General features: G+C 43.4%; 1 protein-coding gene and 2 pseudogenes across 1 annotated transcript; 1 reads left to right on the forward strand and 2 right to left on the reverse strand.

The window, feature by feature from the left end:
- The first annotated feature begins 21,420 nt into the window (after positions 1-21,420).
- LOC123057262 (disease resistance protein Pik-2-like) lies at positions 21,421-66,863 on the forward strand (annotated as a pseudogene).
- Positions 66,864-74,880: 8,017 nt separating this feature from the next.
- On the reverse strand, positions 74,881-75,141 carry LOC123059437 (uncharacterized; annotated as a pseudogene).
- A 1,808-nt stretch (positions 75,142-76,949) lies between these two features.
- LOC123059438 (protein spotted leaf 11-like) lies at positions 76,950-79,589 on the reverse strand. Its single transcript, XM_044482015.1, has one exon. It carries the CDS (start codon positions 79,322-79,324, stop codon positions 78,290-78,292), a length of 1,035 nt encoding a protein of 344 aa, XP_044337950.1. The 5' UTR covers positions 79,325-79,589; the 3' UTR covers positions 76,950-78,289.
- Positions 79,590-144,179: the final 64,590 nt, after the last annotated feature.

A 144,179-nucleotide genomic window follows, 5' to 3' on the forward strand; every position in this document is an offset into this window, starting at 1 on the left:
GGAGCACTTTATTTCCATTCCTACTATGTTGCCCCTTCAGGGTTGTTGCTTTTAAGATTGCCTTAAGCCGTCCCTTTGATTATTCGATCAAAGCATGCGCAATTTATTTCTTCTCTAGCTTGGTGCATGTTTGTTTTTCCATCATGAGTTATCTCCTTGGTTAATTGTTTGCTCGTGGAACCTGTGAGCACATAGTGTAGTTTAAAGAATTTTCGTGTCTCCTCAACCCAACAAATCATTCATTAAAGTGCGTCTTTTCAAAAACCCATTATGTTGCATCCAAGTGCATTATTTGCACGTCTGACAGTGGAGGTGGACTGTAGAGGCTAGAGTCGGAGCCGTCAATGGTAGTGAAGTGCGATTGTTAGAGCTATATAGGTGGAGCCTATGGGTATGGTGTAGCCTCTTATCGCCACTGAACATCTATGGAGTGCCTAACGGGGCGGCATGAATCTTATTGTTCTTATATAACCCTCTTGTCCTTGTATTATATGTTCCCATAAAACCGGTGCAACAAATGTTTACTAATCGTCACCAAGTGATATCTATGGTGCCAAAAAATATTTATATTTGTGAAGCGAAGTTAATAAAGTGGGTGCGGAGAAGGCAAGCGCCATGAAGTAGGATGTGCATACAGTGATACCGGGATGGAGATATTCTGAACGTGATGACAAACTGCATTCTATGGTGGATAGACATGAAGTGGATCCGAGTCAAGTGATGGTGGATAGACATGATAGAGATAGGAAGACAAGACAAAGATATCCTAAAAATAACACGAAACAATTTAAATCGGAATATGCAGTAATAATATATTGTACTGTTCTGTAGAAGAACATGGGTAATTTTACTACTACAAATAGAAGAAGGGTCAGGCATATCCAAACACGGCCAAACCCTATTCGTGTTGATAGCGCTGAATACTGGGGCAAATGTGCAACCATTGTGCTGCTCTTGGGCCAGCCCATGAGCGATGTGCCCTAATTTCTTTTATTTTTTATTTTGGATTTTCTATTTTTTTTCATTTATTTTCCTTTTCTATTTCCTTTCCACCAGTTTTTTCTGTCTCATTCTCTTCCTAAGTTTCTTTTTCATAATTTCCAATGAATATTGTGTAACAAGTGAAGATTAATTCAATATTTTTATAATAGGCAGCCTTCATAATATGAGATAAAAATGCGAATATTTGAATATGCGATGAAAAAAAATTAAATACATGGAAACTATTTGTTGAATATGATATTACCATTTTTAAAACATATGAAAAACATATTTTGAATATGTGATGAACATTTTTTTATATATGTGATAGCCTTTGTTTAAATACTCTACAAAAACATGATGAACATGTTTTTAATATTCAGCGATTATTTTAAGAATACATGATGAACAGTTTATATGTGCGAGCATAAACATTCACTTGCCATTTTTGTACCCTTTTTTATTTTCAAATTGATTACGAATATTGTTCTCTTTTAATCTATGAAATAAAAAAGACAGGAGAAAACGTGGCAAGGGTATGTAGGCGGTGAAAACTGCATATGGAGGCTGAGCTCATAGGAGCCCTTTATTTTTTTCAGCGAAAATATTATTTTCACACCTCAAAAATCTGAAAAGAAGTATACACATAAGCATATATTTGTAGGATACACGCACACAATTTCATTAAATGTGTTCATATGTGATGTACACAAAAAAACACAAATATATATAGGTAGGTAAAATAAATGGGCCACCTAGGTGCCTGGGCACCTTGATCGTTTTGGAAACTGTGATATATTTAATTTGTTTCCTAACTATTCTTCACTAGTAAGCGTGCACGTGCAGCACACGTCTAAAACATTAATGAAGTGAGTTCACATGTTACAAATTTAAAATAATTATTGCAACAAAATAGCATGTCAATCAAATTGTATTTCTAAAAGTGAGACACCATTGTGACCCAGCAAATAGGTGAAAAATTGAGTGTCTGGCCATGATCAATAAGATTTTTGAGCAAATTGCAAGATGATTTACATATGACCAACAAGTTCCGAGCAGATGCAAGCAAAAAATTAAAGTTATGCAGCACTTGTTCAATTCTACCAATGACTATTCAATCCTTCATCAATTTCCCCTCTGTGCAAGTATAATATCTTCTCAAGTGGACATGCAAATCTAAGTTTAGATGTAACAATGTAAAAAAAGTATGTATCTGGTCCCTCAAGTTCCCCAAAAGTATAGACTTGGTCCCTTAAGAATTTTCTTGTAGACATTTGGTCAAGTGTCAAGATCGGATAAGTTTAGTACAAAACCAGATTTTGACCAGGTTTGACCGATGAACAATAAATTAATAAAAAAGTCAAAAAATATAAAATTTTGTGGCAACCAATATACTTGGGTGTTCTAGGTCCGTGAAAATTTGTGTGGTGTTTCGACATTCGAGGACCTCGTGGCAAAAAAAATTGGCTCACAAAAAAAAATAGCCAAAAAATGTCTTTTTTGCTAGAGCACGTCGGATGTTATTCGACCACAAAAACTTACACGCACCTAGCGCATCGAAGCATATTGGTTTTCACAAAATTTTATATTTTTTTAATCTATTTACTATTCTTTGGATTTACTATTCATCGGTGGTCAACGTGTTCAAACCCGGTCAACATGCTTTAAATCTGGTTTTGGACCAAAGTTAACCGGTTTTGAGACTTGAAGGACCAAATGCCTACCGAAAATTCTTGAGCATCGATGGCCTGGAGCTCCGGCTGCGACGTCCCAGTAGAAATTGCCTTCATCTCCGCCGCTCGCGTCATGGGTGGCGCGGCCACCAGAGCTAGGGCTGGCCGGCAGAGGGAGGTGTGGCAGTGATGGGTGGGGCGGACCGGAGCTAGGGCTGACAATGGAGGGAGGTGCGCGGTTGTGGGCGGCTCGGCGACCGGGCCTAGGGTTGGGCGCCGGAGGGAGTTGCGGCGGTAGTGGTTGGCTGAGGGTGATCGTGGCGACGACGTGCGCGTGGGCGTGCGGATTTTCTGCCATTTTTTACGCCACGGTTATGGCAACAATCCGGAGTGGCAGAACAATGTGTGGGATCTGATGGCAGAACATTAAATCTTGGCCATTCAATTAGATGGCAGACCATCGAAGCAATACTGGCTCTTAGATGTAATTAAATGGATTGGATCGAAGGGTGCTGATTAACCTGTGTACATTTTGTGGGGTGGTTTTAGGGGAACTTAAGTTTGCTTTTTTAATAGTAGTAGAGATAGTAGAGATGCAAGACGTTCCATACTTACATTTTATTTTTGGGTCTAACTATTAGGCATGCAAAACTTGCCATACAATAAAATGTATTAATGTTTATTTTATTTGAATTGTTGTAGGTATATAATACATGTATTTTTGTTTCCTAACTATCTAATACGGGTATCTAATACCTACCAACGAAATTATATGCATACGCATGTACGTATATATTCAATAATTTATTTTTTGAACTATTACATTTTTTGTTTCCAATTATCTAAAATGGGTATCATATACTTACTAACGAAAGTATGTACGTACGCGGGTATATATATACACAATAATTTATTTTTTGACTAATTGCATTTTATTTTTATTTCCTAACTATCCAATACGGTTATACAATATCTACTGACAAAAATATTATAACACCCTGTCGACATATATTATCGGGTATATGAAAGAGTGTAGGAAAATATTGTACATACCCGGTCGATGTATATACCCGGTTATGTGAAAACATATAAAAATATATTACACATCAAATAATGTACTTCAAGTGGAAATACCCAAGGTGTCTGCACCCTTGTATGCCCGGCTGTGCAAGAAAAGGTTGAAAAATATTGTACATGACCGGTCAACGTGTGTACCGAAAGTAAAATCTGGATACGTATATGCCTGACTACGTGACGTATGGATATCTAATATATACCCAACATATTTTGAGTACAAAAATATACCTAAGATATTTTGGGTTATGTATGTACATACCTAGTGATCTATTCAAGGTATTAGATACTCAATGAAAAATAAAGGAGAGCACATAAAAAAATACGACCTCCATTATACACAAAAAATACCCACTACATGACGTACGAGACATGCATGGACTTAATTTGGGTGGGTATTAAGTGTCCATATCAAGCAATAATTAGCAATAATTCTTTCCTAATAAAAATCTAATGCATTTATGAATTAGTGCTAATACTAATTACATGTGCACGCATCTTATTGTCATCTAACGCTTTTTTTAGGCAAGGTGCCCGGCACCTAGATGTCCCTATGGAGTGCACCTAGGTGCCTCGCATGTCCACCCATTTGCATTTATTGATTTGAATAGAATTAAAACACACATTAATTGGTGGAGTGAGAATGACAGAATAAAAAGGAAAGAGATATACATGATTACATGCATCCTCTTTAGATCGAGGTATACTATGTACGCACAATGTGACTTGTTGGCTTATGGATTTTCTACGCACAGATGAATACATGTATACATAAAAGTTGATACTTTCATGAGGTATCCATGACAAAATATTTTTATTATTTATATCAACAAATTGTGCGCTGACTCCAAATAATATAAACATACTCATGGTATATATACCTACCAATGAAATTTTATACATACACGGGTTAGTATATATCCAATGATTTATTCTAAGTTTTAGGTAGTAAAGAAATTATATACATAGTGAATATGTATATACCTACTAACGAAATTATGTACATACGTGATTACACATATACCTACTAATGAAATTATATGCATAACCCTGCAAAAAAAGAAATTATATACATATGCGGGTATGCATATACCTACCGAAGAAATTATGTACATACGCGGGTATGCATATACCCCTAACAAAATTATGTACATACGCGGTTATGCATATACCAACTAACGAAATTATGTATATATGCGTGTTCCTTTAAAAAAAGGTACATGTACGGGTATGTGTATGTGTATACCTAATTATATGATGGGTATGTGTATACCTACTATTGAAGTTAGGTAACATACACATATAGGTGTCTCAAAGTGGTGTCCTATATACAAAAAAGAGCCTAGATTGTTGGGCGATCACTCCACTATTTTACACATTATTATTAGGCCGCAACAAAAATGTGAGAGAACAGCTTACGCGTACCATGCCTACCATTTCTAAAAATAGGTTGTACCACGCCTCAATACCCCCCCCCCCCCCCCCCCGCCCCGTGTAGAGATGAGCTCTAAAGGTAACCCTCAAATGGACACTCTTAAATGTCTGCGGACACTTCTCGATATGTCCATAAAAAGCTTGTTGATTGGTCCTATGATGGGGACAGGGAGAGAAGCGAAAGAGAGGAAAAAGTGAGTTTATGATAGGGTTAGATTGGTCCTATGATAATTTGGCGGTATCTCTGGACAGTCCAAACTCCCTTAGAGCTCCCTCGATTTGGTGGTGGACTAGAAGATTTCTCACACCTCGACCTGTTTGCAAAAAAAGGAAGGATATCATTGGTGGCCTACAAATGTCCAGACCATCTGATCCAAACATATAGGGGTCTGCATTGAAGATGCCCTAAGAGGCCTCCAAACCTTTCCCGTATGTTCGAACGCACTGTTTAGACAAAAAAAACTGTCCAAGGTGGACTTCAAAACATGTTCCATATGTCCAGACACTTTTCCAAACTCAGCCCATGTGTCCGCCACATCAGGTCCAGTCAAACGATACCACTTTGTCTCTTTTATTTTTTTCACTTTCTTCTCCCTCCATCCACAATAATCATAAGCATGTGTCAGGATAATGTAGGGATAAATTGGGAGAAACCTCCGATGAAGAAAACAAATGGACGAGAAGAGCGTACATGTCTGGAGTCCACGAACAGAGCAAAATTTGATGTTTGTGATTGAAGATACGCTTAGGTCTGCTTGGTAATTCGTAGACTCTAGCACATGTCTTATCCTGATGATGCCTCTCTTGTTTCTTCATTCATCCGTAGGTTTCCTTCTTTTCCGTACGTGTTTTTGTTTCTATTATCTTCTTCTAATTTATTCTCCTTTTATTATTTTTCCATTTTCCTCTGTGGATTTTTAGACTTTTTTAATTTCAAAAACATTTTAAAATTCCAGAACTTTGTTCATACATGGACTTTTTAAAAAGTTGGGAAAATATATTTATTTAATTTGTTAAAAAATACACAAGCATTTTCAGAAATTCTTGAACTTTTCCTAAAACAGATGAACATTATTTAAAATGTTTATACCTATTTATAATTCCAGAATTGTTATTTAATTGAGGATCTATTTTGAAAATTCATGAGATTTTTTTATTTCAAGGCCACTTTTTGAAGTTCATTAATTTTTTTAATTTGTGAGCATTTTCAAAAATATACCAATAGTATATGAAAATTGTAAATATTTTTTCAATTTTTGAAGTTTAGTAAAATTCTTGACATTTTCAAAAACAAATATGAAAAATAAATTCACATAAATTTTTAGATTTTTGAAAATTTTAAACTTGAGATTACACTTTTTTAGTCTGTAATAAAATCTAATTAGTTCGTTGGGACAAAGGCCCAATCATAGCAACTAATAAAATCAGACTAAAAACCAAAAACCAGACGGAATAGTAGTAGGTATAAAGTAAATTGCCCAATGTTTCCAAATAAGTCCAACTTCGTACCTTTCCGGCATAAACCGTATATCTCAGAGAGGTCGTATTTCTGTGGGTTGGTAGTAATGGAATGGTTTCATTATCTAAAATGAAGAACATTTCCCACCAAAAGATCAGTCTAGTAATATCACTCACTGGTAAATAGCGCAATACTTCTTTGTGAATCTCCGCTATTTGAATATTGAAAATCATAACCACCGGTAAAGGGGCAGGGAAAATCATTGTGGTGATGGCGTGCAGCATTGCCGAAGTGGGTTCGCGAGCCGGTTGCCCCCTCTGCATTTGCCCGCCAATAGTTATTGTGTCTCGGGCGCATTTAATTTTATCCGTTCACTCTTCTTTCCCATACAGGTCCTACGTTGGATAACACGTGGGCTTTATATCCAAAGGAAGAAGGCCTATTTGATTGTTAGTGCTATATCTCACCGATTGCGAGGAAGATATAGCGCTCGCCTCTGGTGATGGGAAGCAGGCCGTAGCCCAGTAGCTGATAGCCATCATTTTTTCTTCAGCGATTCTGGGATGTTTCAATGCTGGTTTTGGAACAACCATTCCACAATAATGTCCAATGATTCTAAAAAAACAAGAATGTCCAGTTCTTTTATGTGTTTTTAGCGGTTTTCTTTTTCATTCCTTTTTTAGTTTTTGCCTGTTCATTTTGTTCATCATTTTTTTTCAAATACATGATTTTTTATTTTTTCTGATATTAGTGTACGAACATTTTCTTTTTGCAAATAGGATTCACCTAGCTTTTGTGCATAACAAGATAAACACACCATCTGTAACAAAACTCACCGAAGATGAATAATTCAGTCACAGATCTCTTAAAATGCTTTAAAGTCGGTGACATAGCTTCATTTTGCAAGCAAACAGGTCACAAGGTAGGACCAAGAGCTGAGGTGTCTTGCTTACTAGGCTTTTTTTGGCAAAAAGAAAAGACCCCGGCTATATTTATTGAGGTCTTTGTGTGCATGGGGGGCTAGTTGCTGGGCCAATCTTGTCGTTGCCAGGCTCGATGCATGCATCTGTATAGGGTGCACCAGCTAATTTAGTGCCAACATGTTGGATAGATTAAGGCAATCGCCAAAGGGGCCTTGGTTTTCGTAGCTTTGATTCAGACTACGTAGTAGCCACAAGGCAAGAAACAACAAAGCACCAGTCCAGAATTTGGGTCTAGGATTCAAAAGTCTCAACTAACCTAGGACGGTATCCCCGTTTTGGCCTGAAGTACACGGTTTGATGAGCCTGAACTTGGCCACTGTACCTATAAGAGCATCTCCAGCCGTTGTGCCTCTCAGGAGGCGTTTTTTCGGCCTCCTGGGTTGCCCCGGCGGAATATTTGCTTTGGGGATGAAAAAATTTCCAACCGTCCCCCAAGAGCAGGCCGCGGAGCTCGCAGTGCATGGCGGCATAGAGGTTGAAGACGAGGAAGTCGGTGGGGTCGGGGCCGTTGAAGCCGTCGTAGATGTCGACGAACACCCAGCCGTGCTCCTCTGACACGACGAAGTGGACACGGTCCTCGCCGGCCTTCTCCTGTGCTCACTGCAACCCATCACGGTGTCGGGCGAGCCAAGATCCGGGCGGCCCTGGAAGCTGTCGCTGCGGACGAGCAGCGCCACCGCCGGCCATCCACCCGGAGGCGACTGTGCCGGGGAGCGGGCCGGAGAGGAGCGCGGCATCGAGGGAGCCGGTGAGGAGCGCTGCGTCGAGGGGGGCGGGGGTAGCTCGGGGCGCACGTAGCAGAAGGAGTGGCCGAGCCCAGGCCGGGTCAGAGGGTAGCACGGCCGGCGCGACGCGACGTGGTGGCGCCGCCCACACCGACCGCCCCGCCAGCACAGCTAAAGCAGGCGAGGGAGTTGCCCATGGCGCGGCGATGGTCAGCGGCGAATCCAAGGGGCAGGCTTGGATGGGCTCAAGCCTGCCCTCCGAAATTAAAATCCAGCCTATCCCAACCCATCTCAGCCCAGTTTCAGCCCATCATAACCCAGTTTCAGCATGTGTACTGAAGTTGAGCCTGCCCTTCAAATTCATTCTAGATTCGCTACTGGTGATGGTGGATGGATAGCGAGGACGACCAGCCAGGCCAGGCGGCGCGCGGCGACGGCGGCGGTGTGCCAGGCGAGAAGAGGAGCGGCGGCGGAGGACGGGAGGGGCGAGAAGAGGAGCGGCTGGGCCGGATGGCGCGCGGCAAGGGCGGCGGCGTGCCAGGCGAGGTGTTCCTGTGCGGCGTAGGATTTGGTGGGGAAGGAAAAGTAAGAGCGTGCATGTGGGTGGAGCCCGGAGAAAAGGAGTATAGAGAGGGAATGGGAGGTTGACTGTGGGCCAAACAACATGCAAATCTTCTCTCTCTCCTCCCCCAAGTGTCCCCAGGTGTGCTGGGTTTGGCCTGAGAGCGCCGGCTCTAATTTTGGCCAGATCCGGCGAAAACTGAAGCTTTGGGGTGATGATTGGGAAGAATTTTAACCGTCGGCACCCAAAAAATGGTCCCGGGGACGTTCGGGGGGGGGGGGGGGGGGGGGGGGGGGGCGCTGGAGATGCTCTAACAATGATGGATTGGACAGATGTGCATGATTGCTTGGTGCTTGCAGCCGAACGGACGTCTCTATGGCCTCCCCCAATGCATAGTGAGTTAGTGAAACTGTACCCAATGAAATTGAAATGATCGACCAAACAGCTTACTATAAAATATAAGTTTTTTATATATTTAAAAGGCTTTCACCTGGCTTTATATATAAAGGGAACCATCAAGTCCAGCAACTACGAATTGCGCAACGCCTGAATAGTAACTTGATTATAATGAGCAAAAATGGGTCGTAAATTGCTAGTAACATTGCATTGTATAGTTCGCAATGTCACTAGTCACTTGCCTTCACAACCAAGAAGAGGGCACAAGGCTCCTCTGAAAAGGAAAATAAAATGAAAAAAGGGGCACTCTGACCTGGTTCATCGAGGTTTCAACGATCATTGATCGTATTCTTACAGCATATGAAAATACTCCAGTAAATGGAGTATATAGCAATACTATCGACGGAGGTATTTATGCATGCAAGAAGAAGAATATCTGCATGCCCCCCACTAAATGGAACTTCATCTCGCTCAAAATAATACACGGTCAATCCTCCTACCTTGCAGATGCACATCGACCCCTCATTATTTCTGCATGCCCTCCAGTAAATGGATCTGATGCACAAACTTACTGCAGCTTGCACGGTGAAGGGCGCGTGCGCACTGCGCGTCGATCGATCTCCTCAATGGCGCCGGCCCCTTCCCTTGCTGCAACCGCGAACGACGACCACAACGCGCTACCGTCAATTCAGCGCGGGAAGTGGTCAGACCACGGCGCTCCGCGGGCGGCGGCGACGTCGCGGTTGGGGACGAGGAAGGCGAGGGCGAGCAGCGCGAGCATGAGCGCCACGGGGACGAGTAGAAGCAGCGACGGCGGCGGCGGCAGTGGGGGCAGCAGCAGCGGGAGCAGGAGGAGCGCCGCCGCAGCCCCCGCCACCAGGAGCGTCGTCGTCGCCACGCTCCCTCCCATATCTCGAGCTAGCTAGAGTGCCGCGTAGCTGGCTGCTTCTTGGTCCGCGCGTGTCCTGAGATGGAGTTTGAGTCGCGCACACGCACAAAGCTTCTTCGGTGTTCTCCTTGCTCACTACCTATGACATCCTAGGATGCTATAGTGCACACGTCGCCCTCAGTATGACAAATTATCCAACCTGCCTGCGTATACGTACCGTGCATGATGACTGCAGGAGCGTTCAATGCACCTAGCTGGCTGGAGAAACCCAGCTCAGCTAACTTTTATGTCATCACATGCATCGTAACCCCAGCTCAGAGAAACATGCAATGTAACTTGGTACTCCCTATATATGTTTGCTCCAACTCTTACCACTCCTTAACCCCTTCATTCTGCTCCCTATCTAACTAACACTCGTATTGTCCAGAAATATAAGTGCACTAGGTGATACAAAAAATTAGTTTGAGCAAAATTAGTTTGTTTTTGACAACAAAAAATTGTTCAGCAAGCAATACATGACTAGGTGATGCAAAATTGATGTCGTTGGAATTATACTAAAACTCACTTTGCGATGGTACCAAACTTGTACTCTACTAATTTTCCTTTTTGTGGGACACCAAACTTGTATAGTAGTAGTAAAACTATAGCTGCTTTGTCGCAAAAAAGAAACTATAACCGCTAATCATAATACTCTTTTCGTCTGAAAATACTTATCTGAGAAATGGATATATCTAGACGTGTTTTAGTTTTAGATGCATTCATTTGTATCTATTTCTATGACAAATATTTTTGGACGGAGAGAGTACGTGTTTACATTTCTAGACCAAGGGGATAGTTTCACACGTACAAATATACAAATGAGGAGAGAGACGTGCATGAGGCCAGATTCACTTCATCTGACCGACCAGGTGCAGGTGTTCATGCCTGGATTGCCAACCCAACAAGCGCAAGTGGCCTTGCTTTTCAAAGGATCATCAACACACACACACACACACACACACACACACACACACACACACATCCCCAGCCAGGTAACAATAACATATACTACTACGACGACGACGCTAGCTTGTTGGTCCTCGTTACATTATGCAGTGACCAGTGAGCCATATCTATATATTATCCATGCAGCAGTCAGGCCCTCTCAAAAGCTGTTACTTTATCCTGATACAATGAACCGAACCTTGGATACGACCAGCACAAACCACGGACCGTGGACAAGTGGAAGTCTTAAATAACAGCTGATCTACATGGTGGATGAGGAGTACAAATATGTTAGAATTCTTGAAGAGAATCGATTCTACTCTGAATCTTGGAATAAAAATGGGACGGTTGTACCATATATCTCTTTTTAGGGCTCGTACCATATATCCTCTGAGCCGTTTCCGCAGGTGGGCTCTTTCTTACATGTGGGCTGAGTGGTCAGATGGCTCCGCCTTCTCTAAGTTTTTTTTTTTTCATCTTGTCTCAATGTTTTTTCATCCTCTCTCCTATTTATCACGGCAACTCTATCATCGAAGTCACTAGTTAGGGTACCCCTTGCAAATGTCACTCCCACCTCCCCCAAATGGCACCTGGGAGTTTTCCTTTTTTTTCGTAGATTCATTTTTCAAAACATTTATCTCTTGAACTGTGAGTCCAAATCCCGAACCATTTTCATCACTGGATTCCTCGCGTCGAGATCATTGAAACAAAAACGCGAGTTAATAGGTTTTGATGAAAACCTTTTTCATGAAAAATCCTGGGAAAAAAGATAGGAAAAAAACATAGCCGAAAACATGTTTTTTCTTCACTTTTTTCCCTTTCCGAGAGGTATAGTTATGCTTCTCATGGAAGCACATATGTGCCTCCACCAGAAGTAAACTTGTGTTTCTCGTGGAAAATACATGTTTTGTGTTTCTCGTGGAAAATACATGTTTTTTTCTTTTTCTGAGACGCACAACTCGTCGAAGCAATGTTCCTCCACAAGAAACAAAAAGGCAAACATATTCTTTTTCCTTCCGTTCCGGGAGGGACGGAACAACTGTGCCTCTCGCGGAAGCAAATCTGTGCTACCACAAGAAGCAACTATGTGCCTCCCGTTGAAGAAAAAGCAACTTGTTTTTTCCCTTTTTGAGAGGCCTCTCACGAAAGTAAACATATGCCTCCACAAGAAGCAAATATGTGCCTCTCATGGATGCAAAAAAATATATGTTTTTTTCTCCTTTCTGAGAGGCAAACATATGCCTCTCGTGGAAGCAAAAAACGCGTTTTTTCACACAAAAATTTGTTTTTGGGAAATACAAATTCTTCGAAATCTAGAGAAAACCAGGCAACAACCAAAAAGCCAAAAAAACCTAAAAAACAATGTAAGCCCCTAAAACACGGAAACAAATTTAAGATGGACCACCCAGCACATGACACATGGCAACAGCTAAGAGCGCGCCAAGTGGCATGCTCTCAGCCCACAAAAAGTGACCCTTGAGGGCCTCCCGCATGGGGTACCCCTTAGTTAGTTGCTTTTCTATATCTTGCTTATAGTGAGCTCTATGCTACTCTTGCCTCAAGTTTTCCCCTTTGACTTGTTACTTGGCCGACCCGATTCTTTTCTCTGTATCGTGGCCAGAAAACCATGTGATGCTTGCTCGCTTGATCTATCAGTGTTTGATGTTTTCTCTTTTTCTTTCTTGTGTCTTGGCTTGTTGGTTCGGTTTTCATGGTTTTTCCTGTTTTTTGTGTGTTTTTCTTTAAGGATTTTCAGCGGCTTTTCTTTATTTTTCTTTTCTATCTGTTTTCTTTATACTTTTCTTAAGATTTTATTTATTTTTCTTTCTTTTTTGTGTTTTTCTTTATGATTTTCGTCAGTTTGAGATGGTTATTTCTTTTCCTTCCTTTTTCGTGTGATTCCTTAACAATTTGCACTAGTTTTTCGCTGATTTTAGCATTCCTTGCGTTCCTGTGTTTCCTTTTATGGCTTTCTTCAGTTTTATTGGGTTTTTTCATCTGTTTCTATTTATAGGTTTCATAATTTTTCAATGGTTTTCCTTGTTTTTTTTCTTTTTCCTTTTCCATGTTTTTATTTACGGGTTTCTTTGATTTTTTTTCCTATTTTTTTCCTTTTCCTTTCTGTTTTTCAATTACATTTAATTTTTTTCATACACGTAGTTCTTTTATAGAATAGAAACATTTCATATTCACATTTAATATTTTTAAATAGATGCTTAACATTTCAAAAAAAAACTAGGCTGATGGCTACCTTTTTTTTATTAAAAATGTGCATTTGTCATATACATAAACAATCTTTTGTCTACATATTTTCAAAATATCTTAATGCATGATCAACCTTTTTTCAAGTATGTGTTTTGATTTCTACTTTTTTTTCTTCCACATTGCTCATTTTTTGTGTACATATGAAACATTTTTATAGAAGTTTAACATTTTCAAATACAAGATTAACATTATTCTAAAGTATATGTGTCTGATGTCCACTTTTTTTCATACACATTGCACATTTTTTATACATGATATTGTTTTTCAAATATATGATTAAAGAAATTTCAAATATATATTTTTAAACATTTCTTTGAATATATTTATTATATTTTTTAATACACGTTGTACATCACTGTTAAACATTTTGGTGTACGAGTTAAAAAAATCATTTACATGATAAACATTTTTTTCAAATACATGTTTTGATGTCTAATTTTTCTCATACCATTATACATTTTCGTATACATCAGGAACTTTTTTACACAAGTTTAATATTTGTCAAATATATGATTATCATTTATAAAATGAAAGGAAAAATCAAAATGAAAAACAAAAGAGAAGAAAATGTAAAGAAAGAGAAAAAATAGAAAGGCAAAAGCAAAACAAAATGACTTGCAATACATCACATATACACGAGACTTTTTTTTCAATACACACGTACACAAGATAACCAGTGGTGTAGCTACATTAATACTTCATAAGCAATTGTGCTCGGGGTTCTCGCATTAAAAAGAACAACTCAGTGTCTACCCTAGTTGGTTGGAAGTTAGAGCTATGCGGTACTTATTGCTCGCCGAGAGGGACGCGGTATTTGTAGCCGGGCATGAGGCGCGTGATGGTTCGCTGCAGCTCGTATTAAACGTGTTATAGAGGCTCCCTATTTATCAGCGATGTCCTATAAGGCGCCTTTACCACTGGATCTCCTCCGTTGCGCTTACGCGAAGGCTTCCTCAGCCTGGCCCAACAAAGGCATAAAAGTACATAAAAACATAAATTGAAAAAATAACACAAAATAAAAAAACAGATTTGTAGAAAAGTTCATCGATTTTGAAAATAAGTCCACACATTTGAAAAAAAGTTGATAGGATTTTAAAAAAGTTCATAGCATCTGAAATAAGTTCGTCGCACTTGAAAAAAGTTCACCGCATTTCAAAAAAGGTCATCGCATTTGAAAAACGTTCATCAAATTAGGAAAAAAGATCATCAATTTTGAAAATAAGTTCATCATTTTTGAAAAGAAGTTCATCAAATTTGAAAAGGTTCATCGAATTTGAAAATAAAATCATTGAATTAATAAACTCTTCGAATTTTCAAAAAAAAGTTTAAGGATTTTCAAAAAATAGTTCACAAATTCGGAAATATTTTGTCAAATTTGGAAAAAAATCATCAATTTCAAAGTTCAGAAATTTTGATAAGAAAAGATTCACGCATTTTCATGAAATTAAAATAAAGGAAAAAGGAAAAAGAAGAAAGAAGAAATAGTGAAAAGAAGTAACTAAACACATTCTCATGTGTTGCCTGGTTGGTAACACTCGCGCGTGCTTTTTTGGCGTTTGAAAATAGAAAAAAACAAAGATTGGCCGGCCCAGCACAGAGGGGGGGTGGGTGCCTGTTCACAAACTATATAATAACGCGCTCCTTAATTGCCACATAGAAATATCTCAAAAAAAGTGCCATATAGTAAAAAAAAATTGAGAAATTGTAACATATAGTAAATGCTATTTATCACTGGTGGATATGCAGCACATGCATACCACCCTACGCGCAACACGCTACTTGGGCTGGCCATTGCAGCCTTTTTTTTGGTTTTTTCAAGAATGTTCTAGAACCTTCCCTAAACTGTTATTTATTTATTTATTTTAATTTTTAATTTTCCTTTTTTTGTATTTTAAAATTCCTGAACATTTTTCAATTGATGAATATTTCTCGAAATTAGGAACTTTTTGTCTGAGAACACTTTTCAATTTGCTTACTATTTCATTAAAAATGTTAAATTTTAGAATTCATAAATATTCTTTGACGTGGTGAATTTAGTTTTGAATCTAGAACTTTTGTTCGGACTTTTAAACATGTTTATAGAAAAGGTGAATATTTTACGAACTCGTGAACATCTTTTAATTAGCGAAAAGTTTGGGAATTCCCAAATATGTTTTGAATTCATGAACATCTTTGAAATCCAAGAACATTCTATGAATTTTTGAACATTTTCTAATTTTTATGAACATTTTTCTATGATTTGAAAAACTTTTTTTATTCACGAGTATTTTTGAACTCGCGAACATCTTTTGCACTCAGGAACACTATTTCAAATTCAGCAAAAAAAACTAAATCATGAGCATTTATTGAACTTATGAATAATTTTTCAAATTTATGAGTATTTTCATAAAATCACAAACATTTCAAAAATACGTAAAAAAGAAAGGAAAAGGAAAAATAAATATAATAGAAACAAAAATAATAATGAAGAAAACAGTGTGTGTGCGCCAGGACATGCAACTAACAAATCTTGCATTACTCTCTTTAGTCGTGGCCAAAACATGGTTAGTGATTATACGGCAAATTTTCTATGCATTGAACGTTGTGCAGTTGTATGGTTACATTCTGGTCCAGGCGATGTACTTTCGTTGTCCCGTGCGGATTGTAATTTGAGTAACACAAGTTCATTTTCCAGAGAATGACAAAAGTTTGGTCACGAATGAAATGACCTCTTAAGCCGTGGGATTTTCTATTCTTACTTTCTACCGGGGTGCTCAAATTTATGAAATACTAGATGACATCACGATTGTATAGAATATGAATATTTGAAGTAATAGTATATATGAGAACTGAAACAAAAAATACATACGATTTTTTTTGTTTGGTTAGTATATAGTTGTAAAATATTTATTAAATATAAATAGCATAACAGAATGAAAATTGTTAAGCATGTTTCCATGTTGAGATGGGATTTTTTTAATGCATGCTTGCATGTTGAGGTGGATATTGTTGTCATGGATGTTACATGGTGAGGTGGCATGAGAAAAATATGTTAGTGGAGATTAACTACTTATATATAAAAGATACTTAGGAGGAAAACTAATACTAATAACATTCTCAATCAATTTACACCGATGATTGGGGTATATAATAAAAGCTGGCGCATAAATGCGCGGGCATTTAGCTAGTCTATGAGTTAGGGTTTAGGTGCAAGTATTATTTTTTGCTCTAATCATGGACAAGAGCCTCAGAAGGGGTAGGCGCGCCCCCTGAGCTCATGGGCCCCACAAAACTCCGTTTGACCCAATTCCAAGCCTATAAATTCACAAATATTCTCAAGCCAACAGAGAGCCACCCGATACACTTTTTCCGCCTCCGCAAACTTTTGTTCTTCCGCGATCCCATCTGGAGGCCTTTTCCGGTACTCTGTCGGAGGGGTAATTGATGACGGAGGGCTTCTAGATCATCCTTGCTACCTTTCGATGCTGGGTGAGTAGTTCACCATAGACTTATGGGTCCATAGCTAGTAGCTAGATGACTTATTCTCTCTTTTTGATCGTCAATACCATGTTGTGCTCGATCTTCTTAGAGTTATATCTGATGTAACCTTCTTTTGTGGTGTGTTTGTTGGGATCCAATGAATTGTGGATTTATGTTCAGATTAATCATCGAAAGTTATTGAGTCTTTTCTTTATTATGCATGATTGTTATAGCTTTATATTTCTCTTCGATTTATTTGTTTGGTTTGGCCAATTAGATTGAGTGGGAGAGGTGCTTTGTGATGGGTTCAATCTTGCGGTGTCCACACCTCGTGATAGAAGGGGTAGCGAGGCATGTATTGCATTATTTCCATTAAGGTTAAAACGACAGGGTTTATTCATATTGATTGGGTTTACTTTGTCTACATCATGTCATCTCGCTTAAAGCGTTACTTTGTTTGTCATGAACTTAATGCCATAGATGCATGCTGGAAAACGGTCCACTAGTAGGGAAAACCTTATACACAGAACTTTAGCAGTAGCGCTGGTTAAATTGGGGCGCTAGTGCTACATAGCAGTAGCGCATGCACGTGAACCATGCTATAGATACTCGTGTAGCAGTAGCGCTTCTCCTGGGAAAATCGCTACTACTAAAATTCCCACTACTAAGCCGATAGGCTATGAATAATAGTTGCGGTCTTAGGAAAACCGCGCTACCGCTAAGATTATTGTAGCAGCGCGTTTTTCGTGAAAAACGCTACTGCTAATGAAAAGAAAAAAAATAAAAAAATAGAAAAATAAATGAAAATGAAAGAAATAAAAAAGGAGAAAGGAAAAAATAAATGTAAAGAAAAATAAAAGAAAAAGAAAAATAAAGGAGAAATACATAGCCGTAGCGTCTGTTCATAACAGGCTATATAGATAATATAGCAACAACGCGTTTTTTGGACCCCCGCTATAGAAAGGGAAAAGGAAATAAGAAAAGTAAAGGAAAATAAATAGCTATAGCAGTAGCGCGTTTCGCAAAACACGCTATAGCTAACTTGGCTATATCGTGTTTTTCTTACCAGCGCTACCGCTAGGTTTGACTTATAACCCCCGCGCGGTCTCCCTCCCCCACTTCTCCCCCAAATCTCTCGCCCCACTTCACCGTCGCCCCACTTCGCCGCCGTCTCCTTCATACATCGATGACCCTGGAGACACCACAGTTGCGCGCCGTCGACGCCACCAGAGCCGCCCCCAACGCCATCGGAGCCGCGCGGCCTCATCAACGCCACCACTGCCTCCCTCGTCGTCACTAGAGACTCCCCTGCCTCCCTTGCCACCACTGCCTCCCTCGCCGTCACTAGAGACTCCCCTGCCTCCCTCGCCACCGCTGCCTCCCTGGCCACCACCGGAGCCATCCTTTGTAAGCCCCCACCCCTCCTCTCTCTCTCATGCATAGCACAAACATTGGATAGAGAACTAGCTAGCTAGGTTAACTAGTTTAATTAGGCTAGTTATCTAGGTTAGTGCAAAATTTTAGTTAGGGCTTTGACAGAGAACTAGTTAGGTTAACTAGTTTAATTAGGTTAGTTATCTAGGTTAGTGCAAAAATTTAGTTAGGGCTTTGAGAGAGAACTAGTTAGGTTAACTAGTTTAATTAGGTTAATTATCGAGGTTAGTGCAAAAAAATTTAGTTAGGGCTTTGACAGAGAACTAGCTAGGTTAACTAGTTTGATTAGGTTAATTATCTAGGTATACTAGGTTAATTAGGTTCGTTAGGTTAACAAGCTAGGTTGGCTAGGTTGGCTAGGTTAGAGCAAACATTTAGTTTATATCATTAGGTCAGAAGGGTTAGAGTTAAAATGGAGTTCCTTCACAATTTAATTGGGTTCTGTCCTAGACAGAGAAGGGTTAGAGAAAATAATGTGCGTGTGTGTGTGAGAGAGAGGAATAGCTAGAACAGAATTTGGGTTTTGTCCTAGGCACAGAAGTGTTTAGTGAGGTCATTTTGCAAAGGTTTTTTTTAAAGACCACTATTTTTCAAGGAAAAGAATTTATGCAAGTTTTATTTTAAAGATGATCCCTTCTTAGACTTTTAGCTTTAAACAAAAAACAAAAGCATTTAGCTAAAAATAAAAAATAGTAGCTATGGTATTTAGCTATAAACAAAAAAACATAATTGATGTTATATGATATATGTCATTGATGTTCATTTGCATATTCCATTATTGTTGATTATATCTTTTCATTGAAGTGGTCATGTTGTATCTTTTCATTGAAGTGGTTCGATTGTGCCCAAGTGGCCTTTTGTTGTTTCCAGGGAATGAAGCCGAATGGCCTATGTTTTGTCGGAATGTTGATTCATTTTCGTTCCTGCAAATTTCAGGTGCTCGATTTGTCCATTTTTTAGCAAAGGTCATTCCGAAATTTTCTGTGAATTTCTGCATGACTTGTGCTACAAACTAGGACATATTGAGTGCCCGGGATTTGCCGCACCGGGAAGGAATCAATGTTCATGCAAAACATTGGCCTTTTTTAATGTCATTATTCATTTTATTAGGCCTAGAATTAATTGACTAGATTTAATCATAGGAAACATAGATAGCAACGATGAAGGACATGGTTCAGGTGATTGCGACGACGTCTACCTGGCGGTAGACGAATTTTTGAACCTTGTCGACCATCAGCGGTTGTTGTTGATGGGACCACCTGTCACATCCGAGACCGACATCAAGACCAGCGCTGAGACTGGCGTTGAGACCAAGACCCGCACCGAGACCGACAAAGCCGGTATAGAACCGAAACCGAAGAGGAGACGTTGACGCCCAAACGAGCTCATCACTACTAGACTGGTAGTCACGGAGGTGGATGACGGCAATTTTGAGCCAAAACAGCCTGTGGAAGCGCGAGCGTGCTACATCAATCAAATAGGCTGCATCATACGGACAACTGCTACCATCAACGATGAGAAACTAAAGAAGATAGAAAATATGAAGCACTCCCTCCTAACGAAGGTGCACCAGGTATTCTTGTTCCCGGGCCAGGATAAAAAGAAATATACTAATCCAGATAAAGACCCGACAATTTAGAAGATAAACAAACGCGCCATGACCAAGTTTAGCGACTCGTTGGCCGCCTGGAAAGTAAGGGTGAAACATCGAATCATCGACAAAAATGGAACCCTACTACGAGATTGTAAAGCATAATCCGACAATTACGGAAGCGCAGTTTGAAATATTCAAGGCGGCTTGCGTTGCCGAAGCTGCCAAAGAAAAGTCTAAGTACATGAAGGGGCTTCAAGAGAGGAACATGGGGCGCCACCACCTCGGAAGTCATGGTTACGCGGGGAAGAGGCCCATAGGGCCAAGGAGGATGCGGAACGCAAAAGTCTGGGCATCCCAGACCCCTTGGCGGAGTTCACTGTCCCACTGGAGCGTGACGTCCTCAGGGCCCGGTACTGTTGGGACCCGGTGAAGAAGGTTTTCGAGACGGACGCGGTCACGATGGAGTTCATGAGATTGCTGGTAGTTTTAGCTTCTGATCAATTTCACTACACTTTTAGTCATATTTGTAAACGATCCTTGTTCCTTTTGCAGAGAGAGCAGCACAGGATTGTGGCCGAAAGTGACTCGCCGTCTGAGGCGTTGGTGAGGCCCAAGTGGGACACCCCATTCAACCGGGCCTTGAACATATTGAAACAACTCCCGGTGGACACTCGGTTGTCGTATGGACGCGTGCATGGTGTCGAAGACGGCGCCACGTGGAAGAAGTACTACCGTGAGACCACGGAGGAGAGAAAGGAAAGACGGAGGTTAATTAAGAAAACGTCAACAAGAAGGTTGAGATTGCAGTGGAGAAGAAAGCAGGCGAGACAGTCGCATCAGCAGTAGCTGCCGCAAAACGGGAGCTGGTAGCTACGTGTGGTGTCTTGGTTCCGGCTATCGTTAGTTGGAGCAGGAAAAATCCAAATAAAGATGCAGCGGACTTTCCCCTTGCCGACTTCTTCGGGAGCAGCTCGACTAGCGTTGCACCAGCACCTGCTCCCGCACCTGCTCCTGCACCGCCTCCCGCACCAGCTCCTGCACCGCCCCCCACACCTGCTCACAGCAGCCCGTCCTCCATCTCGGATGTGCTTGGTGACGCTTTGTCTTTGGCTGAGCTCGACGCCCTCACGGTACCTGCCACACTGGCCCTTTTCAATAATTCTATATCTCCTGTTTTCGTTGCCTTTTAGATGTCTCACATCGCAAACATCTCTTTGCAGGCCGACGTAACCCCGTGCACAATATTGTACACCATCAGCGGCAAGAAGGTGGATGTGGGGAAGGCGACGATAGTGAAGCCAAAGGAACAATTGTTCCAAAGCCGACTGATCCCCCCTGATGTCTTCAAGGTTTCCGTTGCCAGTGTCAAACCGGGCTACGAGAATTTGGCTCCTCCGGTACTAGGGGGAGATGACGACGAGACCCTGCGGCAGCTTGGTGATTGCAAGAGGTGGGTCCTGTTGTGGCCAAAGAGTCTGCTTCGTCTGGAGGCGGCCGGGAGGACACCCATGACCATGCGGCCTCAGCAAGGTATGAACATCAACACCCCACCTACCCAATTAGAGTCACCTGTCGTGTCGGGTGATAGCAGACGGGGTGAGAAAGAGGCTCCCATAGTCGCTGATGACGTCGCCGCCGTCGAAGAAGCAATGCATGATATCGATGCCATCGATGGGGATGAGGATGACACTCTACAATATCTCAATACTGGTGTTGTGGAATTGTCACGGCAGATGTCCTAGTGTGAGGACTTAGTCGTGAGGCCAATGCATCTATGTGGTAGCTTGAGAGGGGTTGAGCAGAATCGAGAGACGCAACGCAAGACAAGGATTTAGACAGCTTCGGGCCCCAGGAAACATCATCCGGTAACAACCCTACGTGCTGTTTGTGGCTAGGTTTTATTATCATCACGAGGGAGTCGCTGTAAACCGGCTCTCCCAGTTATCCCTAACCCTTAAGATCCCCCCCTCTTGGGGTGCCCTTGCCCTCCTTATATATGTTGAAGGGGCGGGTTACATGTAGAGTCCAACTCGGATTAAGATTTAACTATTCTGACTTCTCTTCATGGGCTTCATAGCGTCTTGGGCTTCATAACGCCTCGGGCTTCATAACCCGAGGCGACTCTATCTACCGGGTTATGACTGTCAACCAGTTATCACTGTCTGCTGGGTTATGACTGTCCACCAGTTATCACTGTCTGCCGGGTTATGACTGTCAACCAGTTATCACTGTCTGCTGGGTTATGATTGTCTGCCGGTTTATGATGGTAGCTGGTTTATGATGGTCTGCCGGGTTATCATCTGACTTAACACCTGCTAGGTTATCATCTGACTTAACACCTTCCGGGTTATCATCTGGCTTAACACCTGCCGGTTTATCAGGTCCCAGCTGGGTTATAACTCCGGCCGGGTCATACCGCGGGGTATATCCCCGACATTAGCCCCCAGTTTAATTTGGATTTATCCATGTTAAACTGATCCTGATCATCCTGTCCTTGTCACTTCCTTCTTCTAGAAAATCCGGGTCAATAGGCCAGCTTCATAATCAATTTGCTGACATTGGTTTGTCACAGAGAAATATTGTGAAGAATAATTCATTTGACTCGGCTCCCAATGCTTAACAAAAATATTGGTCTTTGAAATACTCATCTGATCTTCAGTCGGTTTAAGAATGTATAACTTGCCGGTTTAAGAATGTAGAACATGCCGGTTTAAGAATGTAGAACTATGCCGGTTTATCATTGCCGGTTTACAAATATTGATGGCACCGGGTCATAATTGTAGTTAACATCAAGCTTGAAAATATACCTCTTATATGCCTATCACTTGTAGCCCCCAAGTCTTAAGAAGGTAGCATAGCAACAGCTTAAGACTTGCTTCAATATAAATATCACAATCTTGAAGAAATCCGATTTGTTCATACCAGTCATTAGTCATAAACTGAGGATTCCATATATGTAGCCCTCAAGTGTTAGGTTTTCATGCTTGCAGCAACCCCGGGACTTGTAATTACCTGATGCTCATAAAAACCTGAATTGTTGACAGGAGCAATTGGTAGCCCCCAAGGGCCGGCTCATTACGATGTGATGAGTCGGGTCTTCAATAAGGTGAGCAAACAATGACTTTGCATTAGCCCCCCAAGTGTCATGGTGCATGCTTGCAGCGACATGAAACTTGTGTATTTGATATAATCCCAACTTGAATAATGTAGCCCCCAAGTGCCGGGTCGTAAGCCTGCGGCGACTCGGGACTATTCCTTCCAGTGTAGAATAAATTATATCCATTGCACTGAAGCGACTTTGAAAACCTCAAGCATAATATTGGTTATTGATAACCATAATAAAAATCCAGCCGTGTTGGCTATTAAAGATTTGAATAATATAACCTGGTTTGAAAACCGATTCCTGCCATATAAACCAGTATATCTGTGCCCATATGATACATGCTATGATGATGTAATGATGATGCAATGTATGACGCAATATATGATGATGTATGTGTATGATCAAGAGGGTTTAAGCTATGGTTCGGATATGACCAGAGCCCCCAAGTAGTCATAATTGTGGCATTGCGCCGATCAAGAGGTATAGCTATGGTTCGAATACGACCAAGCCCCCAAGTGATTTCCCTGGTGCCCTTATGCCTATCAAGAGGTGTAACTATGGTTCGAACCCATAGCCCCTAAGTGATTTCCCTGGTGGCCTTAAGCCTATCAAGAGGTGTAGCTATGGTTCGGATACGACCAAGCCCCCAAGTGATTTCCCTAGTGGCCTTAAGCCTATCAAGAGGTGTAGCTATGGTTCGGATACGACCAAGCCCCCAAGTGATTTCCCTGGTGCCCTTATGCTTATCAAGAGGTGTGACTATGGTTCGAACATAGCCCCCAAGTGATATTGTGAGCTGTGCTCAAGGGATACCCATGTTTGAGTTGTGCTGTGCAGCAGACTCTCTTTGGCCCCCTTATAATTATATTGGCTTGATAGCCGGATTGCCGAAGTAACTAGAGTTGTGCTCATATGATAATATTGGCTTGATAGCCAGATCAAGAGGTGTGACTATGGTTCGAATATGACCAAGCCCCCAAATGATACTGTGAGCTGTGCTCAAGGGGCACCTATGTTTGAGCTGTGCTTTTGCAACAGACTCTCTTTGGTCCCTTTAATTTTTTTCGAGAACTCGAACTTGCGAGAGATTATTCTTTTTGAACCGGAAATTCTTAAACCGGCTACTGAGAGCTTCAAAGCTTTGTGGGAGATAACTTTCCCTTGAGCCGGATCTTTAAACCGGAATCCTTCTTTTTAAGCCGAAAATTGACAGCCTTTAAATTTTCACCAATATGGCGATTTAGGGTCCTGCATTAGATAACTTTGCAAGCTAGAGTAATTTCTCTTTTAAGAAAGCAATATGCAATATAAAAATATACTGGATGGATTTCACCTGATATGTTAGGCCACAAATTATCCATCGCGGAGTTGATCATCACCACGGTGAATGTTTGTGTTGATGTAGCAGAGGCCGCGACTTGCGCCCGTATCCGTCGAGCAGCACGGTACGGACAAGCACTAGTGCATATATAATTTGGCTCCCTCCCCTTACGACACCTTTGTAATGAATAATGATCCTGCGAAAAAATACCATAGGCTAAAGTAATTGTTCTTGAACAATTTTAATATGTGCTGATAAAATACATAGGAAAGGTAGCACCTAGTATTTTCACCGGATGAACGCGGACAATGATACTGACCGTGGTCAGACACAAAAGATAGTCCGCATAGATGCATGTCAACTACGTGTTTTTCCTTTGTCTTTTTCCCCTTTCCAAAGCAATGATTGCCTTCATGTAGACTTTGATGTGTGGCGACGAGTAGCATCGGTGGTTCCTGTAGTACTTTTTCTGAACAAGTATGCATCTGCTTGCTTGTGAACGAACTGGGCGCCGCGGGAGACGGATAGCGTGCGGAGCTCTCGGCCCCGGCTTGGCAACCTGGTCAGGACAGCTTGCAGCCGCGGTGGCTCACGGCTGAGGCAGCCTGGCGGTTTGTCGCAAAGCTGCAGCGGACAAGTCAGAGCACCCGCAGCGGCTCTCGAGCAATTTGGAGCAGCGACCGATGGAAGCGAGGCAAAACGGCGGGTCAGCCTCTCAATGGGAGGAATGGCGGGTTGGGTCGAAGAACCCCTGAAGGCGAGGGCGCAGTGGCAGCCGGCTTGTGACCCGAGTGGTATGCTGATGTCTACTACACAACCTTCTTCTTGTAGACGTTGTTGGGCCTCCAAGTGCAGAGGTTTGTAGGACAGTAGCAAATTTCCCTCAAGTGGATGACCTAAGGTTTATCAATCCGTAGGAGGTGTAGGATGAAGATGGTCTCTCTCAAGCAACCCTGCAACCAAATAACAAAGAGTCTCTTGTGTCCCCAACACACCCAATACAATGGTAAATTATATAGGTGCACTAGTTCGGCGAAGAGATGGTGAAACAAGTGCAATATGGATGATAGATATGAATATTTGTAATATGAAATTATAAAAACAGCAAGGTAACTAATGATAAAAGTGAGCGTAAACGGTATTGCAATGTGTGGAAATAAGGCCTAGGGTTCATACTTTTGCTATCGCAAGTTCCCTCAACAATACTAACATAATTGGATCACATAACTATCCCTCAACATGTAACAAAGAGTCACTTCAAAGTCACTAATAGCGGAGAACAAACGAAGAGATTATGGTAGGGTATGAAACCACCTCGAAGTTATTCTTTCCAATCAATCTGTTGGGCTATTCCTATAAGTGTCACAAACAACCCTAGAGTTCGTACTAGAATAACACCTTAAGACACAACTCAACCAAAACTCTAATGTCACATAGATACTCCAATGTCACCTCAAGTATCTGTGGGTATGATTATACGATATGCATCACACAATCTCAGATTCATCTATTCAACCAACACAAAGGACCTCAAAGAGTGCCCCAAAGTTCCTACTGGAGAATCACGACAAAAATGTGTGCCAACCCCTATGCATAGGTTCATGGGCGGAACCCGTAAGTTGATCACCAAAACATACATCAGGTGAATCACGTGGTATCCCATTGTCACCACAGATACGCACGGCAAGACATACATCAAGTGTTCTCAAATCTTTAAAGACTCAATCCGATAAGATAACTCCAAAGGGGAAACTCAGTTCATTACAAGAGAGTAGAGGGGGGGGGGAAGAAACATCATAGGATCCAAATATAATAGCAAAGCTCGCGATACATCAAGATTGTATCACCTCAAGAACACAAGAGAGAGAGAGAGAGAGAGAGAGAGATCAAACACATAGCTACTGGTACATACCCTCAGCCCCGAGGGAGAACTACTCCCTCCTCGTCATGGAGAGCATCGGGATGATGAAGATGGCCACCGGAGAAGGATTGCCCCCTCCAGCAGGGTGCCAGAACGGGTTTAGATTGGTTTCGGTGGCTACGGAGGCTTCTGGTGGCGGAAATCCCAATCTATTGTGCTCTCCGATGTTTTAGGGTATATGGAGATATATAGGCGGAAGAAGTACGTCAGGGGGCCACGAGGGGCTCATGAGGGTGGAGGGCGCGCCTAGGGGGGTGGGCGCGCCCCTTGCCTCGTGATCTCCTTGTAGGTTCCCCGACGAGCACTCCAAGTCTTCTGGGCTTCTTTCCTTCCAAAAATGAGTTCCGTGAAGTTTCTGGTCAATTGGACTCCGTTTGATTTTCCTTTTCTTCAAAACCCTAAAACAGGATAAAAACAGAAACTGGCACTGGGCTCTGGGTTAATAGGTTAGTCCCAAAAATGATATAAAAGTGTATAATAAAGCCCATAAACATTCAAAACAGTAGATAATATAGCATGGAGCAATAAAAAATTAGAGATACGTTGGAGACGTATCAGCATCCCCAAGCTTAATTCCTGCTCGTCCTCGAGTAGGTAAATGATAAAAACAGAATTTTTGATGCGGAGTGCTACTTGGCATAATTTCAATGTGATTCTTCTTAATTGTGGTATGAATATTCAGATCCATAAGATTCAAGACAAAAGTTCATATTGACATAAAAATGATAATACTTCAAGCATACTTAACTAAGCAATTATGTCTTCTCAAAATAACATGGCCAAAGAAAGCTATCCCTACAAAATCATATAGTCTGGCTATGCTCTATCTTCACCACAAAAAATATTTAAATCATGCACAACCCCGATGACAAGCCAAGCAATTGTTTCATACTTTTGATGTTCTGAAACTTTTTCAATCTTCACGCAATACATGAGTGTGAGCCATGGACATAGCACTATAGGTGGAATAGAATGGTGGTTGTGGAGAAGACAAAAAGGAGAAGATAGTCTCACATCAACTAGGCATATCAACGGGCTATGGAGATGCCCATCAATAGATATCAATGTGAATGAGTAGGGATTGCCATGCAACGGATGCACTAGAGCTATAAGTGTATGAAAGCTCAAAAAGAAACTAAGTGGGTGTGCATCCAACTTGCTTGCTCACGAAGACCTAGGGCATTTTGAGGAAGCCCATCATTGGAATATACAAGCCAAGTTCTATAATGAAAGATTCCCACTAGTATATGAAAGTGACAAAATAGGAGACTCTCTATCATGAAGATCATGGTGCTACTTTGAAGCACAAGTGTGGTAAAAGGATAGTAGCATTGTCCCTTCTCTCTTTTTCTCTCATTTTTTTATTTTTTTATTTTTTTATTTGGGCCTTCCCCTTTTTTGTGGCCTCTTTTTTTTACTTGGGCTTCTTTGGCCTTTTTTTTTATTTTTCGTCCAGAGTCTCATCCCGACTTGTGGGGGAATCATAGTCTCCATCATCCTTTCCTCACTGGGACAATGCTCTAATAATGATGATCATCACACTTTTATTTACTTACAACTCAAGAATTACAACTCGATACTTAGAACAAGATATGACTCTATATGAATGCCTCCGACGGTGTACCGAGATGTGCAATGACTCATGAGTGACATGTATGAAAGAATTATCAATGGTGGCTTTGCCACAAATACGATGTCAACTACATGATCATGCTAAGCAATATGACAATGATGAAGCGTGTCATAATAAATGGAACGGTGGAAAGTTGCATGGCAATATATCTCGGAATGACTATGGAAATGCCATAATAGGTAGGTATGGTGGCTGTTTGGAGGAAGGTATATGGTGGGTGTATGATACCGGCGAAAGGTGCGCGGTATTAGAGAGGCTAGCAATGGTGGAAGGGTGAGAGTGCGTATAATCCATGGACTCAACATTAGTCATAAAGAACTCACATACTTATTGCAAAAATTTATTAGTTATCGAAACAAAGTACTACGTGCATGCTCCTAGGGGGATAGATTGGTAGGAAAAGACCATCGCTCGTCCGCGACCGCCACTCATAAGGAAGGCAATCAATAAATAAATCATGCTCCGACTTCATCACATAACGGTTCACCATACGTGCATGCTACGGGAATCACAAACTTCAACACAAGTGTTTCTCAAATTCACAACTACTCAACTAGCATGACTCTAATATCACCATCTCCATATCTCAAAACAATCATCAAGCATCAAACTTCTCTTAGTATTCAATACTCTATATGAAAGTTTTTACTATTCTTGGATGCCTAGCATATTAGGATTATTTAAGAAAATTACCATGCTATTTAAAACTCTCAAAATGATATAAGTGAAGCATGAGAGTTCATCTATTTCTTCAAAATAAAACTACCACCATGCTCTAAAAGATATAAGTGAAGCACTAGAGCAAATGACAAACTACTCCGAAAGATATAAGTGAAGATCAATGAGTAGTCGAATAATTATGCAACTATGTGAAGACTCTCTAACATTTAATAATTTCAGATATTGGTATTCTATTCAAACAGCAAGCAAAACAAAATAAAATGACATTCTAAGAATGGCAAACATCATGTGAAGAAGCAAAAACTTAGGATCAACCGAAACTAACCGATAGTTGTTGAAGAAGAAAGGTCGGATGCCAACCGGGGCATCCCCAAGCTTAGAGGCTTGAGACTTCTTGAAATATTATCTTGGGATGCCTTGGGCATCCCCAAGCTTGAGCTTTTGTGTCTCCTTAATTCCTCTCATATCACGGTCTCCCTAAATCTCAAAAGCTTCATCCACACAAAACTCAACAAGGACTCGTGAGATAAGTTAGTATAAACCATTGCAAATACCTTATCATACTCTACTGTAGCAAATCACTAAAATTATTATTCAACATTGCATACTAAATGCCTCTGCATATTTAATAGTCCTATCTTCAAATAGAATCATTAAAGAAGCAAACATATGCAAACAATGCAAACATAACAGCAATCTGCCTAAACAGGATAGTTTGTAAAGAATGCAGCAACATCCATACTTACCTAGCTCCAAAAATTATGAAAGAAAATTCCCACTGTAGTAAATTTATCAGAGCTTAATATGCAAAAGGTTTCAACATTTTATCACATTCTAACTTTTCTATGGAATTATTGCAACAGCGGTAAACTTTCTGTTTTCAAACAGCAACATGTATACTTGTAACATAGCCATAGTAAAGGCTATCAATGCCACTTTTATTGAAATAAAATATGCAAAACATTGTTCTAAATAACAGCAAGCAAATCTTAACAAAATAAATTGATGCTCCAAGCAAAACACATATCATGTGGCGAATAAAAATATAGCTCCAAGTAAAGCTACCGATGATCGAAGACGAAAGAGGGGATGCCTTCCGGGGCATCCCCAAGCTTAGGCTCTTGCCACTCTTTATTCCATACTCCATCGAATCCTTACCCAAAACTTGAAAACTTCACAACACAAAACTTAAAATAGAAAACTCGTAAGCTCCGTTAGTGAAAGAAAACAAAACACCACTTCAAGGTACTGTAATGAACTCATTCTTTATTTATATTGGTGTTAAACCTACTGTATTCTAACTTCTCTATGGTTTATAAACTACTTTACTAGCCATAGATTCATCAAAATAAGTAAACAACACATGAAAAACAGAATCTGTCAAAAACAGAACAGTCTGTAGTAATCTGGATCAAACGTATACTTCTGGAACTCATAAAATTCTCAAATAAATTGCTGGACCTGAGGAATTTGTCTATTAATAATCTGAAAAAAATAATTAACTAAATAGCACTCTCCAAATAAAAGTGGCAGCAATTATCGTGAGCGCTAAAGTTTCTATTTTTGACAGCATGATCAACAAAACTTTCCCCAAGTCTTCCCAAAGGTTCTACTTGGCACAACCATTAATTAAAAGCATAAAACCCCATCTAAACAGAGGCTAGATGAATTATTTATTACTAAACAGGAGCAAAAAGCAAGGAATAAAAGTAAAGTTGGGTTGCCTCCCAACAAGCGCTATTGTTTAACGCCCCTAGCTAGGCATGATGATTTCAATGATGCTCACATAAAAGATAAGAATTGAAACATAAAGAGAGCATCATGAAGCATATTTCTAACACATTTAAGTCTAACCCACTTCCTATGCATAGGGATTTTGTGAGCAAACAACTTATGGGAACAATAATCAACTAGCATAGGAGGGCAAAACAAGCATAACTTCGAAATTTTAAGCACATAGAGAGGAAACTTGATATTATTGCAATTCCTACAAGCATATGTTCCTCCCTCATAATAATTTTCAGTAGCATTATGAATGAATTCAACAATATAACCAGCACCTAAAGCATTCTTTTCATGATCTACAAGCATAGAAATTTTATTACTCTCCACATAAGCAAAATTCTTCTCATTCGGGATAGTGGGAGCAAACTCAACGAAATAACTATCATGTGATTGAAAATTAAGATCAAGATGACAAGTTTCATGGTTATCATTATTCCTTAAAGCATACGTGTCATCACAATAATCATCATAGATAGGAGGCATGCTTTCATCATAATAAATTTGCTCATCAAAACTTGGGGGACAAAAAATATCATCTTCATCAAACATAGTGTCACACCCTAGCTAGTTCAAGCATTAGAGTGTGCATCATGTTTAAGTTCCTTTTAAATTTGAAATGGGGATGACAGAACCCCCAGCACCCCCCTGGAACAACTAGGGTTTACTAAAAACTTTTTCAATGATCCTGAAATGCCCTTCTAAAAATCCCACCCTTTTTGTTTTGGGTTAAAACCTTTGACAAAAATGGTGCACATTTTTCTAGGACATCTAAGGTCATTGGATTAATCCTTATAGTATTTGCATTTGGGCATTTAAATGCTATAAAATATTTTAAATGCTCAAATAATCATAAACTAAAATGTTTGTTGTTGGATATATTCTAAGCAGTGGCCATCATTAATTTTATGATTTATGGTAATGCCCTAGCATTTTTAATAAAGCCCTGAAGTTATAGAAATAATAGAATAAATAAAAAACAGAAAAGGAGAGAAAGAACAGGGACTTACATGGTGTAGCCCACCAGCCCACCCGGCTCGGCCCAGTCCACTGGCTCTTGCCAGTCGTCCTCCTCCTCTCGCCAGGAGGACGAGGAGCGCGTGGCCGGCGCCCGCGGCCACACGCCGGCCACCTCCTCCTTCCGCCGACGCCCTGGAGGCGTCTACGAGTGCCACGCCGACCCCCATGTCTCCCTCTCTTTCTTCCCAGTCTCCCCGTGGCCTCTCCCCCTCTCTGGCTCTCTCCCCATCACCCTGCCGAGCGCAGCCGTCGCCGCCGACAAGCTCCACCGCAGCCACCGCCGTCCATTCGTTGCCTCGTCGTGCCAGGAAGCTCCGCCGTCGTCGACTACATCGAGTAGGCCGAGCCCCGAGCGCTCGCTCCCCCCGGAGACGCTACACCGAGCTCGTCCTCAACTCCGGCCACTGGAGATCCCCTTCGCCGTCCCCGCCGCATCAGCTCATCCCCGACCTCGCAGACTGCCTTGACGAGACCCCCGTGAGCTCAGCCACCTCCCCACCCTCTCCGTTCTCTCTCTCGAGCCCCGTAGCGACCGCACGTAGCTCACCCGCACGCACCGCCGCGGAGCTCATCGCCAACGAGGCTCCGGCCACCCAATGGCCGCGCCACCCTGTCCACTAGTCCTACCGCACCTCCAGGAGCTCAACGCACCAAACCACGCGCCTCCCCGTGCCCCCTAGCGACTAGTTCAACCTTACCCGAGCTCCGGCCGCCGCCAAACTCGTCGCCGGCGACGTTTCCGCCCACCCCAGCTCCACCCACTACCACCACTCGACGCGGCTTCCTCCCTGCATCACATAGATAGTCTCCGCCGTCCTTTTGGTCACCGGAGTGCAAATCCCGCGCTGCTCCGCCGCGTCTGGCCTCGCCGGCGGCTAGACGCCGGCGAGTTGACCCTGTTTGACCCCGTGTGGGCCTAGGTTGACCCCCCCAGAGTCTATGACAGGTGGGGCCGGCCTGCTAATTAGTTTAGGATTAGTTTTAACTAATTTTAATTAGTTTAGTCACTGACATGTGGGCCCAGGCCCCACTGACAGTTAATTAGTGTTAATTTAATTCTGTTAATTAGCTGAGTCACTGACAGACAGGGCCCACCAGTCAGGTTTGACCTGGCCGACCCAGTTGACCCGCTGACGTCACACCTATGTCATGCTGACGCATTAATTCAATTACTGGAATTATTCTTATATAGGAAATTCCAGAAAATAGCCAAAACTTCTAAAAATCATAGAAAATCAACCATAGCTCCAAATCAAACAATTTATATATGAAAAATGATCAGAAAAATTCAATCTATCCATCTGTAATGGTTTCATGCATGACAAAACAAGTTAACCTTGCTGTTTAAGCAGAATAAGATAATGCACTAATAAGGCCATGTTAAATGAGCTAACATTTGAATCTTTGATTCAAATGAGTTCATTCCATCCTGTTTTAGCTTGCATTAGGCCAAGACACATTCATTTCTGCCATGTCATGGCATGCATCATATTGTTGCATATCGTCATGTGTTGATTATGTTTCGGTCTGTCTTTCGTGGTAGGTTCTGCCTCCGAGGATAACCCCGAGTATCCGTCTGAAGGGCAGTACCCTACTACCACTACATCAGGCAAGCAACCCATTGATCATTCCGATACAACCCATGTTCTCACTTCTGCTCTTGTTTATTGCATTAAGACAACACGATTCAAACTGCTGTGTGCTATGGTAGTTGAACCCTTATCCTCTGCATGACCTGTCATTGCCACAGTAACTAGATGAAACCCACTAGCATGTGTAGGAGTTGATTGAGCCATGTTTGTGTTTCCTACCTTGCTATGCCTGCTATGCTTAGTGTTGTGTCAGGCCTGGTTCATCTGGGTGATGGGCTAGAGTGAAATGTTTATGTCGGTAATGTGAGGGATGTGTTGAACATGAATTGGTAAAGGTATCGATGAGAGGCCATGTAGGAGTACATGGTGGGTTGTTTCATTGAGGCCGTCCCTAAAAACTGAGATCTGTATGTGTGATTTTAAGAATCAGCTACTACCATGCATTGGGATCCTTAATTGACCCTCTCGGCTTCTTAATCACCCTAGTACTCTGTCCAGGAGTTGCAAATAGTTTATGGTGTTTGTAGGTTATGTGTTGGCGGCCGTGCGTAGCGCTGACCCTAGGGGTGGGCTATGTTGCGGTAGATACAACGTGGCCGGGTATGCCGGGCTCCCGTTTGGCATCTTGGGACCCTGTTCACATCGTTCGGGGCCGTATGTGGAAACCTCGGCTGGACTCTCTGCGGATGGAACCTGGATAGGCGATAAACCTGGACTAGGGACTTAAGTGTTTAGGTAGGCCGTGGCCGACACCCTCGTTGGGCTTCCGCTTGAAGGTTTCTGAGTACATGTCGTGTAAACGGCGGTAAGTGGTGAAAGCGTGTATGAAGAAGTATACCCCTCCAGGGTTAACATCATCTATTTGAATAGCCGTGTCCGGGGTAAATGACTACTTGGTTGCCTATACAGTTCATAGACAAGTTAATGGTTACTACTAAAAAACTCAAGATAAGTGTGAGTACCGAGGATGGCCCCTCGTAGGATGACGAGGGAGGATCCCTGGTGGAGTATTGTGTTGGTGAGTAGTGGACTCGTGTGCGAAAACTATTTTTACAAGTGGAGTCTCGTCGGATAGCTTATCCAAGAGTCAAAGCTGGCTTGCTGCAATAACTCCACCCCCTTTTTGAGAATGAGCATGTATAGTAGGTTTTGTTGTAAGACTTGCTGAGTACCTTTGTACTCATGTTTGCTTAATTACTGTTTTCAGACGACAACACCGCCCCCTCCAATGGGTTCTACGTAGACCTTGATGTCGACGAGTGACTAGCCACCCAGGTGGTGATCCTGGCCATGGAGCGCCCTATGTAGATAGACAGGCTTCGGAAGCCTTCTTGCTTTCTAGTGTCTGTACTCAGACTATTTACTTCCGCTTGTGCTTGTATGCTTGTATGACTTGAATGTCGGGTCATGTGACCCCTACCTGTATGAACATGTTATGTATGGCTCTCTGGAGCCTTTAAATAAAGTACTTGAGTTGTAGAGTTTTGTTGTGATGCCATGTTGTATGTACTCATATCGGGCATATTGTGTGTATGATTGAAATGCTTGGTATGAGTGGGATCCGACAATCTAGTTGTTTATCCTTGGCAGCCTTTCTTATGGGGAAATGTAGTCTAGTGTTCCTCGAGCCATAGTAGTCCGCTACAGCCCGGTTCACCGGAGTCCTGCTAGCCCAGCACTACTGCTCAGGACACTTGACTGGCCGGCATGTGTTTCACTTCGTTCCTATGTCTGTCCCTTCGGGGAAATGTCACGCGGTGACATCCGGAGTCCTGCCTAGCCTGCTACAGCCCGGGTTCCCCGGAGTCCTGTTAGCCCAGTGCTACAGCCCGGATTCACTCGCTGATGACCGACATGCTCGATGTGATTCATGTATGCCTGTCTCCATAGGTCTGTGCCGCTTTGGGTTCACGACTAGCCATGTCGGCCCGGGTTCTCTGTCATATGGATGCTAGCGACACTATCATATACGTGAGCCAAAAGGCGCAAACGGTCCCGGGCCATGGTAAGGCGACACCCGTGGGATACCGTGCGTGAGGCCGCAATGTGATATGAGGTGTTACCGGCTAGATCGATGTGACTTGGAATCGGGGTCCTGACAGCGTTGGCATCAGAGCCGGACTGCCTGTAGGTTCGTTGAGCCAAACTGGTCGATGTCGAGTCTAGAAATGCTTTAGTTATATGTAGGGGAATTGATTGTGGGAGGGAACGTAAGGCTCTTTTACTCCTTTACCTTATGCCCTCTGATCTGAGTCATTCTCTTCTCATTCAACGTGGGTTAAGGACTAGGCTCTCTTCTTCTGTCAGGTTCACGTGTTACTAATCCGTAGTAGCTTATAGGATTGTTGTTACAAGCCTCAGTACAGTTTCTACTACTTTTAGTATGTTGCTAGTTGAATCAGAACCTTGATATGATGTTGTTGAGTGGTATTGCAAACTGTTGTGGATGTCTCAAATCTTTTTCTGAGCATTTACAGCTGTTATGCTGTCCAATTTTCCCTAGAAATTCTAATGTCTTTGCATTGTGGTTGTGCTTTCAGATGGCCACTCGTGCTCAAAACCAAGTGGTTCGCCTGACCCGGTGCCTTGATGTGCCCGGTCATACTGCTATGTTAGTCCGGGTAATGATCGAGACGGGTTACCGTTGGTATCCCGAATACACTGTCGAAGAGCATTCCGAGACTTTAATCAAAGCCAATATTTCTGCACCGTCAGGATATTTCCTTCTTATCCTGGATCTACCGAGCCCCTCCACTGTTCCTATGGACTCGGGGTTACTGTTGAGATGGCTGTGCAGGATGCTGCCTATTCCATGATGACCATCATGCGAGTCCGGACTGGCCTGCTTCGGAACACCGACTTCCGTTACATGCCAGCTTCACTTCCGGGAGCGCAAGGGTATCTCCAGGCTATCTATGCTGACTCCACTCAGGAGGACTCACTAACTCGTACCACTGCCGAGATGCTCGAGGATAAGGACCGAGAGAATCGGGCCTTGAGGCTGGAGCTTTTCAACACCCGTGCTGATCATTGGGCCACATTGACTCGGTTTGCACCTGCGGTGCAAGCTGGATGTATGGATACAAGGGATCTGTATCCTGTGAGATCTGCTCTGCCAGACATGGTGGATTGGCGTGATGTGGGAGGCATCACCCCTCCCCGTGGTCCCCGCAGGCCACCGTTTGTTGGTCCAAGACCTCATCCTAGCCCCTTTGGTCCACAAGCTCCTCAGGACCGTCTGTTCCCGGATGATCACGTTGAACTTCCAGGCTATGGAGGTGACTTCTATGAGGACTACTACGGAGCTGTCTGAGTTAGTAGTAGTATCACTAGTATTGTAATAGTTGTATCTCCACTGTCCTGCGTGACTTGTGGAATATGACTTTGTGTGTAATCAATTCCGGAGGTGTAGACAAATAATGTATAGGAGCTTGGAATGCCTCCGATGAGATGTAACGTCTTTCATCATAGTTGTACTGTAGCCTGGGCTTGTACTAAACTATGTATGGTGTGTATGACCGTTGGTATATATATGGCAGTTTTATATTACCATGACATACGGATGAACATCTCTGCATTCCGTGTTATCCATTACATTCTGCACTTCCTTGCTAAGTTTGAGCCATCCTTATCTAAACCGTTGTCTTGTTTTCTCCTAGGATGGTCAACACCCGCAGCAACCCTGCTGCCCCGGAGCAGGGGGAAGCCAGTGCAGCTAGGGGTGAAAATCTGCCTCACCCGCCTTCTCTGGCCGAAGTGATGCTGGAGGCGGAAAGAAACAAGCGTGAGACTAACCGCTTACTGGAGCGGATTGAGCAGAACACTGCACGCCATCCGCGAAATGACTTGGTGTCAATCAATGACTTTATCAAGCTGTACCCACCAAAGTTTAACCATTCCGTCGAGCCCCTCGACGCGGATGACTGGCTTCGCAGCATCACCCACAAGCTACGTTCTGCCAACGTAGCCGAAGCTGATAAGGTTACTTATGCTGCCTATCATCTCGAAGGCCCTGCTAGCCTTTGGTGGGAAAATTTGAAGCTATGCGCCCGGTCGGCCAAATCACTACTTGGGCTGAATTCAGTGAGGCTTTCCGTGAGCATCACATTCCGGAAGGTCTCATAGATCGCAAGAGGGAGGAGTTCTGCAATTTCACCCAAGGAAGACTGACTGTGGATGCTTATAGTCGTGAATTTGGGAATCTGGCACGTTATGCTCCTGAAGAAGTATCTACCGACGCTAAGAAGCAGGCAAGGTTCCGCAAGGGACTTAGCCCTGAGCTTCGCCGCGATCTTCGTCTGCACGAGTGCACCTCCTTTCAGAAGTTGGTCAATAAAGCCATCAGTGCTGAGTCAGGCCAGTCTGACTATGACGCTTCACGCAAGCACTCACGTGATTTTGGCTCTTCATCCGGCTCTGGAGCTCAGAAGCGCCGGGTGTGGATCCCAAGCACGGCACTGCCACCCAGGTTCATTCCGAGGCCATCCTTTGAGGCGCCTCGTCCCAACCAGCAGTTTGCACCGCCCAAGCCCTATGGTGGCCCCGCTGCTAATTCTGCTCCACGCCCCAATGTGGTGACATGTTTCAAGTGTGGAGAGCCGGGTCACTATAGTCGAGAGTGTCCCCAGAACAAACCCCAATCAGTCTGGAAAGTCCGTTGGCCGTGGTAAGCCAGCGGGAAAGACATTCTACGCCAAGCCGGTCACCACTGCACGTGGCCATGTCAACTATGTTTCAGCCGAGGAGGCTCATGAGGATCCTAACGTCGTCCTTGGTACGCTCCTTGTTAATTGCCATCCGGCATCTGTTCTTTTCGATACTGGAGCATCTCATTCATTCATATCCGAGAACTATGCTCGATTGCATAACACGACATTCTGTGACATGCCCTCTACCATGGAAATTCAAACCCCTGGCTCTAGATGGCAAACTTCTAGAGTAAGCCATGGGAACGAAATTCTTGTCGATAGACTTGTCTTCCTTGCATCCTTAATAGCTCTCAAGTCCTCGGACATAAACATCATCTTGGGTATGGACTGGATGTCAGCTCATTATGCTAAGATTGATTGTGCCACTAGAACCGTTCAACTTACTCACCCATCGGGCAAGACAGTCAATGTCTTAACTCGAGTGGCCAAGCGCCAGCTTTACTCCCTAAATGCCAACCCCCTTCCAGACCTTGAAGATGTTCCGGTAGTCCGAGACTTTCCGGATGTCTTTCCAGAAGAACTGCCAGGTGTTCCACCTGACAGGGATGTCGAGTTTGTGATAGACCTTGTTCCAGGAACCGTTCCAATTTCTAGAAGACCCTATAAGATGGCACCCTTAGAACTAGCCGAGCTTAAGAACCAACTCGATGAGTCCTTGAAAAAGGGTTTCATCCGTCCTAGTTCCTCTCCTTGGGCTTGCCCCGTCCTCTTCGTCAAGAAGAAGGATGGAACGGATCGAATGGTTGTAGATTACCGACCTGTCAACTTGGTCACTATCAAGAACAAGTATCCGCTTCCCAGGATCAACGATCTGTATGATCAGCTCGCTGGATCCTCAGTCTTTTCCAAGATGGATTTGAGGTTGGGCTACCATCAAATCAAAATCAGAAACGGGGACATTCCCAAAACGGCCTTTGTTACTCGTTATGGCCAATACGAGTACACCGTTATGTCCTTCGGTTTAACCAATGCCCCAGCCACCTTCTCTCGGTTAATGAACTCGGTCTTCATGGAGTATTTGGATAAATTCGTCGTAGTATACCTCGATGACATACTCATCTACTCCAAGAATGAAGAGGAACATGCCGAACATCTAAGGCTGGTATTGACGAAACTTCGAGAGCATCGCCTTTATGCCAAATTCTCCAAGTGTGAATTTTGGTTGCCAGAAGTGACCTATCTAGGCCATGTAATCTCTGGTAAGGGTATTGCTGTCAATCCCGAGCGAGTTCAAGCTGTCCTTGATTGGACTCCACCTGAGACGGTCAAGCAAGTTCGGAGCTTCCTTGGCTTAGCGAGCTACTGCCGCCGCTTCGTCGAGAATTTCTCCAAGGTTGCTAAACCTCTAACTGAACTCCTCAAGAAAGATAAAAAGTTCGAGTGGACTCCACAGTGCGAGTTCAGCTTTCAGGAACTGAAAAGACGCCTGACATCTGCTCCCGTACTGGTACCACCAGATTTCTCCAAGGACTTTATTATCTATTGCGACGCCTCGCGACAAGGACTAGGTTGCATACTCATGCAAGATCGTCAGGTAATTGCCTATGCTTCACGGCAATTACACCCACATGAGGAAAATTATCCCACACATGATCTAGAGCTTGCAGCTGTAGTCCATGCACTTAAAACTTGGCGACATTACCTCCTCGGTAATCGTTGCGAGATCTTCACCAATCACCAAAGTTTGAAATATATCTTCACCCAACCAGATTTGAATCTCAGGCAACGACGTTGGGTCGAGTTGATCTCGGATTACGACTTAGGAATAACTTACACCCCGGGCAAAGCCAATGTCATGGCTGATGCACTAAGCCGTAAATCCTATTGTAACAACCTGATGTTACAACAAAGTCAACCACTTCTCCATGAGAAATTTCGTAAGCTTAATCTTCACATTGTTCCTCGAGGATTCCTATCCACCCTGGTGGCGAAGCCTAATCTTATGGATCAGATCATAACCGCCCAGCGGTATGATAAGGGCATATCCCGGATTAAGGAAAACATCGCTAGCGGAGTTGCTAAATGTTTTTCCATGGATGAGCGAGGTGCTGTCTTCTTCGAGAACCGCTTGGTGGTTCCCAAGAAACAACATCTACGCCATTTGATCCTTAAGGAAGCTCATGAATCCCCTCTCACCATTCATCCCGGTAGTACTAAAATGTATCAAGACCTACGCCAGAGGTTTTGGTGGACTAGGATGAAGAGAGAAATCACTCAATACATTGCTAATTGCGACGTTTGTCGTCGTGTTAAAGAAGAGCATCAACGGCCTGCTGGCACCCTTCAACCTTTGGCTATTCCTGAGTGGAAATGGGATAAAATCAGTATGGATTTCATCACTGGGTTTCCCAGGACCAAGAGAGGGAATAATGCCATCTTCGTCGTGATCGACCGTCTTTCCAAAGTAGCCCACTTTCTACCTGTTCGTGAGAGTATCACCGCTAGCCAGCTAGCTGACTTATACATCTCCCGAATAGTGTCTCTTCATGGTGTTCCATTGGAAATTAACTCAGACCGTGGGAGTCTCTTCACCTCTCGATTTTGGGAAAGTTTCCAAAATGCTATGGGAACTCGTCTCTCTTTTAGCACCGCCTTCCATCCTCAATCAAGTGGTCAAGTAGAGCGAGTCAATCAAATTCTGGAAGATATGCTCCGAGCTTCTGTCATCTCGTTCGGAATGGGTTGGGAGAAATGCCTTCCATTCGCGGAGTTTGCTTATAACAATAGTTATCAAGCTAGCTTGGGCAAGGCTCCTTTCGAAGTTCTCTATGGACGAAAATGTCGAACGCCTCTTAACTGGTCAGAAACCGGGGAAAGACAACTCTTTGGCCCGGATATGATTCAGGAAGCAGAAGAGCAGGTTCGCGTTATTCGTGAGAAATTGAAAACAGCCCAATCTTGTCGAAAGAGCCAATATGATCGTAGACATAAGCTCGTGACTTATGAATTCGGCGAGAAGGCTTACTTTCGGGTTACTCCGTTAAAGGGAACCCATCGTTTCGATATCAAAGGCAAATTGGCTCCTCGTTACATTGGACCCTTTCGCATTCTCGCCAAACGAGGAGAAGTTGCCTACCAATTGGAACTACCTTCACATCTTTCCAGAGTTCACGATGTCTTCCACGTTTCTCAACTCAGGCGTTGCTTCGCGGATCCCATCCGTGGAGTGGACCATGAAACGCTTGATCTACAAGATAACCTCTCATATCGGGAATATCCCGTTTGTATCCTTGATCAAGCCGAGCATACCACTCGACGTCATAATATCAAGTTTCTCAAGTTTCAATGGTCACACCATTCCAAGAAAGAAGCCACTTGGGAAAGGGAGGATCGTCTTCGACTCGAGTACCCCACCTTCTTTCCGGAGGATCCTAAATCTCGGGACGAGATTCTTTTGAGTGGGGGTGAGTTGTCACACCCTAGCTAGTTCAAGCATTAGAGTGTGCATCATGTTTAAATTCCTTTTAAATTTGAAATGGGGATGACAGAACCCCCGGCACCCCCGCCCTGGAACAACTAGGGTTTACTAAAAACTTTTTCAATGAACCTGAAATGCCCTTCTAAAAAGCCCACCCTTTTTGTTTTGGGTTAAAACGTTTGACAAAAATGGTGCACATTTTTCTAGGACATCTAAGGTCATTGGATTAATCCTTATAGTATTTGCATTTGGGCATTTAAATGCTATAAAATATTTTAAATGCTCAAATAATCATAAACTAAAATGTTTGCTGTTGGATATATTCTAAGCAGTGGCCATGATTAATTTTATGATTTATGGTAATGCCCTGGCATTTTTAATAAAGCCCTGAAGTTACAGAAATAATAAATAAATAAAAAACAGAAAAGGAGAGAAAGAACAGGGACTTACCTGGCGCAGCCCACCAGCCCACCCGGCTCGGCCCAGTCCACTGGCTCTTGCCAGTCGTCCTCCTCCTCTCGCCAGGAGGACGAGGAGCGCGTGGCCGGCGCCCGCGGCCACACGCCGGCCACCTCCTGCTTCCGCCGACGCCCTGGAGGCGTCTACGAGTGCCACGCCGACCCCCACGTCTCCCTCTCTTTCTTCCCACTCTCCCCGTGGCCTCTCCCCCTCTCTGGCTCTCTCCCCATCTCCCTGCCGAGCGCAGCCGTCGCCGCCGACAAGCTCCACCGCAGCCACCGCCGTCCATTCGTTGCCTCGTCATGCCAGGAAGCTCCGCCGTCGTCGACTACATCGAGTAGGCCGAGCCCCGAGCGCTCGCTCGCCCCGGAGACGCTGCACCGAGCTCGTCCTCAACTCCGGCCACCGGAGATCCCCTTCGCCGTCCCCGCCGCATCAGCTCATCCCCGACCTCTCCGACTGCCTCGACGAGACCCCCGTGAGCTCAGCCACCTCCCCACCCTCTCCGTTCTCTCTCTCGAGCCCCGTAGCGACCGCACGTAGCTCACCCGCACGCACCGCCGCGGAGCTCGTCGCCGACGAGGCTCCGGCCACCCAATGGCCGCGCCACCCTGTCCACTAGTCCTACCGCACCTCCAGGAGCTCAACGCACCAAACCACGCGCCTCCCCGTGCCCCCTAGCGACTAGCTCGACCTCACCCGAGCTCCGGCCGCCGCCAAACTCGTCGCCGGCGACGTTTCCGGCCACCCCAGCTCCACCCACTGCCACCACTCGACGCGGCTTCCTCCCTGCATCACGTAGATAGTCTCCGCCGTCCTTTTGGTCGCCGGAGTGCAAATCCCGCGCTGCTCCACCGCGTCTGGCCTCGCCGGCGGCTAGACGCCGGTGAGTTGACCCTGTTTGACCCCGTGTGGGCCCAGGTTGACCCCCCTGAGTCTATGACAGGTGGGGCCGGCCTGCTAATTAGTTTAGGATTAGTTTTAACTAATTTTAATTAGTTTAGTCACTGACATGTGGGCCCAGGCCCCACTGACAGTTAATTAGTGTTAATTTAATTCTGTTAATTAGCTGGGTCACTGATAGACAGGGCCCACCAGTCAGGTTTGACCTGGCCGACCCAGTTGACCCGCTGACGTCACACCTATGTCATGCTGACGCATTAATTCAATTACTGGATTTATTCTTTAATAGGAAATTCCAGAAAATAGCCAAAACTTCTAAAAATCATAGAAAATCAACCATAGCTCCAAATGCAAAGATTTATATATGAAAAATGATCAGAAAAATTCAATCTATCCATCTGTATTGGTTTCATGCATGACAAAACAAGTTAACCTTGCTGTTTAAGCAGAATAAGATAATGCACTAATAAGGCCATGTTAAATGAGCTAACATTTGAATCTTTGATTCAAATGAGTTCATTCCCTTCCTGTTTTAGCTTGCATTAGGCCAAGACACATTCATCTTGCCATGTCATAGCATGCATCATATTGTTGCATATTGTCATGTGTTGATTATGTTCGGTGTGTCTTTCGTGGTAGGTTCTGCCTCCGAGGATAACCCCGAGTATCCGTCTGAAGGGCAGTACCCTACTACCACTACAACAGGCAAGCAACCCATTGATCATTCCGATACAAACCCATGTTCTCGCTTCTGCTCTTGTTTACTGCATTAAGACAACGCGATTCAAACTGCTGTGTGCTACGGTAGTTGAACCCTTATCCTCTGCATGACCTGTCATTGCCACAGTAACTAGATGAAACCCACTAGCATGTGTAGGAGTTGATTGAGCCATGTATGTGATTCCTACCTTGCTATGCCTGCTATGCTTAGAGTTGTGTCAGGTCTGGTTCATCTGGGTGATGGGCTAGAGTGAAATGATTATGTCGGTAATGTGAGGGATGTGTTGAACATGTTTGGTAAAGGTATCGATGAGAGGCCATGTAGGAGTACATGGTGGGTTGTTTCATTGAGGCCGTCCCTAAGAACTGAGATCTGTATGTGTGATTTTAAGAATCAGCTACTACCATGCATTGGGATCCTTAATTGACCCTCTCGGCTTCTTAATCACCCTAGTACTCTGTCCAGGAGTTGCAAATAGTTTCTGGTGTTTGTAGGTTATGTGTTGGAGGCCGTGCGTAGCGCTGACCCTAGGGGTGGGCTATGTTGCGGTAGATACACCGTGGCCGGGTATGCCGGGCGCCCGTTTGGCGTCTCGGGACCCTGTTCACATCGTTCGGGGCCGTATGTGGAAACCTCGGCCGGACTCCCTGCGGATGGAACCTGGATAGGCGATAAACCTGGACTAGAGACTTAAGTGTTTAGGTAGGCCGTGGCCGACACCCTCGTTGGGCTTCCGCTTGAAGGTTGCCGAGTACATGTCGTGTAAACAGCGGTAAGTGGTGAAAGCGTGTATGAAGAAGTACACCCCTGCAGGGTATAAAACTATTCGAATAGCTGCGTCCGCGGTAAAGGACTACTTGGTTGCCTATACAGTTCATAGACAAGTTAATGGTTACTACTAAAAGACTCAAGATAAGTGTGAGTACCGAGGATGGCCCTCTCGTAGGATGACGAGGGAGGATCCCCGGTGGAGTATTGTGTTGGTGAGTAGTGGACTCGTGTGCGAAAACTATTTTTACTAGTGGAGTCTCGTAGGATAGCTTAGCCAAGAGTCAAAGCTGGCTTGCTGCAATAACTCCACCACCTTCTTGAGAATGAGCATGTATAGTAGGTTCTGTTGTAAGACTTTCTGAGTACCTTTGTACTCATGTTTGCTTAATTACTGTTTTCAGACGACAACACCGCCCCCTCCGATGGGTTCTACGTAGACCTTGATGTCGACGAGTGACTAGCCACCCAGGTGGTGATCCTGGCCATGGAGGGCCCTATGTAGATAGACAGGCTTCGGAAGCCTTCTTGCTTTCTAGTGTCTGTACTCAGACTATTTACTTCCGCTTGTGCTTGTATGCTTGTATGACTTGAGTGTCGGGTCATGTGACCCCTACCTGTATGAACATGTTATGTATGGCTCTCTGGAGCCTTTAAATAAAGTACTTGAGTTGTAGAGTTTTGTTGTGATGCCATGTTGTATGTACTCATATCGGGCATATTGTGTGTATGATTGAAATGCTTGGTATGAGTGGGATCCGACAATCTAGTTGTTTATCCTTGGCAGCCTTTCTTATGGGGAAATGTAGTCTAGTGTTCCTCGAGCCATAGTAGTCCGCTACAGCCCGGTTCACCGGAGTCCTGCTAGCCCAGCACTACTGCTCAGGACACTTGACTGGCCGGCATGTGTTTCACTTCGTTCCTATGTCTGTCCCTTTGGGGAAATGTCACGCGGTGACATCCGGAGTCCTGCCTAGCCTGCTACAGCCCGGGTTCCCCGGAGTCCTGTTAGCCCAGTGCTACAGCCCGGATTCACTCGCTGATGACCGACATGCTCGATGTGATTCATGTATGCCTGTCTCCATAGGTCTGTGCCGCTTTGGGTTCACGACTAGCCATGTCGGCCCGGGTTCTCTGTCATATGGATGCTAGCGACACTATCATATACGTGATCCAAAAGGTGCAAACAGTCCCGGGCCATGGTAAGGCGACACCCGTGGGATACCGTGCGTGAGGCCGCATTGTGATATGAGGTGTTACCAGCTAGATCGATGTGACTTGGAATCGGGGTCCTGACACATAGCTTCCCCAAGCTTGTGGCTTTGCATATCATTAGCATCATGGATATTCAAGGAATTCATACTAACAACATTGCAATCATCCTCATCATTCAAATATTTAGTGCCAAACATTCTAATGCATTCATCTTCTAGCACTTGAGCACAACTATCCTTTCCATCATACTCATGAAAGATATTAAAAAGGTGAAGCGTATGAGGAAAACTCAATTCCATTTTTTATAGTTTTCTTTTATAGACTAAACTAGTGATAAAACAAGAAACTAAAAGACTCGATTGCAAGATCTAAAGATATACCTTCAAGCACTCACCTCCCCAGCAACGGCGCCAGAAAAGAGCTTAATGTCTACTACACAACCTTCTTCTTGTAGACGTTGTTGGGCCTCCAAGTGCAGAGGTTTGTAGGACAGTAGTAAATTTCCCTCAAGTGGATGACCTAAGGTTTATCAATCCGTAGGAGGTGTAGGATGAAGATGGTCTCTCTCAAGCAACCCTGTAACCAAATAACAAAGAGTCTCTTGTGTCCCCAACACACCCAATACAATGGTAAATTGTATAGGTGCACTAGTTCGGCGAAGAGATGGTGAAACATGTGCAATATGGATGATAGATGTGAATATTTGTAATCTGAAATTATAAAAACAGCAAGGTAATTAATGATAAAAGTGAGCGTAAACGGTATTGCAATGTGTGGAAATAAGGCTTAGGGTTCATACTTTCGCTAGCGCAGGTTCCCTCAACAATACTAACATAATTGGATCACATAACTATCCCTCAACATGCAAGAAAGAGTCACTCCAAAGTCACTAATAGCGGAGAACGAACGAAGAGATTATGGTAGGGTACGAAACCACCTCAAAGTTATTCTTTCCAATCAATCCGTTGGGCTATTCTTATAAGTGTCACAAACAGCCCTAGAGTTCGTACTAGAATAACACCTTAAGACACAAATCAATCAAAACCCTAATGTCACCTAGATACTCCAATGTCACCTCAAGTATCCATGGGTATGATTATACGATATGCATCACACAATCTCAGATTCATCTATTCAACCAACATAAAGGATCTCAAAGAGTGCCCCAAAGTTCCTACCGGAGAATCACGACGAAAACGTGTGCCAACCCCTATGCATAGGTTCATGGGCGGAAGCTGCAAGTTGATCACCAAAACATACATCAAGTGAATCACGTGGTATCCCATTGTCACCACAGATACACACGGCAAGACATACATCAAGTGTTCTCAAATCTTTAAAGACTCAATCCGATAAGATAACTCCAAAGGGGAAACTCAGTTCATTACAAGAGAGTAGAGGGGGGGGGGAAGAAACATCATAGGATCCAAATATAATAGCAAAGCTCGCGATACATCAAGATTGTATCACCTCAAGAACACAAGAGAGAGAGAGAGAGAGAGAGATCAAACACATAGCTACTGGTACATACCCTCAGCCCCGAGGGAGAACTACTCCCTCCTCGTCATGGAGAGCACTGGGATGATGAAGATGGCCACCGGAGAAGGATTGCCACCTCTGGCAGGGTGCCGGAACGGGTCTAGATTGGTTTTCGGTGGCTACGGAGACTTCTGGCAGCGGAACTCCTGATCTATTGTGCTCTCCGATGTTTTTAGGGTATATGGAGATATATAGGCGGAAGAAGTACGTCAGGGGGGCCACGAGGGTCTCACGAGGGGGGAGGGCGCGCCCAGGGGGTGGGCGCCCCCCTGCCTCGTGACCTCCTCATAGGTTCCCGGACGTGCACTCCAAGTCTTCTAGGCTTCTTTACTTCCAAAAATGAGTTCCATGAAGTTTCAGGTCAATTGGACTCCATTTGATTTTCCTTTTCTTCAAAACTCTAAAATAGGGTAAAAACAGAAACTGGCACTGGGCTCTGGGTTAATAGGTTAGTCCCAAAAAATGATATAAAAGTGTATAATAAAGCCCATAAACATTCAAAACAGTAGATAATATAGCATGGAGCAACCAAAAATTATAGATACGTTGGAGACGTATCATATGCGCGTCACACGGCGGAACACTGCCGCGGCGAAGGTGGCTTGTTGTCGAAGCGATCGAGAGCAGTTCAAGGCCACATCGGTGGGTCACTGGGGCGGAAGCAGCGGTTCAACAGGGCCCCCGGCGAGTTACAGCCTCAGCGGCTCAAAGCGGCGATGTACAACACATCACATTGGAAGTGGAGGCGTTTGGCGGTTGTGGCTTTACGCAGAGAAAATGACCCAGAGTCACGGCATTGAAGTGCGACGGCGATGGTGGCGTGAGCCCAGCAGCTGCAGGCGGGTTATGGGACCGGCAGCTCAACAGGGCGGCTTCACCAATGTGGTTGAGCAGCTGTGTTGCGGTGCAACGGCAAGCGACTCGGAGCGAAGTAAGCACCGCGGAGGCGAGCGCAGCGTGATGCACAAAAGTAGAGAACGGTGGCTGTGGCCGGTTCAACGCGGGAGTGACGGTGGCTCATTGAATCAACGAGAACGAGGCCGACTCATGGAGGAGACCGGGCGGCTTGATGCCGCAGGGCCAGCGTGACACAGGGCGGCACCAGCCGACTCCAGATGAGAAGCAGCAATAGCGTCCAGCCATGGTGGAGCTGCAGCAGAGGCGCAACACGGAAGGTTACAATGGAGGTAGCGACAAGCCGACAACTCGGCGCGTGGCGGCGGTTTGAGCAAAAGCCGGATCGGCTGGAAACAAGAAGCCTAAGGCGATAGTTCGCCGCGGCAGAGTCAACTCGTCATGTTGGGCAATTCGACAGTAGCGGAGGCGCAAGGTGGCGGAGGCGGCAGCTTACCAGTCTCAGCAGCGGAGCCAAACGGGTCTCCAGGTAGGCCGCGATGAAAGCGGCCGCTTGCAAGCGACAACGGCGGTTTGTAGTAGAATAAATGAACCGGCAGGTGGAGCGGAGGCAGGCCAGGCAGCTCGGAGGTGGGGCCACTTCCCACCGCAGCAGAGTAGTCCGGGTAGCTGTCATATCTGCTTCTGGATCATGGGCGACCTGGTTGACCCACGTCCGCATCCATCTCCAAGCCGTGGCCTTCTTCCTTTGGTAGTAAAAAAAATTCTCGTTGGTTTGACCTTTCGTTGGTTGTTCTTCACCAGTAGATCAGCGGCCACAGCAGAATCGACCAGCGCTCCATAGATGACAAGCGTGCGGGAATCGACCGATGTCTCAAGTGAGGGCCTCGGCTTGAGGCAGATTTCAGAGGCGAGACGGCCGGCGGTTTGACCAAGGCAGAGTTGATGCACAACAAGGTGGTTCGCAGCAGACACAGCAGGGTCTATCCACGATGAGTGGCATGGGACGGCTCTCCAGCGACGACTCAACATAGAAAAATGTAGCTTGACGGGTTAAGGCCATAGCAACAGCGACGGCGCAATACCTCGGAGGTTGAGTGCGGCCGAAATCCAAGGGGCGTTGGCGACTCGTAAAGAAGCAGCTCTCTGAAGCAACAGCCGCGAGACCCTGGTGACTCAGCCTGGAAACAGAGACATGGCGGTATGGCGATTGAATCGAGCTTGTGGCTTGATGCGCCGCAACAGGTGTGGAGGCTGGTGACTCGCCGGCAGCGACAGAGGAGGTCGACAAAGCCGGCATCAATAAATGTAGAGGAACCATGGCCCGGGGTGGCCGGTTTGGAGCAGAAGGTGAGGCATCGGCGATTTCAAGCCGCGCGCAGAGCTAAACCGTTTGGGCGAGCCAGCGGAGGTGGAGGTGGATCAGCCCGGTGGCCGGTGGTCGACGAGGCGGCCGGCGGTTTGAGCAGGGCAGGACGGCTTGACCCCAGCAGCGGCGAAGGGGGCCGCCCCGAGGCGGTTTGGCGCAGCTGTGTGAGCGGAGTCAAACCGGTCGTGGCTCGGAGGCGGGCGATGCAAGGACCCACCCTCAACTCAATCCTCCTCCGGGTCGTGGTTGGCTTGCTCCTCTATTTTTTTATGTCAATCAAGGGATCTCTGCCTGCGGGCTAGTTTCTTTCTTTCAACTTTTATTGTTGCACCTACAACCGGCAGCATGCACACTTCGGTCTCCGACAATGCTTCGTCCTTCGTCTCCTTGTGTGATGACGTGGAGTAGCACCCACCGCGTCTCTGTTCGGCGACTTGCAGCGGTCCCTCGAAACGATCCGGCTGGCGGATCACCCTGGCGCCTGCAGCGGCTTATGCAACCCTAGCTTGCCTCGATCCCAAATGCAACTTCTCATCGCTGATGTAGATCTCTTCGCGTCGGATCTTCTTCATACGGTTAATCGGAAGTTTCCCAACCCCTAAAGGAATTCCTCCAAGAACTCAACACCACCGTGCGCAAGCCCCACGGTGGACGCCAACTGTCGTCGAATTGTCACGGCAGATGTCCTAGTGTGAGGACTTAGTCATGAGGCCAACGCATCTATGTGTTAGCTTGAGAGGGGTTGAGCGGAATCGAGGGACGCAACGCAAGACAAGGATTTAGACAGCTTCGGGCCCCGGGAAACATCATCCGGTAACAACCCTACGTGTTGTTTGTGGGTAGGTTTTATTATCATCACGAGGGAGTCGCCGTAAACCGGCTTTCCCAGTTATCACTAACCCTTAAGATTCCTTTCCCCCCCTCTTGGGGTGCCCTGCCCCTCCTTATATATGTTGAAGGGGCGGGTTAAATGTAGAGTCCAACTCGGATTAAGACTTAAACTATTCTGACTTCTCTTCATGGGCTTCATAACGTCTTGGGCTTCATAACGTCTCGGGCTTCATAACCCCAGGCAACTCTATCTACCGGGTTATGACTGTCAACCAGTTATCACTGTCTGCCGGGTTATGACTATCCACCAGTTATCACTGTTTGCCGGGTTATGACTGTCAACCAGTTATCACTGTCTGCCAGGTTATGACTGTCTGCCGGTTTATGATGGTAGCCGGTTTATGATGGTCTGCCGGGTTATCATCTGACTTAACACCTGCCAGGTTATCATCTGACTTAACACCTACCGGGTTATCATATGACTTAACACCTGCCGGTTTATCAGGTCCCAACCGGGTTATAACTCCGGCCGGGCATACCGCGGGGTATATCCCCGACAACTAGCGCCTATGACAATGAAGGATTGATGGCTCAGCAGTACGAGTACTTAGGGTTTGAGTGTCATGAGTCGATGCCTGAATTGCCGCCTCCGGAGGCTGAGCGTATTATAGACGACCTTCTAGTACGAAAGAAGCATAGGAAGAGAGCGAGGAAAGGCAACAATAAAGCTGCTTCTATGATCCAGCCGCCTCCGCAGCCTCGGGTTCAAGACCGTATACCTGTCATGGGTGTGGCGAAATACCATATCCCCGGTGAACCAATCCTACCTAAGAAAGCGGTAGAGGCCATATATGGCGATCTAAGGAGACATCATGACGATGTGCTGTGGAGAGAGAAAAGCCTAATCGCCTCGGAAAATCCAGGATACCCACTCTACGTGGTTAACGTGCCGCGACAAAGGTTGTACGTCGACACATTCAATTACATCTTCGACATGTTTCACTTGAAAAAGCTAGATTTTATGTTTGTCCGCCTTTTTGCCTTGTACATGAACTACATCATCGGGATTGAGTAGATACCTTATATCTGTGTCGCTGACCCGTACTTCATGCACAAGGGATTCTTGGTAGTCTGCCAAGAGCACCGTGAATACGCGAGGGACTACATCGCTGATTTCATGGTAGCCATTAAGGATAAGGAGACGATTCTCGTGCCTTATCATCCCATGTAAGTCATCCACGCGGATATCCTTCCTTCATTTTCAATCATTCTTTTGCATGGTGGAGGCTAATTTTGAGGTGTACTTATTTTGCGCAGCGACGGGCGCGCCGTCCTCATCATCCTTTACCCCCGATTCTCCCACTCTCCTTAGTTGGACTGGTTGAAGAACATGAACAAAAACGATTACACCCACATCAAGTCCGTTCTCGATAGTGCTATCTTTTTCTACGGCGTACGGGGTGGAGAGATCAAGACCAGGAAGACAAGGAACCGCAGGCCCTGCTTCGGCCATAAGACCGAATTCTGCTGCATCTAGCAACCGAGTGTTACTCTTAGTGATGGATTCTATGTCCTACACCACATGCTGGAGTACAGACGAGATCAGCAGAACCTTCGTATGTCACCTACATCCGGCGATGCCCATATTCTGCAATGGGCAAAGAACCTAGGAGATATCCCGGATCATCGACTTCGAGCTGAGTTCTATCACATCCAGCATAAACTTGCCCATATCATCATGAAGGAGGTCCTTGATAACCCACAAGTATAGGGGATCGCAACAGTTTTCGAGGGTAGAGTATTCAACCCAAATTTATTGATTCAACACAAGGGGAGCCAAAGAATATTCTCAAGTATTAGCAGCTGAGTTGTCAATTCAACCACACCTAGAAACTTAATATCTGCAGTAAAGTGTTTAGTAGCAAAGTAATATGATAATAGTGGTAACGGTAGAAAAAGTAATATTTTTGGTTTTATAGTGATTTTAACAGTAGCAACGGAAAAGTAATTAAGCGAAGAACAATATATGAAAAGCTCATAGACAATGGATCAATGATGGATAATTATGTCGGATGCGATTCCTCATGCAATAGTTATAACATAGGGTGACACAAAACTAGCTCCAGTTCATCAATGTAATGTAGGCATGTATTCCAAATATAGTCATACGTGCTTATGGAAAAGAACTTGCATGACATATTTGTCCTACCCTCCCATGGCAGCGGGGTCCTATTAGAAACTAAGGGATATTAAGGCCTCCTTTTAATAGAGTACCGGACCAAAGCATTAACACATAGTGAATACATGAACTCCTCAAACTACGGTCATCACCGGTAACTATCCCGATTATTGTCACTTCGAGGTTAACGGATCATAACACATAATAGGTGACTATAGACTTGCAAGATAGGATCAAGAACTCACATATATTCATGAAAACATAATAGGTTTGGATCTGAAATCATGGCACTCGGGCCCTAGTGACAAGCATTAAGCATAGCAAAGTCATAGCAACATCAATCTCAGAATATAGTGGATACTAGGGATCAAACCCTAACAAAACTAACTCGATTACATGATAAATCTCATCCAACTCATCACCATCCAGCAAGCCTACGATGGGATTACTCACACACGGCGGTGAGCATCATGAAATTGGTGATGGAGGAAGGTTGATGATGACGATGGCGACGGATTCCCCTCTCCGGAGCCCCGAACGGACTCCAGATTAGCCCTCCCGAGAGAGTTTAGGGCTTGGCGGAGGCTCCGTATCGTAAAACGCGATGAATCCTTCTCCCTGATTTTTTTTCTCCCCGAAAGTGAATATATGGAGTCAAGGTGGATGTCAGTGGAGCATCAGGGGGCCCACGAGGCAGGGGGCGCGCCCAGGGGGGTAGGCCCGCCCCCACCCTCGTGGATAGGGTGTGGGCCCCCTGACGTGGATTCTTCTTCTAGTATTTTTTATATATTCCAAAAATAATCTTCGTTGATTTTCAGGTCATTCCGAGAACTTTTATTTCTACACAAAAATAACACCATGGCAATTCTGCTGAAAACAGCGTCAGTCCGGGTTAGTTCCATTCAAATCATGAAAGTTAGAGTCCAAAACAAGGGCAATAGTGTTTGGAAAAGTAGATACGATGGAAACGTATCAACTCCCCCGAGCTTAAACCTTTGCTTGTCCTCAAGCAATTCAGTTGATAAACTGAAAGTGATAAAGAAAAACTTTTACAAACTCTGTTTTCTCTTGTTGTTGTAAATATGTAAAACCAGCATTCAAGTTTTCAGCAAAGATTATGAACTAACCATATTCACAATAACATTTAGGTCTCATGTTTACTCATATCAATGACATAATCAACTAGCGAGTAATAATAATAAATCTCAGATGACAACACTTTCTCAAAACAATCATAATATGATATAACAAGATGGCATCTCGCTAGCCCTTTCTAAGACCGCAAAACATAAATGCAGAGCACCTTTAAAGATCAAGGACTGACTAGACATTGTAATTCATGGTAAAAGAGATCCAGTCAAGTCATACTTAATGTAAACTAACAGTAATGCATGCAAATGACAGTGGTGCTCTCCAACTAGTGCTTTTTAATAAGAGGATGATGACTCGTCATAAAAGTAAATGGATAGGCCCTTCGCAGAGGGAAGCAGGGATTTGTAGAGGTGCCAAAGCTCGATTTTGAAATAGAGATGAATAATATTTTGAGCGGTATACTTTCATTGTCAACATAACAACCGAGAGATCTCGATATCTTCCATGCTACACACATTATAGGCGGTTCCCAAGCAGAATGGTAAAATTTATTCTCCACCACCACCAACAAGTAGCAATCCATGGCTTGCCCAAAACAACGGGTGCCTCCAACTAACAACAATCCTAGGGGAGTTTTGTTTGCAATTATTTTGATTTGATTTGAGTATGGGACTGGGCATCTCGGTGACCAGCCATTTTCTCGTGAATGAGGAGCGGAGTCCACTCCTCTTGAGAATAACCCGCCTAGCATGGAGGATACAGACAGCCCTAGTTGATACATGAGCTATTCGAGCATACAAAACAGAATGTTTATTTGAAGGTTTAGAGTTTGGCACATACAAATTTACTTGGAACGACAGGTAGATACCGTATATGGAAAGGTATGGTGGACTCATATGGAATAGCTTTGGGGTTTATGGAATCGGATGCACAAGCAGTATTCCCGCTTAGTACAAGTGAAGGCTAGAAAGAGACAGGGAAGCGACCAGCTAGAGAGCGACAATAGTCATGAGTACGCATTAAAATTAATCAACACCGAATGCAAGCATGAGTAGGATATAATGCACCATGAACATAAATATCGTAGAGGTTATGTTGATTTTGTTTCAACTACATGCGTGAACATGTGCCAAGTCAAGCCACTCGAATCGTTCAAAGGAGGATACCACCCTATCACACCACACATAACCATTTTAATAGCATGTTGGAATGCAAGGTAAACCATTATAAACTCCTAGCTAATTAAGCATGGCATAAGCAACTATAATCTCTAATTGTCATTGCAAACATGTTTCTTTCATAATAGGCTGAATCAGGAACGATGAACTAATCATATTTACAAAAACAAGAGAGGTCGAGTTCATACCAGCTTTTCTCATCTCAATCAGTTCATCATATAATCATCATTATTGCCTTTCACTTGCACAACCGAACGGTGTGGATAATAATAATAGTGCATGTGCATTGGACTAAGCTGGAATCTGCAAGCATTCAATTCATGGGAGAAGACAAGGTAATATGGGCTGTTTGTTAGATCAACAATAATGCATATAAGAGCCACTCAACATTTTCATTATGGTCTTCTCCTCTCGACCCCCAAACGAAAGAAAGGAAATAAACTATTTACACGGGAATGCTCCCAACAAGCAAAAGAAGAACGTGAAATCTTTTTGGGTTTTCTTTTTAATTACTACTACAGGCATGGAAAGTAAACTAACTAAAAGCTACAACTATTTTTTTTGTTTTTCTTAAGGTTTTTCAAACACACAAGAAGAAAGCGAGAAAATGAAAATAAACTAGCATTGATGATACAATGAAAAAGTATGTGCACCGACAATTGGCATGAGTGTGTGAACATGAATGTAATGTCGGTGAAAAATACATACTCTCCCAAGCTTAGGCTTTTGGCCTAAGTTGGTCTATGCCCATGGATGGCCTGGTGGATATCCAAAGTTGAAGCTCGGGTCGTACTGAGATGCATCAGCTACTGCCTGAAGAGCTGCAACTTGGAGGCGGTCTGCCTCCATCCTCCTCTCGTACTCATCCGCCTCCTCCCTAGTTATAACATGTCTCCTTTTTCCTAAAAGTCAAAGAAAGCAGGAGCAGGGAGAGCGACGTGATAGGTGCGTTGTCTGTCAAAGATTAGTCGGTACTGGAGGGACTGATTGTTCCTCTCAGCAAACTGATGACGAACCATGTCATTATAATCTAAATAAGCAGGAGGCAACTCAATATCATCTCCGTGTATGGGTATCTCAAGAAAATCAGCTAAACGGGTTGCATAAATTCCACCAAAGAAATCTCCATCAATACTATTATTATGCAACCTACGTGCAACAATGGCCCCCAAGTTATATTGTCTATCTCCTAATACAGCACTCTTGAGAACACTAAGATCAGGAACACACATGTGACATGCTTCATCCTTCCTGTTAATGCATCTACCTATGCAGAGAGCAAAATAATGTATGGCAGGAAAATGAATGCTCCCTATGGTAGCTTGCGTGATTTCTCTAGATTCCCCCACAGTTATACTAGCAAGAAAGTCTTTATACTTAGATTTGCGAGGTTCACTAGCATTACCCCACTGCGGGAGTTTACAAGCAGTATTAAAATCTTCTAAGTCCATGGTATAAGATTTATCATAAAGATCAAATAGGACAGTTTGAGAATTGCGTGACGATGTAAACTTAAACCTTCTCACAACTGAGTCAGTTAAATAGAGGTACTGACGGCACTTATCTGCCATGAAGCTCTCAAGATCGGTGTTATGCACATATGCTTCAAATTCCTCCTTAATTCCTGCCCGAACCATGAAGTCCTCTGACGGCCATTCACAAGGCCGCACTTGAGCATCTCTTGGTAGTTCATTGTCCGGCTCGCGTATTGCGGTTCTTGGGCCTTGCTTCCTTAAGGAACCACCTTGGTACATTTTCCTAAACATATTTCTTCCTCTGAAAAATTTCTGAAATATTTAGTAACTCAAAAATAAAAGTAAACCAAACTCAACAAAATTGATAGCAACTACTCCTACAAGTGCCTAGAGGCTATATCATGCATTAAAACTACTTTTGACCACGTAAATTTGACATGCAAGCTCAAGAATAGGGTCACCTAAGCAGCAAAAATTTACAATAAATAAAGCACTAGAAGAAAAACTAATTGGACCATTGGAGGAGTCATATACCGAAGAACAATCCCCCAAAGCAGTTTTGTTAATGGAGCTTTGAGCAAGGAGATCGAAAATGGCAGCAAGATGAGCTAGAACACGGGTTTGAGCTGGTGGATGATTTTTTCTGGAGCAAGACGAAGTGTGTGGGTGCAAGGATAAGTGGAGGGGACCCACGTGGGGTCCATGAGGCAGGGGGCGCGCCCAGGGGGTGGGCACGCCCTCCACCCTCGTGGGCACGTGGCTGCTCCCCCTGATGTGTTCTCAGTGCCTAAAATCCTCAAATATTCTGGAAAAAAATCATATTTCATTTTTGGGGCATTTGGGGAACTTTTATTTTCGGGGTATTTTTCTAATGCATGAATAATTCAGAAAACAGACAGAAAATACTATTTTTGCTTTATTTAATGTAAATAACAGAAAGTAAAAAGAGGGTACAGAAAGTTGTGCTTTCTAACTTCATCCATTTCATGTTCATCAAAAGGAATCCACTAACAAGGTTGGTCAAGTCTTGTTAACAAACTCATTCCGAATCGCATGAAACCGGAGAAATTTCGAATAACACTAGGTTACCTCAAAGGGGATATGCATGTCCCCAACAATAAGAATATCATATTTCTTCTTGACAGTAGGAAGAGGAAATTCAAAACCTCCAATAATAATCATTGAAATTTTCCCAATAGAATTGATAATGTGGACTTGAGGTTGTTTCCTCAGAAAGGGTACCGTATGCTCATTGCCATTAACATGAAAAGTGACATTGCCTTTGTTGCAATCAATAACAGCCCCTGCAGTATTAAAAAAGGGGTCTACCAAGGATAATCGACATACTATCGTCCTCGGGAATATCAAGAATAACAAAGTCTGTTAAAATATTAATGTTTGCAACCACAACACGCACATCCTCACAAATACCGACAGGTATAACAGTTGATTTATCAGCCATTTGCAAAGATATTTTAGTAGGTGACAACTTACTCAAGTCAAGTCTACGATATAAAGAGAGAGGCATAACACTAACACCAGCTCCAAGATCACATAAAGCAGTTTTAACATAGTTTATTTTAATGGAGCATGGTATAGTTGGTACTCCCGGATCTCCCAGTTTCTTTAGTATTCCACCCTTAAAAGTGTAATTAGCAAGCATGGTGGAAATTTTAGCTTCTGGTATCTTTCTTTTATTTGTAACAATATCCTTCATGTATTTAGCATAATGGTTCATTTTAAGCATATCAGTCAAACGCATACGCAAAAAGATAGGTCTAATCATTTTAGCAAAGCGCTCAAAATCCTCATCATCCTTTTTCTTGGATGGTTTAGGAGGAAAAGACATGGGTTTCTGAACCCATAGTTCTCTTTCCTTACCGTGCTTCCTGGCAACAAAGTCTCTCTTATCATAACGTTGATTCTTTGATTGTGGGTTATCAAGATCAACAGCAGGTTCAATCTCTACATCATTATCATTGCTAGATTGAGAATCAACATGAACATCATCATTAACATTATCACTAGGTTCATATTCATTACCAGATTGTGTTTCAGCATCAGAAATAGAAATGTCATTGGGATTCTCAGGTGTGTCAATAACAGGTTCACTAGAAGCATGCAAAGTCTTATCATTTTTCTTCTTCTTAGAAGAAGAACTAGGTGCATTAATATTAGTTCTCTAAGAATCTTGCTCAATTCCCTTAGGGTGGCCCTCGAGATACAAAGGTTCCTGAGTCATTTTACCCCCTCTAGTCATAACTCTAGCAGCATTATCATTTTTCTTATTATTTAATTCATTGAGCAAATCATTCTGAGCTTTAAGCACTTGTTCTACTTGAGTGGTAACCATAGAAGCATGTTTACTAATAAATTTAAGTTCACCTTTAACTCTAGACATATAATCACTCAAGTGTTCAAGCATATCAGCATTGTGTTTGAATTGTCTACCAATATAAGCATTGAAGTTTTCTTGTTTAACAATAAAATTATCAAACTCATCTAAGCATTGGCTAGCAGACTTATAACAAGGAATATCACCTTCATCAAATCTATAGAGAGAATTTACCTTTACTACCTGTGTCGGGTTATCAAGACCATGTATTTCTTCAATAGGCGGTAAATTCTTAACATCTTCATCTTTAATACCTTTTTCTTTCATAGATTTATTTGCCTCTTGCATATCTTCAGGACTGAGAAATAGAATACCCCTTTTCTTCAGAGTTGGCTTAGGAGTTGGTTCATGAAGTGTCCAATTATTTTCATTAGTCAACATATTATTCAATAGCAATTCAGCTTGATCAACAGTTCTTTCCCTGAAAACACAACCATCACAACTATCTAGGTGGTCTTTGGAAGTATCGGTTAGTACATTATAAAAGATATCAAGTATTTCATTTTTCTTGAGACGATGATCAGGCAAAGTATTAAGTAATCGGAGAAGCCTCCCCCAAGCTTGTGGGAGACTCTCTTCTTCAATTTGCACAAAATTATATATTTCCCTTAAGGCAGCTTGTTTCTTATGAGCGGGGAAATATTTAGCAGAGAAGTAATAAATCATATCATGGGGACTACGCACACAACCAGGATCAAGAGAATTAAACCATGTTTTAGCATCACCCTTTAGTGAGAACGGAAATAACTTAAGGATAAAGTAATAGCAAGTTTTCTCATCATGAGTAAACAGGGTGGCTATATCATTTAATTTATTAAGATGTGCCACAACAGTTTCAGATTCATAGCCATAAAAAAGATCAGATTTAACCAAAGTAATTAACTCAGGATCGACAGAGAAATCATAATCCTTATCAGTAATAAAGATAGATGAAGTAGCAAAAGCAGGGTCATATTTCATTCTAGCATTCAGAGATTTTTCTTTAAGCTTAGCTAATAATTTCTTAAGATTTAGATCTATCATTGCAAGCAAGAAAATCTCTAGCAGTTTCTTCATCCATAACATAACCCTCAGGCACAACACGCAATTCATATCTAGGGGAGAATCTTCATCATCACTTTCATCAATATTATTAGTTTCAATAATTTCATTCTCTCTAGCCCTAGCAAGTTGTTCGTCAAGAAATTCACCTAGTGGCAAAGTAGTATCAAGCATAGAAGTAGTTTAATCATAAGTATCATGCAAAACAGAAGTGGCATCATCAATAACATGCAAAACAGAGTTGGTTCCCCGCCTTTCCGTTCGCACTAAATTGCAACTGCAGCAACTCTCCGATGGGCAACAGGCCACACATTTCAGCTTGTGCCGAAGAATGCTCAAGTGTACAACTCCAGCAGACGCAGAAGATTATAAAGATCCCTTGTATGTAATAACATTTCTCAACTCGTTGTCTGCATCTTCTCAACTAGGACTGATCATGGTTCTAGACCTAGAAGATTGTCCTGGATTGAACAAAGAAAGCCTCAAGAACATCTGCAACAAGAAGTTTCAGCTCAAGTATCTCAGTCTAAGGAAGACGGAAGTTCACGAGCTACCCAAGGAGATTGGGAAGCTCCAGGGGTTGGAGACACTTGACATCAGGGAAACCCATATAAAGTCATTCCCAGAAGCTGTGGTGCTCCAGAAGCTAATGCATCTGCTTGCCGGTAATGTAAGGTCTGACGAATCACTTTGCACTGTTCATATTCCTCCTACAACTGGGAGCATGACGAACATACAAGTACTATCCCATGTTGAAGCTTCCCATTCTGCTGATGTGAATGAATTTCAAGATGTTGGCCTGCTGAAGCAGTTGAGGAAATTTGGAGTAGTCATCCCTTGCAACAACCCTAAAGCTATGGACAGTTTGCTTAAAGAAATTGGGAAGCTGGATGAATGCCTAACCTCTTTGTCAATCCATATTAAAAAAGCAGAGGACCCACATGTCCCTGCACCTGCACTTGACATGAACAAAGAGGTAATCTCACATCCTAGGTCTCTTGAAAGCCTTAACATCACAGGCAAGATATCAGGGCTGCCAACTTGGATCGAAAAGCTCCATCGACTCTCCAAGATAACTCTGTGGCGTACTTTCTTGCTTGCTAGTCAGATAGGCATCCTGGGTAAGCTTATGAACTTGCGCATTGTCATGCTCAGGCCCGACTCGTGTGTTGACCCCTATCTTACTTTCAAGGGGAAAGAATTCACACAGCTTGAGCTTCTTGTCGTCGAGGTCGAGGGGTCACAAACCATCAAGATCAGTTTTGATCTGACTACAGCTCCCAAGCTTGAGAAGATTGTTTGGACTTCCACTTCCACCACCACCAGCAAGGAAGATACTTCATCTGGTAAACCAAACAAGTCAGATATGTCTGGGATTGACAAACTCCCAAGCCTGAGACAGATAGAGCTCAACTGTAGCAGCTTCGACATGGATAGATGCAGCTTCAACATGGAGAGCATCAATCGACAAATTTGCAAAAATCCAAACAATCCTAAACTTAAACCGGAGGAGCTAATCCCTAAGGATGTTGTTGCTGCTGCTGCCGCCCGTGCAAGCCTCATTCCTGATGTGCGGTAAAGATCATTTCTGCTTGTGGTTTCATGCATTTCTGCGTGCTGGTGGACACCCTCATGCCGTCAGTTACCCTGGTTGTGTCGGGTCTGTGGTTATTTATTTTGCAATTGTGTGTGTGTGTGTGTGTGTGTGTGTGTGTGTGTGTGTGTGTGTGTGTGTGTGCACGCGTGTGCGATTACTTATTCTGAGTTAAGTGTGTGCTTGAGTTGATATGAGGTTGCGTTTATACTCATGAGTTGGATTTGTATGTATGTACATGAGGTTTCCTTTGGACCGCTAGGTTCCATATATATGAAAGCGTGGTGTGCTAGTGTGAACTGTGAATTCACTCTCTGAGCTAGCAATAGCTCTTTTTATATCACCAGCATTGTCTGCGTTTCACTTTCACTCTAACTCAAATACTTCCAGCTGAAAGAGAAAGGGATCTAGAGTGAAATGCAAAGAATGCGATACTAAAGCAGCATCAATTAATATGGATCAGAGAGAGTAGTAAACACTCTGGCCTTGAACACCAGCTGGATACCTCTACCTTTTATTCTTCGTGTTTGAAAAGATGATAGAACTAATCATAACCGCCGCTTTAAAAAAAGTTGAAAGTACGTAGACATGCATGGAGCCAGGTGGGCCTTTGCTGATGTTTACCTATCTTTTGACAACGTGAATAGCATGTGAATTGGTCTTCTCTCTTAATTATTCGTTTGGTGTATATGCAAATCATGGGCATGTGTAGTCTGTAGTGTAATCCCAAACTACTATCCGCTACTTCTTGTGCAGAAGCTAGTGTTCATCAGTTAGTAAGCTTCCTTCTTTTGGTCCGACCTTCTTTCAGGAAAGGGAAAATACAGTAGAAATCAAACTGCTAGGCCTAAAAAAAGAGCAGATGTTTAGCTCGCTCGGTAGCTAAACTTGCCATAATTATTAATTACTTTAACCATGAGTACGCTTTTAAAAGATTAAAAAGTAGACAAAGGGCTCCGGCTTGCTAATATTTGTCTGAACTTTAGGCAATCTGTACAACCTCATGTTTCCCTCTTTTTTTTTTGCTTCCCCTGTGCACGTGATCTATGGCATGATGCATAAAAAGAAAAGAAAAGGAAGAACTGCAAATCATTTGAACAGGCATGTGTATAATCCCAAATTTGTTCATCCCTTACACCTGGCGAAAAATTATTCATCAACAGAAAACAAATTTACATGGTCTTTTTCAACTATATTTTTTACAACTACACATTAGTTTATTTGGAAAGGATTATTCCTTAGTCGATATTAAGAACCATTTGATTAAAAAATCATCTCTGGACCAGACGATTCGTAGTATCACTGTTTTAATAGCTAGCTAATGCTATGGTATAACTTTATGCAGCATAATGATGCACACATGCATATATAATCTTTGATTAGCTGAGTAGATCGATTTTGAATTAGTTTGCATATAAGGGCATCTCCAACGGCAACCTGTAAAAAACCTTCCGCATCCGCGTCCGCGGACAGGGGGACCAGCCTGCGCAACATAATAAGGCTGGTCATAGTGGGGAGTAACTTATACTAGTGCCATGCATATGACACTAGTCTAAGTTATATATTACCTCCTCCATCCGGAAATACTTGTCAGAGGAATGGATGTATCTAGATGTATTTTAGTTCTAGATACATCCATTTGTATCCATTTCTACGACAAGTATTTCCGGGCGGAGGGAGTACCTCCATAGTGCAAAGTAACACACTAGTAGTGTCATAGATGGCTTCATTTATTAGCTCATAGACTCATTTTGTCTCGGGAAGCACTATGTTACAGTAACATATTGTGTTACCACAAACACCTGTTTTCTCATTAAATGTTTGCCACATAAACAAAATTATCTTGGGATGTGTTAAGTTACTACCTAAGTTACCCCCACTATGACTAGTCTAACACACGGCAAGGTAAATTTGCTTACGTGACATGTAATTAATGAGGAGATAGATGTTTGTGATAACATAAAACACCCAAGGTAAAATGAGTCAACATCTAAATTAAATGAAGTCTTGCACACATATGTTAAAAGGTACTCCCTCCGTCCGGAAATACTTGTCATCAAAATAAATAAAAGGGGATGTATCTAGACGTATTTTAGTTCTAGATACATCCTTTTTTATTCATTTTGATGAGAAGTATTTTCGAACAGATGGAATAGTAACATATGCATGTTAGTATTCCAAGTGACCAGCCTTATCAATTAATGACAAGCAGCTCACTTTTGCACTTACCACTAGTTCACATGTTTGCTCCAACTGTTGCCACTCACACTCATAACCCATTCATTATGCTCCCTAACTTTTTTAGCGGGTGATTATGCTTAACACTTCCATAGTCCAAAAATACTCGCTCTGTTCTAGAATATAAGGTGTATCGATTTTTGCGCAAGTCAAACTTCGGTATGTTTGACCAAGATTATAGAATAAAATATTGACATGTACAATACAAACTAGATAAAATATGAAGTTTACATTTCTAGACAGAGGGGGCACTTTACATTTCATTTTATGGGACACCAAACTTGTATAATAGTAGTAAGACTATAACTGTTAATCATAATATAGTGTGTACTTTACATTTCTAGACCGCGGGGGTACTTTCACACGTACAAATATACAAATGAGGAGAGAGACGTGCATGAGGCCAGATTCACTTCACCTGACCGACCAGCTGCAGGTGTTCATGCCTGGATTGCCAACCCAACAAGCTGCAAGTGGCCTTGCTTTTCACAGGATCATCAACACACACACACACATCCCCAGCCAGGTAACAATAACATATACTACTACTACTACTACGGCGCTAGCTTGTTGGTCCTCGTTACATTATGCAGTGACCAGTGAGCCATCATCTATATATTATCCATGCACACTTGTAGTGCCAGTCAGACCCTCTCAAAAGCTGTTACTTTGTCCTGATGCAGTGAACCGAACCTTAGATACGACCAGCACAAACCATAGACCGTGGACAAGTGGTAGTCTTAAACTAACATCCTACACCTGATCTACATGGATGTTGTAGAAAAATGTTAGAATTCTTGAAGAGAATCGATTCTATTCCCAATCTTGGAATAAAAATGGGACGGTCATACCATAGATCTTTTGAGCCGTTCCGCAGGTGGGCTCTTTCTTACACGTGGGCTGAGTGCTCAGATGGCTCGGCCTTCTCTGAGTTTTTTTTGTTTTTTTCATCTTTGTCTCAATTATTTTTCCATCCTCTCCTATTTATCGCGGCAACATATCATCGAAATCACTAGTTTTTGCCCTTTGCAAATGTCATTCCCACCTCCCGATGGGCTGGCAAGTGGCAGCCTGGAAGTTTCCCCCTTTTTTGTACTTTTTTTTCAAAACATTTTATCTCTTGAACCACGCGTCCAAATCCTGAACCGTTTTCATCATTGGATTCCTCACGTCAAGATCATTGAAGCTAGATCGCATGTTAATAGGTTTCGACTAAAACTTTTTTCATGGAAAACCTAAAAAAAATTGATAGAAAAAAAACTGTAGCCGGAAACACGTTTTTTTCCACATTTTTTTCCTTTCCGAGAGGCACATCTGTGTTTCTCGCGGAAGAAGCACATCTACGCCTCCACAAGAAGTAAATTTGTCTCTGTCGTGGAAAAAAAAATGTGTTTTTCCTTTTTCGAGAGGCACAACTCATGAAGCAAACATGTTCCTCCACAAGAAGCAAAAAAGAAAAAAAAACATGTGTTTTTTCTTTTGTTCCCGGAGGCACAGCTGTGCCTCTCACGGAAGCAAATCTGTGCCTCCACAAGAAGCAACTATGTTCCTCTCGCTTAAGCAAAAAAATGCGTCTTTTTTCTATTTCGATAGGCCTCTGGCGAAAGCAAACATATGCCTCCACAATAAGCTAATATGTGCCTCTCATGGGAAAAAACACGTATTTTCTCCTTTTTGAGACGCAAATGATATTTTTGGGAAACAAAAATTCACCAAAATTTAGGGAAAATCAGGAGACAACCAAAAAGCAAAAAAGACCTGGAAAAAACCATCTAAGCCTCGAAAAAGCATACAAAAAAAATTTGGATGGAGCGTCAAGAGTGACCCTTGAGGGGCTCCCGCAAGGGGTACCCCTTAGTTAGTTGCTCCCCTATATCTTGCTTATAGTGAGCCCTATGGTACTCTTACCTCAAGTTTTTTCCCTTCGAGTTCTTACAGGGCCGACCCATGGCTAGCAAACCAGGTGATGCTTGCTCACTTGATCTATCATTGTTCAATGTTATTTCTTCTTCTTTGTTGTCTATTGGTTTGTTGGTCCGGTTTCATGGTTTTTCTTTATTTTTTTTATCTTTTTCTTTACGGATTTCACTGTTTTCTTCTTTCTTTTCTATGTGTATTCTTTACAATTTTCTTTGGATTTTATTTATTTTTCTTTCTTTGTGTTTTTGTTTACGGTTTTCAATGGTTATTTCTTTTCTTTCTTTTTTGTGCGATTCCTTTACAATTTTCATCGAGTTTTCATTCTTTTAGCATTCCTTGCTTTCCTGTGTTTTTCTTTTATGCCTTTCTTCAATTTTATTGGGGTTTTTGTCTTTTTTATTTATGGTTCTCATCATTTTTCTCAGGTTCTCCTTGGTTTTTTGTTTCTTATTTTCCAAAAGAAAACTATGGGTTTCTTTGATTCTTTTCTGCTTTTCTTTTCCTTTTTTCAATTATGTCCAAAAAAATTCATACACATAGTACTGTTTTTGTACAATAGAAACATTTCATATTCACCTTTTACATTTTTTAATACATGATTAATATTTCAAAAAAATAGGCTAATGTCTACCATTTTTTATACACATTGTGCATTTGGCGTATACATGACGAACCATTTTATGTTCACATTTCCAAAAAAATCTAAATACATGATTAACGTTTTTTTTTCAAATATGTGCTTTGATGTCTACTTTTCTTCATCCACCCTGTTCATTTTGTGTGTGCATATGAAACATTTGTATACAATTTTAACATTTCAAATACAAGATTACCATTGTTTTAAAACATATGTTTTTATGTCTACTTTTTTAGATACACATTGCGCATTTTTAGTATACACATGAAACATTTTTTTATAGATGTTGATGTTTTTCAAATATATGATTAACATTTTTCAAATACATATTTTAAACATTTCTTTGAATATGTGTAGTATATGTTTTTAGTACACGTTGTACATTTCTCTGAAACATTTTGTCATACATGTTTAAAAAAATAGTTACATGATTAACATTTTTTTCAAATACATGTTTTGATGTCAAGTTTTTTCTCATACACATTGTACATTTTCATATAGATCAAGAACTTCTTTTATACACATTTAGCATTTGTCAAATAAATGATTATCAAAATTTTAAAATATGCGATGGACACATTTATAAACTGAAAGGAAAAAAACAAAAATGCAAAACAAAAGGGAAGAAAATGAAAAGAAAAATAAAAAAATAGAAAAGAAAAAGAAAAAGAAACTAACTTGCAGTACGTCACATGTACACAAGACATTTTTTTCAACACACATTAATGCTTCAAAAGCAATTGTGCTCAGCGTTCTCGCATAAAAAAAACAGCTCAACGCCTGCCCTTGTTGGTTGGAAGTGAGAGCTATGCGGTACTTATGGCTCGCCGAAAGGGATGCGGTATTTGTAGCCTGGCACGGGGCGCGTGATGGTCCGCTACAGATCTGCAAGTTAGTCCGTGATGGCAAGGGGTTGTTTGGATAGCGTGGTTATAGAAAACCAGATCTCCTAAAACATAGTTTCGGTTGTAACCACCTAAAAACCTGTTTGGATTATCTAACAAAATCATGCATATAGAAAACTGAGTTCTACAAAAGCCGAAAAAGTGAGTTTATAGAAAAACGACTAATATACGTTTTTCTATAAACCGATTATCTATATACGCGCTCCATGGTCTATTCGGGGCAAGCCGCATGGGCGGGTTCAGCGGCGTCTTGATGAGCGTCCTGCTCATCGTCTTCACCACGTTCACCGTCAGTTGTATGCCCGCACGTCCTCCATGCTGGTGGCCGCGGCGTTCGCCGCCGATGCAGTTCGGCGTTGCCGGCACCGTCGGCGGCGACAACTACTACGTTGAGGTCGGCGTCAACGTCAAGGCGACCCTAGAGGATGTACCGGACGGCAAGGGACTGAAGAAATGACCGGAGTTGACGTCCACGTCATGGTGAGCTCCGCTGGCAGATAGTGCCGCCATGGCCGGCGGCGTCTCGTTCGGCTTGGCTGAGGCTTGACTCGCCATGCCCTTCGGCCTCTGCTTGGCTCGCCATGTCCAACTATGCCATGACCATGCTCGACATCACTATGCGTGCATGCCTAGCTTGGCGGCGCTCGGCAATGACTTTGCCAGCGTATTGCCACATACCAGCGTGTTCCTGAGTCGTGCACCCGCGTTGCTGCCTCTGCCGCTTCCGCCTGCTACGTGCACACCTGCCGAGCCCCGCAAGGCTCCCATCACCATGGCATATGCTTGGTGCTCAGACTCTTGCCCAGAATTCTCACTGTTGTCATTCTCAGTTCTCATTGTGGACGTTGAAGCCATCGTTCTGCTCTAATTAGGCCTCCTTGTGCTCGTGTACGCATAGGCCAATCCTATCACATCACAGCATTATGAATTCGTTGTCAAGCGGCAGCACCCCTAGCCTGCTGTGACAACGGCAGCACCCCTAGCCAGCTTAACAGCAGAGCATGTGCGCCATGCATCATGCAAAAGAGCGGGACGCGACGAGCGAAGCTATGCGTCGTGGTCTCACCGGAGGAGCGTGAGGAAAAGACGACCGAAACAAAGAACTGTGTAATCCTATTTCCTGTTTTGCCCATCCAAACAAGAAATTGTGTAGGCTTATCTTAACAGAAAAGGTAGGGAAAACCGGTTTTCCTAAAAAATCTCTAAAAACTCGTTTTCCAAAATCTCTAGTCTAATTCTCGTCATCCAAACAACCACTAAATGTGTTATAAAGGCTCCCTATTTATCAGGGAGGTCCTATATATATGGCGCCTTTAGCACCGGATCTCCTCCGTGGCGCTTACGCGAAGGCTTACTGACCCTGGCCCAACAAAGGTTGGTCGCTATGGACGATGTTCGCTCAAGATCCTATCGCTCAGGACGCAATATTCCTACATCATATAACCCGTTGACTGTTTTATCTTTGTAGAAGAAAATGGATCTCGAAAATTCGTAAAAAAAAGTATATAAAAATGTTAAATTTAAACAAGATTCACAGAATTGAAAAAACATTGATTTTGAAAAAAAAGTTCACACTTTCCAAAAATGGTTCATTGAATTTGAGAAAAGGCCATCAAATTTGGAAAAAGATCATTGAATTTGGAAAACATTTATCAAATTCGGATCAAAGTTAATAGAATTTGGAAAATTTCATCAAATTTGAAAACAAAATCATCAAATTGAAAAAACTCTTCAAATTTAGAAAAAAGTTCATTGATTTTCAAGAAAATAGTTCACAAATTCGGACAAAATTTTAAATTATGAAAAAATATTCAATTAGAAAGGTCAGCGACTTTGATAAGAGAAAGTTCATGCATTTTCAATTAAATGGAAAAGGAAAGGAAAAAAGAAAAAGGAGAAAAAGAAGAAAGAAGAAAAGAGTGAAAAGAAGTAACTAAACCCATACGGGTGTGTTGCTTGGTTGGCTACTATAGCTATAACTCTTTTTTGAGGCACTTAAGGAAGAAGGCATGTGTTCGAGTCGTAACACTCACGTGTGCTTTTTTGGAATTTCAAGACAGAAAAAAAAAACATAGATTGGCTGGCCCAGCGTGGAGGGGGTGTGTGCGCCCGTTCACAAACTATAGTATAACAGGCGCCTTAAGCGCCATATAGGAGATGCCTATTTATCATGGGTGGATATGCAGCAAACCCATACCACCCTAGTGCACTACACACTACATGGCCCGGCCATTGCAGCTTTTTTAGGGGCCTTTTCAACAATGTTCTGGAACCTTCGCTAAAATGGTTTCTATTTCTTTTCATTTTTTATTTGTTTTATGTTTTTATTTTCCTTTTTTCAATTTTTAAAGTCCTGAATAATTTCTGATTTCGCGAAAAAATACAGACAATTGTCTAGTTCATGAATATTTCTTGAAATTAGGAATTTTGTTGTCTGAGATTTGATTTTCTATTTTCTTCTATTTCTTTAAAAATGTAAAATTTTAGGAATTCATACATTATTTTTAAATTTGTTAATTTTTCTGAATTAATGAATATTTTTAAAATTTGCAAAAAAAAATCCACATGCTTATAATTTTAGAACTTTTTGGGATTTTAGAACGTGTTTTTTAAAAGGTGATCAATTTATGAACTCGTGAAGAGTTTTTCATTAGGGAATCAATGAACTTTTTTGAAATCCAAGAACATTTTATGAATTCATAAACTTTTTTGAAATTTTACGAAGATTTTTCTATGATTTCACAAACATTGTTTTATTCCCGAGTATTTTTTGAATTGGCAGACATCTTTTGCACTCAGGAACACTCTTTCAAACTCACGAAAAATCAAAAATCATGAACATTTATTCAATTCATGAAGATATTTTCAATTTATGAGTATTTCATAAAATCACAAACATCTCAATATTACTTTAAAATAGAAAAAAAAGAAACAAAATTATAGAAACAAAAATAAAAATGAAGGAAACCAGGTGCGAGTGCCCCCGGATTGGGCTGACCGAGAGTGTGCCAGGTGATGGGGTATGCAGTTTGCTCATTGCCCCCCCCCCCTCCCGCCCCCCCCTCCCCCCCGGCCACACACACGCACATGAGTCAGGCAATAGGATCTCCCTTTTCTTTTCCTTACAATGATGTATCCCTTTGGTATCCATTATTAGAAATCAGGAGTTGCCCACTAAAAAAGAAATCAACAAGCTGCAAAGTCCCACATATCGACATTTTCGAACCCCACCCTTCCACAACACAAGTGTACGAGGCAGACTAAGGCATAGCCTAGTGATGGAAAGGGGTTGATGCCTTCTCACCCACACAAGTTCAAGGCATGATACTTGCAATTTGGGTTTGTTGCATCAGTTAAACTGCAAGGGCCTCCCTTACAATCTTTCTATAAAAAACATAAGTGTACGAGTTGTGCTCAACGGCGGAGCCAGGGGGGACCAGCAGGGGCCACGGCTCCCCCCAACCTGCAGAAAATGTTTGAAGACCCCTGATTAAACATGCCTAGAGCTATGTGACCTACACCATTTTAGCAAATGGAATACATGTATTGTTCACAAAAGATCCCAATCGGTGAAAACTGAGAACCATTTTGACTTTTGTTGTCATTCCCACAGCCACACTCTATAGTTCACAAACACAGACACACCATGTGTGCTTCTTTCTCACTCATGTAGTTTCCCTTCTTTCCCAACTACTCTATTTTTCCAAGCCAAAATCCGGGACGAGGCTAAATCCTTTTTGTTTTGTTTTGATGAAAACACAAAAATCTTGCTAGTTCTATTCTCTTCAGTTTGTACTTTGGAGCACATCAGGAAGCGGCCACACTGGTACAATATGAAAGATCTTGCATTTTGGTATCCTAATTCACAACATTTATTGGTGGATATAGTTTTGTTTCAAAGTATTGGTTGCAACATAAAAAAAATCTGGAGATTAGTCTCTGTAGGATAAGATTCCATTTCCATTTTCATAATAAAAATGGGGCCGTGTCCTTTGATCCAAATTTTTTTTGCCTATATTATCAACACTTACGGTTATAATAGTACATATTTTGCTATACTCAGTGTCAACTCCCATATAGTCCGCCAGTCTTAGTTGCATTTTAGAGTTGTCCTTGATGTTCGCCCCCCCCCCCCCCTCCTTATGTTTATTTCCTGGCTCCGCCATTGGTTGTGCTATCCCATAGAGGTGGAGGTACAGAAGGCATTGGGCACGTTGGTTTCCACCATTTGATCCCTTTTCTTTTCCTTACAATGATGTATCCCTTTGATCTCCATTATTAGAAATCAGGAGTTGCCCACTAAAAAAGAAATCAACAAGATGCAAAGTCCCATATATCGACATTTTCGAACCCCACCCTTCCACAACACAAGTGTACAAGGTAGACTAAGGCATAGCCTAGTGGTGGAAAGGGGTTGATGCTTTCTCACCCATCTAAGTTCAAGGCATGGTACTTGCAATTTGGGTTTGTTGCATCAATTAAACTGCAGGGGCCTCCCTTACAATCTTTCTATAAAAATTGTACGAAAGGCATTGGGCACGTTGGTTTCCACCATTTGTGAGGCCCGACAGCTGGCCCTTAGAGAAGTGCATGAATCTGTAAGGTCCTCACATATCAGTTACCGGAAATTTTGGTGACCCCCCAGAAAATTTGATACGGTTCAAAAATTGAATTATATTGAATTAAGATGACCAGATACCCTAGCCACCACTTAGGGAGAAGGAACAGTTCATGCAACTAACAGATCTTGTACTACTCTCTTTAACTGTGACCAAAACGCAATTAGTGATTATACGGCAAAATTTATACGCATTGAACATGGCGCAGTTGTATGGCTCCATTCTGGTCCAGGCAATGTAGTTTAGTTGTGTCGTGCAAATTGTAATTTGAGTGACACGAGTTCATTTTCAAAAGCATGACAAAAGTTTGGCTACGAACGAAATGACCTCTTATGCCGTGGGATTTTCTATTAATTTTTCTACCGGGGTACTCAAACATATGAAATATAATCTTTTATCTATCTATTATATACTTAAAACGATAGAAAACGAACGGTTGAGATTTTATCACTCTTGAATTATGATATTTGGACGGTCTGGAGCGTTCTTGATCTATGTATACAAGTCAAATAGACCTTGACTTCTGGAGCGTGCCAAAATCAAACTTTCCTAAATAGAACAATGTGTACAGGTTGGTTATGTGCATATTTACCAAGGATAAATACATCTTCACCTAAAATAATAAGGAATAATACAACTTGACTTCGGGAGACACACGCATATGCAAGCGGCATAGCACACAACTCTGACACGTGCATGTGTATGAAATAAAATCTGATTTTAGTCAAACAAGCCACTACGTTTGCCCACATAGATTAAATTATCTTGACCATAAATTTTAGATATTAGCGGCTGAGATAAAAAAGATGTAGCATTACACATAAATATTATCACATACAAAAAGTTTGACACGTCACATGTCATGGACAAATATTCCAACACGTCTTTGCTCTAACTGAAGTGCCTTTCTATATTAGAAAGACAGTCCGAGAGGCAACCATACATGGTTTTATAGGCGCAAAAAAACTATACGGCAGCTACCAAGGCAGCCAACTAAGGAGGAGTCCAATTCACACCAAAAGAAGACACAAGGAAGGAACGTACGGCAGCAAGGAGGAGTTCAATTCAGAAAAAAAAACAAGGAAGGAAGCGTCCAAGTATAGAATCCATGCGCTGATCTCATCTATGATTTTGACTCAATAATCAATCTAGACTCTTAGGTTTCTACACTAATAAAACAGTCTTGACTCTTGGTTAGTTTGGGATAATAGAAGTTCTTTCCCTAGAATGAAAAGTAGATAACATGTGTACGCATGCATATCAAAGAGAGATGGGGGGGAGTATTATCAAAATATATTTTTAATAATAAAGTGCTCAGCTAATAAATCTTGTGAGACCTGAAATACATGAACATCAAAGTGAAAACAATTTATATTCCATTCTCGTCAAACAAAATACTAATAAATAACGTTGTGTGTTCTAATTACAATGTTGAGATTATTAAAATCAATGGAAAAAATAAGACATGCAAATGCTTTAGTTTAAATAAAGTATTCCGCTTCAAAAGTAGTCATGAAAAGGACGATGTGAAAGCATCTACAATGTACTTGCGTAAGCAACATCCATTTCACAATATAAAGCGCATAAGTAAACTTGCAGTCAGTTCTAACAACCATTGACCAATATGCAAACGTATATTGGTCGGGCATGTAAGAATAACAATCATTGTATTTTTTATAACCATATGCCATTTTACTTCTTTTAAATCATAGCTAAAATTCTAAACTTGAAAATGCAAAAAAAAAATCAAATGTCCCTTTAATTTGGAACATATGGATGATTGTATAATTATTGTAGAAGGACACGTATGGCCGTCATGGAAAATCCTCACAACTCTTGGAGAACAAATGAATATGCCAATCTTGTAAGTTCGACGAGTTCAATTTGCAAGAGTAGTTTTGTTGAAGGGGAGCGGCGAGCAAACAATTGAGTCAAAAAAATAATAGAAAGGATGGAGGTGAGAGAGCGACAAATACTACTATCAGGCGGAAATTGTCAAGTTCTACAATACTTATGAACATCCCAATCATGTATGCTCGATGAATTCGATTTATAGTTAGTTTAAATCATGTATTTTTCATGAAAGAAATAGCCATGAGAAGGACCATGTGAAAGAACCTAAAATGTAAATGGATAATAAAAATACCCCATCCATTTCAAAATATAAGGCACATAAGGAAGCATGCAGTAAGTGTTTAGAACCTTTGACCACTAATATATCCAAAAGTATATGGGTTGGACATAAGAATAGCAACGTGGTATTGACCCAAAATACTGTTTTTGATCATTTTACTCATTTTTAAATTTGTTATAATAAACATCATAGATAATATAGATAAATACCCCAAATCAAAGAGGGTTTTCTAAGAGAGGAAGAATGCAAAAAAATATTAAAAATATACAAAAAAAGAAAAACTATTGGGAAAAATATAGGTGACATGGTAAAAAGAGGAGTAGGGGCTACAATAGAAATGGTAGAATGACATTCATATATTAAAATAGAAGTGCTTTCAACTAAAGACCAAAACTGATTCTACCGAGCTAATTAACATGTTTGTGGAATATGATATTTATACAAATTTATATATCCATTGACATATGAAAAAGCCAATGTAGAACTGAATACAGTGGAAGAAAAATTAGCATGGAAGGACAAATTACCAAGAAAAGACACAAAGCATGACAATATGTAATAATTCTGTGAGCATGAATCCATCTGCCACCACAACGCTAATGATGAGGTGATGTCGAAACATAAACCATGCTGAGACTTAGGACATCGATTTTTTTGATTTAGTTCTTGGGTTAAAATTTATTTATATTTTTTTATATCGAAAATTAGTGTCCATACTTTGGTGCTATTGCCAACTGATAAGCTAGTATAAAAGATAGACATAGAGGAATGTGTGTTTAAAAATTTGTAAAATAGGGTAATAATACTTAGATTGTCCAGGTGAGATAGCATAAATAAATATATCATTAAATTACTTTCAACACTAACATTATATTCTATAAAGCATATTCGTGTGAATAGTGATCAAACTACTGATTTGGAGACCCTCTTAAAATCTAAAACTTCATGTTTAGATATATGCCGAAAGTCTTGCTGCGGAAATACGCGGGTGACCCTGCTAGTTAGGGCAAAAACTAATACGTAGTAACATTCTCAACCAATATACACCGATGATTGGCGTATATAATAAAAAGTGGCGCGTAGATGTGCGGGACATCAGCTAGTTTATGAACAGACTTGCTTGTGCCGAAGATGTAAAAAAAAAACCCGTGCATTTTGATGTTTGATGATCGCCCAAACGCGATGTACAAATCGGGCACATTTGGATGTGCATGCTGACCACATACACCACGATAGCATGTCGTAGCAGCTCGCTTGAAGCCAGGAAATCCTACGGCTTGGTCAAATCCTACAATCACCGTCAGTCCACTTTAGCTTGCGTGGTTTCCAAGCTGTAATTAAATTTATAATCCCCCATCAACTAAGATACACCCACGAGTCAACATAACGCTACTACTGCAAAAAAAAAAAAAAAACTAGTCAATACAAGAGTTTTTTTTGCGGGGTAGTCAATACAAGAGTTGCTCCTCTAGTACACACAAAACATTAGTTCGGTTTTAAAACCAGTTCTCCTGAAATTTGCCAGCCAAAGAATTTGAAACTTGTACAAAACAAATAATTCAAATTAGCCTCTACAATTTCTTGTGAAAGCACAGAATAATCCCCTCAAGTAACCATTAGTGTACACGTACACTACTGCAGTACTGTAGTATTTACATCAGCTGATCACCAACACGGAAGTACCACTATCAGCGTGCAACTTAATTGGAGACGTACGTACGTGCAGGGTCAGCCAAGCGTAACGCGTGACGCGTCGTCGGGGGTGGTGGCCGACGCCGGCGACGAGAAGTAGGGGTCGGACACCACGAGCCCGTTGAGGAAATCCGCGAACCGGTGCTCATGCCGCCGCCTGGCGCCGGCGGCGCCCTCCTCGAGCGCCCTCAGCAGCGCCTCCGCCTTGGCCTTCCCCCGGGGCTGGCCTCGCCCTCCGCCAGCTCCCTCACGGCCTCCTCGGCGCCGCCCACGTCCAGCACCTCCGCCATGGCCATATATGAATCAGTTTTCCAGAGTCCGCAACAGACCACATTTTTTGTTAACAATTACATTGATGAGCTTGGTCAGTTGAATGCTAGGAATGAGCATCAAATAACACATACGGCATCATCTGCACAACAGAAAAGGTGGCTGCCACCGCCAACTGGCAAGGCAAAGTTTAATGTGGACGGAGCAGTGGCCAGGTCGGGAGGTGCTGCCGCCGCGATATGTCATGACCAGGAGGGCTTATACCTGGGCTCATCAATATTTGTTTTTCAGGGAATTACTGATCCTGTGATGCTAGAGACTTATGCTTGCCGGAAAGCTTTGGCATTGGAAGAAGATCTTGTGAACACCAATATATGTGTGGCCTCGGACTGCCAAGAAGTGGTTAATGATATCAACAGGGGGACAGGAGGTCCCAACGCTGCTCTAGTACATGAAATAATGCTTCGTTCTAATAGTTCTAATTCATATTTATTCATGACCGTAGGGACCATAATTACGAGGCTCATAATCTCGCCAAGTTTGATTGTAACCTAGGACTAGGTAGACATGTTTGGTTGGGCTATCCACATGACCCAAACCTTGTACCTATGTCGCTTGCTTTCGATGAATATAGGATGGCGAGATTTCTCAAAAAAAAAAACATAGAAATGTCTCAAAAAACAGTGCCATATAGTAATTTGTTTTGAGAAATTGTAACATATAGTAAATGCTATTTATCACTGGTAGATATGCAGCACACGCATACCACCCTACGCGCAACACGCTACTTGGGCTGGCCATTGCAGCCTTTTTATGGTTCTTTTCAAGAATGTTCTAGAACCTTCCCTAAACTGTTATTTATTTATTTTCATTTTTATTTTTTTATTTTCCATTTTTTGTACTTTGAAATTCATGAACATTTTTCAATTGATGAATATTTCTCGAAATTAGGAAATTTTTATCTGAGAACATTTTTCAATTTGCTTACTATTTCATGAAAAATGTTAACTTTTAGGAATTCATAAATATTTTTTGACTTGGTGAAATTATTTTTGAATCTAGAACTTTTGTTTGGACTTTGAAACATGTTTTTAGAAAAGGTGAATATTTTACGAACTCGTGAACATCTTTTAATTAGTGAAAAGTTTTGGAATTCCCAAATATGTTTTGAATCCATGAACTTTTTGAAATCCAAGAACATTTTATTAATTTGTGAACATTTTCTAATTTTTATGAAAAAAATTCTATGATTTGACAAACTTTTTTTTATTCACGAGTATTTTTGAATTCGCGAACATCTTTTGCACTCAGGAACACTCTTTCAAATTCACCAAAAAACTAAATCATGAACATTTATTGAACTTATGAATAATTTTTCAAATTTATGAGTATTTCATAAAATCACAAACATTTCCAAATTACGTGAAAAAAGAAAAATAAATATAATAGAAACAAAAACAATAATGAAGAAAACAGTGTGTGTGTGTGTGTGTGTGCGTGCGTGGGTGCGTGGGTGCGTGTGCGCGTGCGCGCGCGCGCGCGTGTGTGTGTGTGTGTGTGAGTGAGTGTGTGTGTGTGTGTGTGTGTGTGTGTGTGTGTGTGAGTGAGTGTGTGTGTGTGTGTGTGTGTGTGTGTGTGTGTGTGTGTGCGTGTGTGTGCGTGTGTGTGTGTGTGCGCGCGCGCGCGCGCGCGCCCCCGCGTTGGGCTGACCCAGAGTGCGCCAGGTGATGGGTATGCAGTTTGCTCATTGAACAGTCGTGGCCAAAACATGCAACTAACAAATCTTATATTACTCTCTTTAGTCGTGGCCAAAACATGGTTAGTGATTATACGGCAAATTTTATATGCATTGAACGTCGTGCAGTTGTGTGGCTACATTCTGGTCCAAGCGGTGTAGTTTTTTTTTTGTTCCGTGTGGATTGTAATTTGAGTAACACAAGTTCATTTTTGAAAGCATGACAAAAGTTTGGTCATGAATGAAATGAACTCTTTAGCCGTGGGATTTTCTATTATTACTTTCTACCGGGGTACTCAAATTTATGAAGTACTAGATGATACCATGCACGTTGTTGCGGAAATGATTTGCGATATATTTGTAATGAGATTTGATTGTACAGAACGTGAATATTTGAAGTAATAGTATGAGAACTGAAACAAAAACTACATATGATTCTTTTTGTTTGGTTAGTATATAGTTGTAAAATATTTACTAAACATAAATAGCATAACAGAATGAAAATTGTCAAGCATGTTTCCATGTTGAGATGGGATTTTTTTAAATGCATGGTTGCATGTTGAGGTGGAGATTTTTGCATGCATGTTACTACATGGTGAGGTGGCATGAAAAAAATATGTTAGTGAGATTAGCTATTTAGATATGAAAGATAATTAGGATAAAAACTAATAATAACATTCTTAACCAATTAACACCGATGATTGCAGCGTAAATGTGCGGGCCATCCGGCTAGTTTATGAACGACTTGCTTGTGCCGAAGATGTAAAAAATCGTGCATTTCAATGTTTGATGATCGCCCAAACACGATGTACAAGTCGGGCACATTTGTATGTGTATGCTGACCACATACACCACGATAGCATGTCGTAGCAGCTCGCTTGAAGCCAGGAAATCCTACGGCTTGGTCAAATCCTACAATCACCGTCCACTTTAGCTTGCGTCGTTTCCAAGCTGTAATAAAATTTATAATCTCCATCACCTAGATACACCCACGAGTCAACATAATGCTACTTTTTTTTTGCGGGCAACATAATGCTACTACTGCAAAAACAAACTAGTCAAATAGGAGGGTTGCTCCAATCGTACACACAAAACATCACTCGCTCCATTTTTAAAATAGATGACTCAAAGTTGAAATGAAGAGAGTAGTTTGGTTTTAAAACCAGTTCTCCTGAAATTTACCAGATAAAGAATTTGAAATAGATCAGAAGTTTCTCTCGCCAAAAATAAAAGAATCTGATTTTTTTTACAAAACAATAATTCAAAATCAGTCTCTGAAAATTTCTTGTGAATGTACGGAAGAATCTCCTCGAATAACCATTAGTGTACGAGCACTACTACGGTACTGTAGTATGTACATCAGCTGATCAACAACACAGAAGTATACTACCAGCGTGCAAATTAATTAGACACGTACGTACGTGCGTGCAGTGTCAGCCAAGCGTAACGCGTGACGCGTCGTCGCGCGTGGTGGCCGACGCCGGCGACGAGAAGTAGGGGTCGGACACCACGAGCCCGTTTAGGAAATCCGCGAACCGGTGCTCATGCCGACGCCTGGCGCCGGCGGCTCCCTCCTCGAGCGCCCTCAGCAGCGCCTCCGCCTTGGCCTTCCCCCTGGGGCTGGCCTCGCCGTCCTCCGCCAGCTCCCTCACGGCCTCCTCGGCGCCGCCCACGTCCAGCACCTCCGCCACGGCCCGCTCGCCGCCGGCCACGACGAGGTTCAGCAGCGCGGCGGCCGCGTTCTCCCTGGCCCGCCCCGTGGCGGCGCCCCCGGGCTCGACGAGGTCCGCGAGGATGCGCACCCCGGACACCGCAGCGAAGGCGTCGAGGCTCTCGGCGCACCCGGCCACCTGCGCGACGACTGCGGTGGCGTCCTCGACGATGCCCGTGCGCCCGTCCGTCATCACGAGCCCGAAGAGCGCCCGCACGACGCCGAGCTCCACCAGGGCGGCGCGGTTGAGCGGGTAGAGCGCGACGCCGAAGAGCGCCTTCAGGGCGTCCTTGGTGGCGCGCGTGCCGCGGGCCTTGGAGGGGAGGAGGAGCGAGACGAGCGCGGAGAGGAGCGCGCGCTTGGCGCCGACGATGGGGCGGTAGGCGTCGACGCAGAGCAGGCTGGCGACGACGGCGGCGGCGTGGTGCGCGGCCGCGTAGTCCTCGGCCCGGATGGCCCGGGCGAGCGCGTCGAGGATCCCCGGGGCCGACATGAGCTGCTCCCGCGCGGAGAGGGAGATGTTGAGCAGCGCGGCGGCCGCGTCCTCGGCGGCGGCGGACGTGGAGGGCGCCGTGAGCTGCGACGCGAGGAACGGCACGGCGCCCGCGTCCGCCAGCGGCGCGCGCACCTCCGGGTCGTCCTTGGAGGCGCGCCGCAGCTCCGCGACGGCCGCCGCCGTGGCGCCCGCGTCCCGCACCGCCGCCGCGCCCCGCAGCCGGCCCACCAGCGTCCGCGCCGCGTGCAGCTTCACTTCCATCGCTGTGTGCGGGATTGGATGGTTGCGGGTGGAGGCGTCGACGGATCTGGCCGCGGTTGCGTGCGCGCGTGGTGGTGGGATGCGGTTTTGGAGGGTGCGAGGGAGCTCCCGTCGCCGGTTGGTGGGTGGGGAGGTGGCGGTGGCGCGCGCGAGTGATAGTTGACGTGGGATTTCTTTACGCTTGGTCGTAAGGTTGAAGCCACTTTGTTATCTTCGGGGAAGTACGTGTGAAGCTTCTTGATCTTAGTTTAGTGGGGTGTTGTTGAACGCTTCTCCCGCGCTTTTACCATTCCCGGCGATCACGGGTTCAAACTTCTTTCTGCTGCTTCGGGCAAATCTATGCTCATGCGTTCACGCGAATGGTCGCATTGTGCTGAGAGAAGTCTGTGCCTCTAATGTAAATTAGAATCAAAGTTACTTTGCTCCATTCTAATCGGGATATGATCGGTGAAGATCACGGGTGGATGACGGCACGTGCAGGTGCGGCCATCCGTCGCATCATCCATGACGCGACGGCTAAGGTGTTTAATGCGGGGAGCTGTGAGCGATAAGGATGGTGGGTTCTTCCTCTCGATCAAGCAGTTAATCAGTTGACACTCCGGAGAAAAATGGCGCGAGCTTGTCGCTCAGTCGGCATCGCGCGCGCCTCGGCGGGGGCCGACGTGCGACGCGTTCGTGCACGTACGTCTGATGGTTGTACGTACACGTGCGCGTTGAGGCATCGCGACATACCCTGGATCATCATGATCAGAGATTTTTCAGTTTCTTAAGAGTTAATTGAGCATACGATCTCCGTGCTTCTGTTATGAACCCAAGCCCGATGGTCTCCAGTTGCAGAGCTCCTTGGGGTCTCGGTGTCAGGAAGATGGATGGTTTTTGTTTCCTCACGTATATATAGGATAGCAAAGACACGTAAGATCTGCTGGACGTACGTATTTTGACACGGACGTGATGCTTAACCTAAGGTTGGGTATTCCTTGCCTCTTCTGTTGCTTGCCTGAATCCTTACAATTACAAGGTCCACTCTACTACTAGTGCGACCTTTTTGCCTTCCGGCATCAATCCAGTTTCAAATATCTTTTGCTCCTTTTTCCGTGAGCGCCGTGTGTATGCACTGAGCACAGCGCACATGCGAAAACTCTCCGTAGACCAAACTCTTGGCGGGTTTGTTCCACCTCTGTCCCATTTCATAGAACGAGACCATGTCCAACGGCAAGGAGAATGGGTGGCGTGAGAAAACACAGTGAAAACTTTGCCTATCAAGATTAGTATGTGACGATGAAAAGAAAAGAGACAAGTATGTTAGTATTTTTGTACGTTGGGTCTGGGTTTGGATCCGGGTGGTTTTTAGACTTTGTTCTTCGATACACGGTTGGATCCCGAACACTGATCCGGGATCAATGGCCGTGTGCGATGCAGCTATACAATTACCTATGCATGCATCATGCCGCTGCTATAGAGACGGAAGGCATGTGATGCCATGAGCCGCAAGAGATATGGGCATCTCCAACGCCAACTCTCAAACAGACCGTCATAGACCAGTTGTTATTCATGAACGCGTCTATTTGTCAGTTCTTTCCGCAAACCAAAAACAAATCTGCTGAAGTTTTGCGATAGTTCCGACATCAACTTGACGAACTAAAAGCCACCACGTACTCCACACATTGCATCCTCCCCTCTCTCTTCCTATATCAAATGACGGGAGGTGTACTAGCTATACCTAGCTCAAATGGCGGAAGGTAGCTAGCTCAAGTGTCAAATGGCGGAAGGTGTATCTCAAAAGGGCGAAAGAAAACTAGCTCAAATGGACCTAATTTCGTTTTAAGTGCTTATTAGTATAACACGCATGTTTGACAAAAGGCACTAGTGAACGTGCTAGCTATTTGGTGAAAGGTTGTTGTTGTTTGGCGCAATATATGGTTGGATGGCCGGATGACCGGCTCCCGTTTCGTTTCGTGTCCACAAACAGTTTGGTCGCAGTCCACGGACTGGCAATGTGTCTATTTTAGAGGATAACATGGCGAAAATGCATAGGAGCTCTCAGGTGCTATGCCCCCCTATATTAAAAATAATTTAGTAATTCAAAAAAGTCAAAAAAAACCCCAGAATTTTTTATGAAATCAAACATGACCAAGTACTGCACTCGTATAAAAAGATTAAATAGGAAATGAATTTTATTATATCCAGGGTCAAAGATTTCCCGAAAAATGCTAGATACAAGTACTATTCATGCTATATTGTTGTCATAATTTTTTTTCCTGAAGTCAACGAGAATTATTCCTTAGCCAAACTTCTTATACAAGTACAATACCTAGTCATATTTGATTAAAATATATCTAGGAAGTTTTTGACTTTTTTCGAATTATTAAATTATTTTTGAATATAGGGGGTGGAGCATCCGAGTGCTCCTAATCCGCTTGCATAACATTGGAGATACCCTAAGGTTGTTTCTTCCTCTCGTTGTCTTGAGCTTCAAGCTCGTACACACACATAAACTGCGCCGGGCTCTGCGCCTCTGCTGAAATGAAACCAGGTCGCTAATTGATCGAGCTGCTTTCGCGCGTTTCTGGCACATCATTCAAGTGCACACAACACATTGACACGGTCCAAATTAGGTGCTGTCATTAGCTAGATCCAAACAATCTAAACGGCTTTTGACGGGTAATCCTAGCTAGCAGAAGCATACGCGTATTTTCCGACCGCAACGTGCCCGTTTTATATTTACATTTTTTACATAACACATATGCTCGATCGAAATGTGGACGTCGGACGAATAGACGACGATCTTCGTTTTCAAGGAAGAAACATGTCATGTCGAAGGGACGAGTACGCCCCGATGCTTCAGCTCGCTGTTGGCTGCTTTGCTTGAGTGGAAATTTGGACTGAGCTTTCATCCATAAAGGAAAGTCAGCAAACCGATGCTCGCGATGATCAGCGTTGAAAAACATGCACGGCGGCTCGAGTTGATCACTGTGGTGACGTACGGCGGCCGGCCGGACCTACTTTGACCTTCGTGGCCACCGCTGATGTGAAGCGTAAGCACCAAGCCGGCGATCTACACGTATGTTATCTTCATCGACAAGCAGTTTTCAAGTACGTACATACTTGCCATTCTTGAAGTTACGTGCGTGTGTTGTCTCGGTTTTACTAGTTAGGACGTAAATTACGGTCGCCTTTGACCTTGGATTGTCCGAAGCAGATCGACGAGTAAGATGTTGTGCACGCATTCTTTTCCTTTCCAGCATGCTTTTTAATAGGAGTGGAATATACAACGAGGACGCACACTCCGTACACGTGCCACGTACGTGGTAGTACTTAGCAAGTTTGTTGGTTAGAAAACAAATTTTTCATTACTTCTTCCCTAATGCTCGCTTCTAGACTTCTCCACAGCTCTTCAACAGCCATGTGTTGAGGCACCTCATGGGTCATGGAAAATGCCGAGGGCCAATCCCGGACCTCCCTTCTACGTTGCTGGCGCCTGTGGTCAATGCCTTTTGTACCTAAGAATACTGGTATATCTCTGTTAAGAAGTTGATGCCTATTTGAAAAAAGTTAGTCATGAATTACAACCTAGTCCCTAAATTATGCAAATAGGGCCCCAAAATCCATAACAGAAATGCAATTGGGTCCACAACTACTTCCGAGCAGCACCAACCCCGTAGGCGCTAGGGACGATACCACTTGGTCCTTCGAGAGCTCCATAGCTGCACGCCATGGACACAACCAAGAAGCAGGCCTACCTCCCATCAGGCTTCATGGACGGGAGGAATAGGGTTGGCCTCCCTTTGACCAAGAGGGCTGATAGAGTGGTGATGACGGCCGACTCTCTCATGCATGAGTCATTGCTGCATCTACGACGCCATCAATGATGAGCTCTAGTTCCAACAGTAAGAACCTTCTTCTCACTCCTCTTCTTTGCCTTGACCACCACCATGGCGACTTAAGGAGATGTTGAGGATGCAACCAACTTTCACAACTGGCTCAGACCATCAAAGCACCGCGAAGAGCAGAGCCACAACCACCATGCACCAGAGACAATCTGATTCCTCCAGCTATGCACTCCAGACAAGCATATTGCCAAACACCCTTAAGGGAAACCACAACCAGCTTACTCTGGCGATGCACTCCAGACTGGTATATTGCCAAACACCCTTAAGGGAAGCCGGAACCTATTGCTACTATGTAAAGGAAAGCATCTTCTCATTTCTCAAGCACTCTCCGGCCGACAATGACATTGGCAGAGGCAGTGAAGCCTTTTTGGTCGCTTCTCAAGATGCTAATGTAGAGGTTCCTATGATTCACCATCTCCAATATCCTTATGTGGGGGAAGGACCTCTTTATATAGCATGTGGTGCGACGGGTGTCACCAAAACTCCCGCGCTTTTGTGCTGGCCCATGTACCCGGGCGGCGCCCTTTCCTTGTTTTTCTCTTTAATTTTTTTCCTTTTTGTGTCCTTTTTATTTTCCTTGTTTTTTTGCTTTAAAAACAGGATTTTAAAAAAGGTCAAAATTTTACAAAAATGTTCTATTTTTAAATGTTCTGAGATCTAAAATATTTCATGGATTAAAAAGATGTTTCAAATTTAAAAACTAAATCATGAGTTTGGAAAATGTCCCAATATGTCAAAAAATGTTCGCACATTTGTAAAAATATTCCAATATTCTCACGAATTTAATGTTCATAAAATTTGAAAATTGTTTTCCAATTAATTTATTTGTCATCAAAACAATTCCCTAGGTTTCAAAAATATTTTCTAATTTTTTAAATGTTTGACATTTCACAAAATGTTCAAGAATAAAATTTCCACGATTTAAACAATGTTGCAAAATCTTAAAAATGTTCATGGATTCAAAAATATTCAAGTATTTCAATTTTTAAAAATATTTTGTAAAAAAGCCGAGATTAAAAAATAATTAATGAATTCAAAAAATGCACAAGATTTAAGAAAAATCACGATTTAAGAAAATGTTCATGAATTTGAAATATGTTTGTGAAATTAAAAGGAAAATAACAATAAAAAGGTAAAAAGATAATAAACTAAAAATAATTAATGAAAACAAAAACAAAAAGGAAAGAAGAAGAAAAAATTGAAAAAAAATCACACAAAAAGACAAAAACCAGCCATGGAAGGTTGTAGAACCATCCCAAACCAGAAGAGAAGCCTTGCTGATTGGGCCGGATCAATCATTACTAGCGGCGCAATACGGAGCACGCATTTGATCCGTATTCTCCAACCTACGCCGGAATAACCACTCCAAAGAAAAAACCGACGCCGGAATAGGATCCAGATAGCAAACGCACACCTCCTAGTGTTACGGTGCTACATGGGCGTCCCATTTTTCTGTTTAGGCTTCCCACTAGTTGTTTTTATCTGTTACGGTGCTACAACGATATTTTTCTTTGTTGCTTTTATTTATTTATTTTCAATTTTTTCTTCATTTTCTTTTTTCATTCTTTTGAACAGTTTTAAAAATCCGTACATATTTGTTAAATTTAGTAATTATTTTTTGAATTCAGAATACTTATTGAAAGCTGGAAACATTTATTAGATTGGATAACACCTTTTCAAATTCATAAACATTATTTGAAATTTTAAACAATTTTGAAATATGGGAACATTTTCTTAAATCTAAGAACAATTTGCAAGTAACTAAATATATTTTGAAATCCAAGTTTTTTTGTCAAATTAATGAACATATTCTAAAAGCCAGCTAATTCTACAAATTCCAGAGCAATTTTTGAACATCTATACATTCTAGAAATGTAGGAACAATTTCAAAATTCATGAAAATTTTAATTCAGATAGATTTTTTTTTCATAAACATCCTTTTGAACCTATGAACCTTTTTAAAAGTAAAAAGCAAGAACGAAAAAAAATCAGGGATGCCCCGTCCCTGCGAATGTCCTGGTCCAAAGCATGACCTGAGGAGGGTTATTCATTTTTGTGTCCCGCTGGTCCATTTTCCATATTTGTCGCACTATTGTTGCAGGGAATGTTGGGCTAGCGCACTTGACCTTTGTACCGTGCGATAGAGTGGGCCCGCCCATTATCTTGTTTTGTTCCTTTTATAAGGTTCTTTCTCGATAGTTCTCTACAAGTTTTCCAGGTTTTATTTATTTATTTATTTATATTTTACTAATTTTCGAAAAGGTGTTTCCAAATTTTCAAAAAAGTTCTCAAGAGATTTAATAAGTTTCAATTTTTCGTTATTTATAATTTTTTTGACAAATGTTTGAAAAGAATGTTTACACTCTTTAGATATCACATTTTTAAAATATAACATTTTTCAAAAAATCATTTTAAAAATAAATAGCTTTTGTGTTAAAAAAAACCAACATAAAAGCCACTGTAAACTAAGAAAGAGAAATAGAGTGGCTTCTATTATTCTTAACAAAACTTGCCTGGCACGTTCTTTCTCCAATGTTATTTGATGATGCAATTCATTGTCAAAGTTTCCTCTTCCCTAGCCTCATCCTCAATTAAATCCAATTTTTCATGTTATTAATATGCTTGACACTATTTTTCATATTTTTAAGCTTCTCATTAATATGCCTCCAATGTCGTAATCCATCACGTGCTATGGAACTCTGACTCCTGCTAGTGTTAGACTTGAAGATCTTGCAACAAAAGCAAAACACTTTGTCGAAATCATTTGGATAAACTAGCCACTTCCTATCATGTTGCTCTTCATTGCCTAATTATCTATGATAATGAGAATAGGAAAAATCTCTTCCTGCTTCATCTACTTGCCATTCCATCTTTTACTCTCTCATAGGCCCTTTCTCAACTAAGATGTCTCTTGCTTTATTATCATGATTATCCTAATTTCTTGGATCATAATTATCAGGAGTATGAACAGGTTGTTCATCAACACTAGCAGATTGTGCCTGTCCATCCAATGAATTACCTACATTTTCAGAACCACTTACATTGTTATCGGCGATGTTGGTGTCGACATTTTCTTATTGATGGTCATATTCTGAATTCCCAATAGTTTGCTACTCTTCCTCTATGGCAAGTTGGCAACCATCGCCAACTCACCATCTTGGTTTATCGAAGCAATGGAAGCACCATTATTACACTTAAAAAGTTTGTGGATATCTCCGTGTTGTGATTGTACCAATTTATCGACGGCCTTCTTCCTTTTCCTTTTATTGTCGCTACCCGATGCGTACGTTGGGTGACATGATAACACACAATGCTAAAAACAAAACAAAATTGTTGCATCAGTTGTTGAAGGGTACCGCTATGCATCAAGGAACCGCAATATGATATACCTGATGGTTGCGTGATGAGTGTCACTACGTCAGTACGTGTGCCTATAAAGAATTACAGATGGGGGCTCCTAGAATTGAAATCAGAGACGAAATAGATTAGACATGTTCCTAACTGCCTATATACAGAATTACAGATGGTGGCCCAAGAAATTGAAATCAAAGGGGAACTAGATTAGACGTGTTCCTAACTGCGTATACAGAATTACAGACGGAGGCCTTAGGAACTAAAATCAGAGGTGAATTAGGAAGGAAATTACTAGTACGCTCAGGAGGGAGGAGGCCACACCGGTGGCACCGACAGTACCAGTAGTAGGAACGCCGGACGTTGGCGGTCTAGGGATCGAACAGCTGCGCCTGCGGCCTACGCGATGCCAGTGATGGAATAGGAAGGGCTCACGTTGATTTCTCCTTTTTTTCACGTGAATAGGAAGGGCTCAATCCTGGTGCGATATAATTTGCACACCCATTAAACATGTCGGGAAAGAAAACAATTTCCATTGCACCTTGCTTGAAAATAGAACATTTTTTTTGCGGGGTTGAAAATACAACCTTTGAAAAGCATTAGTTGGATGATGATGCGGGGAATGTTCAACCGTCCACATCATCAAGACAACCTTTCATGCCTCACTAATTAATTATCTGTGCAGATACATATATATTCTTGATTGTTCAACACCAATTATTACATACCATCTTCATTGAAGAATTTTAATAAGAAAATTGTGCATACATGTTACATAGTTAAATGGACAATATCAACTTGGAGTGAACCTACCTCAACTGGTTGGAGAGTGGATGTACAAACCCAACACCTGGCTTCAAATTCTCATGGAGGCGAATTTATGTTCCTATTTATCCTTGAGGACGAGGCTTTCCTGGTACTCATGCATTTATCCTTGAGGACCCGGCTTGGTTTGTATCTGAGATTAAAAATCCTGGCACTCATGCTTAAAAGGCTGTGTGCATCCTTAGATGGTCCAAAGGCCAGAGAAGTGAAATTCTTCCCAAATTTTAAAGGAAACGACCCTCCTAAAAAATAGGATCGCCCTGTGTCGCCTTCGGGTGACACCGCTCGTGAGGCCGACGACGACGAGGACTCATTTTCCGTTCCAAAAGGCGGCGGTTGCGAGATTTTTGCAGTGGCTTTGGCGGACTGCACGACGGCGGTGAAGTGGGATGCGGTCATGGCATATGAGTTGCGCCGTTGGCCGGTGCCATTGGCGGTGTGAGCTGCATGGTGGATGGTGATCTTGTCCGGGTCTTCCCTTCGGATCAAGTGGACGACATCGCCTTAACATCGGAGCTTCTCCTGCGGTCTCGTCAAACTCCTTGTAGGCAGCCTCCAGTTTCGCCTGACGCTCATGGTATTGCCATCCATCAAGGCAGATCTCACGAGCGGAGCCATAGGACTCGAGCAACGACGCATGTTGGGGAATGCAGTAATTTCAAAAAAAATTCTACGCACACACAAGATCATGGTGATGCATAACAACAAGAGGGGAGAGTATCATCTATGTACCCTCGTAGACAGTAAGCGTAAGCATTATGACAATGCAGTTGATGTAGTCATACGTCTTCACGATTGACCGATCTAGCACCGAAGGTACGACACTGATACGTCTCGGTCGTATCTACTTTTCCAAACACTTTTGCCCTTATTTTGGACTCTAACTTGCATGATTTGAATGGAACTAACCCGGACTGACGTTGTTTTCAGCAGAATTACCATGGTGTTATTTATGTGCAGAAACAAAAGTTCTCGGAATGACCTGAAACTCCACGGAGCGTCTTTTTGAAAATAATAAAAAATACTGGCAAAAGATCAAGACCAGGGGCCCACACCCTAGCCACGAGGGTGGGGGTGCGCCTGCCCCCCTGGGCGTGCCCCCTACCTCGTGGGCCCCCTGGAGCTCCTCCGACCTCAACCCCAACTCTATATATTCATTTTCGGGGAGAAAAAAAATAAAGGAGAAGGATTCATCGTATTTTACGATACGGAGCCACCGCCAAGCCCTAAAACCTCTCGGGAGGGCTGATCTGGAGTCCGTTTGGGGCTCCAGAGAGAGGAATCCGTCGCCATCGTCATCATCAACCATCCTCCGTCACCAATTTCATGATGCTCACCGCCGTGCGTGAGTAATTCCATCATAGGCTTGCTGGACGGTGATGGGTTGCATGAGATTTATCATGTAATCGAGTTAGTTTTGTTAGGGTTTGATCCCTAGTATCCACTATGTTCTGAGATTGATGTTGCTATGCTTAATGCTTGTCACTAGGGCCCGAGTGCCATGATTTCAGATCTGAACCTATTATGTTTTCATGAATATATGTGAGTTCTTGATCCTATCTCGCAAGTCTATAGTCACCTACTATGTGTTATGATCCGGCAACCTTGAAGTGACAATAATCGGGACCACTCCCGGCGACGACTGTAGTTTGAGGAGTTGATGTATTCACTATGTGTTAATGCTTTGGTCCGGTACTCTATTAAAAGGAGGCCTTAATATCCCTTAGTTTCCAATAGGACCCCGCTGCCACGGGAGGGTAGGACAAAAGATGTCATGCAAGTTCTTTTCCATAAGCACGTATGACTATATTCGGAATACATGCCTACATTACATTGATGAATTGGAGCTAGTTCTGTTTCACCCTAGGTTATGACTGTTACATGATGAACCGCTTCCGGCATAATTATCTATCACCGATCCATCGCATACGAGCTTTCCATATATTGTTCTTCGCTTATTTACTTTTCCATTGCTATTGCTGTCATCACTACAAAATACCAAAAACATTACTTTTGTTATCATTACCTTTTGCTACCGTTACCACTACTATCATATTACTTTGCTACTAAATACTTTGCTGTGGATATTAAGTTTCCAGGTGTTGTTGAATTGACAACTCAGCTGCTAATACTTGAGAATATACTTTGGCTCCCCTTGTGTCGAATCAATAAATTAGGGTTGAATACTCTACCCTCGAAAACTGTTGCGATCCCCTATACTTGTCGGTTATCAAGACTATTTTCTGGCGCCGTTGCCGGGGAGCATAGCTCTATTCTCTGAGTCACTTGGGATTTATATCTGCTTATCATTATGAAGAACTTGAAAGATCCAAGAACCAAGATTTATCCCTCAACTACGAGGGGAGGTAAGGAACTGCCATCTAGCTCTGCACTTGATTCACCTTCTGTTGTGAGTAAGCTTGCGACACCTAAACCTGCTTCTGCTATTCATTCTGATATGTCGCATGTTATTGATGATGCCACCTCTGCTATGCATGATACTTATGATGAAACTATTTCTATGCTTGATACTACTGTGCCACTTGGTGAATTTCTTAATGAACAACTTGCTAGGGTTAGAGAGAATGAAATTATTCAAACTGATAATATTGATGAAATTGATGAAGACTCTCCCCCTAATAAATATGAATTTCCTGTTGTGCCTGAGGGTTATGTTCTGGATGAAGAATCTGCTAGAGCTATTCTTTCTTGCAATGATAGATATGATCTAAAGAGGTTATTAGCTAAATGGAAGCAGCAATCCCTTAATGCTAGAATGAAACCTGACCCTACTTTTGCTACTTCGCCTATTTGTGTTACTGATAAGGATTATGAATTCTCTGTTGATCCTGATATAATTACTTTGGTTGAATCTGATCCTTTTTATGGCTATGAATCTGAAACTGTTGTGGCACATCTTACTAAATTAAATGATATAGCTACCCTGTTCACTAATGATGAGAGGACTCGCTACTTTTATATCCTTAAAATATTTCCGTGCTCATTAAAGGGTGATGCTAAGATATGGTTTAATTCTCGTGATCCTGGTTGTGTGCATAGTCCCAGGATATGATTTATTACTTCCCTGCTAAATATTTCCCTGCTCATAAGAAACAAGCTGCCTTAAGGGATATATATAATTTTGTGCAAATTGAAGAAGAGAGTCTCCCACAAGCTTGGGGGAGGCTTCTCCAATTACTTAATGCTTTGCCTGATCATCCTCTTAAGAAAAATGAAATACTTGATATCTTTTATAATGGACTAACCGATGCTTCCAGAGATTACCTGGATAGTTGTGCTGGTTCTGTTTTCAGGGAAAGAACACCGGATGAAGCTGAAATTCTATTGAATAATATGTTGACAAATGAAAATAATTGGACACTTCCTGAGCCTATTCCTAAACTAACTCCGAAGAAGAGAGGTGTTCTATTTCTCAGTCCTGAAGATATGCAAGAGGCAAAGAAATCCATGAAAGAAAAGGGTATTAAAGCTGAAGATGTTAAGAATTTACCTCCTATTGAAGAAATACATGGTCTTAATTTACTGCCTGTCGAAGAAATGCATAATTTTAATCCATCTCCTATTGAAGAAACACATGGTCTTGATAACCCGACACAGGTAGTAAAGGTAAATTCTCTCTATAGATATGATAAAGCTGAAATCCCATTTACTAAGTTTGCTAGCCCATGCTTAGATGAGTTTGATAAATTTATGGTTAAGCAAGAAGACTTCAATGCTTATTTTGGTAGAGAATTAAAACGCAGTGCCGATATTCTTGAACACTCAAGTGATTATATGGCTAATGTTAAAGGTGAACTTAAACTTATTAGTAAACATATTTCTATGGTTACCACTCAAGTAGAACAAGTACTTAAAGCTCAAAAAGATTTGCTCAATGAATTGAATAGTAAGAATAATGATTATGCTGTTAGAGTGGCTACTAGAACTGGTAAAATGACTCAGGAGCCTTTGTATCCTGAAGGCCACCCTAAGAGAATTGAGCAAGACTCTCAGAGAAATAATATAGATGCACCTAGTCCTTCTAAAAGGAAGAAAAAGAAAAATGATAGGACTTTGCATGCTTCTAGTGAACCTATTACTGAAACACCTGAGAATCCAAATGATATTTCTATTTCTGATGCTGAAACACAATCTAGTAATGAACCTGAAACTAGTGATAATGTTCATGATGCTCAACCTAGCAATGATAATGATATAGAAATTGAACCTGCTGTTGATCTTGATAACCCACAATCAAAGAATCAACGTTATGATAAGAGAGACTTTATTTCTAGGAAACATGGTAAAGAAAGAGAACCATGGGTTCAAAAACCCATGCCTTTTCCTTCCAAACCATCCAAGAAAAAGGATGATGAGGATTTTGAGCGCTTTGCTGAAATGATTAGACCTATCTTTTTGCGTATGCGATTGACTGATATGCTTAAAATGAATCCTTATGCTAAGTACATGAAAGAAATTGTTCCTAATAAAAGAAAGATACCAGAAGCTGAAATTTCCACCATGCTTGCTAATTATACTTTTAAGGGTGGAATACCAAAGAAACTTGGAGATCCAGGAGTACCCACTATACCATGCTCCATTAAAAGAAACTATGTTAAAACTGCTTTATGTGATCTTGGAGCCAGTGTTAGTGTTATGCCTCTCTCTTTATATCGTAGACTTGATTTGAATAAGTTGACACCTACTGAAATATCTTTGCAAATGGCTGATAAATCAACTGCTATACCTGTCAGTATTTGTGAGGATGTGCCTGTTGTGGTTGCAAACGTTACTATTTTAACGGACTTTGTTATTCTTGATATTCCCGAGGACGATAGTATGTCCATTATTCTTGGAAGACCCTTTTTGAATACTGCAGGGGCTTTTATTGATTGCAACAAAGGCAATGTCACTTTTCATCTTAATGGTAATGAGCATGTGGTACACTTTCCGAGGAAACAACCTCAAGTACACCGTATTAATTCTATTGGAAAAAATTCCATCGAATATTTTTGGAGGTTTTGAATTTCCTCTTCCTACTGTCAAGAAGAAATATGATAGTCTTATTCTTGGGGATGTGCATATCCCCGTTGAGGTAACCTAGTCTTATTCGAAAGTTCTCCGATTCCATGTTATTCAGAATGAGTTTGTTAACAAGACTTGATCAACCTTGTTAATGGATTCCTTTTGATGATCATGAGATGGATGAATTTAGAAAACACAACTCTCTGTACCCTCTTTTTACTTTCTGTTATTTATATTAAATAAAGCAATAATAGTATTTTCTGTCTGTTATCTGAGTTATCCGTGCATTATAAAAATACCCTAAAAATAAAAGTTCTCCAAATGCCCTGAAATTTAAATATGATTTTTTATAGAATATTTGAGAATATTTGGCACTTAGAACACAACAGGGGGCATCCACCTGGCCACGAGGGTGGAGGGCGCGCCCTACCCCCTGGGCGCGCCCCCTGCCTCGTGGGCCCATGGTGGCCCTCCTCCACTTATTCCTGCACCCACACACTCCTTCCTCCCACAAATACCATTATCCAGCTCAAACCCAAGTCCAAGCTCATTTTGCTGCCATTTTCGATCTCCTTGCTCAAAGCACCTCTCACAAAACTGCTTGGGGGATTGTTCCTTGGTATGTGACTCCTCCATTGGTCCAATTAGTTTTTGTTCTAGTGCTTTATTCATTGCAAATTTGTGCTGCCTAGGTGACCCTGTTCTTGAGCTTACATGTCAAATTTATGTGGTTCCAAGTAGTTTTGATGCATGATATAGGCTCTAGGCACTTGTAGGAGTAGTTGCTTTCAATTTTGTTGAGTTTGGTTCACTTTTATTTTGAAGTTACTAAATTTTTTAGAATTTTTCAAAAAATAATGAACAAATTTTTGAGGGGCTCATCGAGTCGAAGCTCGAAGGAAAAGCAAAATGAAGAAGCAAAGAAGCCCAAATATAATCTGCCTCGCACCGCGGAGGTTAGGCCGTTTGAATGGCCCTCCGATGATTTCTTGAGAGCAACCGGGATTTACGAGGATTTTTATGAATTGGCTAAGAATGCAGGCCTCACCGACTTCCTCCGCGACCAACGCGAACAGTATCTCTTACTCACCAATACTTTTGTGCAAAACTTCCACTATTATCCTAGGGAATCACCTCCTTCAGTAGAGTTTCATTTATATGATGTGGTTAATAAGATGTCACTATATGAATTTTGCAGGGTTTGCAAAATACCTTTCGAGGGTAGCTTAGAGGAACCACATCGTAAAGATGTGGATGGATTTATTTACACTATCACTGTAGGGGAAACTAGGAAGGTTTCCGATGCAAGAATCACTAGCATACATTTTCCTGTTTTACGCTACATTGCAATATTTGCTAGTCGTTTCTTAATTGGTCGCGGAAACTGTGGAAACCTTAGTGTTCCTGATATTTTTATTTTGTTCCATGGTTTATTCCGTGACGACTCTGTTAGTATGGGCGGTATTATTGCTAAACGGTTAAGTTTGAACCGTACAAAGGGCCCCATCTTTGGTGGTATCTATCCTTCACGCCTTGCTGCATATTATAACATACCCATTAGGCACTATGAAAAAGAAGAAAAAATGCTGCCTACTGTTTATTTAGATTATAAGACTATGGTAGCGTATGATTTTATTATAAAGAATAGGGAAGGGGAGCTTAAATACAAATTGTTCTTTGATAAACGTCATCCTGAGACTATCACCTTGCCTGCTCCTTCCTTGTTTGATTTATCTACAGCCAGTACCTCGTCTCGCTGGAGGACATTCACGCTTACCGGAACCCTACATCAGCCACAGAGCTAGAGTCGGAACCACAAGTTGATCCTCCACGACAGTCTAATTACCAGTGGGATCCGGAGATGATTGCCAACCAGTGGCAATTAGAGTCTTCTTCTTCGTAGTACGACCCCAACTATTACTATGGATATCCGCCAGGCCAACCGTGGCCATAGACCAACTTAGGCCAAAAGCCTAAGCTTGGGGGAGTACGTATTTCTCACCAACATTATATTCATGTTCACACACTCATTGCTAGATGTCGGTGCTCATACTTTTTCATTGTATCATCCATACTAGTTTATTTCCTTTTTATGCTTTCTTCTTGTGTGTTTGATAAACCTTAAGAAAAACCAAAAAAATTAGTTGTAGCTTTTAACTAGCTTTAATTCCTATGCCTGTAGTAGTAATTAAAAAGAAAACCCAAAAAGATTTCATGTTATTCTTTTGCTTGTTGGGAGCTTTCCCGTGTAAATAGTTTTATTTCTTTTTTTCTTTGGGGGTCGATAGGAGAAGACCATGATTAAATTGTTGAAGTGGCTCTTATATGCATTATTGTTGATCTGACAAAAGAGCCCATGTTGCCTTGTCTTCTCCTGTTTATTGAATGCTTGTAGATTCCAGGTTAGTCCAATGCACATGCACTATTATTATTATTCACATCATTCGATCGTGCAAGTGAAAGGCAATTATGACGATATATGATGGACTGACTGAGATGAGAAAAGCTGGTATGAACTCGACCTCTCTTGTTTTTGTAAATATGATTAGTTCATCGTTCCTGATTCAGCCTATTATGAATAAACATGTTTGCAATGACAACTAGAGATCATAGTTTCTTATGCCATGCTTAATTAGCTAGGAGCTTATAATGGTTTACCTTGCGTGCCAACATGCTATTAAAATGGTTGTGATGTGGTATGATAGGGTGGTATCCTCTTTTGAACGATTCGAGTGGCTTGACTTGGCACATGTTCACGCATGTAGTTGAAACAAAATCAACATAGCCTCTACGATATTTATGTTCATGGTGCATTATATCCTACTCATGCTTGCATTCGGTGTTGATTAATTTTAATGCATGTTCATGACTGTTGTCGCTCTCTAGCTGGTCGCTTCCCAGTCTTTTTCTAGCCTTCACCTGTACTAAGCGGGAATACTGCTTGTGCATCCAATCCATAAACCCCAAAGTTATTCCATATGAGTCCACCATACCTACCTATATACGGTATCTACCTGCCGTTCCAAGTAAATTTGTATGTGCCAAACTCTAAACCTTCAAATAAATATCCTGTTTTGTATGCTCGAATAGCTCATGTATCAACTAGGGCTGTCCGTATCTTCCATGTTAGGCGGGTTATTCTCAAGAGGAGTGGACTCCGCTCCTCACTCACGAGAAAATGGCTGGTCATCGGGATGCCCAGTCCCATGCTTTATGCAAACTAAATCAAAATAATTGCAAACAAAACTCCCCCTAGGACTCTTGTTAGTTGGAGGCACTCGTTGTTTCGAGAAAGCCATGGATTGATGCTTGTTGGTGGAGGGGGAGTATAAACTTTACCATTCTGTTTTGGAACCGCCTATAATGTGTTTAGCATAGAAGATATCGCCATCTCTTGGTTGTTATGTTGACAATGAAAGTATACCACTCAAAATATTATTCACCTCTATTTCGAAACCGAGCTCTAGCACCTCCACAAATCCCTACTTCCCTCTGCGAAGGGCCTATCTATTTACTTTCATGTTGAGTCATCATCCTCTTATTAAAAAGCACCAGTTGGAGAGCACCACTATCATTTGCATCCATTACTGTTAGTTTACATTGAGTATGACTTAATTGGATCTCTTTTACCATGAATTACAATGTCTAGTCAGTCCTTGATCTTTAAAGGTGCTCTACATTTATGTTTTGTGGTCTCAGAAAGGCTAGCGAGATACCATCTTGTTATATCATATTATGATTGTTTTGAGAAAGTGTTGTCATCCGAGATTTATTATTATTGCTCGCTAGTTGATTATGCCATTGATATGAGTAAACATGAGACCTAAGCGTTATTGTGTATATGGTTAGTTCATAATATTTGTTGAAAACTTGAATGCTGGCTTTACATATTTATAATAACAAGAGTAAACGGAGTTTGTAAAAGTTTTTCTTTATCACTTTCAGTTTGTCAACTGAATTGCTTGAGGACAAGCAAAGGTTTAAGCTTGGGGGAGGTGATACGTCTTCGTCGTATCTACTTTTCCAAACACTTTTGCCCTTGTTTTGGACTCTAACTTGCATGATTTGAATGGAACTAACCCGGACTGACGCTGTTTTCACAAGAATTGCCATGGTGTTATTTATGTGCAGAAACAAAAGTTCTCGGAATGACCTGAAACTCCATGGAGCGTCTTTTTGGAAATAATAAAAAATACTGGCAAAAGATCAAGACCAGGGGCACACCCTAGCCACGAGGGTGGGGGCGCGCCCCCTACCTCGTGGGCCCCCTGGAGCTCCTCCGGCCTCAACCACAACTCTATATATTCACTTTCGGGGATAAAAAAATAAAGGAGAAGGATTCATCGCGTTTTATGATACGGAGCCGCCGCCAAGCCCTAAAACCTCTCGGGAGGGCTGATCTGGAGTCCGTTCGGGGCTCCGGAGAGGGGAATCCGTCACCATCATCATCATCAACCATCCTCCATCACCAATTTCATGATGCTCACCGCCGTGCGTGAGTAAATCCATCGTATGCTTGATGGACGGTGATGGGTTGGATGAGATTTATCATGTAATCGAGTTAGTTTTGTTAGGGTTTGATCCCAAGTATCCACTATGTTCTGATATTGATGTTGCTATGACTTTGCTATGCTTAATGCTTGTCACTAGGGCCCGAGTGCCATGATTTCAGATCTGAACCTATTATGTTTTCATGAATATATGTGAGTTCTTGATCCTATCTTGCAAGTCTATAATCACCTACTATGTGTTATGATCCGGCAACCCCGAAGTGACAATAATCGGGACCTCTCCCGGTGATGACCGTAGTTTGAGGAGTTCATGTATTCACTATGTGTTAATGCTTTGGTCCGGTACTCTATTAAAAGGAGGCCTTAATATCCCTTAGTTTCTAATAGAACCCCGCTGCCATGGGAGGGTAGGACAAAAGATGTCATGCAAGTTCTTTTCCATAAGCACGTATGACTATATTCGGAATACATGCCTACATTACATTGATGAATTGGAGCTAGTTCTGTGTCACCCTAGGTTATGACTGTTACATGATGAACCGCATCCAGCATAATTCTCTATCACCGATCCATTTCCTACGAGCTTTCCATATATTGTTCTTCGCTTATTTACTTTTCCGTTGCTATTGCTATCATCACTACAAAATACCAAAAACATTACTTTTGTTATCATTACCTTTTTCTACCGTTACCACTACTATCATATTACTTTGCTACTAAATACTTTGCTGCAGATATTAAGTTTCCAGGTGTGGTTGAATTGACAACTCAGCTGCTAATACTTGAGAATACTCTTTGGCTCCCCTTGTGTCGAATCGAATACTCTACCCTCAAAAACTTAGCGATCCCCTATACTTGTGGGTTATCAGACACCTCCGCAGTCTGCACACGTTCGGCTCAGTGACATCCCGCGAACTCACGATCCAGTAGAGCTTCGAGAGAGAGCTTCGTCAGCACGATAGCGTGATGTCGGTGATGATGTTGCTACCAGAACAGGGCTTTGCCTAAGCACCGCTATGATATTACCGAGGTGGATTATGGTGGAGGGGGGCACCGCACATGGCTAAAGATCAATGATCAACTTGTGGGTCTATGGGGTGCCCCACTCCCCCGTATATAAAGGAGTGGAGGAGGGGGAGGGGGCCGGCCTCCTAGGCGCGTTATCTTCCACCAAAGAAACCAACTAGCATCAACTACCAGGAGTAATTAACACTACTACCAACCCACAGGTACCAATCCCGGACTTGGAGACAGAATTGGATACAAGAGATGAACTAGGGTTCTAAGAGGAGATGGTGCTGGTGAAGATGTTGATAGAGATTGCCCTCTCCCGATGATTGGAGCGTTGGTGATGACGATGGCGATGATTTCCCCCTCCCGGAGGGAAGTTTCACCCGCAGAACAGCTCCGCAGAACCCTAGATTGGTTCCGCCTCGTGGCGGCGGAGTTTCGCCCGTGAAGATAGCTTATTATGTTTTCCTCATCGAAAGATCTCATATAGCAGAATATGGTCATCGGAGGGCCACCAGGGGCCCATGAGGTAGGGGGGCACACCCAGGGGGGTAGGGCGCGCCCCCACCCTCGTGGGCAGGGTGTGGCCCCCCTGGTGAACTTCTTGCGCTTAATATTTTTTATATATTCGGAAAACGTCTTCCGTGAAGTTTCAGGACTTTTGGAGCTGTGCAGAATAGGTCTATAATATTTGCTCCTTTTCCAGCCCAGAATCCCAACTACCGGCATTCTCCCTCTTTATGTAAACCTTGTAAAATAAGAGAGAATAGGCATAAGTATTGTGACATAATGTGTAATAACAGCCCATAATGCAATAAATATCGATATAAAGCATGATGAAAAATGGACGTATCAACTCCCCCAAGCTTAGACCTCGCTTGTCCTCAAGCGAAAGCCGAAATCGAAAAATATGTCCACATGTTTAGAGATAGAGGTGTCGATAAAAGTAAAATACGGACATGAGGGCATCATGATCATTCTTAGAATAGCGACTTACATAATTCTTGTCATATAATTTCTTATGATAGAGTAATAATTCAATCACAATTTCAAGTATGAATCATAAACTTCATTGACAACTAACAAACTATAATCTCAGTCATTGGAGCAATTGCAATTTATCATAACATAGGAAAGAGTCGATATATAAGAGCTTTTCAGCAAGTCCACATACTCAACTATCATATAGTCTTTCACAATTGCTGACACTCACGCAATACTTATGGGTATGGAGTTTTAATCGGACACAGAGAAAGATAGGGGCTTATAGTTTTGCCTCCCAATGTTTTACCTCAAGGGTAATGTCAACAATAATAGTTCATGAAAACTCACATCCAATTAGCCATATATACCAGGATCTTTCCAACATACTGTGCTTGCCAAAGGATAAAATGTAAAAAGGAAGGGTGAAGATCACCATGACTCTTATGCAAGGTAGGAGATAAAAGTGAAAGATAGGCCCTTCGCAAAGGGAAGCAGAGGTTGTCATGGGCTTTTATGGTTGGATGCACAAAATCTTAATGCGAAAGAACGTCACTTTATATTGCCACTTGTGATATGGACCTTTATTATGCAGTCTATCGCTTTTATTTCTTCCATATCACACGATTGTATAAAGTTTATTTTCTCCCACACTAATAAGTCATACATATTTAGAGAGAAATTTTTATTGCTTGCACCAATGACAACTTACTTGGAGGATCTTACTCAATCCATATGTAGGTATGGTGGACTCTCATGGCAATACTGGTTTAATGGTATTTGGAAGCACAAGTAGTATCTCTACTTGGTGCGATGAATTTGGCTAGCATGAGGGGGAAAGGCAAGCTCAACCATGTTGGATGATCCATGACAATATAATTTATCTCAGATGTAAGAAAACATAACCCATTACGTTGTCTTCCTTGTCCAACATCAACTTTTTAGCATGTCATATTTTAATGAGTGCTCACAATCATAAAAGATGTCCAAGATAGTATATTTATATGTGAAGAACTCTCTTTCTTTATTACTTCCTATTAATTGCAGCAATGACCAAGACTATGTTTGTCAACTCTCAACAACTTTTATTCATCATACTCTCTCTATGTGAGCTCATTACTCTCCATAAGATCCATATGATCTCTTTGTTTCTTTTCATTTCTTTCTCTTTTCTTTTATTCACTTAGGATCATGGCAAAATAATCAAGCCCTTGACTCAACACTAATCTTTATTATATAGCTCACGGACTCGATTACGTAGAAGGATCATAAAGCAAAACTCACAACTAGATCATACTAAGAACTTTTATTCTACTAGATCAAGATATTACCAAAAGGATCGAACTAAGAAAAACGGTAAAGATAAAAGTGATGGTGATACGATACCGGGGCACTCCCCCAAGCTTGGCAGTTGCCAAGGGGAGTGCCCATACCCATGTGATTATGTCTCTCTTTTCGGGGATGGTGATGTGATATTCTTGGCGATGATTGATACGTCTCCGTCGTATCTACTTTTCCAAACACTTTTGCCCTTGTTTTGGACTCTAACTTTCATGATTTGAATGGAACTAACCCAGACTGACGTTGTTTTCAGCAGAATTACCATGGTGTTATTTATGTGTCGAAACAAACGTTCTCGGAATGACCTGAAACTTCACGGAGAAACTTTTTGGAAAATATAAAAAATACCTGCAAAAGATGAAGGCCAGGGGGCCCACCACCTGTCCACGAGGGTGGGGGCGCCTGCCCCCCTAGGGCGCGCCCCCTACCTCGTGGCCCCCCTGGGGCTCCTCCGACTCCAACTCCAACTCTATATATTGTGTTTCGGGGAGAAAAAAACCAGAGAGAAGAATTCATCGCGTTTTACGATACGGAGCCGCCGCCAAGCCCTAAAACCTCTCGGGAGGGTTAATCTAGAGTCCGTTCGGGGCTCCGGAGAGGGGAATCCGTCGCCACCGTCATCATCAACCATCCTCCATCACCAATTTCATGATGCTCACTGCCGTGCGTGAGTAATTCCATCGTAGGCTTGCTGGACGGTGATGGGTTGGATGGGATCTATCATGTAATCGAGTTAGTTTTGTTAGGGTTTGATCCCTAGTATCCACTATGTTCTGAGATTGATGTTGCTATGACTTTGCTATGCTTAATGCTTGTCACTAGGGCCCGAGTGCCATGATTTCAGATCTGAACCTATTATGTTTTCATCAATATATGAGAGTTCTTGATCCTATCTTGCAAGTCTATAGTCATCTATTATGTGTTATGATCCGGCAACCCCGAAGTGACAATAATCGGGGTACTTACCGGTGATGACCGTAGTTTGAGGAGTTCGTGTATTCACTATGTGTTAATGCTTTGGTCCGGTACTCTATTAAAAGGAGGCCTTAATATCCCTTAGTTTCCGTAAGGACCCCGCTGCCATGGGAGGGTAGGACAAGAGATGTCATGCAAGTTCCTTTCTATAAGCATGTATGACTATATTCGGAATACATGCCTACATTACATTGATGAACTGGAGCTAGTTCTGTGTCACCCTAGATTATGACTGTTACATGATGAACCGCATCCGGCATAATTCTTGAGGGAGTCCTGGATTAGGGGGTGTTCGGGTAGCCGGACTATACCTTCAGCCGGACTCCACGACTATGAAGATACAAGATTGAAGACTCCGTCCCGTGTCCGGATGGGACTTTCCTTGGCGTGGAAGGCAAGCTTGGCGATGCGGATATTCAAGATCTCCTACCATTGTAACCGACTTTGTGTAACTCTAACCCTCTCCGGTGTCTATATAAACCGGAGGGTTTTAGTCCGTAGAACAACTTCATCATACAACAATCATACCATAGGCTAGCTATTAGGGTTTAGCCTCCTTGATCTCGTGGTAGATCTACTCTTGTACTACCCATATCATCAATATTAATCAAGCAGAACGTAGGGTTTTACCTCCATCGAGAGGGCCCGAACCTGGGTAAAACATTGTGTCCCTTGTCTCCTGTTACCATCCGGCCTAGACGCACAGTTCGGGACCCCCTACCCGAGATCCGCCGGTTTTGACACCGACATTGGTGCTTTCATTGAGAGTTCCTCTATGTCGTCGCAATCAGGAAGGATGCCTCTTCCCGTCTTTAAAGACGGCGCCGTTACTAAGGGAGCCTTGGCTGTCGGCCAAACTCTCCGGCTAGGCGGTTTTCTCATGACCGCATGTTCGGCCCTTGCGCCGACGGTGACCTCTCGGGTCATCAAAAGCAATCTTCACGTCATCTCGGAACTCGTCGAGAAGTTAGATCCAATGGAGCTCTCTTCCGTAAATGAGCTCTTGGATCGCATCGCCGCCTTGGGGGTCACTACGGATTATGACCAGGTTGGGCTTAAACCCGATCTAAGAGAAATTAATTCTCCCCAAGTCACCCATCACGTTGCTGTAGTAGAGGCACAGTGCGGCGACTCTTCATCTATCTTAAGGACTAGCTACGTCCGGATTCCAGATCCCTCCAAGCCGGATACCCGCGGAGGGGAGGATGTAACTCAAGACCTGAACTTAGAATCAGGCAACGGGCTAGATTCACTGGACAACATCCAAGAATCCAAACCTCAAAGTTCGGAAACTCCTTGGCCTCTGAGTCTTAGATTGGGTGAAGTTCCGGATTTAATTCCACCCACCCGCCCGAACATAAGCGATCTATCTCAAATCAGGCAAAAGCCCGAAGAAACAGTACATCATTACTGGGCAAGGTTCCTACTGGTTATGAACAGGATAAAGGACTGCCGCGAGGAAAACGCAATCTCAATCTTCTGCAATAATTGCATGGACAAGGGAATCCTCAATGCCACAGGTCGTCGTGATCATACACGCTTCACTGACTTGGCGTCCATAGTACAAAAGTACTGTGCGATGGAAAGCGCCCGGAAAACCGAAACTAAATTTTGGGACAATCCGGCCCTGAATAGAAACCTCGTCCGAAATAAAAGGGTGCATCATCATCAGACACCCGGGTTAAAAACCAAAAAACCAAAACCCTCTACAGGGCATGGAACCGTACTGGAGGGATGGCTTAATGGACCCTGTAAAATTCATAGTACAGAGGATGCCACACCAACTCATAGCCTTAGAGCATGTTGGATACTCCGGTAGGTGGCCAAAAGGGGCGAAGATCTCCTAATTCCGGAGGCCGCAGAAAGCCACCTCAGGGACTCTAGTACAGTCTTAACAGTCTTCAAGACTTTCGCATCAAATAAAATGCGAAAAAGAACACTCCGTAGCTTCGCCGAAGTCTATCAAGTAGCAACAATAAACCCATGGAGTGACACGGCTATTACCTTTAACGCCAGCGACGAACCTAAATTCCGAACAACTCGAGCACCAGCCGCATTGGTACTCAGTCCTATAGTGGACGACTTTCGCCTCACCAAGGTACTCATGGATGGAGGCAGCGGATTGAACCTCATTTATGAGGAAACCCTTCAAAAAATGGAAATAGACTGGAACCGCATTGAGCGAAGCAGCACAACCTTCAGAGGAATAATCCCCAGTCGGGAAGCACGCTGTACAGGAAAAATCACACTAGATGTGGTGTTCGGCCCACCGGATAATTATAGCTCCGAAGAGGTCACATTCCAAGTGGCCCCGTTCAGCAGTGGATACCACGCTCTGCTGGGGCGGGAAGCGTTTGCAATCTTCCAAGCAATACCCCATTACGGGTACATGAAGCTCAAGATGCCCGGGCCGAACAGAATCATCACTCTCGCTAGTGATCCGGACATAGCACTCCACGCCAAAAACAATACAGCCGCACTAGCCCTTGAGGCACTGTCCGAAGCCCTAGCGGCTGAGTAACTGACTACGCTCCGCTCCACGGTAAACAGGGACGATGTGATACTCGAAAAAAGATCCAAGTCCACCTCCTTTAAACCAGCAGATGAAATAGTCAAATTCCAGGTCCATCCAACGGACCCCAATAAAACAGCTTCCATCGGGGCAAAATTAAACCCTGATGTAGACGCCGCACTGCGAGAATTCCTACGGGAGAACTGGGACATTTTTGCATGGCACCCTTCGGACATGCCAGGAATCCCGCGCAGGCTGGCCGAACACAGCTTAAATATCCTAAAAGGATTCAAACCTGTCAAACAAGCCCTTCGGCGTTTTTCTGAACCCAAGAGACAGGCAATGGGAGAGGAGCTAGCCAAACTATTGGAGGCCGGATTCATCAGAGATATAAAACATCCGGACTGGCTAGCAAACTTGGTGATGGTACCAAAGAAGGACAAATCCTGGCGCCTGTGCATCGACTTCAAAGACCTCAACAAGGCCTGCCCAAAGGATCCCTTCCCCCTCCCCTGCATCGATCAAATTATTGACGCTACTGCAGTACACGATTCGTTGTGCTTCCTCGACGCATACTCCGGTCACCATCAAATCAAGATGGCCGAGTCAGACCAAGCCGCAACGGCATTCATTACCCCATACGGCCCATTCTGCTTCAACACAATGCCTTTCGGGCTCAAAAACGCCGGCACAACATATCAACGCATGATTCAGACATGTCTGGCAAACCAGATCGACAAAACAGTAGAGGCATACGTGGATGATGTGGTCGTAAAAACAAGACATGTCGAATCTCTAGTAGACGACTTGAGGCTTACATTTCACAACCTCCAAGCATATGAATCAAGCTAAATCCGGAAAAATGCGTTTTCGGCGTTCTAGCCGGAAAGCTCTTGGGCTTCATTGTATCCGGTAGGGGAATCGAAGCAAATCCAGTGAAGATCCGAGCTTTGTCACAACTGGATATCCCAAAGGACCTCAAACAAATACAAAATTAACCGGATGCGTGGCGGCTCTAAGCCGCTTTATCTCCCGGTTGGGAGAAAAGGCGCTACCCCTCTATCGCCTCCTTCGGCGCACCGAACACTTCGAGTGGACGGACGCCGCCACGGCCAGACTCGAGGAAATAAAAGCCATATTGGCAACAAACCCCGTCCTGGCCGCGCCAAACATCGGTGAACCAATGCTATTGTACATTGCAGCAACCCATCAAGTTGCCAGCGCAGTACTCGTCGTCGAGCGGGAAACGGACGGACACAAATTCCCCCTTCAAAAGCCGGTTTACTATGTGTCCACTGTCCTCACCCCATGCAAATCACGGTACCCACATTATCAAAAGATTGCATATGCGGTATTCATGGCATCCCGGAAGCTACGACACTACTTTCAAGAGTGTTCAATCACAGTAGCATCGGAAGTACCACTCAATGATATTATAAACAACCATGACGCAATGGGCCGGATTGCAAAATGGGCCATCGAGCTCCTCCCATTTGACATAACTTATAGGCCACGGCGAGCTATCAAGTCGCAAGTTTTGGCTGACTTCGTCGCAGAATGGACGGAGGCCGAACTCCCTAAAGAGTACGGCACATATTCAAACTGGATAATGCACTTCGACGGCTCCAAAATGTTGGCCGGACTAGGGGCCGACGTCGTTTTGACGTCCCCCACCGGAGACACAGTTCAATATGTACTCCAGATTATGTACACGGACTCCAACAATGCAGCCCAATATGAGGCCCTTTTACATGGTCTCCGGATGGCAGTATCCATGTGCATTCAACGCCTAGAGGTGCGCGGGGATTCGAACCTTGCGATATCCCAAATAAATGGAGACTTTGATGCCAAGGATCCAAAAATGGCAGCTTACTGCAACGCCGTCCTCAAAATGCCAGCTCGGTTTGAAGGGCTCGAATTTCACCATATAGCCCGAGAAAACAATCAGGCGGCAGACGTCCTGGCACGCATCGGCGCAAAACGCGATGCGTTCCCCCCCAACATCTTCCTGGAAAGGTTGTTCAAGCCATCCGTAGTATGGGAAGGGGAACATGGCAATATCAGTCCGGACCCAACCGCACTGTCCGACACCGAACAATCTGACATAATCAGAGGCTCTGCCAATGAAATAACAACCTCAGCCCACGTACTAATGGCCGTTATCGCCCCGTGGACAGAACCATTCCTAGCCTACCTTACTAGGCAGGAACTCCCAGAGGACCAAAACGAGGCACGCTATATAGTGCGATGATCTAAAGCCTATAAAGTCCATGAGGGAGAACTTTACAAGAAAAGCGCTACCGGAGTCCTTCAAAGGTGCATCTCCGAAGAGGAAGCGCGGAACCTGCTGGTAGAAATTCATGCCGGACTCGGTGGCCATCACGCTGCAGCCCGGTCCCTCGTAAGCAAGGCTTTCCATACAGGCTTTTATTGGCCGACGGCCCGAGCGGACGCTCAGGACTTGGTCCATAAATGCGCCGGTTGTCAGCTTTTTGCAAACCAAAGCCATATGCCACCCACCACCCTCCAAACTATCCCCATCACTTGGCTTTTCGCGGTCTGGGGGCTTGACATGGTGGGACCCCTTAAAGGCAGAACCCACAAGAAAAAATACTTACTGGTCATGGTGGATAAGTTCACCAAATGGATAGAAGCCAAGCCTGTTAAGACGACCGAATCCGAACCTGTGATAGACTTTATATCCGGGGTCGTACACCATTATGGCGTCCCCCATAGCATCATCACCGATAACGGCACGAACTTTACGGCCGATGAGGTAAAACTCTGGTGCAAAAACATGGGCATCAAGCTCGATTATGCTTCTGTCTATCACCCACAAACTAACGGTCAGGTCGAATGTGCAAATGGTCTCATCATGAGCGGCAGCAAACCCAGATTAGTGCGGTCCCTCAAGGAATCTAACACGCACTGGGTAGAGGAGCTCAACTCCATACTCTGGGGGCTGCGGACCACGCCGAACCGCACCACCGGATACACACCATTTTTTATGGTGTACGGCGCAGAGGCAGTCTTGCCCTGCGACATAATTCATGACTCACCTCGAGTGCGCATGTACGAAGAAAGGGAGGCCGAGCTCGATCGGCAGGACAGTTTGGACGCCTTAGAGGAGGAGCACGACGTGGCAAAAGCCCGTTCCGCATTCTATCAACAGCAGGCTCGAAGATATCAAAGCAGAGAAGTGCGGGCCAAAAGCTACAACATTGGCGAATTAGTTCTACGCCTGCCGGACAAGAAAAAGGACAAGCTGAAGCCCAAGTGGGAAGGTCCCTTCATAATCGACCAAGTCCTGACTGGTGGAGCATACCGCCTGCGAGATGTGTCGGATAACCGACTCGAGCCGAACCCATGGAACGCAGCCCGTCTCCGAAGATTCTATGCCTAGCGCTGGACTCTGTGTTTGTCTCCTTCCTCTGTCCATTTTTTACATTTTCTGTCTTACATTTCTCTCCTTCCCCTCTTCTCTTTTATAGCCCTTAAAGGCTCCTCAAGTGAAGTGCTACTCGCGCTCATTAAACCTGGGGGCTTCTTTAACAGAAGCTTATTTATACGGGCTTCACACCCACCACATGTGTCAAACTTCCGCATGTACCTTTTCTTCACCATATGCATCGATATGACTTAAGTTTTGGCCAAGCTGGGTTGCCTGGCTCCTGTGCTTACCCCTATGTTCCTGATTGTTCGGCTAGGTGGTAAAGGGAGCACCTCTGCGATTGTTACTGCCGGATCAGCCGGATGTGTACCTCAGACTGGGTGAAGCCGAAAGCTAGCGTTCTTAAGGGAATATTCGGTCGGTGAACTAAAAGATGACCTTTTTTTTACTTATTTATGTATATGCCCCCAGATGATTTTCCTACGTTTGCAGTCCGGACATGCACTTTAGGGCATGCCTCCCAGAGAAAGGAACCCCTAACGGAACTATTCTCTCTGGAAGATGTTTCTTACTAACCATGTAATATAACAGAACTAGTTGGGCACTTGTCTGATAAAGCACTAATGACCCCTACGCCTGGTCTCCATGCATACCCCGGTTCTTACATAACCGGTAGGGTATTTGGACACACTCCGGACCGTCAGGTCCTGAGGTTGAAGCAAAAAGGTCGGCAACGACAAACGATCTACAATCCGACTAGAAGGCATTACACATGTCAATTAAAACTTACATAGTCACTCTGACTGATTGTATTCCTCTTCAATACCATCTAACAGGCTGTCTAACTTACAGTCCTGCTGGGAATACTTTGCAGCCAATTCTACTTGGCCGTACACTAAGCTTACAGGGATCTCCTTCCCGTCAGGCCCCACAGGTCCGACCTTGGCCATGTGGTTTGGGTCAGACTTCGTGTACCGCATCTTCACCATGGCCTAGGCCTCCCTAGCGCCTTGTCGGCAGGCCGATATCTTCCACAACCGGAAGCGCCGCTGAGCTCCCTTAAGCTTCTCCAAAAGCTCTCCAAGGCCCTCGGGCATGGAGTGGGAAGTCCATAAGGCTTGGGCAACGCCTCGCATCGCCTGCCGAACTCGCTCGTGCAGTTGCGAGAGCTTGGGAAGAAGGTCACCCGTAGAACCGGGCATCTCCTCTACAGGACGACCCGTTAGCATACCTACAGACATTACTCTGTTAGTCGACTTCCTCGCCGAACTCTTTTCTTTCAAAGATTCGCTTAAGCACTTACTAAATATGCCGCGTCGAAGCCGCTGATTCTTCTTAGTAGAGTCCGACAGCTGGCCACGAACATCTTTAAGTTCAACGTCCAGCTTGGTGCTGGCATCCTGAAGCTCATTCTTCTTCCGCCTCACCCTTGTCAACATACTCTCACCGGCCTTTAGCCGGCGTAAGAGTTGTTGCCTCTCCGGATCCAGTCCAGCGCCATCTGCAATATGATTTGGCAGATTCGTACCCACGCCGCACTTCGCAAGATATTAATCTTTCGAAGTGTATCTTACCAGAGGGGGTCTCTTTAGGCTCCCCTGCCGCGGCTAGTGCGGCCTCCAGTTGGGCTTTGCACTCTTTCAGCTCCTGGGACAGTACGGTATTCTTCTCTGTAAGAACCTGCATAACAAATGATCCTTAAACCAGTTACTCTAACTGTTTCAACTCTCGGGGGCTACTGGTATATACATATATATTTACCAAAATTTTCTTACCCGTATGTCTTTTACATATTGCTCCGTGGCTCTGGTTAAACCATTTTGAGCGGCACGGAGGTACGCATCTCCCGAATTGAAGGCATCTAATGCCTCTCGGGAGAAACAAGCGTCACGAAGAACTGTCCGGCGACACCTGTGGTTCATGGCACTCTCCACCTCGGAATTGGTGGCAGACAGCCTGTCCGCATCCTCTATCAGAGGAGCGTCCGGTGCACACCTCGTGTTCGCTCCCGCTTTCGGGCCAGGCGTTGGAGCCTGGCTGGTGGAGGCGCGGTTGGCAACCTCTCCGGATGTAGTCCGACGAGGTCTCTTCGTCCTAAAGATAGCACGAACGTTAATATGCCCTGAAGAAATAACACCAGGGAAAAAGAGGATGCGCTATACCTTTGCGCCGGCATCCCAGTCCGGACTACATTCCTTTTTGCCCCACGGGGCCCCGCGGCCCCTCGTTGGCTAGCCGCCGCAGGTTCGGCCTCCCGCCTTGGAAACCTCCCCTGCAAAACATGGTCGTTGTCAGGAAAACTAAAATGCATGAGAATGGATTCCTTCTCAAAGGGATGAGACTCTGCTCTCTGTTACCTGGGAGGCCGGGATTAACCCTGGGTAATCAGCCGTAATGGCCACCAAGGTATTGTCCTTGCTTAACTGATGAAACACCCCGTCAATCAACTCCACCGATATATCCGGATCCTCTTCGGAGTCCGGATCGAGGGCCGTTCTGGATCCTCGGGTTGTGGGGGACGACTGTTTATATCCTTTACTTCCTGACGCAGTTCCTGCGTTGAAATCGTTGGACTACATATTTAATCATGGGAATATAAAGCGGATGGGCAGGCACAATTGTTCACTTACCCAACTCGGGGGGTTGTACATACTAAATCCGCCCTGCGGGTTGACGCAGAGGAATTCCTCCTCTTCTCCCTTGTACAAAGAGGATAAGATCTTTACTAGAGCGGCAGCTGAGGTTGGCCCCTTATGACCGTAACGGGTGGCGTCATCCTCCCCGTTAAAATCCCACATGGGGTGGCCTCTATATTGAAGCGGCTGCACCCCCCGCATAATGCATGCGGCCATGACTCCAATCATGGTTAGTCCGGAATGAGCCAAGAGTCTTATCCGGCCCATCAGGTGAAGGATGTCCCTGTCGCTTTCTCTTTGAGAGCTCCGCGGACGCCAGCTTAGGCGTTTCTTTAAGGGAGCAATGTTGAATTCGGGGACACCGACCCGGATAGGGTCCGGTAGCGGGACATCATCTATATAAAACCACTCCGAAGGCCAGTCCTCGGACGCCTTCTTTGGGGTTCCGGATAGATATCCGGTCCCGGCGATACGCCACACTTTGGCTCCGCCCACTTGATATATAGACCCCTCTTGAGAGCGGGGCACCAGACAGAATAATCTCTTCCACAGCGCGAAATGAGCCTCAACACCCAAGAATAGCTCGCTAAGAGCGACGAAGCCCGCGATATGCAATATAGAGGCGGGCGTGAGATCATGCAGTTGGAGGCCGTAGAACTCCAGAAGCCCACGGAGAAATGGATGGATTGGAAATCCAAGTCCTCTTACTAGATAAGGGACGAGGCACACCCGCTCTCCTTTGGAGGGACAGGGGGAGCTCTCCGCTTGCTCTCCGCCATTATAGGTGGCGAGTCCGGCTCGGACCGGGACCATATAGGCCTGAGGGAGAAATCCCTTGGCCTGAAGCGACACTAGCTCGCTGTGCGGGATGGAGCACCTCTCTCAGTCTCCAGGTTTAGGACTGGAAGGGCAAGAGGAGGAGCTGCGACGGCTGGCCATGTTGGAATGAACCTTTGCTGGAGGCGCTCTGATGATTACTCGCGGAGAGGAGAAGGTGTGGTTTGGATCTGAATCCCCATCCCATTAAATAGGTGGCTCGTTTATGCGGCTAGGGGTGTTAATGTAAAAACACCCTGACTTTTCACATTCGTTTGACACGTGGAAGACGGCCATTATTGGGCGTGGAAGCCGAGGTAGATCTACTCTTGTACTACCCATATCATCAATATTAATCAAGAAGGACGTAGGGTTTTACCTCCATCGAGAGGGCCCGAACATGGGTAAAACATTGTGTCCCTTGTCTCCTATTACCATCCGGCCTAGACGCACAGTTCGGGACCCCCTACCGAGATCCGCCGGTTTTGACACCGACAATTCTCCATCACTGATCCATTGCCTATGAGCTTTCCATATATTGTTCTTCGCTTATTTAATTTTACGTTTCTATTGCTATCATCACTACAAAATACCAAAAGCACTACTTTTGCTACTGTTACCTTTTGCTACCGTTACCACTACTATCATATTACTTTGCTACTAAATACTTTGCTGCAAATATTAAGTTTCCAGGTGCGGTTGAATTGACAACTCAGTTGCTAATACTTGAGAATATTCTTCGGCTTCCCTTGTGTCGAATCAATAAATTTGGGTTGAATACTCTACCCTCGGAAACTGTTGCGATCCCCTATACTTGTGGGTTATCAAGACTATTTTCTAGCGCCGTTGCCGGGGAGCATAGCTCTATTCTTTGAGTGACTTGGGATTTATATCTGCTTATCATTATGAAGAACTTGAAAGATCCAAGGACCAAGATTTATCCCTCAACTACGAGGGGAGGTAAGGAACTGCCATCTAGCTCTGCACTTGATTCACCTTCTGTTGTGAGTAAGCTTGCGACACCTAAACCTGCTTCTGCTATTCGTTCTGATATGTCGCATGTTATTGATGATGCCACTTCTGCTATACATGATACTTATGATGAAACTACTTCTATGCTTGATACTACTGTGCCACTTGGTGAATTTCTTGATGAACAACTTGCTAGGGCTAGAGAGATTGAAAATATTGAATCTGATAATACTGATGAAATTGATGATGAAGACTTGAGTGTTATTCCTGAGGGTTATGTTTTTGATAAAGAAGCTTCTTTAGCTATTTTAGCTTGCAAAGATAGATACGAACTTAAGAGGTTATTAGCTAAATGGAATAAGCATTTTCTAAATGCTAGAATGAAACCTGACCCTACTTTTGCTACTTCACCTATCTGTGTTACTGATAAGGTTCATGAATTCTCTGTTGATCCTGATATAATTACTTTGGTTGAAGCTGATCCTTTTCATGGCTATGAAACTGAAAATGTTATGGCACATCTTAGTAAATTAAATGATATAGCTACCCTATTCAATACTGATGAGAGAACTCGCTACTTTTATATCCTTAAAATATTTCCGTTCTCATTAAAGGGTGATGCTAAGATATGGTTTAATTATCTTGATCCTGGTTGTGTGCGTGATGACCCACAAGTATAGGGGATCTATCGTAGTCCTTTCGATAAGTAAGAGTGTCGAACCCAACGAGGAGCAGAAGGAAATGATAAGCGGTTTTCAGCAAGGTATTCTCTGCAAGTACTGAAATAAGTGGTAACAAATAGTTTTGTGATAAGGTAAATTGTAACGAGCAACAAGTAACAAAAGTAAATAAGGTGCAGCAAGGTGGCCCAATCCTTTTTGTGTCCCGAGGACACATGGGAATATCGTCAAACTAGTTTTCATCACGCTCATATGATTCGCGTTCGGTACTTTGATAATTTGATATGTAGGTGGACCGGTGCTTGGGTGCTGTTCTTACTTGAACAAGCATCCCACTTATGATCAACCTCTATTGCAAGCATCCGCAACTACAACAAAAGTATTAAGGTAAACCTAACCATAGCATGAAACATATGGATCCAAATCAGCCCCTTACGAAGCAACGCATAAACTAGGGTTTAAGCTTCTGTCACTCTAGCAACCCATCATCTACTTATTACTTCCCAATGCCTTCCTCTAGGCCCAAATAATGGTGAAGTGTTATGTAGTCGACGTTCACATAACACCACTAGAGGTTAGACAACATACATCTCATCAAAATATCGAACGAATACCAAATTCACATGACTACTAATAGCAAGACTTCTCCCGTGTCCTCAGGAACAAACGTAACTACTCACAATTCATGTTCATAATCAGAGGGGTAATAGTATGCATAAAGGATCTGAACATATGATCTTCCACCAAGTAAACCAACTAGCATCAACTACAAGGAGTAATCAACACTACTAGCAACCTACTAGCACCAATCCCGGACTTAGAGACAAGAATTGGATACAAGAGATGAACTAGGGTTTGGAGATGAGATGGTGCTGGTGAAGATGTTGATGGAGATTGCCCTCTCCCGATAAGAGGAGCATTGGTGATGACGAAGGTGATGATTTCCCCCTCCCAGAGGGAAGTGTCCCCGGCAGAACAGCTCTGCAGGAGCCCTAGATTGGTTCCGCCAAGGTTCCGCCTCGTGGCGGCAGAGTCTCGTCCCGAAAGGTTGCTTATGATTTTTTTCTCATCGAAAGACTTCATATAGGAGAAGATGGGCGTCGGAGAGCCACCAGCGGGCCCACGAGGTAGGGGGACGCGCCCAGGGGGAGGGGCGCGCCCCCACCCTTGTGAGCAGGGTGTGGGCCCCCTGGCCTTCATCTTTGGCGAAGATTTTTCTTTATTTATTTTAAGATATTCCGTGGAGTTTCAGGACTTTTGGAGTTGCGCAGAATAGGTCTCCAATATTTGCTCCTTTTCCAGCCAGAATTCCAGCTGCTGGCATTCCCCCTCTTCATGGTAAACCTTGTAAAATAAGAGAGAATAGCCATAAGTATTGTGACATAACGTGAAATAACAGCCCATAATGCAATAAATATTAACATAAAAGCATGACGCAAAATGGACGTATCAACTCCCCCAAGCTTAGACCTCGCTTGTCCTCAAGCGAAAAGCCGATAACAATAAATATGTCCTCATGTTTAGAGGTAGACGCATCGATAAAAATAAAATACGGACATGAAGGCATCATGATTGTTTCATAACAACAACATATATAGATTTTTCATATGATTACTTATGTTCAAGTGATGATCTTTTCACAATCCAAAAGTATGAATCAGAAACCTTATTAGGCGCTAACAAATTATAACCTCAGTCATTGAAGCAATTGCAATTTATCATAACATCGGAAGGAGTCTATGTCAGAGCTTAAAAGCAAGTCCACATACTCAACTATCACTTAGTCCTTCATAATTGCTAACACTCATGCAATACTTGTGGTTATGAAGTTTCAATCAGACACAAAGAAAGATTGGGGCTTATAATGCTGCCTCCAAACTTATTCACCTTTGGGTGATGTCAACAATAATAGTTCATGCTAACGTACATCCAATTGATATATATATCAGGATTACCCCACCATGAAGTGCTTGCCAAAGGATAAAATGAAAAAGGGAAAGGTGAAGATTACCTTGACTCTTGCATAAGATAGAGGATAATAATAAAAGATAGGACCTTCGCAGAGGGAAGCAGAGGTTGCCATGCACTTTTATGGTTGGATGCACAAAATCTTAATGCAAACGAACGTCACTTTATATTGCCCCTTGTATGTGAACCTTTATTATGCAGTCCGTCGCTTTTATTGCGTCCACAAAAAGTTCGTACAAAGCTTATTTCTCTGCACTAATAAGTCATGCATATTTAAAGAGCAATTTTTATTGCTTGCACCGATGACAACTTACTTGAAGGATCTTACTCAATCCATAGGTAGATATGGTGGACTCTCATGGCTAAACTGGTTTAAGGGTGTTTGGAAGCACAAGTAGTATCTCTACTTGGTGCTGAGGGGGAAAGGCAAGCTCAACATGTTTGAATGATCCATGACAATATACTTTAACTGAGATGCGAGAAAACATAAGCCATTACGTTGTCTTCCTTGTCCAACATCAACTCTTTAGCATGTCATACTTAATGAGTGCTCCCAATTATGAAAGATGTCAATGATAGTATATCTATATGTGAAACCTCTCTCTCCTTATTACTTCCGATTAATTGCCACGATGACTAAAGCTATATTTGCCAACTCCTAACAACTTTTTAATCATCATACTATTTCTATGTGAAGTCATTACTCTCAATAAGATCAATATGAAATCTTTGTTTCTTTTTATTCTTTCCTTTATTCACTCAAGATCATGGCAAAATAATCAAGCCCTTGACTCAACACTAATCTTTATTATATATAGCTCACGGACTAGATTGCATAGAGGGATCATAAAGCAAACTTCAAAACTAGATCATGCCGTGACATTATTCTACTAAATCAAGATACTACTAATAGGATCGAACTAAGAAAAACGGTAAAGATAGGAGTTGTGATGGTGATACGATACCGGGGCACCTCCCCCAAGCTTGGCAGTTGCCAAGGGGAGTGCCCATACCCATGTGATGAGGTCTCCTTCTTTGTTGTTGGAGGTGGAGGTGTTGTTGATGACGCAAGCCTGTCGTCCCCTTCCATGGCATAGGCTCACCCTCATAGAAGGATGATCGAGTCTCCGGAATTCTCAAATCTGCAACGGAAACAGCTCGAAACGAAAACAGGGGATATTTGCATGATACGGGGGTCAAAACCTTCGGGAGAATATATAATGAATTTTTACCGACCAAAATACGTATCGTGCAGGAAAATGGAGTCCAGAGGGCACATGAGGTGCACACGAGGTAGGGGGGCGCGCCCTCCACCCTCGTGGAGGGCTCGTGTCCTCCCTGGACTGCTACCTATTTTTCTATTTTTCTAAATATTCCAAAACGGAGAAATATTGCCTTAAAAATTGTTTTGGAGTCGGTTTACTTACCGTACCACATACCTATTCCTTTTCGGAGTCTGGAACGTTCTGGAAAGTGTCCCTTATGTGTTCCTCCGGGGTTACGGTTTCAATAACATTGGTTTCAACATTTATAGGATTACCTGAGATATAGTGCTTGATTCTTTGACCGTTTACCACCTTCGGATTTGTGCCTTCGAAATTGTTGATTTTTATGGCACCGGAACGATAGACCTCCTCGATAACGTAGGGACCTTCCCATTTAGAGAGAAGTTTTCCTGCAAAAAATCTTAAACGAGAGTTGTATAGCAATACATAATCACCTACATTAAACTCACGCTTTTGTATCCTTTTGTCATGCCATCTTTTAACTTTTTCTTTAAACAACTTGGCATTTTCATAGGCTTGGGTTCTCCATTCATCAAGTGAGATAATATCAAATAACCTCTTCTCACCGGCAAGTTTGAAATCATAGTTAAGCTCTTTAATAGCCCAATATGCCTTATGTTCTAGTTCGAGAGGTAAGTGACATGCTTTTCCATAAACCATTTTATACGGAGACATACCAATAGGATTCTTATATGCAGTTCTATATGCCCATAATGCATCATCAAGTTTCTTGGACCAATTCTTTCTAGACCTATTAACATTCTTTTGCAAAATTATTTTGAGCTCTCTATTACTCAATTCTACTTGACCACTAGACTGTGGGTGATAAGGAGATGCAATTCTATGATTAACGTCATATTTGGCAAGCATTTTACGGAAAGCACCATGAATAAAGTGTGAACCACCATCAGTCATTAAATATCTAGGGACTCTAAACCTCGGAAAAATAACTTCCTTAAGCATTTTAATAGAAGTGTTATGATCAGCACTACTAGTTGGAATAGCTTCTACCCACTTAGTAACGTAATCAATAGCAACTAAAATATGAGTGTAGCCATTGGAGGCAGGAAAAGGTCCCATATAATCAAAGCCCCAAACATCAAATGGTTCAATAACAAGTGAATAATTCATAGGCATTTCTTGACGTCTACTAATATTACCAATTCTTTGACATTCATCATAAGATAAAACAAACTTACGGGCATCCTTGAAGAGAGTAGGCCAATAAAAACCAGATTGCAGTACCTTATGTGCAGTTCTATCTCCAGCGTGGTGTCCTCCATAAGCTTTGGAGTGACACTTGCGTAGGATCTGTTCCTGTTCATGCTCAGGTACACAACGTCTAATAACACCATCTACTCCTTCTTTATAAAGATGTGGGTCATCCCAAAAGTAATGTCTCAAATCATAAAAGAACTTTTTCTTTTGTTGGTATGTGAAGCTAGGTGGTATAAATTTAGCAACAATATAATTATCATAATCAGCATACCATGGAGTGCTACGAGAAGTGCTTATGACATTTAATTGTTCATCAGGAAAGCTATCATCAATAGGGAGTGGGTCATCAAGAACATTCTCTAACCTAGATAAGTTGTCTGCAACTGGCTTCTCAGCTCCTTTTCTATCAACAATATGCAAATCAAATTCTTGCAGCAAGAGAACCCATCTAATAAGTCTAGGTTTAGCATCTTTCTTTTCCATAAGATATTTAATAGCAGCATGATCAGTGTGAATAGTTACTTTAGAATCAACAATATAGGGTGTCGTGGAATTGTCACGGCAGATGTCCTTAGTGTCAAGACTTAGTCGCGAGGCCAACGCATCTATGTGGTAGCTTGAGAGGGGTTGAGTGGGACGAGAGACATAGGGCGGATCATCATGCAAGACAAGGATTTAGACAGCTTCGGGCCCCGGGAAACATCATCCGGTAATAGCCCTACATGCTGTTTGAGGCTAGGTCTCATTATCATCACGAGGGAGTCGCCGTAAACCGGCTCTCCTCTTTGTGTCTAGCCCTAGATATTGTTTCTTCTTGCCCCCCTCTTTGGGGAGCCCTGCCCCTCCTTATATATGTTGAAGGGGCGGTTTACATGTGGAGTCCTATTAGGATTAGGACTAGTCTATCTCTAATACAAACCGGATACAAGCCCTGGTCTTAACTCCTTGTAAGGTAAATATTCCTGATGCCTTTACTCTTAAACCGGCCCACCATAGTATGAACCGGCCTTCTGGGCCATGGGCCTCGTCATCCATCTGACCCGCCCGCCGGGTTACTAATGAACCGCCAACACCGGGCGGGTAGCCGGTGAACCGCCAAGCTCCGGGAGGGTTACCAGTGAGTCATCTAGTCCGGCCGGTTTATACTTCCGGCCGGTTTACGCCACGGTGTATATCCCCGACATTAGCCCCCAGTTTAATTTGGATTTATCCATGTTAAACTGATCTGCAACATAAACTCAAGAGCAAATTTGACAGGTTATGCTCCGGGTTAAAAATTCTTGTAAATCGGCACCTGATCATCCTTGTCATTTCCTTCTTCTAGAAAATCCGGTTTAATAGGCCAACTTCATACTCAATTTGCTTTGCAGAAGATATTGAGAATAAAGAATCCATTTGAATCGGCCTTCAATGCTCTTGATTTGACAAAAATATTGGTCCTCAAATATTCAACTGATATCAGCCGGTTTGAAAATATAGAACTTGCCGGTTTATCATTGCCAAAATTGTCGGGTTATAAGAACTGATGATCCCGGGTCATGACTATTTATAGACACCGGGTTATGATTGTTACCAACGCCGGGTCACACAATTGATCTTCCTGATCTGCTCAAAATTGAAAATTTTGAAGATGTTCCTCCTTGTTGGGGATGTGCATATCCCCGTTGAGGTAACCTAGTCTTATTCGAAAGTTCTCCGGTTCCATGTTATTCAGAATGAGTTTGTTAACAAGACTTGATCAACCTTGTTAATGGATTCCTTTTGATGATCATGAGATGGATGAATTTAGAAAACACAACTCTCTGTACCCTCTTTTTACTTTCTGTTATTTATATTAAATAAAGCAAAATAGTATTTTCTGTCTGTTATCTGAGTTACCCGTGCAATATAAAAATACCCTAAAAATAAAAGTTCTCCAAATGCCCTGAAATTTAAATATGATTTTTTCTAGAATATTTGAGAATATTTGGCACTTAGAACACAACAGGGGGCATCCACCTGGCCACGAGGGTGGAGGGCGCGCCCTACCCCCCTGGGCGCGCCCTACCCCCTAGGCGCGACCCCTGCCTCGTGGGCCCACGGTGGCCCTCCTCCACTTATTCCTGCACCCACACACTCCTTCCTCCCACAAATACCATTATCCAGCTCAAACCCGAGTCGAAGCTCATTGTGCTGCCATTTTCGATCTCCTTGCTCAAAGCACCTCTCACAAAACTGCTTGGGGGATTGTTCCTTGGTATGTGACTCCTCCATTGGTCCAATTAGTTTTTGTTCTAGTGCTTTATTCATTGCAAATTTGTGCTGCCTAGGTGACCCTGTTCTTGAGCTTACATGTCAAATTTATGTGGTTCCAAGTAGTTTTGATGTATGATATAGGCTGTAGGCACTTGTAGGAGTAGTTGCTATCAATTTTGTTGAGTTTGGTTCACTTTTATTTTGAAGTTACTAAAAATTTCAGAATTTTTCAGAAAATAATGAACAGATTTTTGAGGGGCTCATCGAGTCGAAGCTCGAAGGAAAAGCAAAATGAAGAAGCAAAGAAGCCCAAATATAATCTGCCTCACACCGCGGAGGTTAGGCCGTGTGAATGGCCCTCCGATGATTTCTTGAGAGCAACCGGGATTTATGAGAATTTTTATGAATTGGCTAAGAATTCAGGCCTCACCGACTTCCTCCGCGACCAACGCGAACAATATCTCTTACTCACCAATACTTTTGTGCAAAACTTCTACTATTATCCTAGGGAATCACCTCCTTCAGTAGAGTTTCATTTATATGATGTGGTTAAGAAGATGTCACTATATGAATTTTGCAGGGTTTGCAAAATACCTTTCGAGGGTAGCTTAGAGGAACCACATCATAAAGATGTGGATGGATTTATTGACACTATCACTGTAGGGGAAACTAGGAAGGTTTCCGATGCAAGAATCACTAGCATACATTTTCCTGTTTTACGTACATTGCAATATTTGCTAGTCGTTTCTTAATTGGTCGCGGAAACTATGGAAACCTTAGTGTTCCTGATATTTTTATTTTGTTCCATGGTTTATTCCGTGACGACTCTGTTAGTATGGGCGGTATTATTGCTAAACGGTTAAGTTTGAACCGTACAAAGGGCCCCATCGTTGGTGTTATCTATCCTTCACGCCTTGCTGCATATTATAACATACCCATTAGGCACTATGAAAAAGAAGAAAAAATGCTGCCTACTGTTTATTTAGATTATAAGGCTATGGTAGCGCATGATTTTATTATAAAGAATAGGGAAGGGGAGCTTAAATACAAATTGTTCTTTGATAAACGTCATCCTGAGACTATCACCTTGCCTGCTCCTTCCTTGTTTGATTTATCTACAGCCAGTACCTCGTCTCGCCGGAGGACATTCACGCTTACCGGAACCCTACATCAGCCACAGAGCTAGAGTCGGAACCACAAGTTGATCCTTGACGACAGTCTAATTACCAGTGGGATCCGGAGATGATTGCCAACCAGTGGCAATCAGAGTCTTCTTCTTCGTAGTACGACCCCAACTATTACTATGGATATCTGCCAGGCCAACCGTGGCCATAGACCAACTTAGGCCAAAAGCCTAAGCTTGGGGGAGTACGTATTTCTCACCAACATTATATTCATGTTCACACACTCATTGCTAGATGTCGGTGCTCATACTTTTTCATTGTATCATCCATACTAGTTTATTTCCTTTTTATGCTTTCTTCTTGTGTGTTTGATAAACCTTAAGAAAAACCAAAAAAATTAGTTGTAGCTTTTAACTAGCTTTAATTCCTATGCCTGTAGTAGTAATTAAAAAGAAAACCCAAAAAGATTTCATGTTCTTCTTTTGCTTGTTGGGAGCTTTCCCGTGTAAATAGTTTTATTTCTTTTCTTTTTTTTGGGGTCGATAGGAGAAGACCATGATTAAATTGTTGAAGTGGCTCTTATATGCATTATTGTTGATCTGACAAAAGAGCCCATATTGCCTTGTCTTCTCCTATTTATTGAATGCTTGCAGATTCCAGGTTAGTCCAATGCACATGCACTATTATTATTCACATCATTCGGTCGTGCAAGTGAAAGACAATTATGACGATATATGATGGACTGACTGAGATGAGAAAAGCTGGTATGAACTCGACCTCTCTTGTTTTTGTAAATATGATTAGTTCATCGTTCCCGATTCAGCCTATTATGAATAAACATGTTTGCAATGACAACTAGAGATCATAGTTTCTTATGCCATGCTTAATTAGCTAGGAGCTTATAATGGTTTACCTTGCGTGCCAACATGCTATTAAAATGGTTGTGATGTGGTATGATAGGGTGGTATCCTATTTTGAACGATTCGAGTGGCTTGACTTGGCACATGTTCACGCATGCAGTTGAAACAAAATCAACATAGCCTCTACGATATTTATGTTCATGGTGCATTATATCCTACTCATCCTTGCATTCGGTGTTGATTAATTTTAATGCATGTTCATGACTGTTGTCGCTCTCTAGCTGGTTGCTTCCTACTCTTTTTCTAGCCTTCACCTGTACTAAGCGGGAATACTGCTCGTGCATCCAACTCCATAAACCCCAAAGTTATTCCATATGAGTCCACCATACCTACCTATATACGGTATCTACTTGCCGTTCCAAGTAAATTTGTATGTGCCAAACTCTAAACCTTCAAATAAATATCCTGTTTTGTATGCTCGAATAACTCATGTATCAACTAGGGCTGTCCGTATCTTCCATGTTAGGCGGGTTATTCTCAAGAGGAGTGGACTCCGCTCCTCACTCACGAGAAAATGGCTGGTCATCGGGATGCCCAGTCCCATGCTTTATGCAAACTAAATCAAAATAATTGCAAACAAAACTCCCCCTAGGACTCTTGTTAGTTGGAGGCACTTGTTGTTTCGAGCAAGCCATGGATAGATGCTTGTTGGTGGAGGGGGAGTATAAACTTTACCATTCTATTTTGGAACCGCCTATAATGTGTGTAGCATGGAAGATATCGCCATCTCTTGGTTGTTATGTTGATAATGAAAGTATACCACTCAAAATATTATTCACCTCTATTTCGAAACCGAGCTCTGGCACCTATACAAATCCCTACTTCCCTCTGCGAAGGGCCTATCTATTTACTTTCATGTTGAGTCATCATCCTCTTATTAAAAAGCACCAGTTGAAGAGCACCACTATCATTTGCATCCATTACTGTTAGTTTACATTGAGTATGACTTAATTGGATCTCGTTTACCATGAATTACAATGTCTAGTCAGTTCTTATCTTTAAAGGTGCTCTGCATTTATGTTTTGTGGTCTCAGAAAGGCTAGCGAGATACCATCTTGTTATATCAAATTATGATTGTTTTGAGAAAGTGTTGTCATCCGAGTTTTATTATTATTGCTCGCTAGTTGATTATGCCATTGATATGAGTAAACATGAGACCTAAGCGTTATTGTGAATATGGTGAGTTCATAATCTTTGTTGAAAACTTGAATGCTGGCTTTACATATTTATAATAACAAGAGTAAATAGAGTTTGTAAAAGTTTTTCTTTATCACTTTCAGTTTGTCAACTGAATTGCTTGAGGACAAGCAAAGGTTTAAGCTTGGGGGAGGTGATACGTCTCCGTCGTATCTACTTTTCCAAACACTTTTGCCCTTGTTTTGGACTCTAACTTGCATGATTTGAATGGAACTAACCCGGACTGACGCTGTTTTCAGTAGAATTGCCATGGTGTTGTTTATGTGCAGAAACAAAAGTTCTCGGAATGACCTGAAACTCCATGGAGCGTCTTTTTGGAAATAATAAAAAATACTGGCAAAAGATCAAGACCAGGGGGCCCACACCCTAGCCACGAGGGTGGGGGCGCGCCCCCTACCTCGTGGGTCCCCTGGAGCTCCTCCGGCCTCAACCCCAACTCTATATATTCACTTTCGGGGATAAAAAAATAAAGGAGAAGGATTCATCACGTTTTATGATACGGAGCCGCCGCCAAGCCCTAAAACCTCTCGGGAGGGCTGATCTGGAGTCCGTTCGGGGCTCCGGAGAGGGGAATCCGTCGCCATCATCATCATCAACCATCCTCCATCACCAATTTCATGATGCTCACCACCGTGCGTGAGTAATTCCATCGTATGCTTGCTGGACGGTGATGGGTTGGATGAGATTTATCATGTAATCGAGTTAGTTTTGTTAGGGTTTGATCCCAAGTATCCACTATGTTCTGATATTGATGTTGCTATGACTTTGCTATGCTTAATGCTTGTCACTAGGGCCTGAGTGCCATGATTTCAGATCTGAACCTATTATGTTTTCATGAATATATGTGAGTTCTTGATCCTATCTTGCAAGTCTATAGTCACCTACTATGTGTTATGATCCGGCAACCCCGAAGTGACAATAATCGGGACCACTCCCGGTGATGACCGTAGTTTGAGGAGTTCATGTATTCACTATGTGTTAATGCTTTGGTCCGGTACTCTATTAAAAGGAGGCCTTAATATCCCTTAGTTTCCAAATAGGACCCCGCTGCCACGGGAGGGTAGGACAAAAGATGTCATGCAAGTTCTTTTCCATAAGCACGTATGACTATATTCGGAATACATGCCTACATTACATTGATGAATTGGAGCTAGTTCTGTGTCACCCTAGGTTATGACTGTTACATGATGAACTGCATCCGGCATAATTCTCTATCACCGATCCATTTCCTACGAGCTTTCCATATATTGTTCTTCGCTTATTTACTTTTCCGTTGCTATTGCTATCATCACTACAAAATACCGAAAACATTACTTTTGTTATCATTACCTTTTGCTACCGTTACCACTACTATCATATTACTTTGCTACTAAATACTTTGCTGCAGATATTAAGTTTCCAGGTGTGGTTGAATTGACAACTCAGCTGCTAATACTTGAGAATACTCTTTGGCTCCCCTTGTGTCGAATCGAATACTCTACCCTTGAAAACTTAGCGATCCCCTATACTTGTGGGTTATCAGACACCTCCGCAGTCTGCACACGTTCGGCTCAGTGACGTCCCGCGAACTCACGATCCAGTAGAGCTTCGAGGGAGAGCTTCGTCAGCACGACGGCGTGATGTCGGTGATGATGTTGCTACCAGAACAGGGCTTCGCCTAAGCACTGCTATGATATTACCGAGGTGGATTATGGTGGAGGGGGGCACCGCACACGGCTAAAGATCAATGATCAACTTGTTGGTCTATGGGGTGCCCCACTCCCTCGTATATAAAGGAGTGGAGGAGGGGGAGGGGGCCGGCCTCCTAGGCGCGTGATCTTCCACCAAAGAAACCAACTAGCATCAACTACCAGGAGTAATTAACACTACTACCAACCCACAGGTACCAATCCCGGACTTGGAGACAGAATTGGATACAAGAGATGAACTAGGGTTCTAAGAGGAGATGGTGCTGGTGAAGATGTTGATAGAGATTGCCCTCCCGATGAGTGGAGCGTTGGTGATGATGATGGCGATGATTTCCCTCTCCTAGAGGGAAGTTTCCCCCGCAGAACAGCTCCGCAGAACCCTAGATTGGTTCCGTCTCGTGGCGGCGGAGTTTTGCCCGAGAAGATAGCTTATTATGTTTTCCTCATCGAAAGATCTCATATAGCAGAAGATGGTCATCGGAGGGCCACCAGGGGCCCACGAGGTAGGGGGGACACCTAGGGGGGTAGGGCGCGCCCCCACCCTCGTGGGCAGGGTGTGGCCCCCCTGGTGAACTTCTTGCGCTTAGTATTTTTTATATATTCGGAAAACGTCTTCCGTGAAGTTTCAGGACTTTTGGAGCTGTGCAGAATAGGTCTATAATATTTGCTCCTTTTCCAGCCCAGAATCCCAACTGCCGGCATTCTCCCTCTTTATGTAAACCTTGTAAAATAAGAGAGAATAGGCATAAGTATTGTGACATAATGTGTAATAACAGCCCATTATGCAATAAATATCGATATAAAGCATGATGCAAAATGGACGTATCAACTCCCCCAAGCTTAGACCTCGCTTGTCCTCAAGCGAAAGCCGAAATCGAAAAATATGTCCACATGTTTAGAGATAGAGGTGTCGATAAAAGTAAAATACGGACATGAGGGCATCATGATCATTCTTAGAACAACAACTTACATAATTCTTGTCATATAATTTCTTATGATAGAGTAATAATTCAATCACGATTTCAAGTATGAATCATAAACTTCATTGACAACTAACAAACTATAATCTCAGTCATTGGAGCAATTGCAATTTACCATAACATAGGAAAGAGTCGATATATAAGAGCTTTTCAGCAAGTCCACATACTCAACTATCATATAGTCTTTCACAATTGCTGACACTCACGCAATACTTATGGGTATGGAGTTTTAATCGGACACAGAGAAAGATAGGGGCTTATAGTTTTGCCTCCCAACGTTTTACCTCAAGGGTAATGTCAACAATAATATTTCATGAAAACTCACATCCAATTAGCCATATATACCAGGATCTTTCCAACATACTGTTCTTGCCAAAGGATAAAATGTAAAAAGGAAGGGTGAAGATCACCATGACTCTTATGCAAGGTAGGAGATAAAAGTGAAAGATAGGCCCTTCGCAAAGGGAAGCAGAGGTTGTCATGGGCTTTTATGGTTGGATGCACAAAATCTTAATGCGAAAGAACGTCACTTTATATTGCCACTTGTAATATGGACCTTTATTATGTAGTCTGTCGCTTTTATTTCTTCCATATCACACGATTGTATAAAGTTTATTTTCTCCCACACTAATAAGTCATACATATTTAGAGAGCAATTTTTATTGCTTGCACCAATGACAACTTACTTGGAGGATCTTACTCAATCCATATGTAGGTATGGTGGACTCTCATGGCAATACTGGTTTAATGGTATTTGGAAGCACAAGTAGTATCTCTACTTGGTGCGATGAATTTGGCTAGCATGAGGGGGAAAGGCAAGCTCAACCATGTTGGATGATCCATGACAATATAATTTATCTCAGATGTAAGAAAACATAACCCATTACGTTGTCTTCCTTGTCCAACATCAACTTTTTAGCATGTCATATTTTAATGAGTGCTCACAATCATAAAAGATGTCCAAGATAGTATATTTATATGTGAAGAACTCTCTTTCTTTATTACTTCCTATTAATTTCAGCAATGACCAAGACTATGTTTGTCAACTCTCAACAACTTTTATTCATCATACACTCTCTATGTGAGCTCATTACTCTCCATAAGATCCATATGATCTCTTTGTTTCTTTTTATTTCTTTCTCTTTTCTTTTATTCACTTAGGATCATGGAAAAATAATCAAGCCCTTGACTCAACACTAATCTTTATTATATAGCTCACGGACTCGATCACATAGAAGGATCATAAAGCAAAACTCACAACTAGATCATACTAAGAACTTTTATTCTACTAGATCAAGATATTACCAAAAGGATCGAACTAAGAAAAACGGTAAAGATAAAAGTGATGGTGATACGATACCGGGGCACTCCCCCAAGCTTGGCAGTTGCCAAGGGGAGTGCCCATACCCATGTGATTATGTCTCTCTTTTCGGGGATGGTGATGTGATATTCTTGGCGATGATTGATACGTCTCCGTCGTATCTACTTTTCCAAACACTTTTGCCCTTGTTTTGGACTCTAAATTTCATGATTTGAATGGAACTAACCCAGACTGACGTTGTTTTCAGCAGAATTACCATGGTGTTATTTATGTGTCGAAACAAACGTTCTCGGAATGACCTGAAACTTCACGGAGCAACTTTTTGGAAAATATAAAAAATACCTGCAAAAGATGAAGGCCAGGGGGCCCACCACCTGTCCACGAGGGTGGGGGCGCCTGCCCCCCTAGGGCGCGCCCCCTACCTCGTGGCCCCCCTGGGGCTCCTCCGACTCCAACTCCAACTCTATATATTGTGTTTCGGGGAGAAAAAAACCAGAGAGAAGAATTCATCGCGTTTTACGATACGGAACTGCCGCCAAGCCCTAAAACCTCTCGGGAGGGTTAATCTGGAGTCCGTTCGGGGCTCCGGAGAGGGGAATCCGTCGCCATCGTCATCATCAACCATCCTCCATCACCAATTTCATGATGCTCACTGCCGTGCGTGAGTAATTCCATCGTAGGCTTGCTGGACGGTGATGGGTTGGATGGGATCTATCATGTAATCGAGTTAGTTTTGTTAGGGTTTGATCCCTAGTATCCACTATGTTCTGAGATTGATGTTGCTATGACTTTGCTATGCTTAATGCTTGTCACTAGGGCCCGAGTGCCATGATTTCAGATCTGAACCTATTATGTTTTCATCAATATATGAGAGTTCTTGATCCTATCTTGCAAGTCTATAGTCATCTATTATGTGTTATGATCCGTTAACCCCGAAGTGACAATAATCGGGATACTTACCGGTGATGACCGTAGTTTGAGGAGTTCGTGTATTCACTATGTGTTAATGCTTTGGTTCGGTACTCTATTAAAAAGAGGCCTTAATATCCCTTAGTTTTTGTAAGGACCCCGCTGCCACAGGAGGGTAGGACAAAAGATGTCATGCAAGTTCCTTTCCATAAGCATGTATGACTATATTCGGAATACATGCCTACATTACATTGATGAACTGGAGCTAGTTCTGTGTCACCGTAGATTATGACTGTTACATGATGAACCGCATCCGGCATAATTCTTGAGGGAGTCCTGGATTAGGGGGTGTTCGGGTAGCCGGACTATACCTTCAGCCGGACTCCACGACTATGAAGATAGAAGATTGAAGACTCCGTCCCGTGTCCGGATGGGACTTTCCTTGGCGTGGAAGGCAAGCTTGGCGATGCGGATATTCAAGATCTCCTACCATTGTAACCGACTTTGTGTAACTCTAACCCTCTCCAGTGTCTATATAAACCGGCGGGTTTTAGTCCGTAGAACAACTTCATCATACAACAATCATACCATAGGCTAGCTATTAGGGTTTAGCCTCCTTGATCTCGTGGTAGATCTACTCTTGTACTACCCATATCATCAATATTAATCAAGCAGAACATAGGGTTTTACCTCCATCGAGAGGGCCCGAACCTGGGTAAAACATTGTGTCCCTTGTCTCCTGTTACCATCCGGCCTAGACGCACAGTTCGGGACCCCCTACCCGAGATCCGCCGGTTTTGACACCGACATTGGTGCTTTCATTGAGAGTTCCTCTATGTCGTCGCAATCAGGAAGGATGCCTCTTCCCGTCTTTAAAGACGGCGCCGTTACTAAGGGAGCCTTGGCTGTCGGCCAAACTCTCCGGCTAGGCGGTTTTCTCATGACCGCCTGTTCGGCCCTTGCGCCGACGGTGACCTCTCGGGTCATCAAAAGCAATCTTCACGTCATCTCGGAACTCGTCGAGCAGTTAGATCCAATGGAGCTCTCTTCCGTAAACGAGCTCTTGGATCGCATCGCCGCCTTGGGGGTCACTACGGATTATGACCAGGTTGGGCTTAAACCCGATCTAAGAGAAATTAATTCTCCCCAAGTCACCCATCACGTTGCCGTAGTAGAGGCACAGTGCGGCGACTCTTCATCTATCTTAAGGACTAGCTACGTCCGGATTCCAGGTCCCTCCAAGCCGGATACCCGCGGAGGGGAGGATGTAACTCAAGACCTAAACTTAGAATCAGGCAACGGGCTAGATTCACTGGACAACATCCAAGAATCCAAACCTCAGAGTTCAGAAACTCCTTGGCCTCTGAGTCTTAGATTGGGTGAAGTTCCATATTTAATTCCACCCACCAGCCCAAACATAAGCGATCTATCCCAAATCAGGCAAAAGCCCGAAGAAACAGTACATCATTACTGGGCAAGGTTCCTCCTGGTTATGAACAGGATAAAGGACTGCCGCGAGGAAAACGCAATCTCAATCTTCTGCAATAATTGCACGGACAAGGGAATCCTCAATTCCACAGGTCGTCGTGATCTTACACGCTTCGCTGACTTGGCGTCCATAGTACAAAAGTACTATGCGATGGAAAGCGCCCGGAAAACCGAAACTAAATTTTGGGACAATCCGGCCCTGAATAGAAACCTCGTCCGAAATAAAAGGGTGCATCATCATCAGACACCCGGGTTAAAAACCAAAAAACCAAAACCCTCTACAGGGCATGGAACCGTACTGGAGGGATGGCTTAATGGACCCTGTAAAATTCATAGTACAGAGGACGCCACACCAACTCATAGCCTTAGAGCATGTTGGATACTCCGGCAGGTGGCCAAAAGGGGCGAAGATCTCCTAATTCCGGAGGCCGCAGAAAGCCACCTCAGGGACTCCAGTACAGTCTTAACAGTCTTCGAGACTTTCGCATCAAATAAAATGCGAAAAAGAACACTCCGCAGCTTCGCCGAAGTCTATCAAGTAGCAACAATAAACCCATGGAGTGACACGGCTATTACCTTTAATGCCAGCGACGAACCTAAATTCCGAACAGCTCGAGCACCAGCCGCATTGGTACTCAGTCCTATAGTGGACGGCTTTCGCCTCACCAAGGTACTCATGGATGGAGGCAGCGGATTGAACCTCATTTATGAGGAAACCCTTCAAAAAATGGAAATAGACTGGAACCGCATTGAGCGAAGCAGCACAACCTTCAGAGGAATAATCCCCAGTCGGGAAGCACGCTGTACAGGAAAAATCACACTAGATGTGGTGTTCGGCACGCCGGATAATTATAGGTCCGAAGAGGTCACATTCCAAGTGGCCCCGTTCAGCAGCGGATACCACGCTCTGCTGGGGCGGGAAGCGTTTACAATCTTCCAAGCAATACCCCATTACGGGTACATGAAGCTCAAGATGCCCGGGCCGAACGGAATCATCACTCTCGCTAGTGATCCGGACATAGCACTCCGCGCCGAAAACAAGACAGCCGCACTGGCCCTTGAGGCACTGTCCGAAGCCCTAGCGGCTGAGGAACTGACTACGCTGCGCTCCACGGTAAACAGGGACGATGTGATACTCGACAAAAGATCCAAGTCCACCTCCTTTAAACCAGCGGATGAAATAGTCAAATTCCAGGTCCATCCAACGGACCCCAATAAAACAGCTTCCATCGGGGCACAATTAAACCCCGATGTAGACGCCGCACTGCGAGAATTCCTACGGGAGAACTGGGACATTTTTGCATGGCACCCTTCGGACATGCCAGGAATCCCACGCAGGCTGGCCGAACACAGCTTAAATATCCTAAAAGGATTCAAACCTGTCAAACAAGCCCTTCGGCGTTTTCTGAACCCAAGAGACAGGCAATGGGAGAGGAGCTAGCCAAACTATTGGAGGCCGGATTCATCAGAGATATAAAACATCCGGACTGGCTAGCAAACTTGGTGATGGTACCAAAGAAGGACAAATCCTGGCGCCTGTGCATTGACTTCAAAGACCTCAACAAGGCCTGCCCAAAGGATCCCTTCCCCCTCCCCCGCATCGATCAAATTATCGACGCCACTGCAGGACACGATTCATTGTGCTTCCTTGACGCATACTCCGGTTACCATCAAATCAAAATGGCCGAGTCGGACCAAGCCGCAACGGCATTCATCACCCCATACGGCCCACTCTGCTTCAACATAATGCCTTTCGGGCTCAAAAACACCGGCGCAACATATCAGCGCATGATTCAGACATGTCTGGCAAACCAGATTGGCAAAACAGTAGAGGCATACGTGGATGATGTGGTCATAAAAACAAGACATGTCAAATCTCTAGTAGATGACTTGAGGCTTACATTTGACAACCTCCGAGCATATGACATCAAGCTAAATCCGGAAAAATGTGTTTTCGGTGTTCCAGCCGGAAAGCTCTTGGGCTTCATTGTATCCGGTAGGGGAATCGAAGCAAATCCAGCCAAGATCCGAGCTTTGTCACAATTGGATATCCCAAAGGACCTCAAACAAATACAAAAATTAACCGGATGCGTGGCGGCTCTAAGCCGCTTTATCTCCCGGTTGGGAGAAAAGGCGCTACCCCTCTATCGCCTCCTTCGGCGCACCGAACACTTCGAGTGGACGGACGCCGTCACGGCCGGACTCGAGGAAATAAAAGCCATATTGGCAACAAACCCCGTCCTGGCCGCGCCAAACATCGGCGAACCAATGCTATTGTACATTGCAGCAACCCATCAAGTTGTCAGCGCAGTACTCGTCGTCGAGCGGGAAACGGACGGACACAAATTCCCCCTTCAAAAGCCGGTTTACTATGTGTCCACTGTCCTCACCCCATGCAAATCACGGTACCCACATTATCAAAAGATTGCATATGCGGTATTCATGGCATCCCGGAAGCTACGACACTACTTTCAAGAGTGTTCAATCACAGTAGCATCGGAAGTACCACTCAATGATATTATAAACAACCGTGACGCAACGGGCCGGATTGCAAAATGGGCCATCGAGCTCCTCCCGTTCGACATAACTTATAGGCCACGGCGAGCTATCAAGTCGCAAGTTTTGGCCGACTTCGTCGCAGAATGGACGGAGGCCGAACTCCCTAAAGAGTACGGCACATATTCAAACTGGATCATGCACTTCGACGGTTCCAAAATGTTGGCCGGACTAGGGGCCGGCGTCGTTTTGACGTCCCCCACAGGAGACACAGTTCAATATGTACTCCAGATTATGTACACGGACTCCAACAATGCAGCCGAATATGAGGCCCTTTTACATGGTCTCCGGATGGCAGTATCCATGGGCATTCAACGCCTAGAGGTGCGCGGGGATTCGAACCTCGCGATATCCCAAATAAATGGAGACTTCGATGCCAAGGATCCAAAAATGGCAGCTTACCGCAACGCCGTCCTCAAAATGTCAGCTCGGTTTGAAGGGCTCGAATTTCACCATATAGCCCGAGAAAACAATCAGGCGGCAGACGTCCTGGCACGCATCGGCGCAAAACGCGATGCGGTCCCCCCCAACATCTTCCTGGAAAGGCTGTTCAAGCCATCCGTAGTATGGGAAGGGGAACATGGCAATATCAGTCCGGACCCAACCGCACTGTCCGACGCCGAACAATCTGACATAATCGGAGGCTCTGCCAATGAAATAACAACCTCAGCCCACGTACTAATGGCCGTTATCGCCCCGTGGACAGAACCATTCCTAGCCTACCTTACTAGGCAGGAACTCCCAGAGGACCAAAACGAGGCACGCTGTATAGTGCGGCGATCTAAAGCCTATAAAGTCCATGAGGGAGAACTTTACAAGAAAAGCACTACCGGAGTCCTTCAAAGGTGCATCTCCGAAGAGGAAGGGCGGAACCTGCTGGCTGAAATTCATGCCGGACTCGGTGGCCATCACGCCGCAGCCCGGTCCCTTGTAAGCAAGGCTTTCCGTACAGGCTTTTATTGGCCGACGGCCCGGGCGGACGCTCAGGACTTGGTCCATAAATGCGTCGGTTGCCAGCTTTTTGCAAACCAAAGCCATATGCCACCCACCGCCCTCCAAACTATCCCCATCACTTGGCCTTTCGCGGTCTGGGGGCTTGACATGGTGGGACCCCTTAAAGGCGGAACCCACAAGAAAAAATACTTACTGGTCATGGTGGATAAGTTCACCAAATGGATAGAAGCCAAGCCTGTTAAGACGGCCGAATCCGGACCTGTGATAGACTTTATATCCGGGGTCGTACACCGTTATGGCGTCCCCCACAGCATCATCACCGATAACGGCACGAACTTTACGGCCGATGAGGTAAAACTCTGGTGCAAAAACATGGGCATCAAGCTCGATTATGCTTCCGTCTATCACCCACAAACTAACGGTCAGGTCGAACGTGCAAATGGTCTCATCATGAGCGGCATCAAACCCAGATTAGTGCGGTCCCTCAAGGAATCTAACACGCACTGGGTAGAGGAGCTCGACTCCGTACTCTGGGGGCTGCGGACCACGCCGAACCGCACCACCGGATACACACCATTTTTTATGGTGTACGGCGCAGAGGCAGTCTTGCCCTGCGACATAATTCATGACTCACCTCGAGTGCGCATGTACGAAGAAAGGGAGGCCGAGCTCGATCGGCAGGACAGTTTGGACGCCTTAGAGGAGGAGCGCGACGTGGCAAAAGCCCGTTCCGCATTCTATCAACAGCAGGCTCGAAGATATCAAAGCAGAGAAGTGCGGGCCAAAAGCTACAACGTTGGCGAATTAGTTCTACGCCTGCCGGACAAGAAAAAGGACAAGCTGAAGCCCAAGTGGGAAGGTCCCTTCATAATCGACCAAGTCCTGACTGGTGGAGCATACCGCCTGCGAGATGCGTCGGATAACCGACTCGAGCCGAACCCATGGAACGCAGCCCGTCTCCGAAGATTCTATGCCTAGCGCCGGACTCTGTGTTTGTCTCCTTCCTCTGTCCATTTTTTACATTTTCTGTCTTACATTTCTCTCCTTCCCCTCTTCTCTTTTATAGCCCTTAAAGGCTCCTCAAGTGAAGTGCTACTCGCGCTCATTAAACCTGGGGGCTTCTTTAACAGAAGCTTATTTATACGGGCTTCACGCCCACCACATGTGTCAAACTTCCGCATGTACCTTTTCTTCACCATTATATGCATCGATATGACTTAAGTTTTGGCCAAGCTGGGTTGCCTGGCTCCTGTGCTTACCCCTACGTTCCCGATTGTTCGGCTAGGTGGTAAAGGGAGCACCTCTGCGATTGTTACTGCCGGATCAGCCGGATGTGTACCTCAGACTGGGTGAAGCCGAAAGCTAGCGTTCTTAAGGGAATATTCGGTCGGTGAACTAAAAGATGACCTTTTTTACTTATTTATGTATATGCCCCCAGATGATTTTCCTGCGTTTGCAGTCCGGACATGCACTTTAGGGCATGCCTCCCAGAGAAAGGAACCCCTAACGGAACTATTCTCTCTGGAAGATGTTTCTTACTAACCATGTAATATAACATAACTAGTTGGGCACTTGTCTGATAAAGCACTAATGACCCCTACGCCTGGTCTCCATGCATACCCCGGTTCTTACATAACCGGTAGGGTATTCGGACACACTCCGGACCGTCAGGTCCTGAGGTTGAAGCGAAAAGGTCGGCAACGACAAACGATCTACAATCCGGCTAGAAGGCATTACACATGTCAATTAAAAATTACATAGTCACTCTGACTGATTGTATTCCTCTTCAATACCATCTAACAGGCTGTCTAACTTACAGTCCTGCTGGGAATACTTTGCGGCCAATTCTACTTGGCCGTACACTAAGCTTACAGGGATCTCCTTCCCGTCAGGCCCCACAGGTCCGACCTCGGCCATGTGGTTTGGGTCAGACTTCGTGTACCGCGTCTTCACCATGGCCCAGGCCTCCCTAGCGCCTTGTCGGCAGGCCGATATCTTCCACAACCGGAAGCGCCGCCGAGCTCCCTTAAGCTTCTCCGAAAGCTCTCCAAGGCCCTCGGGCATGGAGTGGGAAGGCCATAAGGCTTGGGCAACGCCTCGCATCGCCTGCCGAACTCGCTCGTGCAGTTGCGAGAGCTCGGGAAGAAGGTCACCCGTAGAACCGGGCATCTCCTCTGCAGGACGACCCGTTAGCATACCTACAGACATTACTCTGTTAGTCGACTTCCTCGCCGAACTCTTTTCTTTCAAAGATTCGCTTAAGCACTTACTAAATATGCCGCGTCGAAGCCGCTGATTCTCCTTAGTAGAGTCCGACAGCTGGCCACGAACATCTTTAAGTTCAACGTCCAGCTTGGTGTTGGCATCCTGAAGCTCATTCTTCTCCCGCCTCACCCTTGTCAACATACTCTCACCGGCCTTTAGCCGGCGTAAGAGTTGTTGCCTCTCCGGATCCAGTCCGGCGCCATCTGCAATATGATTTGGCAGATTCATACCCACGCCGCACTTCGCAAGATATTAATCTTTCGAAGTGTATCTTACCAGAGGGGGTCTCTTTAGGCTCCCCTGCCGCGGCTAGTGCGGCCTCCAGTTGGGCTTTGCACTCTTTCAGCTCCTGGGACAGTACGGTATTCTTCTCTGTAAGAACCTGCATAACAAATGATCCTTAAACCAGTTACTCTAACTGTTTCAAGTCTCGGGGCTACTGGTATATACATATATATTTACCAAAATTTTCTTACCCGTATGTCTTTTACATATTGCTCCGTGGCTCTGGTTAAACCATTTTGAGCGGCACGGAGGTACGCATCTCCCGAATTGAAGGCATCTAATGCCTCTCGGGAGAAACAAGCGTCGCGAAGAACTGTCCGGCGACGCCTGTGGTTCATGGCACTCTCCACCTCGGAATTGGTGGCAGACAGCCTGTCCGCATCCTCTGTCGGAGGAGCGTCCGGTGCGCGCCTCGTGTTCGCTCCGCTTCCGGGCCAGGCGTTGGAGCCTGGCTGGTGGAGGCGCGGTTGGCAACCTCTCCGGATGTAGTCCGGCGAGGTCTCTTCGTCCTGAAGATAGCACGAACGTTAATATGCCCTGAAGAAATAACACCAGGGAAAAAGAGGATGCGCTATACCTTTGCGCCGGCGTCCCAGTCCGGACTACATTCCTTTTTGCCCCACGGGGCCCTGCGGCCCCTCGTTGGCTAGCCGCCGCAGGTTCGGCCTCCCGCCTTGGAAACCTCCCCTGCAAAACACGGTCGTTGTCAGGAAAACTGAAATGCGTGAGAATGGATTCCTTCTCAAAGGGATGAGACTCCGCTCTCTGTTACCTGGGAGGCCGGGATTAACCCTGGGTAATCAGCCGTAATGGCCACCAAGGTATTGTCCTTGCTTAACTGATGAAACACCCCGTCAATCAACTCCACCGATATATCCGGATCCTCTTCGGAGTCCAGATCGAGGGACCATTCTGGATCCTCGGGTTGTGGGGGACGGCTGTTTATATCCTTTACTTCCTGACGCAGTTCCTGCATTGAAATCGTTGGACTACATATTTAATCATGGGAATATAAAGCGGATGGGCAGGCACAATTGTTCACTTACCCAACTCGGGGGGTTGTACATACTAAATCCGCCCCGCGGGTTGACGCGGAGGAATTCCTCCTCTTCTCCCTTGTACAAAGAGGATAAGATCTTTACTAGAGCAGTAGCTGAGGCTGGCCCCTTACGACCGTAATGGGTGGCGTCATCCTCCCCGTTAAAATCCCACATGGGGTGGCCTCTATATTGAAGCGGCTGCACCCCCCGCATAATGCATGCGGCCATGACTCCAATCATGGTTAGTCTGGAATGAGCCAATAGTCTTATCCGGCCCATCAGGTGAAGGACGTCCTTGTCGCTTTCTCTCTGAGAGCTCCGCGGACGCCAGCTTACGCGTTTCTTTAAGGGAGCGCTGTTGAATTCGGGGAGACCGACCCGGATAGGGTCCGGTAGCGGGACATCATCTATATAAAACCATTCCGGAGGCCAGTCCTCGGACGCCTTCTTTGGGGTTCCGGATAGATATCCGGTCCCGGTGATACGCCACACTTCGGCTCCGCCCACTTGATATATAGACCCCTCTTGAGAGCGGGGCACCAGACAGAATAATCTCTTCCACAGCGCGAAATGAGCCTCAACACCCAAGAACAGCTCGCAAAGAGCGACGAAGCCCGCGATATGCAATATAGAGGCGGGCGTGAGATCGTGCAGCTGGAGGCCGTAGAACTCCAGAAGCCCACGGAGAAATGGATGGATTGGAAATCCAAGTCCTCTTACTAGATAAGGGACGAGGCACACCCTCTCTCCTTTGGAGGGACTGGGGGTGCTCTCCGCTTGCTCTCCGCCATTATAGGTGGCGAGTCCGGCTCGGACCGGGACCATATAGGCCTGAGGGAGAAATCCCTTGGCCTGAAGCGACACTAGCTCGCTGTGCGGGATGGAGCACCTCTCCCAGTCTCCAGGTTTAGGACTGGAAGGGCGAGAGGAGGAGCTGCGACGGCTGGCCATGTTGGAATGAACCTTTGCTGGAGGCGCTCTGATGATTACTCGCGGAGAGGAGAAGGTGTGGTTTGGATCTGAATCCCCATCCCAATAAGTAGGTGGCTCGTTTATGCGGCTAGGGGTGTGAATGTAAAAACACCCCGACTTTTCACATTCGTTTGACACGTGGAAGACGGCCATTATTGGGCGTGGAAGCCAAGGTGCGCTACATTACGAAAATCGGACATTATTCAGCAGGTACACGGAATTTGGAGGAGAACCCGCCTTGCAATGCCGAAGACAATCTGCGCGCCGGACTCGTCGTCATTGAAGCCTGGTTCGGGGGCTACTGAGGGAGTCCTGGATTAGGGGGTGTTCGGGTAGCCGGACTATACCTTCAGTCGGACTCCAGGACTATGAAGATACAAGATTGAAGACTCCGTCCCGTGTCCGGATGGGACTTTCCTTGGCGTGGAAGGCAAGCTTGGCGATGTGGATATTCAAGATCTCCTACCATTGTAACCGACTTTGTGTAACTCTAACCCTCTCCGGTGTCTATATAAAGCGGAGGGTTTTAGTCCGTAGAACAACTTCATCATACAACAATCATACCATAGGTTAGCTATTAGGGTTTAGCCTCCTTGATCTCGTGGTAGATCTACTCTTGTACTACCCATATCATCAATATTAATCAAGAAGGACATAGGGTTTTACCTCCATCGAGAGGGCCCGAACCTGGGTAAAACATTGTGTCCCTTGTCTCCTGTTACCATCCGGCCTAGACGCACAGTTCGGGACCCCCTACCCGAGATCCGCCGGTTTTGACACCGACGATTCTCCATCACTGATCCATTGCCTATGAGCTTTCCATATATTGTTCTTCGCTTATTTACTTTTGCGTTTCTATTGATATCATCACTACAAAATACCAAAAACACTACTTTTGCTACTGTTACCTTTTGCTACCGTTACCACTACTATCATATTACTTTGCTACTAAATACTTTGCTGCAGATATTAAGTTTCCAGGTGTGCTTGAATTGACAACTCAGTTGCTAATACTTGAGAATATTCTTTGGCTTCCCTTGTGTCGAATCAATAAATTTGGGTTGAATACTCTACCCTCGGAAACTGTTGCGATCCCCTATACTTGTGGGTTATCAAGACTATTTTCTAGCGCCGTTGCCGGGGAGCATAGCTCTATTCTTTGAGTGACTTGGGATTTATATCTGCTTATCATTATGAAGAACTTGAAAGATCCAAGGACCAAGATTTATCCCTCAACTACGAGGGGAGGTAAGGAACTGCCATCTAGCTCTGCACTTGATTCACCTTCTGTTTTGAGTAAGCTTGCGACACCTAAACCTGCTTCTGCTATTCATTCTGATATGTCACATGTTATTGATGATGCCACTTCTGCTATACATGATACTTATGATGAAACTACTTCTATGCTTGATACTACTGTGCCACTTGGTGAATTTCTTGATGAACAACTTGCTAGGGCTAGAGAGATTGAAAATATTGAATCTGATAATACTGATGAAATTGATGATGAAGACTTGAGTGTTATTCCTGAGGGTTATGTTTTTGATAAAGAAGCTTCTTTAGCTATTTTAGCTTGCAAAGATAGATACGAACTTAAGAGGTTATTAGCTAAAGCAGTCTCGAAATGCTAGAATGAAACCTGACCCTACTTTTGCTACTTCATCTATCTGTGTTACTGATAAGGTTTATGAATTCTCTGTTGATCCTAATATAATTACCTTGGTTGAAGCTGATCCTTTTCATCGCTATGAAACTGAAACTGTTATGGCACATCTTACTAAATTAAATGGTATAGCTACCCTGTTCAATACTGATGAGAGAACTTGCTACTTTTATATCCTTAAAATATTTCCGTTCTCATTAAAGGGTGATGCTAAGATATGGTTTAATTATCTTGATCCTGGTTGTGTGCGTGATGACCCACAAGTATAGGGGATCTATCGTAGTCCTTTCGATAAGTAAGAGTGTCGAACCCAACGAGGAGCAGAAGGAAATGATAAGCGGTTTTCAGCAAGGTATTCTCTGCAAGTAGTGAAATAAGTGGTAACAAATAGTTTTGTGATAAAGTAAATTGTAACGAGCAACAAGTAACAAAAGTAAATAAGGTGCAGCAACGTGGCCCAATCCTTTTTGTAGCAAAGGACAAGCTAGGCAAATTCTTATATAAGGAAAAGAGCTCCCAAGGACACATGGGAATATTGTCAAGCTAGTTTTCATCACGCTCATATGATTCGCGTTCGGTACTTTGATAATTTGATATGTGGGTGGACCGGTGCTTGGGTGCTGTTCTTACTTGAACAAGCATCCCACTTATGATTAACCTCTATTGCAAGCATCCGCAACTACAACAAAAGTATTAAGGTAAACCTAACCATAGCATGAAACATATCGATCCAAATCAGCACCTTACGAAGCAACGCATAAACTAGGGTTTAAGCTTCTGTCACTCTAGCAACCCATCATCTACTTATTACTTCCCAATGCCTTCCTCTAGGCCCAAATAATGGTGAAGTGTTATGTAGTCGACGTTCACATAACACCACTAGAGGTTAGACAACATACATCTCATCAAAATATCGAACGAATACCAAATTCACATGACTACTAATAGCAAGACTTCTCCCGTGTCCTCAGGAACAAACGTAACTACTCACAAAGCATATTCATGTTCATAATCAGAGGGGTAATAGTACGCATAAAGGATCTGAACATATGATCTTCCACCAAGTAAACCAACTAGCATCAACTACAAGGAGTAATCAACACTACTAGCAACCTACTAGCACCAATCCCGGACTTAGAGACAAGAATTGGATACAAGAGATGAACTAGGGTTTGGAGATGAGATGGTGCTGGTGAAGATGTTGATGGAGATTGCCCTCTCCCGATAAGAGGAGTGTTGGTGATGACGATGGTGATGATTTCCCCCTCCTGGAGGGAAGTGTCCCCGGCAGAACAGCTCTGCCGGAGCCCTAGATTGGTTCCGCCAAGGTTCCGCCTCGTGGCGGCAGAGTCTCGTCCCGAAAGGTTGCTTATGATTTTTTTCTCATCGAAAGACTTCATATAGGAGAAGATGGGCGTCGGAGAGCCACCAGGGGGCCCACGAGGTAGGGGGACGCGCCCAGGGGGAGGGGCGCGCCCCCCACCCTCGTGAGCAAGGTGTGGGCCCCCTGGCCTTCATCTTTGGCGACGATTTTTCTCTATTTATTTTAAGATATTCCGTGGAGTTTCAGGACTTTTGGAGTTGCGCAGAATAGGTCTCCAATATTTGCTCCTTTTCCAGCCAGAATTCCAGCTGTCGGCATTCCCCCTCTTCACTGTAAACCTTGTAAAATAAGAGAGAATAGCCATAAGTATTGTGACATAACGTGAAATAACAGCCCGTAATGCAATAAATATTAACATAAAAGCATGACGCAAAATGGACGTATCAACTCCCCCAAGCTTAGACCTCGCTTGTCCTCAAGCGAAAAGCCGATAACAATAAATATGTCCTCATGTTTAGAGGTAGAGGCGTCGATAAAAATAAAATACGGACATGAAGGCATCATGATTGTTTCATAACAGCAACATATATAGATTTGTCATATGATTACTTATGTTCAAGTGATGATCTTTTCACAATGCAAAAGTATGAATCAGAAACCTTATTAGGCGCTAACAAATTATAACCTCAGTCATTGAAGCAATTGCAATTTATCATAACATCGGAAGGAGTCTATGTCAGAGCTTAAAAGCAAGTCCACATACTCAACTATCACTTAGTCCTTCATAATTGCTAACACTCACACAATACTTGTGGTTATGAAGTTTCAATCAGACACAGAGAAAGATTGGGGCTTATAATGCTACCTCCAAACTTATTCACCTTTGGGTGATGTCAACAATAATAGTTCATGCTAACGTACATCCAATTGATATATATATCAGGATTACCCCACCATGAAGTACTTGCCAAAGGATAAAATGAAAAAGGGAAAGGTGAAGCCTACCTTGACTCTTGCATAAGATAGAGGATAATAATAAAAGATAGGCCCTTCGCAGAGGGAAGCAGAGGTTGCCATGCGCTTTTACGGTTGGATGCACAAAATCTTAATGCAAACGAACGTCACTTTATATTGCCCCATGTATGTGAACCTTTATTATGCAGTCCGTCGCTTTTATTGCGTCCACAAAAAGTTCGTACAAAGCTTATTTCTCTGAACTAATAAGTCATGCATATTTAAAGAGCAATTTTTATTGCTTGCACCGATGACAACTTACTTGAAGGATCTTACTCAATCCATAGGTAGATATGGTGGACTCTCATGGCTAAACTGGTTTAAGGGTATTTGGAAGCACAAGTAGTATCTCTACTTGGTGCTGAGAATTTGGCTAGCATGAGGGGGAAAGGCAAGCTCAACATGTTTGAATGATCCATGACAATAAACTTTAACTAAGATGCGAAAAAACATAACCCATTACGTTGTCTTCCTTGTCCAACATCAACTCTTCAGCATGTCATACTTAATGAGTGCTCCCAATTATGAAAGATGTCAATGATAGTATATCTATATGTGAAACCTCTCTCTCCTTATTAGTTCCTATTAATTGCCACGATGAATAAAGCTATATTTACCAACTCCTAACAACTTTTTAATCATCATACTCTTTCTATGTGAAGTCATTACTCTCAATAAGATCAATATGAACTCTTTGTTTCTTTTTATTCTTTCCTTTATTCACTCAAGATCATGGCAAAATAATCAAGCCCTTGACTCAACACTAATCTTTATTATATATAGCTCACAGACTAGATTGCATAGAGGGATCATAAAGCAAACTTCAAAACTAGATCATGCCGTAACTTTATTCTACTAAATCAAGATACTACTAATAGGATCAAACTAAGAAAAACGGTAAAATAGGAGTTGTGATGGTGATACGATACTGGGGCACCTCCCCCAAGCTTGGCAGTTGCCAAGGGGAGTGCCCATACCCATGTGATGAGGTCTCCTTCTTTGTTGTTGGAGGTGGAGGTGTTGTTGATGACACAAGCCTGTCGTCCCCTTCCATGGCATACGCTCACCCTCATAGAAGGATGATCGAGTCTCCGGAATTCTCAAATCTGCAACGGAAACAGCTCGAAACGAAAACAGGGGATATTTTCATGATACAGGGGTCAAAATACGTATCGTGCAAGAAAATGGAGTCCGGAGGGCACATGAGGTGCTCACGAGGTAGGGGGGCGCGCCCAGGGGGGTAGGGCGCGCCCTCCACCCTCGTGGAGGGCTCGTGTCCTCCCTAGACTGCTATCTATTTTTCTATTTTTCTAGATATCCCAAAACGGAGAAATATTGCCTTAAAAATTGTTTTGGAGTCGGTTTACTTACCGTACCACATACCTATTCCTTTTCGGAGTCTAGAACGTTCTGGAAAGTGTCCCTTATGTATTCCTCCGGGGTTACGGTTTCAATAACATTAGTTTCAACATTTATAGGATTACCTGAGATATAGTGCTTGATTCTTTGACCGTTTACCACCTTCGGATTTGTGCCTTCGAAATTGTTGATTTTTATGGCACCGGAACGATAGACCTCCTCGATAACGTAGGGACCTTCCCATTTAGAGAGAAGTTTTCCTGCAAAAAATCTTAAACGAGAGTTGTATAGCAATACATAATCGCCTACATTAAACTCACGCTTTTGTATGCTTTTGTCATGCCATCTTTTAACTTTTTCTTTAAACAACTTGGCATTTTCATAGGCTTGGTTTCTCCATTCATCAAGTGAGCTAATATCAAATAACCTCTTCTCACCGGCAAGTTTGAAATCATAGTTAAGCTCTTTAATAGCCCAATATGCCTTATGTTCTAGTTCGAGAGGTAAGTGACATGCTTTTCCATAAACCATTTTATACGGAGACATACCAATAGGATTCTTATATGCAGTTCTATATGCCCATAATGCATCATCAAGTTTCTTGGACCAATTCTTTCTAGACCTATTAACAGTCTTTTGCAAAATTAATTTGAGCTCTCTATTACTCAATTCTACTTGACCACTAGACTGTGGGTGATAAGGAGATGCAATTCTATGATTAACGTCATATTTGGCAAGCATTTTACGGAAAGCACCATGAATAAAGTGTGAACCACCATCAGTCATTAAATATCTAGGGACTCCAAACCTCGGAAAAATAACTTCCTTAAGCATTTTAATAGAAGTGTTATGATCAGCACTACTAGTTGGAATAGCTTCTACACACTTAGTAATGTAATCAACAACAACTAAAATATGAGTGTATCCATTGGAGGCAGGAAAAGGTCCCATATAATCAAAGCCCCAAACATCAAATGGTTCAATAACAAGTGAATAATTCATAGGCATTTCTTGGCGTCTACTAATATTACCAATTCTTTGACATTCATCACAAGATAAAACAAACTTACGGGCATCCTTGAAGAGAGTAGGCCAATAAAAACCAGATTGCAATACCTTATGTGCAGTTCTATCTCCAGTGTGGTGTCCTCCATAAGCTTCGGAGTGACACTTGCGTAGGATCTGTTCCTGTTCATGCTCAGGTACACAACGTCTAATAACACCATCTACTCCTTCTTTATAAAGATGTGGGTCATCCCAAAATTAATGTCTCAAATCATAAAAGAACTTTTTCTTTTGTTGGTATGTGAAGCTAGGTGATATAAATTTAGCAATAATATGATTAGCATAATCAGCATACCATGGAGTGCTACGAGAAGTGCTTATGACATTTAATTGTTCATCAGGAAAGCTATCATCAATAGGTAGTGGGTCATCAAGAACATTCTCTAACCTAGATAAGTTGTCTGCAACTGGCTTCTCAGCTCCTTTTCTATCAACAATATGCAAATCAAATTCTTGCAGCAAGAGAACCCATCTAATAATTCTTGCAGCAATATCCGGTTTAGCATCTTTCTTTTCCATAAGATATTTAATAGCAGCATGATCAGTGTGAATAGTTACTTTAGAATCAACAATATAGGGTGTCGTGGAATTGTCACGGCAGATGTCCTTAGTGTCAGGACTTAGTCGCGAGGCCAACACATCTATGTGGTAGCTTGAGAGGGGTTGAGTGGGATGAGAGACGCAGGGCGGATCATCATGCAAGACAAGGATTTAGACAGCTTCGGGCCCCAGGAAACATCATCCAGTAATAGCCCTACATGCTGTTTGAGGCTAGGTCTCATTATCATCACGAGGGAGTCGCCGTAAACCAGCTCTCCTCTTTGTGTCTAGCCCTAGATATTGTTTTTTCTTGCCCCCCCTCTTTGGGGAGCCCTCCCCTCCTTATATATGTTGAAGGGGCGGTTTACATGTGGAGTCCTATTAGGATTAGGACTAGTCTATCTCTAATACAAACCGGATACAAGCCCTGGTCTTAACTCCTTGTAAGGTAAATATTCCTCATGCCTTTCCTCTTAAACCGGCCCACCATAGTATGAACTGGCCTTCTGGGCCATGGGCCTCGTCATCCATCTGACCCGCCCGCCGGGTTACTAATGAACCGCCAAG

Source organism: Triticum aestivum, chromosome 3A (assembly GCF_018294505.1).
Source record: "Triticum aestivum cultivar Chinese Spring chromosome 3A, IWGSC CS RefSeq v2.1, whole genome shotgun sequence".
Lineage (NCBI taxonomy): Eukaryota > Viridiplantae > Streptophyta > Magnoliopsida > Poales > Poaceae > Triticum > Triticum aestivum.

What these genes read in the sequence shown, in the direction of transcription:
- LOC123059438 (XM_044482015.1), bottom strand. Translation starts at nt 79,324, where the DNA reads ATGGAAGTGAAGCTGCACGCGGCGCGGACGCTGGTGGGCCGGCTGCGG.